Source organism: Ornithorhynchus anatinus, chromosome 7, assembly GCF_004115215.2.
Source record: "Ornithorhynchus anatinus isolate Pmale09 chromosome 7, mOrnAna1.pri.v4, whole genome shotgun sequence".
Lineage (NCBI taxonomy): Eukaryota > Metazoa > Chordata > Mammalia > Monotremata > Ornithorhynchidae > Ornithorhynchus > Ornithorhynchus anatinus.
This window is the reverse complement of record NC_041734.1, coordinates 24,921,854-25,066,032: the sequence shown is the minus strand read 5'-3', so window position 1 is coordinate 25,066,032 and position 144,179 is coordinate 24,921,854. Positions and strand designations below refer to the sequence as shown.

General features: G+C 45.8%; 1 protein-coding gene and 1 non-coding gene across 2 annotated transcripts; both read right to left on the bottom strand.

Moving 5' to 3' along the window:
* Positions 1–24,699: 24,699 nt before the first annotated feature.
* PTH2R (parathyroid hormone 2 receptor) lies at positions 24,700–127,785 on the bottom strand. The gene is made up of 15 exons (XM_039912544.1): positions 127,745–127,785; positions 127,510–127,635; positions 127,126–127,300; positions 78,680–78,782; positions 72,753–72,863; positions 69,020–69,141; positions 57,932–58,029; positions 56,180–56,366; positions 54,931–55,084; positions 43,009–43,069; positions 36,284–36,350; positions 34,207–34,301; positions 30,430–30,568; positions 26,675–26,716; positions 24,700–25,981 (listed from the first exon to the last, which is right to left on the bottom strand). The coding sequence occupies exons 1-15, from the start codon at positions 127,783–127,785 to the stop codon at positions 25,586–25,588; spliced, it is 1,917 nt and encodes a 638-aa protein (XP_039768478.1). The 3' UTR covers positions 24,700–25,585.
* LOC114813442 lies at positions 67,277–67,380 on the bottom strand. Its single transcript, XR_003761162.1, has one exon. It is a non-coding gene; the product is annotated as a U6 spliceosomal RNA (small nuclear RNA).
* Positions 127,786–144,179: the final 16,394 nt, after the last annotated feature.

Here is a 144,179-nt window from a genome sequence, read left to right as displayed (position 1 = left end):
ACATCTTTGAGTAACCCTAAACAAAGGACCAAAATTAGACATCCTGTATTTAGGGTGCACAAGGAAAATAGATTAAGAACTCAATCCAGGATCCAACTGAGAGTTCTGTGAAAGGAGAGGAGCAAGCTGGGTTGTAGTAGGAGAGCAGCAAGTTGAGGTAGAAGGGGGTGAGGTGATTGAGTGCTTTGAAACTGATGAAACCTGGTGGTTCTGTTTGATAAGCCCCACTTTTCCTCATCTCCCCTTCCCTTCTGCATCATGCTGACTCGTCCAGAATTCTCTAGTGGCTTCAGGGTACAGGGCAGGGAGTCTGTGTCTCTGCTGTCTTCTCTGGTAAGCTCATCTCAGGTCTGTGACCTTGCTGCCTAACCCTCCCACCTTATGACCTACATGACCAGAGGCCAAAAACCACACCTTCATGTGCCTGCTACTACTCCTACAGAGAGGACAGGGAAGACAGTTCGTTCTAAGTCAGGCATCTTCATTCCCACTCATTCCAAAGAGTTTTCAGCACGTGGCTACTGGTCCAGGCATTGAGAATGGACTTCTTACAAGTGAAGTGTTTAACCCATCTTTCCTTTTACATAGTCCCACTCTTGCTGATTCAGTCAGCTCCTCTTGTCCCTCCCATTGCTGATCCCACCTGCGCAAATCATCAATTGTCCCTGAGCTGTCATTTGGATTCTATGTCTTCTCATTGTTGGTGGTTGAACAGGAAATCGGCTCCCCTGAAGTCAGTCAGTCAGTCAATCATATGTATTGAGTGCTTGGTATATGCAGAGCACCGTACTAAGTGCTTAATAATGTTGATATTTTTTAAGCGCTTACTATGTGCAGAGCAGTGTTCTAAGTGCTGGGGTAGACACAGGGGAATCAGGTTGTCCCACTTGGGGCTCACAGTCTTAATCCCCATTTTACAGATGAGGTAACTGAGGCACAGAGAAGTTAAGTGACTTGCCCACAGTCACACAGCTGACAAGTGGCAGAGTTGGGATTCAAACCCATGACCTCTGACTCCTGAGACCTCCGTGCTCTTTCCACTGAGCCATGCTGCTTCTCCAAGTGCTTAGGAGAGTACAATATAATAGTATAACAAACACATTCCTTGCCCACGAGCTTACAGTGTAGAGGGGAAGACAGATGTTAATATAAATCAATAAATTAGAGACATGTACCTAAGTGCAGTGGGGCTGGGCGTGGCGATGAATAAAGGGAGCAAGTCAGGAAAAGGCAGAAGTCGTCTCCAATGGTACCAGTTCATCACTCTTGATCCCTCCTCCAATGTTCCAGCTGGCATGCTAACTCTAAGACTTTCATGGTGACCTCAAAGCTATCTCCTTGATCTCTGATTCATGGCCACATCTGCCATCTTGAAGCCATGTCATCTAGGAGTAAAGGGGGAGAGACACCCCTCCCAATACCAAGGTTTTGGGGTAACACAGGGTGTTAGAGTCAATCCCTAGGAGTGATAGAGTGGAACTGATAGTGCTCTGCGGTGACAGCAGCTCCAGGAGATGTTGTGGAGCTGCATTCTGGTACAGGAGTGGGTTACACCATGGCACCCTGATGGTGGTGGACATATGGGCCATGATCCTGGGGCTTGGGTCTGGGACAGGACACAGAGGTGTCCACAACAACTTGGTTGTGTTCCAAGGCAGCAGCAGCTCCAGAAGTTGCAGCACGACTGTGTTCCAGGGCAAGGGTGGTGTGCACCATGGCACCTTGGGAGTGTGTATGTATCTTTGTGTCTGTGAGTCTGTGTTGGGATGGGAAGGGTGGTCCTGGGTCACTGGAATTAATCTGACCGTGAAGTCTGACTCTGGGACTAGTGGTAGGATGGATGTGGGGCTGCCTGGGGCATGGAGGCACAGGACTATCATAGCACCCTGGAGGTGCTTCACAGTGGCAGCGTCTCTGTGTATGAGGCCCCTGGGGAGCACCGTGGATGAGAGGGAATGGAGGGTGATGTATTTGGCTCCATGGTGGGAGTGGCTCAAAGCCCCTCTGTGTAATGGAGGCCACTCTGGGCTGCAGGAATAAAGGTTGTCGGGGAGAACAGAGAGATAGGGGCAGATCGCTGTGGCAGTCTGGGAGTGTCTTTTGCCAGCAGTACCTCCATGTACTGGGATCTGTGGCACTTGAGGCAAACAGCAGAGTTGGGAGGCACTGGGAGAGACACTGGCATTGCCTTCATGGTAGAAGCAGCTCAGGTCCCACTTCTTTGTCATGGAACTCAATGTGATCACAGTGATGGATTCCCTTTGACCTATTGAAAAACTCCTCCACTAGACTGTAGGTTTGTTGAGGGGAGGGATAATGACTTCCAACTCAACTTTATTGTACTCTCCCAAGGGCCTAGTTCAGTGTTAATCACACAGCAAGAGCTCATTAGATACCACTGATTGATGGATTGATCCTGGGCCCCAAGTATGTTTCACCAAGCCAGTCATATGGTTCATCCACTCTAGGCATGAGCTGAACCTTTTGTCAACTAGGATAGTGTCCATAAATTAGTAAACAAGGCACTCCTCTCAGTCTTCTGTCTTCTAACTCTTGGACCCCCTCACTGGTCTGCGAGTATGCTGCTTCTTGGAGGATTTCCACACTACCTCTCAGTCTCACCAAGCCCAACCTGATGCCAGGAGGCTGTAGGATTCTTTTGTAATGGTGTTTGTTAAGTCCTTACTATTTGCCAGGCACTGTATGAAGATCTGGGGTAACTACAAGATAATCAGGTTGGACACAGTCCATGTCCCACATGAAGCTCACAGCTTTAATCCCCATTTTACAGATGAAGTAACTGAGGCATAGAGATGTTAAGTGATTGCCTAAGGTCACATAGGAGACGACACAGGATCTGGTTGCCATCGGTTTAGTGTCATTGTGGGTTTATTCGCTGCTGAGGAAGGAGAGAATGATCCTAGACAATGACAAATCTATGTTAAATTAACACTGGATTCGATGTCCAGAGAACAGGAACTAGTTTTTTCCCATGCCGTATAAGGCTTAGCTCTGGACCAGGTTCTCGCAACTTGGCTTCGCCCTTTCTAGACTGTTCTGCCCCTCCAGATGGTAAGCTCCTTGTGGGGAGGGAACTTGCACTCCAACTAACTCTGTTACACTGTACATTATTACAGTGCTTATTACAGTGTTCTGTACACAGTCAGTGCTCAATGAATACCACGGATTGATTGACTGACTTTGGAGCCCTCAGATTCCTTAGGATTGGGTATGGGAGTGGCCTGCTCTGGGGTCCCTTGGCAATATCCATCTGTACCAATACGGTGAGGATGTTTCTTTTGGGATATCCTCCGTTGGCACTCTCTTGTTTGCTGCCTTTGAAGCCATTACCATTTCTCTAACCCTCTTCCATGCTGGAGCAGAAAACTAAGATTGTCCCTGAGATCTCAGCTACAATCATGCCTTCAAACTGAAGTTGGTCGGTTATGGACAGGGAAAATGTCCACTAATTATGTTGTATTGTACTCTCCAGCACTTGGTATGGTGCTCTGAAGATAATAAGAGCTCGATAAATACCACTGATTGATTGATTAAAAGCAGGCTGGCTCAGTGCAAAGAGCCCGGGCTTGGGAGTCAGAGGTCATGGGTTTGAATCCCGGATCTGCCACTTGTCAACTGTGTGACTGTGGGCAAGTCACTTCACTTCTCTGGGCCTCAGTTACCTCATCTGTAAAATGGGGATTAACTGTGAGCCTCACGTGGGACAGCCTGATGACCCTGTATCTCCCCCAGCGCTTAGAACAGCGCTCTGCACATAGTAAGTGCTTAACAAATACTAACATTATTATTATTAAAAAATGAAATTCCCAAAAAAGAGCAGCAAGGGACCCTCTGAATAATCATTCTCTAGTATTGGTTACATTTGATTGAATAAAATTGGAAGTAGGTGAGCCACAATAGTTCATTAATCAAATATTCTAGTTACAAAAATCTTAACACTACCCCTGAAAGTAGGTCTTCCCAACCACTGAATGTCCTGGATCTAAATGCTGAAGGCTGTGTCCTCTGCCTTTTTTTCCTTCTTTTCCTTATTGTCCATAAAGATTAGGGATGAAAGTACAGAGAGAGGCTTTTAAGCCATTAGAAAATTTAGAACATAATGTGTAGAGAAGCCGGATGGGCTAGTGGAAAGAACGTGGGTCTGGGAGTCAGAGGATCTGGGTTCTAATTCTGGCTCCACCACTTGTCTGCTTTGTGACCTTGGGCAAGTAATCTAACTTCTTTGTGCCTCAGTTCCCTCATCTGCAAAATGGGGATTCAATACCTGTTCTCACTCCTACTTAGGCTATGAATCCCATGTGGGAATCTGATGATCTTATATCTACCACAGTGCTTAGTAAAATTCTTGGCACATAGTAAGCACTTAAAAAATGCCGCAATTATTATTATCTGTGGAAATATTACCTTAACCTTTAACCTTAACCACCTCTACCCAACTAGATTTTCATTTCTTCTTTTCTTCCCAAGAACTGTCTTACATTTTTAAAAATTCCAGAGGAGCTCTTTGCTGAAAATAGTGTAGTGAAAAGCATAAAGGGGAAAAAAATCTAAGGAGACTCTTTAAACCTCTCCCTCATCCTATACACTCACACATACTCTCATATACATGAATTATAGGTCCACAAAAAAGTTTGGAGATCATTGTATGAGAGTGCAGTTAGAATTAATTTTACTTTAATTTTACTGAGATTGAAGACCAAATAACATCAGAGATAATAACAGTGTTTATAGAGTATCTATTTTTGTATCCTGATTACAGTTGGTAATTTTTAGTTGTCTTTTGTAAGAAAAAAAACATGGGACCACAGGATGCTTCAACTATTATCTCTATGCAGATGATACCCAAATCTACATCTCCTCACCTGTTCATTGTTAAGAAGCAGCATGGCTTAGTGGAAAGAGCACAGGCTTGGGAGTCAGAAGTCGTGGGTTCTAATCCCAGATCCGCCACTTGTCAGCTGTGTGACTTTAGGCCCGTAACTTCAATTCTCTGTGCCTCAGTTACTTCATCTGTAAAATGGGGATTAAGACTGTGAGCCCCATGTGGGACAACCTGATTACCTTGCATCTACCCCAACATTTAGAACAGAGCTTGGCACATAGTAAGTGCTTAACAAATACCATTATTGTTATTATTTTATCTCCCTCTCTCTAGGCTCACATCTCCTACACCTCTTCCTGGATATCCTCAGCCACTTAAAACTCAACTTGTCCAAGACAGAGCTCCTTATCTTCCCTCCTAAACCCTGTCCTCTCCCTGACTTTCCCGTCACTGTGGACGGCACTACCATCCCTCCCATCTCAAGAACCCACAACCGTGGTGACATCCTTGACTCCAATCTCTCATTCACCCACATAGCCAATCCGCCACCAAAATCCGCCAGTCTCACCTTCACCACATCGCTAAGATCCACCTTTTCTTCTCCATTCAAACCACTACCATGATAGTACAAGCACTGATCATATCTCGACTGGATTACTGCATCACCATCTTTTCTGATCTCCCAACCTCCTTTCTCTCCCCATTTCAGGCTATACCTCAATCTGCTGCCCAGATTATCTTTCTACAGAAACGTTCTGGGTATGTCACCCCACCTCCTCAAAATTTTCCAGTGGTTGCCTATCAGCCTCCATATCAAGCAAAAACCCCTCACCATTGGCTTCAAAGCTCTCCATCCCCTTGCCCTTTCTTACCTCACCTCCCTTCTCTCCTTCTACATCAAGCAGCATGGTTTAGTGGAAAGAGCATGGGCTTGAGAGTCAGAGGTTGTGGGTTCTAATCCCGGCTCTGCCACTTCTCAGCTGTGTGAGTTTGGACAAGTTCCTTAACTTCTTTGTGCCTCAGTTACATCATATGTAAAATGGAGATTAAGACTGTGAGCCCCATGTGGGACACCCTGATTACCTTGTATATACCCCAGTCTTTAGCACAGTGCTTGGTACATAGTAAGAGCTTAACAAATACTACTATCATCATCCCAGCCCACAAACTCCATTCCTCTGGCACTAACCTTCTCACTGTGCCTCGTTCTCGCCTGTCCCACCATTGACCCTTGGCCCATGTCCTACCTCTGGCCTGGAATGCTCTTCCTCCTCAAATCTTCCAAACTAGTGCATTTCCCTCCTTCAATACCTTACTGAAACCTCACCTTCTCCAGGAAGCCTTCCCAGACTTAGGTCCCGTTTTTCTCTGCTCCCCACCTTACTCACTCCCTTTGCTCTACCTCCCTCCCTGCCCCACACACGTGTGTATATATGTACCTATTTACAATTATAATTCTATTTATTTCTATTAAGATGTGTAGATATCTATAATTCTATTCATTTATAATAATGCTATTAATGCTTGTTTACTTGTTTGGACTTCTGCTTCCTCCCTTGTAGACTGTGAGCCCTTTGTGGGGAGAGGTTGTCTCTGTTGTTGAATTGTGCTTCCCAAGCGCTTAGTACAGTGCTCTGCACACAGTAAGTGCTCAATAAATACGATTGAATGAATAAAAGATGATGAAAATCTTGCTTTGAAAATATGCAGGATCTAGTAATCTCAATCTTTCTTTTGAAACATGATTGTAGTTAAGTATTATAAAGGGATATTCTGGTAGAGACATATTCATTCATTCAATAGCATTAATTGAGCTCTTACTATGTGCAGAGCACTGTACTAAGCACTTGGAATGTACAATTCGGCAAGAGATAGAGACAATCCCTGCCCAATGATGGGCTTACAGCCTCATCGGGGGAGACAGACAAAAACAAAACAACATAATCACAATAAATAGAATCCCACATCATTAACAAAATAAATAGGGTAATAAAAATATATGCAAATGAGCACAGTGCTGAGGGGAGGGGAAGGGAGAGGGGGAGGCGCAGAGGGAAAGGGGACTTAGCTGACGGGAGGTGAAGGGAGGAAGAAGGAGGGAGCAGAGGGCGGAAGGGGAGCAGAGAGGGAGCAGAGGGAGCAGAGGAAAAATGAGAAGCTCAGTCTGGAAGGCCTCTTGGAGGAGGTGAACTCTCAGCAGGACTTTGAAGAGGGGAAGAGAATTAGTTTGGTGGACGTGAGGAGGGAGGGAATTCCAGGACAGCGGTAGGATGTGGGCCAGAGGTCGGCGATGGGATAGGCATGAACGGCGGATGGAGAGGAGGTGAGCAGCAGAGGAGCGGAGCATGCGGGGTGGGCAGTAGAAAGAGAGAAGGGAGATGAGGGAGGAGGGGGCAAGGTGATGGAGAGCCTTGAAGCCCAGAGTGAAGAGTTTTTGTTTCGTGAGGAGGTTGATAGACAACCACTGGAGCTTTTTAAGGAGGGAAGTGACATGCCCAGAGCATTTCTGCAGGAAGATGATCCAGGCAGCGGAATGAAGAATAGACTGGAGTGGGGAGAGACAGGAGGAAGGGAGATCAGAGAGAAGGCTGACACAATAATCCAGCCAGGATATTATGAGAACCTGTACCAGCATGATAGCCGTTTGGATGGAGAGGAAAGGGCAGATCTTGGCAATATTATAAAGGTGATACCGGCAGGCCTTGGTGACAGATTGGATGTGTGGGGTGAATGAGAGAGCTGAGTCAAGGATGACACCAAGGTTGCAGGCTTGAGAGACAGGAAGGATGGTCGTACCATCCACAGTGACAGGGAAGTTAGGAAGAGGACAGGGTTTGGGAGGGAAGATAATGAGCTCAGTTTTGGACATGTTGAGTTTTAGGTGGTGGGCAGACATCCAGGAGAAGATGTCCTGGAGGCAGGAGGAGATACGAGCCTGAAGGGAGGGGGAGAGAACGGGAGAGGAGATGTAGATTTGGGTGTCCCCCCCTTTACCCCCCCCCTTTACCTCTCCGCAGCTAAAGCCTCATTTTCCCCTTTTCCCTCTGCTCCTCCACCTCTCCCTTCCCATCCCCACAGCACTGTACTCGTCCGCTCAACTGTATATATTTTCGTTACCCTATTTATTTTGTTAATGAATTGTACATAGCCTTGATTCTATTTAGTTGCCATTGTTTTTACGAGATGTTCTTCCCCTTGATGCTGTTTATTGCCATTGTTCTTGTCTGTCCGTCTCCCCCGATTAGACTGTAAGCCCGTCAAACGGCAGGGACTGTCTCTATCTGTTGCCGACTTGTTCATCCCAAGCGCTTAGTACAGTGCTCTGCACATAGTAAGCGCTCAATAAATACTATTGAATGAATGAATGAATGAAGAGATGATAGTTGAAACCGTGGGAGCGAATGAGTTCACCAAGGGAGTGAGTACGTATCTGCTCTTTAACATTAAATGCCAGACTCCGTTATATTATACTATCCCAAACACCTAGCACAGTGCTCTGCATGCAGTAGGCATTCGATAAATGTGATTGGTTATCAACATAGTGGAGCTGGGATTAGAACCCAGTTCCTCTGACTCTCAGGCCCCTCTAAATCCCAGGCCCCTGCTCTTTCCACTAAGCCATACTCTGGGTTTAAAAGCAAAAGCTCTGCTGCCAGTTGGATAATCCAGTGCTGGGGAAAGAGGACTACAGTGAAAGATCAGGGTGATTTCTCTCCACTAATGCAATACCTTTACAGATTAGGACAACAGGAGAATCAAATACCAAATGGCATCACAGTGACCTAATGCAAAGGAACAGCAGAATAAAATGCAAGTCTCCACCTTGTATTCTCTCCCATGTCACTGCTGACCAGCACAGGTGAGTTTTGATTTGTAGCAGATTGCTTTCCACTCACTAGCCATTACCCAATCTAGGAATGGAATGGCTAGGCCTCTGCTTGACTGTCCCCGCCATAGTTGAGACTGGTGGAGTACTAGAAACTCTCCAGGCATAACTCTGAGAGGGGATTTAAACCATACTCAACATAAAATGGCAGTACAGGTAACTGACAACCATGTCCAGGAGCCCAGTCAGCCCACAACAACACAACTCCACTGACCAGTCCATGAGAGGAGATTTTATGGCAGCTGGATACCCAATCAGCTGCTGTATGTAAATATGCAAACCAGCTGGCAAGATAAATGATTTAAAGACATAGTGACATTATATTTCGAGCAAGATAACATAGCAGAGCACTGTTAGGAGCCATCCCAGGGGGCAGACCAGCCTGGAGGGCAAAAATAAGAGTGTTATTCTTCAGCAAAGCCTTTGGGAACCTTCAGAATACCATGAGGCAGACTTGAAAACGGAGACAGATCTGAAACGGGGTAAGCCTGACAGCACAGCAGGGATTTATTCTTCTAGGTGAGCAATGTGGAAAAGGTCAGTCACCCAACCAACTTTTCAGCCACATCCACAAGCGAGGTGTGATCTCCCCATCATTACCACCACATTCAAAATCCAAGAGCAATTTATTGCTATTTATTTGTGTGTTGACATGCAAGGTTGCATGCTTGAGAGTAAGTACATGTGTCTTTTGTTGCCATTCTTTTTTTTTCTTTCTCTCACTGCTCCCAAAGACCTGCCTTTCCCTCTCCCTTTCCAGCCTCCTGGGCCCCAGTCCACTGAAGCCCTGCACTCTGTCCTGTTGATCCCAGTACACAGCCCCACAGTGGGTGTGGAGACCACAGCCTGGGTTGCTTTCCTGAGCCCGGGGTTTCCTGCTGGCAGAGGAGAACAGCTGCTTTGCCAATTTAAAATCTGAATTTTTGTTGACTCATTCCTGGCTCTTTGGGGTTGAACTCAGGCCATGCCAGGCCAATGAGGTAGGAAGCTCTATCCCCATTCTTACTTCCCCCAGAATATTGGAAAACCAGGGAAGAGCACTACATCATCCAAAGAATGTCTCTCCTAGCATCCAGGTAAACCATTCAGTTCTATGGCATGACTCTTTCTGCTCCATGACTCCATACCACCCTAGGACTGTGGTGTTAACACTTGAACCAGTGGGTGTGCTGCCTGCTTATTGAACCTGGCCCTGGACCCCCGTCCCACCAGCTACTCTGAGGCCCCTTCCTTCCAAGACCTGGAAGCACCATGTGCCCTCCCCTCAGAGAACATCACTGCTCTACAACTCTAAGAGCAGAAAAATGGAAGGTAAAATGGTGATTTCTTCCCTTTATCAGGGAAGCACAGCATTACTTGACACCCTGGCTTCACCTTGCCAAAGAATCTGAGTTCCCCTTGGAACTGGAAACCAACAGATCTTCTGGGCAAAGATGGCAGTTCTGAGGGTGAGCGAAGCAGCAGGCTCAGGGCTTTCATGTTTATAACAATAATAACAATAGTAATAATAATAATATTAACTTGATTTTGATATTTAATGAGTGCTTACTATGTACTGTATCAGACACAAGATAATCAGGTCAGCCACAATCTCTATCCCACATGAGGCTCCCTGTGTAAAAGGGAGGGAAAGAGAACAGGTCTCCATTTTACAGATTAGGAAAGAGAAGTTAAGTGACTTGCCCAAGGTCACAGAACAGACAAATGTTATCCCTCTAGACTGCAAGCTTTTTGTGGGCAGAGAATTTGTCTGTTATTTTGTTGATTGTACTCTCCCAAGAGCTTAGTATTGTTCTCTGCACACAGTAAGCAGCATGGTTAGTAGAAAGAGAATGGGTTTGGGAGTCAGAGGTCATGGGTTCTAATAATCCCAGTTCCACCACTTGTCAGCTGTGTGACTCTGGGCAAGTCACTTAACTTCTCTATACCTCAATTACCTCATTTGTAAAATAGAGATTAAGACTGTGAGCCCCATGAGGGACAACCTGATTACCCCAGCACTTAGAATAGTGCTTGGCACATAGTAAGTGTTTAACAAATACCATTATTATTATTATTATTATGTACTCAATAAATATGATTGACTGACTGACTGACTCCAACTTAGAACATGAGCCTCATGCGTGAAAGGGACTGTGTCCAACCTAATTCGCTTATATCTGCCCCAGTGCTTAGGACAATGTTTGACTATGTATCTGAGGCAGGATTAGAACCCTAGTCTTCTTATTCACAGGCCAGTGGTTTTTCATTCATTTATTCATTCATTCACTCATTTAATAGCATTTATTGAGCACTTATTGTGTGCAGAGCACTGTACTAAGCGCTTGGAATGTACAATTCGGCAACAGATAGAGACAATCCCTGCTCAATGACAGGCTCACAGTCTAAACAGGAGAGACAGACAGCAAAGCAAAACAGAACAAAACAAAAACAAGACAACGTCATCAAGATAAATAGAATCAAGGAGATGTACACCTCATTAACAAAATAAATAGGGTAATAATATATACAAATGAGCACAGTGCTGAGGGAAGGGGAAGGGGGAAGAGCAAAGGGTGGGGGGGTGGTGAGGGGAGAGGAGGGGGAACAGAGGGAAAGGGGGGCTCAATCTGGGAAGGTCTTTTAGGTCACAGTAAAGTTAGGAGCAAGATAGCCTTCACCCCAATCCTAGAGCTAGCCTTGTTCCTGAGCTGGCTCTAGTAGCTTGTTGGAGGAAGGCGGCCTTGACATTGAGCTTGTCTAAGTGTGAGTGGAAGAAAAAGTTGTCCAGAGATGGAGAGGCTTTGCAGAGTTAATTAGCAAAAACAGTAGGGATATCTGGATAGTCCAGCATCTTCCATTAGTCACAGTGCAGGAAAGAAAGCTGCCCTGCCAACATGCAGAGGCTTCTGTTCACTTCCTGTTAGGCACTAGCAACAACTTTATGTGGAGTGGTAATTACTGTGCTAATGATCCAAATGTCTGAGATCCCAAGAGAAGACCCCTGCCAGTAGTGCTGAGGAGGCAGAAGAGGAAGAGGAAGTGGGGATGGGGACAGGGCTAAGAACACTCCCAAACATTGCAGCAAAAAGGTCAAATAATTTACTGACGAGACACTCACTCTCCTCTCAATAAATACCATTAAATATCTGTTCTCCCTTCTTCTTAGATTGTAAGTCCCGTGAAGGATAGGAACTGGGTCTGATTTGTTTATCTTGATCTATCACAGTCCTTGGCCCTCAGTAAACCCTTAATAACTACCATCACAATTATGGCATCTTTAGTTCTGGATTCCCCTCTTCTGTACTCTACCCCTCCCCCAGCCCGTTTCTAATTTCAGACAGGGTGATCTGGTCTTTTCTTGCCTGGTCCCGATCCTAATCCCAGGAATCCAAGGGCTCCAGAGATCAGTGTTTCTTGTTTGTCCTACACGAGGTCACTGATGAATAGGATAAGGAATGAGAAACAGCAAGTGGAATTGATGGGGTTTGGCTGTCATGTGTTTTCCTCCCACTCAACAATCTTGCTGCTGAGGCTCCCTTTGAGGTGGAACTGAGGATAAGGGAAAGATATTTTATTGTCTGTCTCCGCTGCTGCAGTGCAAGATCCTTGATCATGTCTACCTACTCTATTGCCTTGTACTATTTCCAACTCTTTGAACAGAGCACCGCACACATTAAGTGCTCAATAAATACCATTAATTGATTGACTTATTGATCATTTTCCAGACCAAATGATTCTGACTGATTGAATACTATCACCTGTTGAGAATCTACTTTGTGCACAGCATTGCATGACAAGCACTAAACTCTGCCCTCTCCACCAGTCTCAACTCCCTTGTCCACGTCCCTCTTCCCTGCTCTCCCACTACTAGTCCACAGCTCAGATCATCTTCTTAATTTGCTTTCCCAGCTCCTGTGCCCATGCAGCTGAATACAGTCAGGGGAAATGCAGACAACGGTCTGCCTTCTGCCATTACAAATTCATTGTGTCCTGTTCCATCTGAACTCTCTCTTCCACTCGACAATTCTTCTATTCCTCCCTCATCAAATCCCATGCTCACAGACCCCATCAACTCTTCCGAACTTCTAACTCTGTCCTTAAACCCTCACTGCCTCCACCATCTCCCTCAACCCTTGATGACCATGTGACAGGATAAATTTACCAATCAATCAATAGTATTTATGAAGCAGGTACTGTGTGTTAAACATTGTAATAAGCACATGGGAGATCCTAATGCAGTAATTCCCTGACCTCAAGGAGCTTACAAACTACTGGGGGAGACAGACATTAAAATGAATTACAGATAGAAATGGCAGAATAAAAAGGATATATACATTAGTACTGTGGGGCTGGGGGAGGGGGGAGTGTCAACTTGTTTAAGGGGTAAAGACCCCGGTGCACAGGAATCAGTGCATAGGAATCACAGAGGAGGAGGGTGAATAGAGGGGAGAAATGAGGGGTTGGTTACGGAAGGCTTCTTGGAAGAAATTTTATTTCAGTAACGTTTGGAATAAAGGGAGAGTGGTGGTCTGTCAAAAATGAAGCAAGAGAGAATGCCAGGCAGGAGGGAGAATGTAAGCAAGGGGTTAACATTGAGAAAGACAAGATTGAGGTACAGTAAGTAGGTTAGCATTAGAGAAGTGAAGTGTGTGGGCTAGGCTGTAGTGGTGGAGGCTTAAGGGTAGATATTATCCTCGACTCATCTCCCTCATTCAACCCACGTATTCAATCTGTCACCAAATTCTGATGGTGATGTTGGTATTTGTTAAGCACTTACTATATGCCAAGCACTGTTCTAAGCGCTGGGGTAGACACAGGGGAATCAGGTTGTCCCACGTGGGGCTCACAGTCTTAATCCCCATTTTACAGATGAGGTAACTGAGGCACCGAGAAGTTAAGTGACTTGCCCAAAGTCACACAGCTGACAAGTGGGCAAGCGGGGATTCGAACCCATGACCTCTGACTCCAAAGCCCGTGCTCTTTCCACTGAGCCACGCTGCTTCTCTATCAGAAATTCTGTCAGTTCTACCTGAAATCTGCTGAAATCTCTGAAATCTACCCTTTCCTCTACATCTAACTGCTGCCACATTGATGCAACCACTTATCCTACCCATCCTTGACTACTACATCTGCTTCCTTGCTGACTTCCCTGATTCCTGACTCTCCCCTCCAGTCCATACTTCACTCTGCTACCTGGATCATTTTTCTAAAAAAAAATTCAGTCAACAACTCCCCACTCCTCAAGAATGGTTGCCCAACCAGTTCGGCATCAAACAGAAACTCCTTACCATCAGCTTTAAAGCACAGAATCACCTTGTCCCCCGAACCTTACCTTGCTGATTACCTACTACATACAACTCAGCATATTCACTTTGCTCCTCTAGCACCAATCTATTCTCTGGACCTCGAGCTTTATCTATCTTGTCACTGACCCCTTGCCCACCTCAGTCAGTCAGTCTTATTTATTTAGTACTTACTGTGTGCAGAGCACTGTATTAGGTGCTTGGGAGAATACAATATAACAATATAACAGACATATTCCCTGAGCACAACAAGCTTACAGTCTAGAGGGGAAGAGAGACACGAATACAAACAAATAAATTACAGATATGTACATAACTACTGTGGGGCTGGGAATGGGGATGAATAAAGGGAGCAAGTCAGGGCAACACAGAAGGGAGTGGGAGAAGAGGAAAGGAGAGTTTAGTCAGGGAAGGCCTTCTTAGAGGAGACGTGCCTTCGATATGGCTTTTAATTGTCTGTCGGATATGAGGAGGGAGGGCATTCCAGGCCAGAGGGAGGATGTGGGTGAGAGGTCGATGGTGAGATAGATGAGATCATGGCATAGTGAGAAGGTTAGCTTTAGAGGAGTGAAGTGTACAGGCTAGGTTGTAGTAAGAGAGTAGCAAGATGAGGTAGGAGGGGGCAAGGTGATGGAGTGCTTTAAAGCTAATGGTGAGGAGTTTCTCTTCAATGCAGAAAAATGATCCGGGCAGTAGAGTGAAGTAGGAGAGTGGAGAGACTCGAGGCAGAGAAGTGTGATTGCTTGATAAGCACTTGGACCAGCATGGTGGCTGATTGGATGGAGAGGAGACGGGGTGGATTTTGGAAATGTAGTGAAGGAAAAACTCACAGAATTTGGCAACAGTTAATAGAGGCTGAAAAAGGTGGGGCAAGGATAATGTCAAAGTTACAGTCTTCACAGTTGGGAGAATTGTGGTGTTGGCAACTATGATGGGAAGGATAGGTGGAGAAGACGATTTGGAAGAGATGAGGAGTTCAGTTTTAGATGTATTGCGAATAGTCAATATAAACATGTGGTCCCTCTATATTGTAAGCACACTTTGGACAGGGGAAATGTCTATCAACTCTGTTGTATTGTACTCTTCCAATAGTAAGAGCCAATAAATACCATGTATTGATTGATAGTCTCCAACAGTGCAACATAGCAAAGGACTTCAATCAGTCAATCAATTAATGGTATTTAGTGAGCACTTACTATGAACAGAGCACTTTACTTGGGAGAGTACAGTACAACAGAATTAACAGACATGTTCACTGCCCATGACAAGCTTACACTCTAGAGGGGGAAACAGACATTAATATGAATAAGTAATTTATAATATATAATTTAAAGATACATACACAAGTGCTGTGGGGTTGGAGGTGGGGTGAATATCAAATGTTCAAAGATCGCAGATCTAAGTTTACAGATGACATAAAAGGGAAAGCAAGCCAGAGATAAGAGGGCTTAATTGGGGAAGGCTTTGAAGTGCTTTGAAGTCAATGTTAAGGAGTTTCTTTTTGATATGGAGGTGAATGGGCCACAATTGAAGGTTCTTGAGGAGTGGGGAGACATGGACTGAATGTGTTTGTTAATAAATGATCTGTGAAGCAGAGTGAAGTATGGATTGGCATGGGGAGAGACAGGAGGCCGAGAGGCCAGCGATGAGGCAGATGCAGTAGTCAAGATGGGATGGGATAAGGGCTTGGATCAGCATCGTAGCATTTTTGATGGAGAGGAAAAGGAGGATTTTAACACTGTTCTGAAGGTAAAACCGACAGGCTTTGGTGACAATATGTGGGTGGAATGAGAGAAATGAGTCAAGGACAATGCCAAGGTTAGGGGCTTGTGATGTAGGGAGGATGGTGGTATTGTCTACAATAATGGGAAAGACTGGGGGAGAATAGAGTTTGGGTGAGAGGATAAGGAGCTCACTTTTGGACATGCTCAATTTGAGATGTCAGTGAGACATCCAAATAGATATGTCTCCAAGGCAGAAGGAAATTTGAGATTGCAAGGAAGGAGAGCGGTCAGGGCTGGAGAAGTAGATTTGGGAATCATCTGCATAGGGATGGTAATTGAAGTCATGGGAGCAAATGAGTTCTCCAAGGATGGGTTTACAGGGAGAATAGAAGGGGACCTCGAACTGAGCTTTGAGAAACACCTACTGTCAGAGGGTGGGAAGCAGAGGAGAAGTCAACAAAAGAGACTGAGGAGTGGTCAGTGAGCTAGGAAGAGAACCAAGAGAGGACAATGTCAGTGAATCCAAGGTGCGTAAAGTTTCAAGGAGAAGGGGGTGGTCTACAGTGTCAAAGGAGGCTGAGAGATCTAGGAGGATTAGGACAAATTAGAGGACATCAGATTTGGAGAGAAGAAAGTCATTGATTACCTTAGATAGGCATGTTTCTCTGGAGTGAAGGGGGCAGAGGCCAGTTTTGAGGAGATCTAGGAGAGAAATGGAGGAGAGAAAGGGAAAACAGCAGGTGCAAACAACTCTCTCAAGAAGTTTGAAGAGATGGTAGAAGGGGGATGGGGCGATAATGGAGGAAACCGTGGAATCAAGGGAGGGTTTTTTTTAGGATGGAGGTACATAAGCTTGTTTGAAAACAATGGGGAAGAAACCACTGGAAAGTGAACAGTTGAAAATGGCAGTCAAGGAGGGAAGAAAGGAGGGTGTGGGTGTTTTAAAAAGGTAAGATAGGATGGGACCAGAATCATAGATTGAAGAGGCAGATTTAGAGAGAAGGTGAGAGATTTTATCTTGAACAACTGCAGGAAATATAGGAAGAGTCAAAGAGCGTTGGGGGAGTGGTTGAAGATTCATTCAACAGTATTTATTGAGAGCTTACTATGTGCAGAGCACTGTACTAAGCGCTTGGAATGTACAATACGGCAACAGATAGTGACAATCCCTGCCCAATGATGGGCTCACAGTCTAATCGGGGGAGACAGACAGACAAAAACAAGACAATATAGTCACGATAAATAGAATCAAGGGGATGTACACCTCATTAACAAAATAAATAGGGTAATAAAAATATATCTAAATGAGCACAGTGCTGAGGGGAGGGGGATAGAGAGGAGGAGAAGCAGAGGGAAAGGGTGTTTAGCTGAGGGGAGGTGAAGGGGGGGAGGAAGCAGAGGATTGAATGAATGAATGAATGAATGAATGAATGAATGAATGAATGAATGAAAACCCGGCCACCGTGTTTGAGAGGCAAATCCCATCAGAGTCCTCAAGGACAGTGGGTTCAGTGATCGAGCTAGTATTTTCTGTTTCTCTGGCATCATTTTTTTCCCCTTATCTACTAGGGAGATCATGCCTGATGGTTTCAATTTTGTTGATGAATTATATGGTCTGGTCATTAGGGGAAAGACACTGTGGGGGTGGGGGGAGAGGAGGTTTGAGGAGGGAGGGCTGGAACAGCTAGTGGGCTTAGTGGATATGGGAATGAATTACGAAGGAGAAGTACTGTTGTCAGGCACTGGAGCAAGCCAAATCAAAGCAGATATGAATTAATTTAAGGTGGACAAGGTCAGAGAGATGTCTGGATTTCTTCCATCAGTGCTTGTCAGCTCACATACAGGAGCGGAGGAAGCATACTGTGGAGATGATCCAAGGAGGTGGGTTAGTAATATGAGACCGATGGAAGGACATGGCTCCAAGGGAGTTCAGTGGACAGGATGGTACTGAGTGTGTCAATTTGTGTGTCAGGTAGTTAGGTTATGGAGACCAAATAGGGTAGGATGATGTAGAATACTGGAGAGGGTCAAAAGAACAGAGGTCTGTCTGGGGGAAAAGGACAGATTTGCGGAGAGTGGGCTTATGGGAAAGAGAGCAGGTGAGGAGATTGTGGTCAGATCAAGATTTCAGAATTGTTGAGGGTAGAGACTGAACAGTTACTGGAGATTATAAAATCAAGTGTGTGCCCAAATTGGTGAGTGTGTGAGGTGGGGAGGAGCAAGAGTGGAGTAAAGGAATGAGAAGGCTGTGACAGTGTCAGGAATGACAGTGGAGCAGCGTGGCTCAGTGGAAAGAGCGTGGGCTTTGGAGTCAGAGGTCATGAGTTCGAATCCCAGCTCTGCCACTTGTCAGCTGTGTGACTGTGGGCAAATCACTTCACTTCTCTGTGCCTCAGTTCCCTCATCTGTAAAATGGGAATGAAGACTGTGAGCCCCACGTGGGACAACCTGATTCCCCTGTGTCTACCCCAGCGCTTAGAACAGTGCTCTGCACATAGTAAGCGCTTAACAAATACCAACATTAAGGATCATCAGGTACATCCACAGGAATGTTAAAGTACCCAAGGATGATGATAATTATAATAATAATAATGATGATGATAATGGTGTTTGTTAAGCATATATTATGCACCGAGCACTGTTCTAAACGCTGGGATAGCTACAAGGTAATCAGGTTGTCCCACATGTAGCCCACAGTCTTAATCCCCATTTTATAGATAAGGTAACTGAGGCACAGAGAAGTTAAGTGACTTACCCAAGGTCACACAGCAGGCAGGCAGTGTCAGGATTAGAACCCACATTCTCTGACTCCCATGCCCATGCTCTTGCCACTAGGCCATGCTGCTTCTTTATCAATGTAGGGATGGAGGATAAGAGAAGAAATGTTTGAAAGGGATCAAAATGGCTCAGAAAGTTGAAGGTGGGGCCTGGAGGGGGCGGTATATAACTGACTAGTAATTGGAATGGATGGTAAAGGCACTAGATATGGACTTCAAAAGAAGGGAAAGAAAGGGATGGGGGAGGTGGAATGGTGCAAAAGCGACACTGGGGAGCAAGAAGGAAGTCGGCTTCTTCCCTTTTATCCAGTGAATTTGGGGGTATGGGAGAAAATGAGGCCCCCTGTAGAGAGAGTGGCAGGGGAGACTTTGTCATCTGGGAAGAGTCAGGTTTCAGTGATGGCAAGGAGAAGCAGTGACTTAGGAACAGATCAATAACGAAGGAAAGCTTCTCTTTAATGGAGTGGTGGTTCCACAGGCCACAGTCAGTTAAGGCTATGGGGAAGGTGTGAGGGGTAGGAAGGGGTTGTATGAGGGGTGAGCTGGTGGGGCCAGTGTGGGGTGAGGAAGATGAGGGGTGCTGGGACAATGCTGGGACAAAATGACAGGAATGGGGCAAGGGAGAAGGGTGGGGGTGGCACAAGCCGTGGGTAGGGGTTGGGTGGGAGTGCACTGAGGAGGGCCAGCCTGTGGGGAGGGGGATGAGGAAGGGAGCTGGAAGTAGAGGGCAGGGCAGGGGAGAGCAGAGGGAGGGGATGGAAGGCCTATGAGGCTAGGGCATAAAAGAAAGAAAGTCCTGAGCTGCAGCAGCTGATCTGTAGACTCAGTGGCCAATGCAGGTTCCTCTAGTTGGAGGTGACTAGACAGCTCCCAAATGGGGAGAATCCACAAATTCTGAACTGAGATGAGTGATTCACTGAAGTGTCTGTCCACAGCGAATGGGCGAGCAGCGCTAGCAAGTCTTTAATTATTAATGGATCCTTGTTAACATGTCCTTATTTTTTTTAATGAGTTGCTGTCCTGCTTCTTTCACAGGGGTGGAGTTGGTGGGAGGATTGATGATTCCTTCCTCGTGCAGACCCAAGTCCTGCATGCAGGGAGTGGGAATGAAGATGCTGGTGTCCCTTCCTTGGGTGCAGTTCTAGGCCCCAGGCATGGGATTGGCGGCAAAAGAAAGGCTCAGAGGGCTGGGGTCTCTTCCCTCTGGGTAGTCCTGGACCTCGGGTGGATAGGACTGTGGTGGCAACAACCCTCATCTTGGCTTAGTCCAGAGGCTCCCACATGCAGTGGGAGACCCTTCCCGCAGGCACGATCCCAGTTATGATCCTAGGCCTCCAGAGTAAGGTGAGGGGCGGAGACTCCGCTTCCCTTCCATCTGTGGCTATCTCAGGCTCTTGAAGAAGCTCCATGATGATGAGAACTTTTGGTTTTGTAAGTCCCCAAGTCAATCATTCAGACACAAGAGTGATTGTATAGCAATGATTTTGAAGGGGAAGGGAGACTGGAGAATGGATGTTAAGCAGCTCCTGTTCTCATCTGAAATAGTTAAATCAGAGTGAAGAGGAAAGCAGGAGCCAGCATAACAGAGGAAGAAAACAGAATTACCAGGGTCAGTGCAAAAACCTCTTTATTATTTCTTTAGATCTATTAATGTCCAATGAGATGTACTAGAAGGACAATTCTATTTTTACATCATTAAGATTTCTGTTTTAAGTCTTTGACCCCAAAGGTATCAGGCTATGGCCAGGTTGGGGGAAGAAAAGGGGAAGGGAAAAAGCTGAGACTCTCTTCCCTGTCTCAGTCACTCTGCAGGGTGAGGACTGGGTTCTTCACAGCTGCAGGGAGATTGGTGAAGATCAATCCACCAGACAGTCAATTAATGGTATTTATTGGGTGCTTACTGTGTGCCAAGGTTCTTGGGAAAGTACAGAACCATAGAATTGGAAAACACGATCCTTGCCTATAAGGATCTTAGAAACTAGAGAGAGAGATGGACATTACAGTTACAAAAAGGGGAACTGGCAGAGTGTAAGGATATGAACATAAGTGCTTTGAAGTTGAGGGTGAGGTGAATATCAAGTGCTTAAGAGCAAAGAAATGTATACAGGTGACTCAGAAGTGTGGGTAGGGAAAATGAGGGCTTACTTGGGGAAATCTTCTTGAAGGAGGTATGACTTTAAGTAAATCTTAGAAGATGGGGAAAGTGGTGAATATGAGGTGAGAGAGAGTTTCAGACCTGGGGGAGGACATGGATAAGGAGCGGTGGCAAGCACATCAGATGCTTCACATGAGCATCGGACCCCATTCCCTCACACCTTATTCATTCAATAGTATTTACTGAGCCCTTACTATGTGCAGAGCACTGTACTAAGTGCTTGGAATGTACAAATCGGTAACAGATATAGACAGTCCCTGCCCTTTGACGGGCTTACCTTATAAAAACTCTTGCCTCTTCCCTCCTCTCCTCCTTTAACTTCCATCTTCAACCGCTCACTCTCCAATGGCTTCTTCCCCTCTGCCTTCATATATGTCCAAATCGCCCCCAACCTAAAACAAAACCCTCCCTTGACCCCACAGCTCCCTCCAGTTATCACCCCATCTCCCTCCTACCCTTCCTTTCCAAACTCCTGGAGTGAGTCATCTACACTCGCTGCCTCAAATTCTCCTCCAACTCTCTTCTGAACCCCCTCCAATCTGGCTTCTGACCCCTCCACTAACTGAAACTGAGAATAGAGGGGATGAGCTGATTGAGTGCCTTAAGACTGATGGTTAGGAGATTCTGCTTGATGGGGAGTCAGTTGGTCAACCCCAGAAGATTCTTGAGGAGTGGGGCCAAGGACTCAACTTTTTTTTAGAAAAAAGATTCAGCCGGGAATAGCCTTCTGTTATTGTGGCTTTGTTACTGTGTAGGACTCTGGTATCATTTGAACCTCCTGAGGGATCCTGCCTACCTAAATGTCTCATCACCAGCACATGGTGAGAAGACAAAAAGGCAAAAAGAAGCTGAAGAAACCAATGATCACAGCCTCACCCTGGATAGTGGAGGATGGTGGGTTTTCTGTGCAGGTCGGGCCAGACCAGCTGGGCTGGAAGAGGTGCTCCCATCCCCATAACATCCTCCTGCTCTGGGATTAAAGCACTGCAACTCATTGGTGCACAGTAATCATAGTAATTGTGATACTTATTAGATGCTTAATATGCGACAAACATTGTAACTACCCCTGGGATAGATATAATACTATCAGGTGAGACAGTCTTTTTCTCACCTGGGCTTTACAGTCTAAGGGAAAGTGAGAACTGGCTTTGAATCCCCATTTTGCAGTTGAAGAGACTGAGTTACATGGAAGTTGAGTGACTTGCTCCAGGTCACACCGGAGCCAAGTGGTATAGCCTGGATTAGAATCCAGATCTTCTGTCTCTCAGGCCCATCATCTTTCCACTTGGCCACATTGCTTCCTGGAAGAGAAAACTCTATTTTCTCTCTCCCCTTGACCCTCCATCTTGTCCTGTCCTCCACCAGCCCGGTGAAAGAGGAGAATGTCCAGAACCAATCTTGGTCCATAAATAGGAAAGCTCAATTTTAAATAAAGCAAAATCCCTTTGACTGTGACCCTTGTCTAGAACCCAGCTCACCTGGCTCTGTTCTGGTTCTACTCCTCTCAATTTTACATTCATTCTCTCAGGAGCTAATTAATTCACATAGCCTCAATTACCATCTCTGCTCCCAATCTCCCAATCCCAATCTCCCTCTCTAACTCCAGCCTCTCACCTGATTTACCATCTCCTGTCTCTTTCTGCCTCTGGGACATTTGCTCTTGGGTGGCCTCCTGCCCAGTTTTCTCCAATGACTCCAATTTAGTCCACAACTCTTCTCTAACTTTTGCCTCCCTCCTTCATTTTGCCTTTATAAACTGCTGGTTCTTCATATTTAGTATTTTGTGAATCTACTCCTTTTTCTCTCCCTTTAACATCACCACCACCCTATGTGGAGGCTTTCTATTTCCCAAGTGGATTCCTGAGCCAGCCCCTTTACTGGTCTTCCTGACTTCCCCCATTTAGTCTATTTTATATTTTGTGGCCCAGATCATTTTGCTAAAACACCATTCAAACTATGCAATTCTCTTCTTCAAATAACCCATTTCCTTCACATGAACAAAGCCACTGGCTTCAAGACTCTCTTTCAACTCTCTCCCTTTTTCCTATCTGCTCTCTTCTCCCACTATCCTGCATCCCACACTCTTTACTCCTCTCAAGCTAAGTTTGTGACCATTCAGTCTCCAATTCTATGTCTCTGATTGGAACTCCCTCCCCCATCCTTTCAACCAAACCAAATTCCTCACTTGATTCAGAAGACTCTTACAAACCACTTATTCCATTAGCCAGTGACTCCCTGATCATGTCATCCCATCAGCCATTTAGGCACTCATATGGGAAGCAGCATGGCTATGGGAAGCAGCATGGCTTAGTACAAAGGTCTCTTAGAGGGCAGGCCCCACAACATCTGCATCTTGTATGTTTCCAAGCACCCAGTACAATGTGATGATCTCTGTGTGTTGAAACTACACAATGAAATCTGCTGACACTGATGATGCCTCAGGAGAACAACACATTTTGTTGCTCCCTCTCCCCCACCAAGCTCCCCCCTGCCCCGAGGTTGGCCTATACAAATCAGATCAAGCCATAGAGAGTTGCCGTAACTATTCTGATATCTCTAGCAACCATTAAAGAAAAAAAATTATAAAGCAGGTGAGGTGAGAACTGCTTTTTTACACCATGCGTAAATCACTAGCAAATTATTCATTCTCATCTCTGAAAACAACAACAACAACAACACTCATCCCAAAGCCGGAACAGTGGCAGGTGGGAAGCAGCGTAATGTGGTGGAAAGATTAGGGGCTTGTAAGTCAGAGGACCTGGGTTTTAATCCTGGGTCTGCCACTTGTCTTCTATGTGACCTTGGGCAAGTCAATTAACTTCTCTGTGCCTTGGTTTCCTTATATAAAATGGGGATTAAATCCTACTCCCTCCTACCTAGACCTTGAGCACCATGTGTATTAGAAACTGTATACAAGCTGATAACCTTGTTTCGACCCCAGCATTTAGAACAGAGTTTGACCACATAGTAAGTGCTTAAAAAATACCATTTAAAAAAAAGATTTGAGCCATGTTTGTAAGACTGTGATGTATTATATTCAGTTTGGAGAAAGATGTGTAAGTTACAAAAATCCAAAGGTTCTGTTGGAGGTTGACAAGGAAATTGCAGAGAAGGAAAGGAGAAACTACATTTCCCAGGAAGCAAAGGGGTCAGCGAACTTTTTGTGACACAGTAAGGCACAAAAGTAGTTTTGGACAAGGACAAGATCCCTGAGTTTTCTTGGTAGGAAGTGGAAAAAATATTGCACTCTCTCTTTCCTTCTCTCTCTTGGCTCCACAGAGCAGGTTCCACATGAATTAGAAGATCCTATACCCTAATTTATCTGAGAGGCAAGTAGGTACCCTAGACTAAGCTCATTGTGGTCAGAGAATGTGCCTGCTAACTCTGTTTTGTTCCTGAATTTTGGCTACACTGTCCAATAATGCAAGGACAAAGAAAGAGAAATCCAAATTGAGAAGTCTGGCATGTCATTTGGAAGACTGATGGATGTAAGGTTCTAAACTTCAGTGTTATCAAACTTCAGACCAGATTAAAAATCTGTAGAAGAATCGCAGTGTCCAGCCTTCCTTATGAATGTGAAACCTAAACTTATCCCATACGCCCCATTGGACTGAAGTCCCCAAACCCACCAGCATCCAAACAGTGTCTGTCACTTCCCACTTTTGCAAGCTAAGTAGGGATGGTAGCAGGATACCCAAATAGGTGCTCTATGATGAGCTGAAATGGGGAAACTGTAAGCCGAGGGGGAAATACAAAAGTTTTTTGTGAAAAGCTTCTTGATGAAACAAAATCTCAGCAGCGGGCGTCTAGGGGGCAGCAGCAGCAGATGGACCAGTCTGGCAGTCAACAACCAGAAACACATTGATTGTTTTGTAGGAACAGTTATGAGACATTTGCAATACCATGAGAAAGAAGCAAAAACAACCCTGAGGCCAAAATCTTCCCCAACTGGAGCCTGCAATCTCTTGAAGGAGCAAAACTTCTCAACCTGGGATTCCCTTAGCACAGCAAAGGTCAGAGACTGAAAGGTTGATAGATATCAGATTTTAATGTCCCCCACATAGCATTTCACAAGATCCAACACAAAAGAGTTCAGCATCAACTGAGGATTTCAGGACAACGTCCTTCGCTCAGAAACTTTCATGTAGAGTGAAAGTTCTCACTCATCCAAAGGGGCAGATCCCATAACAACTGGAGTGAAGGGTTGACCTTTGGTCCTGTGGGTTGGTTCATGCAACAACAAGCACAATATGATGGGCCGTATCCGAGTTTCACAGTTTGTCACTAATTTGAAGTTCCATTCCAGTTCCACTAATGTTCCTAATCGCTTCAAAAATCTTTGCTCTTTCCAGACCTTTCTTCAGGCTTTGTTTAATGGCACACTTACACACAGTGCTAATCACACTATACAGAGGTTTTGCCAAAGCAATTCAGAGTGAGAAACAGAGAAACAGAGAGAGAAAATGGAAGGAAAAGAGAAGGGCAGCATCTCAGTTTTGAAATGAAAAACATTCAAATTTAGATAAGAGCTTTACTGAAGAACCAGAGCGACCTGGACATACTTCTGATCCTTTTGAATTTCAAGTCATTTTCTAAGGCCCATGGGGCCGTAGGGGAATAATATAGCAGTGATGTGCATTAGCACCAAAGCTTCCACGCCTCTAAACTGAGGATACTTTTATGCCAAAATAATTCAATGAATCATCTCATCAGGAATTCTTTTTTTTGCCATTGATATCTTCAGGGCTCAGAGAATGGAGATTCAAAACCCTTGGAGATGATATTTGCCACAGAACGAAATAGCAGCAGATTGGGATTGAGGCAAAAAGGTCACGGGGCTGGGGGGGGCTGGTGCTGCTGCCATGATGGATTGGATGGGCTCATTGAATTCTAGCCCTAGCCTAACACCATTTTGTCAGAGTGCATCCTCAGTTTCAGTCTGGTTCCCCACAGGGTTTGAGCTCACATCCACGGGCTTCATAGTCTCCTTCCGTGATTGGTCCCCCACGCCAGTCCCCACATCTTCGGTCGTGTCACCATGAATCCAGGGAGGCAGGGTCTCCTGCTCAGAGTTGCTCCGGACATAGCCTGGTAAGTTCATATGGGGTTCCGCCTGCCTGCTGGCAGTTCGGCTGCTCTTGCTGGTCAGCAGGACCATGCGGGAGGTGGCCACTATCTGCGACTGGCTGCTGGTGCTGTGCGTCACGTTGGTCAGGACAGAGCCATATCTATAACTGCCACATGGGGTCGTCCTCTTCCAGTCCACAGCCACGTTCCACCTGCTCCAAGTCTTCTTGATCTCCGCCTGAACCTGAGCCATTACCACAGCTTTAGCCAGGGGGCTGCACGGAGCCAACCAAACTCACCATCCCAGTACCGTGGGTCCTTGGGGGATTTGGGGACATAGGAGAGGTTGCTGAGTAAAGGGAAAAGTTTGGGGAAGATTGTGAAGGAAGAACATGGGAGTGGGTAGAGATGTGCCACTTTGCTCCCCATTTCCTGAAGAATGCCAAAATAATAATGATAACAATGTTGGTATTTGTTAAGCGCTTACTATGTGCCAAGCACTGTTCTAAGCACTGGGGTAGATACAAGGTAATCAGGTTGTCCCACGTAGGGCTCACAGTTTTCATCTCCATTTTACAGATGAGGTACCTAAGGCACAGAGAAGTTAAGTGACTTGCCCAAGGTCACACAGCTGACAAACGGCGGAGCTGGGATTAGAACCCATGACATCTGACTCCCAAGCCCAGGCTTTTTCCACTAAGCCATGCTGCTTCTCAGAGGAGTGGCTGAAGAAAAACCTGAGAATGAAATGGGTGAGGGGAAATGTAGTTATGGGGGTCCAAGACCATCCCCATATTTTCTGACTCTTGTCTGCTTGGGCTGTTTCTGGTGCATCCTGGATCCAGGGCAAGGAGGACCTGACCACGCCTAAGGCTTTTTCCCAGCCTGATTGAGCCAGCCTCCCTGTGCAGTGCCACTGCTGCTGCTTCCAACTTACCTCTCCATTGCAGTAACAATAGATGATAGAAACGAAGAAACCCTAAAGGACAAAAGAAATAATAATCAGGCAATGTATATGTTGAGTGGTGTATTTTGAGTTGTTGGAGGTGAATAATTGGGCTCAGAAAATATGTGTCCCTCTCAAAGTGTGTAAATAAATAAGGTGGTTTCCTAATTCTCTTTCAAAAATCCAAGAAAGCTCTCTTTTCCCTAAGGGTCAAGTGTTTGCCAATGGCAATTTACACTTCAAATGTTTGTCCAAATTCTTTCCTCAAGGGGAAGCACACATCCTGCTGGATTGTCCTGAGTGGCTGAGGGTGGCCTAGTTGATTTTTGGAAACAGAAAAATATTCCAGGTTCCAGATAAAGGTCCTGGTCTACCAGAGAGCCTGCCCTTGACCAACTCCCAACTGCTCTGCTTGCTTCAAGTGTTTGATGACCGTAGTTGACCTACAGCATGGTCAGTCCATACTTGTTTGAGGGCCTAAAGTATTCTGGAACATGTAGTTCAGATGCCCTGGAACCTTGAGGGGATTTAACCCCCAAACTGATCATCTATTTCCTCCCATGCTGGTCTAGTTGATGAGACAGAAGGGGATGGGTGCCAAACCTTGGGTGATGAGAAGCAGCATGACTTAGAGGAAACAGCATGGATCTGGGAGTCAGAGGACCTGTTCTAATCCCAGCTCTGTCACGTGTCTGTTGTGTGACCTTGGATCGCCACTTGACTTTTCGATGCCTCAGTTACCTCATCTGTAAATTGGGGATTAAATCCTACTCCCTCCTACTTATTTATTCAATTATATTTACTGAGCTCTTACTGTGTGCATAGCACTGTACTAAGCACTTGGGAGAGTACAGTACACCAATAAACAGATATATTCCCTGCCCACAATGAGCTTAAAGTCTAGAGGAGAGGAAACAAACATTAATATAACTAAATTAATTACAGATATGTACTGAAGTGCTATGGGACTGGGAAGGGGGAAGAACAAAGGGAGCAAGTCAAGGCAACATGGAAGGGAGTGGGAGAAGAGTGAAGGTGGGCTTAGTCAAGGAAGGCCTCTTGGAGGAAAGGTGCCTTCAATAAACCTTTGAAGGGGTGGAGAGTAATTGTCGGATTTGAGGAGGGAGTGCATTCCAGGCCAAAGGCAGGACTTGGGCAAAAGGTTGGTGGTGAGTTAGATAAGATCAAGGCACAGTGAGAAGGTTATCATTAGAGGAGCCCCCTATGTGGGAAAAGGGACTGTGTTCAACCTGATTAGCGTTTATCTACCTCAGTGCTTAATTATTATTATGGTGTTTCAATGTCCTCTTTTCCTAAGTTTGATCACCCTGCCTCCCTAGAGCGAACTCCTGGGTAAGGCTAGCCAGGCCAGTCAGAAGACATTGTGAGATCCCTACTGAGGAACAAAACAGCCAGACTGGGCTGAGCAGCAAACCCACCTGTAATTCCACCCCCAAGCCAGTCCTGATGCTATTACTGATATTTATCAAGCTCTTAGAAAACCAAAAAATCCCCCAAACAAAAAGATATGGGATGGATGTTTTTTTCTTTTAAATTGGTTTTCACTTCAGCTGTTTGGTCCATCACTTTGGACATGTACATCCTATGGCTGTCCACAAGCACCAGCAGGCCGTCAGAGCCAATCCTGGCCTGGGCTGATTAAGGCACCGGAAAGCATGTTAACCCTGAAACTAACCCCTCAACTCCCAGTTCACTGACTCCACTCACTCCACTGAAACCGCCCTCTCAAAAGTCACCAATGACCTCCTTCTTGCCAAATCCAATAGCTCCTGCACCATCCTAATCCTCCTCAGCCTCTCAGCTGCCTTTGACATTGTCGACCATCCCCTTCTCCTCAACATTTTTTCCAAACTTAGTTTCACGGACTCCATCCTCTCCTGGTTCTCCTCTTATCTCTCTGGCCATTCATGCCTCGTCTCCTTCACAGGCTCCTCCTCCCCCTCCCATCCCCTAAATGTAGGGGTTCCTCAAGGGTCAGTACTTGGTCCCCTTCTATTCTCCATCTATATTCATTCCCTTGGTGAACTCATGGTTTCAACTACCATCTCCACACAGATGATACCCAAATCTATATCCCCTCCTCTGTTCTCTCTCTCTCCCTCCAAGCTCATATCTCCTCCTGCCTTCAGGACATCTCTACTTGGATGTCCTCCAACCACCTAAAACTCAACATGTCCAAGACAGAGCTCCTTATCTTCCCTCCCAAACTTTGCCCTCTCCCTCACTTTCCCATCACTGTGAATGGCACTACCATCCTTCCCATCTCACAAACCCTCAATCTTGATGTCATCCTTGACTCTGCTCTATCATTTATCCCATATATCCAATCCATCACCAAAACCTGCTGGTCTCACCTTCACAACTTCTCCAAGATCTGCCCTTTCCATCCAAACCACTAACATATTAGTGCAATCATTCATCCTATCCCGACTGGATTACTGCATCAGCATCCTTTCTGTCTTCCCAACCTCCTGTCTTTCCCCTCTTCAATCTTTACTTCACTCTGCTGCCCAGATTATCTTCCTACAGAAACGTTCTGGGCATGTCACCCTCCCCCTCAAAAATCTCCAGTGGTTGCCTATCAAGCTCTGTATCAAGCAAAAACTCCTCACTACGGCTTCAGAGCTTTCCATCATCTTGTCCTCTCCTACCTCACCTCCCTTCTCTCCTTCTACATCCCAGTCCACACACTCTGCTCCTCTGTTGCTAACCTTCTCACTGTGCCTCATTCTCACCTGTCCCGCCATCAACCCCTGGCCCACGTCCCACCTCTGGCCTGGAATGCCCTCCCTCCTCAAATCCTCCAATCACACTTCCCCCCTTCAAAGTTCTACTGAAGTCTCACCTCCTCCAAGAGGCCTTCCCAGACTAAGGCCCCTTTCTCTCAGCTCTCCCTCCCCTCTGAGCCACCCTGACTTGCTCCCTTTGCTCTACCCCCTCCCTGCCCCACAGCACTTGTGTGTATATGTACATATCTATAATTTAATTTATTTACATTAATGCCTGTTTACTTGTTTAGATGTGTATATGTATACATCTAAAATTCTATTTATTTATATTGATGCTATTGATGCCTATTTACTTGTTTTGATGTCTGTCTCCCCCTTCTAGACTGTAATCCCATTGTGGGCAGGGATTGTCTCTTTTTATTGCTGAATTGTACTTTCCAAGCACTTAGTACAGTGCTCTGCACACAGTAAGCGCTCAATAAATACAATTGAATGAATGAATTACTCCCAGAACAGATCTGACAGTGGGAGACTGTTCCATTCAGATTCTCGTCCGGCAACTGTCCCTACTCTTTCCTTCAGCTTGGAAGTTCACTTTCTTCTTTAAGCGTGAGCTTCAGAGTGGGATTTGCTCTTGGTGGTTGGCTCTCAGGCAGACAGGGAGTGATTAGCAAGGGATTAAAAAAAAAACACACTGAGGCAGAATGAACTCAAACACAGTCAGGGGACAGGGGCATCCGAGAGACGGGAGATGCCAAAATACACACATGCACAAGTGCCCCCCTGCCACATGCCCACACACATACAAACACATATATGCACATGTCCCCTGTGGATCTGCTCGCACATGCCTGTATGTGCACACCTGCACTTCTGCATACGTGCGCACATACAAACACAAGCACATATACACAGGCACAAAACCATCCACACATGGACATTCACACATACCCACAAATGCATGTTCCCACACAGCTGTCACTTTACCCTCTGTACCTGAAAAGAGTTGAAGAAGAGTTCACAGTGCAGGCGTATCTCCCACCCAATGCCCGAGAGGGTGTGGGGCAGACATACAAACACAATGTAGTGCACCCCGAAGACAAACACCAGGACCAAGGTGGACTTGGCCAACTTCCTGCAAGAGAATAGTGAGGCAGAGGCTCAGTTTCCAGGCTGGAGAGACTCCTGAGAGAGGAAACAACCCTCCCAGGACTGGCAGTCTCAACCCCTCAGCCCCTGCCCCTCTCTGACCCTGCCTGAACCTGAACTGTGCTGGGCTGGGTGACAGAAGTCCACTGACACCAACCTTCTAGGCTGCCAGTCAGGCTCTCCTGAGGTGGAGTTCTGCCCACCGCCAATGGTAGGATTCCTGCAAGAGAGGCAGGGTCTCCTGTCTTAGCTCGGGTGCAGTTGAAGCCAGGCCATTTGATGAGGACAAAGTCTACCTTTGAGTAGGTGGTGCCCCAAGCAAGGTTAGCCAGGCCAGTCAGGAGGCATCTGTGAGATCCTAACCACAGAACAAAACAGCCATCCTGGGTGGGACTGAGGGAAGTGTCCAAGCAACAAACCATTTGTAATTCCAGCCCCGAGGCCAATCCTGAAGCTGTTACTGATATATACCAAGTCTTAGTACAGTGCTCTGCCCAAAGTAAATGCCCAATAAATGTGATTGATTGATTGATTATCCTGATACTGATGCTGCCACCGATAATGACACTGGAATTCTCACTGATGTTAATATCAGTACCATTACAGATGCTATTCCTTGCATAATTTGCTTTCTTCATGCCAGAACCATTACTGATGTGGTTCCTGTTATGATATCTTAAGAGCTTTCATTGATGAGACTATTCTTGATGTAGATACAACTGACACTACAAAAATACCTTATCAATGCCATTATCCCTGCCATTAGCATTCTCAGCTTTGTTTGCTGACTCCTCCTCTGTCTCTCATCCTCTTACTCTGGACATTCCCCAAAGCTCTGTTCTGGGCTCCATGCATTTGCGTTACACTCACTCTCTCAGGGAGCTCATACGCTCACATGGCTTCGACTACCTCCTCTCTGTGGGTGACTTCCCAAGTCTATTTCCCCAGCTCCAACCTCTACTCTGACTTGCAACCCCGAATCTCCTCTTGCCTCTACTCCACTTATCTCCACTTATATGCCCTCCTAAGATCTCAGACTCAACATGCCTAAAACAGGATTTGTTACCTTTATTCCTACACCTATTCTTCTCCCTAACTTTCTGCTCTCAACTGATAGCACCACCATCCTCCCCATGCCAGAAGTACTCAGTTTTTCCTCTCTGCCCAAACTGCTACCACCCTGGTACAAGCTCTATCAGCACCATCTGCAGTTATTGAGCTTCTCTGCTATTCTGTGCAGGGCAGTATACGGGGTTCTGGAAAAGATACAATAAAAGCAGATGGCACTTATGGTCTCTGCCCTCGTGGAATTTATAAGGAGGCCAAAGTAGAGGCTGGGAAGTGAAGGAGCATCATGCCTTAACTGAATGCATTATGCATTTCCTCTTTCACCAAATATACTTGCACCAACTTGTGGGTTGTATTATACCAGAACAGACTCATATTATGGAAAGGACAGCCCCTAATTTTTGCATCATGCCAGCTCCAAATTTGTGTTATAGCAGAACTGTTCTAATCTTTACCAATTAGACTACTTACAACCCTTGGACAAGGAACCATGTCTAAATCAAAACGCTTCAACCTTCCCCCAGAATTTGGTATAGTATTTGGTTAGGGGAAGCTGCGTGGCTCAGTGGAAAGAGCCCGGGCTTGGGAGTCAGAGGTCATGGGTTCGATTCCCGGTTCTGCCATTTGTCAGCTGTGTGACTGTGTCACTTCACTTCTCTGTGCCTCAGTTCCCTCATCTGCAAAATGGGGATTAACTGTGAGCCTCACGTGGGACAACCTGATGACCAGCTCCCAGCACTTAGAACAGTGCTCTGCACATAGTAAGCGCTTAACAAATAGCAACATTATTATTTAGAGTAATAATACTAATAATAGAGTATGAACATATAATAAAAATAATGATAATGATAACAAGGTTTCAAAGATTCCATTACGATCACCATCTTAAAGAAGAGAAACGAGAGAACTAATTTTGGAAACTGCTAAGGTATGCCATGGTTCTTCATTGATGACAAAATCCTAGACAGATTCTTTATGGAGAGACTACAGGAGAACATAGTTAATTTAACTGGGCACTTCCTGAATCACTGACCAAAGTGCAGCACAACAGGTACAAACTTTGCAGCACGACAGTTTCAAGAAAATCAATCGACCAATACGTAGTATTTATTGAATGCCTTTTATGGGCAGAACACTGCACTAGGCAATTGAGAGATAACAATAGAGAACAATAGTAGCCATGACCCCATTCTTCAATCAATCAGTAGTACTTGTTGAGCTCTTGCTGTATGCAGAGCCTGTGCTAAGCACTTGGGAGTCAGGAGATAGGGACAGGTTTGTCATCGAAAGCAAGTGAAGTAAGTTTGAAATTACAGGAATCCCTTGTCATAATCATCTTTTTTCCATGTTCTTCACAATAATGCCATTTTTAAAAATGGTATTTGTTAAGCACTTAGTATTTTCCAGGCACTGTACTATGCGCTGGAGTAGTTACACACTAATCAGGTTGGACTTGGTCCAGATCCCATCTGGGGCTCACAGTCTTAACCCCCATTTTACAAATGAGGTAACTGCACCACAGGGAAGTGAAGTGACTTGCCCAAGGTCACACAGTGCACAAGTGGTGGAACTGGGATTAGAACCCAAGTCCCCTGATTCCTAGGCCCAAGCTCTTTCCACTAGGCCATGCTGCCTCTGCTCTTGAATTTTAATACCAGTATTTTTGACAGCATTCTCTTGCATCAAATTAACACCCTGGATTTGTAGAACGTGCAAGCATTTACCTTGGCTTCAACACCTCTCATCTCCTCTCACTCATTTTCGAAGTATTTTGACTGACTTGAATGGAGAGATAAAAGTCCAATTCAACAGTTGTTCTCTAGTTAAGCTTTAGATAATGACAAATCTAGTGTGTTTTTCTCAGAATAGTACATGAAAGACAACATTTTGAAATGTAGTATTCACATATGTATAGATGAAAAATTGAATTAATAATTGTTTAATACTGGCGCATATCGACCATGCTATTTGATTACATAATGATATTAATTACATTTTAAATCACTGTTTTTGGATGTTGGGGGAGCATTTAAGCACTTTCCATCATTTCCTAGGGTAATTACACCTCATTTAGAATTCTTCACAGAATCAATTAAAGAGTACTAACTGGGAAGTCCCTGTATTCATATTTGGTCTCTCTGTGAACCAAGATGTTGTGCGGATTGGATTTCCAGGAGGCAGGCTGAAAAACAGAGATAGACCCTAAGTGGGACAAACCCATCAGTAGAAGTAAGAGCTGCTTTTATGGGTAAAGAATGAATCAGAATCTTGGTCCTGCATTTGCACCTTCAGCCGCAGCTGCACATTTGCTTAAGACTTCAAGGTCGATAGCCTCTAAGTCTTCAAAAATAAAGGCAGCTCAGTGTGAAAGTATGTAATGTAGAACGTACAGAGTGCTTTTCAAGGTAACTGGAAATAATTAAGAGGGGCCTAATACCTATCTTCCTCAGAAATGGCTGTCTTTGGACCTTTTGAGCTGACCTACCAGGAAAACATCTCATCCTTGGGAAAAGAATCACAGGTAAAGATTGTTGTAGATTTCTGGCTTTGAATTACCGATATTGCTTCCTTGTATCATATCCGACTGCATTGGTCTCCCAAATTTTAGTGGCCAGGACTCTCACCGTGTTGAGGAAGAGAATGAAGTTGAGCTGCAAAAGACAAAGAGATTTGAGGAGGAAAGATTTAGTGGACCACTCGTAAGGGCTTTGTTTTCCTTCTAGGTCTCCTGAGGACCCTTACTCCATTAGTAGTTGGGCTTAGTGTCTTGAAGGCAGTAGGACACAGAGTCATAACCTAGGAGAACTTTGGTCAAGCAGATTCTCTGAGTAACAGTCCCTCTGGAGGGAGGCAAGAAGGGCACTCTGGGAGGGAATCGGGTCTTAGATTGGGTTAGCAGAAGACCTTGGGCATTGTAGGTTGTCTGGCAGGAAGGCTGACTACTCATCTTTCCATTCAAACCCTGTGCTTCCCTTAACTTTCCCATCACAGCACCACTATTCCCCCTGTCTCACAAGCCCATTACCTTGGCATTATCCTTGACTCATCTCTCTGATTCAACCCGCACATTCTATGTCACCAAATCCTGTCTGTTCTACTCTCACAAAATTTCTAGAACCTTCCCTTTCCGCTCCATCCAAATTGGTATCATGCTGATCGGAGGACTTATCATTTCTTGCCTTGATTACTGCATCAGCTTCCTTCCTGACTTCCCTGCCTCCTGTCTCTCCTCTCTCCAGTCCAAATTTCACTCTGCTGACTGGATCATTTTTCTGGAAAACCACTCAGTCCATATCCCTCAACTCTTCCAAAACTTCCAGTGGCAAAGATAAATGCCTTAGGCACTCAATAAACTGTCTCACAGCATGCTCTCTTCATTCCTCTCAAGCTAAACTGCTCACTGTGCTTCATTTTTGCTCTGGAAACCATCCTTGTCCCTCCTCCCCTCTGGAAGCCCTGGGGCCCTGTCCAGCTGTTCTCCGTGGCTGGGTGAGGCACTAGTTTTCAACCTGAGCCACCCTCTGGTGGTGGGGGTTGAGTCTTGCTGGGGAGCTCCTCAGACCCCATGCCGCCCCTTCAGGAACCCTGCCTATAACAGGACAGTTTGCAACCCATGGGTTGGACCTGCACTCTACATGAAAGACTCTTGAGGCTTTGTGCTGGTCCCACCAAATACAAATTCTTCAGAATTGCCTGGAGATTTTCCTCCAGGAAACGTATCCTATTGAAACCCCAAAGGATAAAGGAATTTCTCTTTTAAATAGTAGAGAATGGGATTAGGAAGGAGTGAAGGTGTGGGGACAAGAAGGAAAAGGGGAAGGGAGGAAGAACAATAATTTAATCAATCAGGGGGTAGGCACCAGGAGATTAATGGTCTGAGCTGCTTTCTGGAGCCATTGCAAAAAGGGCAGTGCCAGTTCCTCCTGAGCTGGCAAGGGGCTGAGCTCAAGTTCTCCAGCATGACTTCCAGACCTTCACACAGCAAGTTCAATTGTGCCCACAACTTGGCTGCCAGGGCCCCTTCCCTGAACTTCTTCCAGCAACACCTGCAGCAAGTATGTCAGCTATGTCCCACAGGGGGGTGCTTTCAGCTTGAATCTGTGGCCAGGAGGAGTTTATTTGATGACGCTCAAGATGGGCCTCCTGGCTTGTCCCTGTACTGAAGAGCTGGACAAGGTTCCAGCATGCTGAGGCTACTGCTTCAGTAGACTTTGGGGGAGCTCCAGTCTGACTCCCCCGGCAAACTAGCTTCCCCTTATCTGGCTCTCCTTTGTTCTGGGAAAGGGTTGGGGGCTGAGGGGGCTCCTCCTCAACACCCAGCCCCTCCTCTGGTTGGAGCCTTTCATAGTCCTGGTCCAAGGGCCCTGCCTCTCTACACTAACTGCCTCCCTGCAAACTAATTGGGGTTCCTATGGCAACCCCCTTCATGTCAGACAGATATGAATTTCCAAATTTTCAGGCAGCTCCTTGCCCACACTGCTGCGGGACTGGCCCATTCCTTGCTGTTTGAGCAACAGGGGTTCCTGGAGTCTGTGCCCAGACAAAACAGAGATATCACCAGCACTGCTTCCTGGGGGTCAGCTGTCCAATCCCCTACGATCTGGGCTGCAAATGATTTCAGTTCTCCGCTTACCCCAATGGCTGCCAAAATCGGTGCTTGGTAAATCCACTTGACATCTCCAGCACTGAGCTCCCAGCACCTGTGAAAACAAGGAAACAGCCATGATCCGTTGGACGAAACTAAAGGTAAGACATAAGTTCAGTATTTGGAAGTCATAAATAAGGACTCTAAAGCTACAACCCTTCAATCCTTCCCCAAATCACTCCCTGAAGTTGGTTAGTGCAAATCTCCTCCAAGAGGCCTTCCCAGACTAAGTCTCACTTTTCCTCATCTCCCACTCCCTTCTGTGTCACCCTGAATTGCACCCTTTGCTCTTCCACCCTTCCAGCCCCACAGCACATCTGTTATTTAATTTATTTGTATTGATGCTTGCCTCCCCCCACTCTAGACTGTGGCTCACTGTGGGCAGGGAATGTGACTGTTTATTGTTGTTACTTCCCAAGCACTTAGTACAGTGCTCTGCACACAGTAAGGGCTCAATAAATACAATTGAATGAATGAATGAATGAATGAATGAATGAAAGTTAGTGGAAGAAGTGACTTCACTGATTAAGAGGCTGTGGCCTTCAAAGCTGAACATTGAGCGAATAGTTGAGGCTGATGTATCCTGGCTCTCCAAATGAAGCCATAAAGTCACTAGGAGCTGGGTCAGAAATGTCTCTGTGGGGACCCATGGGGACCTGGCCTCTCACTGGTGGAGAAGAAAACACTACTCAAAGCCCTTGCCCTCCACAGATCCACAGGGTGTTCTCCCTGCCCCTCACAAAAAGGTCCCGCTGAACTTTCATATTTCCTCCCAGAGGCAGAGTAGGTGACACAGGAAAGTGCTCTTGCTTTTTCCACAAAATATTTGAATTGATTTGATGTTCTGGTCTTGTTGGTCTCTTTGAGGTACAGAATCTGGCTTGTGCACCTGCCTCCCCCCCAGGAGTAAGATCAGTCATCAATCCATCAGTGGCATTTATTGAGCACTTGCTGTGTGCAGATAACCTGGAAAAGTACCATGCAACAAAATTGGTAGATAATAATAATAATAATAATGTTATTTGTTAAATGCTTACTATGTGCCAAGCACTGTTCTAAACACTGGGGTAGATAATCAGCTTGTCCCATATGGGGCTCACAGTCTTATTCCCCATTTTACAGATGAGGGAACTGAGGCAGAGAGAAGTTAAGTGACTTGCCCAAGGTCACACAGCAGATAAGCGGCAGAGCTGGGATTAGAACTCCCTCTGACTCCCAAGCCCGTGCTCTTGCCACTAGGCCACTCAGGAGATGCAAACCCTGCCCTCAAAGAGCTTACAGTCTACAGAAGAATATAGACTTACATAAATAGCTATAAATCATATATTATAAATTATTTATTTAGATTAGCAACTGTCTCCCCCTCGAGATTGAAAACTCATTGTGGACAGGGAACGAGTCTAATAACTCCATTGTATAGTACTATCTGGCCCAGTGCCTAGAATAGGGCTTTGCACACAGAAAGCTCTCAATAAATACAGTTTATTTATTTATTGACTGATTGATCGAAGAAGACTGGGGAAGTAACAATTCCCTCTCACCCTTCAGCCAAATCAATACTGCCTGGTTCATCAACACTTGCCCATCTATACGTTCCAGTGAGTAGAACGTTTCATGCAACTTGTGTACCTCAGAGTAGGTGGTTTTTCCACTCCCAGGCCCCACTGAGGTGACTGCTACTGCTGTGGGGTGTCATGTGCCACTACCAGGGAGCTAGTGGGCTGGGGAATTGATATATCAGGGACTTGGGCCTTTTGCATTCTGCATACAAGAATGGTGGAAGACTGATTTTGTTATGGAAACATTCAAATCCCATTTCCAAAGGAAAGAAGAGAAATAACTTTCAGGGGGTAGTTCCAGTGGACAGGCATTTTTAGAAGGAGAGAAAATCTTCTTCATAAACTCACAGAGACCTCCAGCTTTCTCCATCAGATATTTCACTGAAATTCCTGCATGTCCTCACTCAGTGATTCAGCACAGAGGCAAGAAACCTTAATAATGATTTTCCCAAGTGTTTTTTTGAAACAACCATGCAGGATTTTGCAGGTGTCTCAGAAATATTGGGTGGGTTAGAAATGGGGCGAGGCAGAGGGGAGGAGAGAGAAAGGTGGCTTCCAGAGCAAAAAAAAGGGCACAGTGAGTAAGTTAGTTTGACAGGAATGAAGAGGTAAAACTGGGAGAGAGCTGAATGAGTGCCTTAAAACCAGTGGTAGGGCATTTCTGCTTGATGCAGCGAGAAATGTATAACTGTGAGTAACATAGCCTAGTGGAAAGAGCATGGGCCTGGGAGTCAGAAGACCTGGGTCCTTATCCTGATTCTAATAGTTGTCTGCTGTGTGACCTTGGGAAAGTCACTTCACTTCTCTGGGCCTCAGTTTCTTCATCTGTAAAATGAGAATTCAATGCCTGTTCTCTCCCCTTCTTAGACTGTGAGCCCCAGGTGGGATGGGACAGGGTCTGACTTGATTAACTTGTATCTAACTCAATGCTTACAGCAGTGCTTGACACATAGAAAGTGGTTAAGAAATACCATAATGATAATAAGACCTAGTAGTGCAATACTATTAATTTAGGGCTTACTGTTTACAGTTTCTGTGTACAGTAAGCACTGGGAAATAATGATAATAATAATAAATGATGGTATTTGTTAAGCGCTTACTATTTGCCAAGCACTGTTCTAAGTGATGGGGCAGATACAAGGTATTCAGGTTGACCCACGTGGGGCTCACAGTCTTAATCCCCATTTTACAGATGAGGTAACTGAGGCACAGAGAAGTTAAGTGACTTGCCCAAAGTCACACAGCTGACAAGTGGCGGAGCTGGAATTAGAACCCACGACCTCTGACTTCCTAGCCTGTGAAAGAAAACAAAGGTGGGAATTAAATCTAGTCCCTGTCCTTTGCGGGGCTCACAGTCTAGGTTTTTGAGGAGTGGGGAAAGATGTGAAGAATGACATTTGAGAAACATGATCTGGTAGAAGAGTGAGGTATGGACTGGAGAGAGGAGAGACAGGAAGCAGGGAGACAGTGATATAGTAAGTAGTCTAATCAGGATAATATATAATATAATACCAGTCACTGTACTAAACCCTGGGATATATACAGGATAATCAGGTTGGAAATAGTCTCTGTCTCACATAAGGCTCACAGTCTTAATCCTCATTTTACAGATGTGATAACTGAGGCAAGGAGAAGTGACTTGCCCAAGGTGACCCAGCAGAAAAGTGGTAGAGCTGGGATTAGAATACAGGTTCTCTGACTCTCAAGCCTGTGCTGTTTCCATGAGACCATGCTGCTTTTTGACCTTTTGGATAGGGAGGAAGAGTGGGATCAAGGAAATGTTTTGGAAGAAGTAGTGGCAGCCTTTGGCAGCAAATTAAATGAGATCTGAAAGACAGAGAAGCAGCGTGGCTCGGTGGAAAGAGCATGGGCTTTGGAGTCAGGGCTCATGAGTTCGAATCCCGGCTCTGTCACTTGTCGGCTGTGTGACTGTGGGCAAGTCACTTCACTTCTCTGTGCCTCAGTTCCCTCATCTGTAAAATGGGGATTAAGACTGTGAGCCCCACGTGGGACAACCTGATTCCCCTATGTCTACCCCAGCGCTTAGAACAGTGCTCTGCACATAGTAAGCGCTTAACAAATACCAACATTATTATTATTATTATTAGTGTGCCTAGTGAAAAAGCACAGTACTGGGAGTCAGCAGACCTAATTCCAGCTTCATACTTGCCTGCTATATGACCTCAGGCAAGTCATTTAACTTCTACACACCTCAGTTTTCTCATCTGTAAAATGGGGATTGAATCCCTCTCGCTCCTCCTTAGACTGTGAGTCCAGTGTGGGGCAGGAATTGTTTTGGATCTGATTATTTCAATTATACCTTGGCACATAGGAAGCACTTAAAACCAAAATCATTATTATTACTATTAGGAAGGAGTTGAGAATAATGCTAAGTTTGTGGCCTTCTGGTTCAATAAGAGGGCGGCGTTATCATAAAAGATGGGAAAGTTAGGTGAAGTCAGGAGGGAGAATGACTAGTTCATTTTTAGACATACCGGGTTTTAGGTGGCGGTGGGGGTACTTATGAGAGATGTCTTGGAGGCAAGAGAAAATTCATGATTGTAAAGGAGCAGAAGGGTGGGGACTAAAGAGGTAATAATAATAATGTTGGTATTTGTTAAGCACTTACTATGTGCAGAGCACTGTTCTAAGCTCTGGGGTAGATACAGGGTAATCAGGTTGTCCCACGTCAGGCTCACCGTCTTAATCCTCATTTTACAGATGAGGTAACTGAGGCCCAGAGAAGTTAAGTGATTTGCCCACAGTCACACAGCTGACAAGTGGCAGAGCCAGGATTCGAACCCATGACCTCTGACTCCCAAGCTTGTGCTCTTTCCACTGAGCCAGAATTGGGAGTCATCCACATGGAGGAGTTATAAGAATAAAAATAATAACTGTGGTATTTGTGAAGTTCTTACTATGTGCCAAGCACTATACTAAGAGCTTGGGGCAGTTACAAGATAATCAGGTCCCACATGAGACTCACAGGCTAAGTAGGAGGAAGCATAGGTATTGAATCCCTATGAGGGAACTGAGGCACAGAGAAGTTAAGGGACTTGCCCAAGGTCACACAGCAGTAAGTGACAGAGTCAGGATTAGAACCCAGATCCCCTCACTCCCAGGCCTGTTCTTTTTCCACTAGGTCACTTGACCACACTGCTTCCAAGGGCACAAAGCCAAGGGCACAAATGAGCTTGCCTAGGGAGGAGGGGTAAAGTTAGATGAGAAGGGGACCCAGAAATGAGTTCTGAGAGACCCCCACAGTTAGGGGATGGGAGGCTGAGGAAGAGCTGGTGAAAGAGACTGAGAAGGAGCAACCATATAAATAGGAGAACTGGAAAGAAAACTGTCAGCAAAACCAAAGTTGATCACATTTCCAGAAGAAAGGAGTTGTCCATTGTGTCAAAGGAAGCTGGGAAGAGGATCAGGATAAAGTAGCTTTTGTTAGCTTCGGCAAGGAGGACAGCATTGGTGACACTTGAGTGTGCTGCCTCAGGAGAGTTGCGGGAGAGGAAATGGAGGCAGTGGATGTATACAACCTGTTCAGAGTGCTTGGACCAAAAGAGAAGGCAAGAGATGGACTGTTACCTGAATAGTGCATTTGGATCCAGAAAAGATCTTATTATTGTCAGGGAAACATGAGCATGTTTGAAGGAAGAAGGGAAGGAACCATTAGAGAGTGAGTGATTCTAGACGGCAGTCAAAGAGGGAAGAAGAGGGTACCCAAGCAGTTTGGGAGGTGAGAGGAGATGGGGCCAGAGGCATAGGAATAGGGGTTGGAATGAAAGCAAATGAGAGATGATAATAATATTACTTGTTAAGCAGTATGTGCTAACCACTGGAGTACGTACATGATAATCAGGTTAAAAATAATAATAATAATGTTGGTATTTGTTAAGCGCTTACTATGTGCAGAGCACTGTTCTAAGCACTGGGGTAGATACAGGGTAATCAGGTTGTCCCACGTGAGGCTCACAGTTTTATCCCCATTTTGCAGATGAGGTAACTGAGGCCCAGAGAAGTGAAGTGACTTGCCCACAGTCACACAGCTGACAAGTGGCAGAGATGGGATTCGAACCCATGACCTCTGACTCCCAAGCCTGGGCTCTTTCCACTGAGCCATGCTGCTTCTCAGGTTGGGCACTGTCTCTGTCCCACCTGGGGCTCAGAGCTCGTAGTCTAAGCAGGAGGGGGAACAGGTATTGAATCCCCACTTTACACATGAGGAAACTGTAGACAGAGTTGTAAGCTCATTGTGGGAAAGGAACACCTACCAATGCCGTTCTTTTGTTTTATTGTACTTTCTGGAGCACTTAGTACTGCACTCTGCACACAGTAAGCACTCAGTAAACATTGTTGATTGCTTGACTGATTAACAGATAAGTTAAATGACTTCCCCAAGGTCACATAATGGTCAAGTTTAGAACCAGGATTAGCAGCCAGGTCCTCTGAAGCCTAAATTCATGCTTTTTCCACTAGGCCATGCAAAAGATGCTGGTGACCTCCATCTTCAGCAATGTCAATCTAGCTGTACAGTCAGCCTCAGCACCACATTGTTGATGGCTGGGGTGTTTTTATGACCTTGAGCATTTCACACCCTAATGGCCAGTTAGTACTCTAAAGGATGCTCAGTCCCTCGGGTCTTCCCTGAGGAACTTCTTGGAACAGCAGTGATCTCCAGATAAAGAGGGCTGTTTTTGTTAACAGAGAGTTCGGATGCTTGGAAACTTCCATCTGTACCAGCTTTGGTTCTTAAGGTGAAGGTCAGAGTCTTCTAATTCCCATCTGAATTTGGGAAAGCTTCTCCCACTATTTAGCGACTGGCTCTAGGGCATTCAGGACTTATTTAGTTTGATTGTTCTGGGGTTTGCTTCCACATCTATAAGTTTTTTAATCATCCCAGAATTCAAGTCTGTGAGCCCTATTTCTCTTAAACCTCTGCTAGAAACTCCAGAAGCACAAGGAGTCTGATCGCCTCATTTCAGTATGGATCATGCCTGCCATCTCTGCAAATTGGCAGCTAGAACTCAAGCACAACCAAATTCTGAAGATCCATCCTGTGACATACAAAAGGATCAGGATAAGACACGAATCTGCAAAAGATCAGAGGCTTTTGGAAAGAGGAGACCGCCTTTCCTCACCCTTGTTACTCACCTGCCATCTGCCAGCAGTGCTCGAACTGCTGCCCACGCCACCACAAACACTGCCGGGAACCCTAAGATCAGAGAAAGGTTACCTGGTGCCTGCAGGGACAGAGTCTTTCAGAATAAGAACTGTAGAGCAAACAGACTTGGAGTAAATAAACAGCTGAACCAATTCCCCACAAAGTTGGATAGGCAAAGCATAAGTTGGATAGGCAAAGCATTGTCTTTAGTTGAAATGAAAGCAGAGTAACCTGCACTTTCCAACACAGCCTGGTCACCAATCTGTGATTCCAACATAGCCCAGCCACCATTCCATGATTCCAACACAGCCAGCCATCTATCCGTGATTCCACAGTAGTGAGTGCACTGAGAAACTGAGGCACAGAGAAATTAAGTGATTTACCCAAGGTCACACAGCAAACAAGTGACAGACTCAGGGTTAGAACCCAGATCCTTCTGACTCCTAGGCCCATGCTCTGTGGTCTCTGAAATCACAAATCCATCTGACTTGCTAGCCACTGAATAGAATATGCACACGCATTATCTAATCAATCAATCCATGGTATATTTTGAGCACTTACCATGTGCAGAGGACTGTACTAAATCCTTGTGAAAGAACAATAAAAGAGTTGGTAGACACAGTCCCTGCCCACAAGGAGTGTACAGTTTACAGAGGAGCTTATAGTCTTCAAGTCTCCACATATTAAGTAGACTAAGGCAGTTGCTTGGAAGCATCCACTCAGTGGCCAGTGTTGCAGACTCTGACAATGACTGTTCACTCCATCATCTGTCTATTACCTGAACTTAATAAAGGAAGATGATCAATCTACCAATCAATCAATTAATTATATTTATTGAGCACCTACTCTGTGCAGAACACTGTACCAAGTGCTTGGGAGAGTACAGTATAACAGAATGGGTAGACACGTTCCCGCCCACAAGGAGCTTACAGTCTAGATGGCGAGACGGGCATTAATATAAATGAATAAATTACAGGTACGTACATTAATGCTGTGGGGCTGTGGAGTTGAGGGTGGGGTGAATAAAAGGGAGAAAATCCAAGTGCAAGGGTGATACAGAAGGGAGTGGGAGAAGAGGAAATGAAGGCTTAGTCAGGGAAGGCCTCTTGGAGGAGATGTGCTTTTAATAAGGCTTTGAAGGTGGGGAAAGTGATGGTCTCTCTAATGTGAAAGGAGAAAGAGTTTCAGGCCAGAGACAGAACATTGGTTGTGAGGTTGATGACATGATGAGATGATGATGAAATGATGAGAGAGCCAAACAAATCTGTGATTTTGCAAATATCAATCACCAATGGACTTGGCAAAACCAATTTATGGTTTCTCCCTACTAAAAGAAAGAGCATATCAGGAAGAGTAAGGGAGAAAATAAAAGTGTGAAACCATACATGTACATGCAAAAGAAAAGAAACTAAATCTAAGAGAAGCAGCAGGGTCTAGTGGATAAAGCAAGAACCTGGGAGTCAGAAGGACTTGGGTTCTAATCCTGATCCACCACTTGTCTTCTATGTGATCTATGTGACCCTAAGCAAGTCACTTATCTACTCATCTATAAAATGGGGATTTAGACTGTGAGCCCATGTGAGACATGGACTATGCCCAAACTGATTAGCGTATATCCAGCCCAGAATTTAATGCATTGCCTGGCACAGAGTAAACTCTTAAACAGATACCTTAAAAAAAACTAGAGGTTTGAAAAACCATCTTCATCAATTGTCACCTCCAGAAATGTACTCTCAAGAACTAAAGTGATGGATTTTCTTTTTATTTGCTCTTGCCTAGGTTCTATTTTTTAAAAATTAGAGTCAAGTGAACACAAATAGCAGCACTATCACCTGAGGTCTCAGAGATAAACAAGGAGCAGCACGGGCCTGGGAGTCAGAGGACCTGGATTCTAATCTGCAACTTGTATTCTGTAACTTGCTTGCTGTGGGACTTCAAGCAAGTCACTTAACTTCTCTGTGCCTCAGAATGCAATTTCTCTTTCCTACTTAGACTGTGAACTCCATTCATTCATTCAATAGTATTTATTGAGCGCTTACTATGTGCAGAGCACTGTACTAAGCGCTTGGGATGAACAAGTTGGCAACAGATAGAGACAGTCCCTGCCGCTTGACGGGCTTACAGTCTAATCGGGAGAGATGGACAGACAAGAACAATGGCAATAAATAGAGTCAAGGGGAAGAACATCTCGTAAAAACAATGGCAACTAAATAGAATCAAGGCGATGTACATTTCATTAACAAAATAAATAGGGTAATGAAAATATATACAGTTGAGCAGACGAGTACAGTGCTGAGGGGATGGGAAGGGAGAGGGGGAGGAGCAGAGGGAAATGGGGGGAAAAGAGGGTTAAGCTGCGGAGAGGTAAAGCGGGGGTGGCAGAGGGAGTAGAGGGAGAAGAGGAGCTCAGTCTGGGAAGGCCTCTTGGAGGAGGTGAGTTTTAAGTAGGGTTTTGAAGAGGGGAAGAGAATCAGTTTGGCGGAGGTGAGGAGGGAGGGCGTTCCAGGACCGCGGGAGGATGTGGCCCAGGGGTCGACGGCGGGATAGGCGAGACCGAGGGACAGTGAGGAGGTGGGTGGCGGAGGAGCGGAGCGTGCGGGGTGGGTGGTAGAAAGAGAGAAGGGAGGAGAGGTGGGAAGGGGCAAGGTGATGTAGAGCCTTGAAGCCTAGAGTGAGGAGTTTTTGTTTGGAGTGGAGGTTGATAGGCAACCACTGGAGTTGTTTAAGAAGGGGAGTGACATGCCCAGATGGTTTCTGCAGGAAGATGAGCCGGGCAGCGGAGTGAAGAATAGACTGGAGCGGGATGAGAGAGGAGGAAGGGAGGTCAGAGAGAAGGCTGACACAGTAGTCTAGCTGGGATATAACGAGAGCCTGTAGCAGTAAGGTAGCCGTTTGGGTGGAGAGGAAAGGGCGGATCTTGGCGATATTGTAGAGGTGAAACCGGCAGGTCTTGGTAACGGATAGGATGTGTGGGGTGAACGAGAGAGACGAGTCAAGGATGACACCGAGATTGCGGGCCTGAGAGACAGGAAGGATGGTGGTGCCATCGACGGTGATAGAGAAGTCTGGGAGAGGACCGGGTTTGGGAGGGAAGATGAGGAGCTCAGTCTTGCTCATGTTGAGTTTTAGGTGGCGGGCCGACATCCAGGTGGAGACGTCCTGGAGGCAGGAGGAGATGCGAGCCTGAAGGGAGGGGGAGAGGACAGGGGCGGAGATGTAGATCTGCGTGTCATCTGCGTAGAGATGGTAGTCAAAGCCGTGAGAGCGAATGAGTTCACCGAGGGAGTGAGTGTAAATGGAGAACAGAAGAGGGCCAAGAACTGACCCTTGAGGAACTCCAACAGTTAAAGGATGGGAGGGGGAGGAGGCGCCAGTGAAGGAGACCGAGAATGACCGGCCAGAGAGGTAAGAGGAGAACCAGGAGAGGACAGAGTCCGTGAAGCCAAGGTGAGATAAGGTATGGAGAAGGAGGGGATGGTCGACAGTGTCAAAGGCAGCAGAGAGGTCAAGGAGGATTAGAATGGAGTAGGAGCCATTGGATTTGGCAAGAAGGAGGTCATGGGTGACCTTAGAGAGAGCAGTGTCGGTAGAGTGGAGGGGACGGAAGCCAGTTTGGAGGGGGTCCAGGAGAGAATGGGAGTTAAGGAATTCTAAGCATCGATTGTAGACGACTCGTTCTAGGATTTTGGAAAGGAAGGGTAGTAGGGAGATAGGGCGATAACTGGAGGGGGAAGTGGGGTCAAGAGCGGGTTTTTTTAGGATGGGGGAGACGTGGGCATGTTTGAAGGCAGCGGGGAAGGAGCCATTGGAGATTGAGTGGTTAAAAATAGAAGTTAAGGAAGGGAGGAGGGCAGGGGCAATTGTTTTAATAAGGTGAGCGGGAATGGGGTCCGAGGCGCAGGTGGAGAGGGTGGCACTTGCGAGGAGGGAGGAGATCTCCTCTGAGGATACTGCAGGGAAGGATGGGAAAGTAGGGGAGAGGGTTGGTGGGGGGGAGGGGAGAGGCGAAGGGGTGACTTTGGGGAGCTCAGACCTGATTGTGTTGATTTTCGTGGGGAAATAGGTGGCCAGATCATTGGGGGTGAGAGATGGGGGAGGGGGAGGAACAGGGGGCCTAAGGAGAGAGTTAAAGGTCTGGAACAATCAGCGGGGGTGACGGGCATGGGTGTCGATGAGGGAGGAGAAGAGGTTTTGCCTGGCGGAGGAGAGGGCAGAGTTAAGGCAGGAAAGGATAAATTTGAAGTGTATGAGGTCGGCTTGGTGATTGGACTTTTGCCAGCAGCGCTCGGCAGCTCGAGCATAGGAGCGTAGGAGGCGGACAGAGGAGGTGATCCAGGGCTGTGGGTTAGTGGAGCGAGAGCGGCGGAGGAAAAGGGGGGCGAGAGAGTCGAGATGAGTAGAGAGGGTGGAGTTGAGAGCGGAGACCTGATCATCGAGAGTGGGAAGAGAGGACAGGGCTGCAAGGTGAGGAGAGATGCTATTGGAAAGACGGATGGGATCGAGAGAGCGGAGGTTTCTGTGGGGCAGTAGCGAAGATTTGCAGGGGGAGGGAGTGTGAGATATGAGGCAGGTGAGAAGGTTATGGTCAGAGAGAGGGATTTCAGAGTCGGTGAGGGAGGAGATAGTGCAGCGGTAGGAGATGACGAGATCGAGGGTGTGACCGAGTCGGTGAGTGGGCGCGGTATGGTGGAGGAGGAGGTCGGCAGAGTCGAGGAGGGATAGCAGGCGGGCGGCAGAGGAGTCGTCGGGTACATCCATTTGGATGTTGAAGTCTCCAAGGAACAGAGTGGGCAGAGAGAAGGAGAGAAGGAAGGTGAGAAAGGGGTCAAGGTGGTCGAAGAAGTCGGAGGTGGGACCGGGAGGGCGGTAGATGACAGCGACAAGTAACTGGAGCGGGTGGTAGAGGCAAATGATATGGGCTTCGAAGGAGGGGAAGGAGGGGGGGGGGAGGAGGGATAATGTGGAAGTGGCAACGGGGCGAGAGGAGGAAGCCGACGCCTCCTCCCTTACCGGTGAGTCTGGGGGAGTGGGAGAAGGAGAGGCCTCCGCCGGAGAGAGCGGCGGCGGAGACCGTGTCTTCGGGAGAGAGCCACGTTTCCGAAAGGGTGAGGAGGAGGAGAGAGCGGGAGAGGAAAAGATCATGGACGAAAGGTAGCTTACCTGTAATAGAGCGGGGGTTCCAGAGGCCGCACTTGAAAGTAGCTGTGGGTGCAAGGGGGGGGGAAGGGCGGGGGGAGGGGAGGGTTTGGATGGGAAGGAGGTGGCGGGGCCCTGGACGGGGAGAGGGGGATGAGGGGTAGCGGTGGGACAAGAGGACTGGGATGGGGCGTGGGTGGGGAAGAGAGAAGGGGGAGGGGGTGAGGAGGGGGTTTGGTGGGGGGAAGAGTAGGGGGAGGGCGAAGAGGGGTAGCGCTGGTAAAGTGGGGTTCTAGGGCGGCGGGGGGGGGGAGGAGACAGAGGAGAGAGCGGGAAAGAGCTGAGCGAGAGAGGGGAAGGGGAAGGGGAGGATAGGAAGGGGCGGGGGGGGGGGGGGCGGGAGGAGGGACATGGCGAGGCCAGAGAGGTGGGTGGCAGCACTGACAACAATTAACAGTAATAAACGAAATCGGTAATATAGCAACATGATACAATATGATACAATACAGTAGTGCTAATATAGCAACATGATACAGTATGATACAATACAGTCGTGTTAATAAAAGGGCGATGACCAGGGTCGGGGGTAGGCTCGATTAAGGGGTGACCTGATCAAACTCAAAGTCTGACGACAATAAACAATAACAAGCGAAATCGCTAATATAGCAACATGGTACAGTAAGACACACTACAATAGTGTTAATAAGCAGGCGATGTCGATGTAGCACAGGAACTTGTTCTTACCTGATTAACTTGTATCTACCCCAGCACTTAGACCAGTACTTGACACATAGGAAGCACTTAACAAATACAATAAAGTAGAGCTCACCTCCTCAAAGAGGCCTTCCCAGACTGAACTTCCCCATTCCTGTGACTCTGCTCCCTCTGCTCCCTCTCTGCTCCCCCTCTGCTCTCTGCTCCCTCCCCTTTGCTCCCTTCACCTCCCCTCAGCTAAACACCCTTTCCCTCTGTTCCTCCCCCTCTCCCTTCCCCTCCCCTTAGCATTTGTATATATTTTTATTACTCTATTTATTTTGTTAATGAGGTGTACATCCCCTTGATTCTATTTATCGTGATTATGTTGTCTTGTTTTTGTCTGTCTGTCTCTCCCGAGCAGCGTGGCACAGTGGAAAGAGCCCGGGCTTTGGAGTCAGAGGTCATGGGTTCGAATTCCATCTCTGCCACTTGTCAGCTGTGTGACTGTGGGCAAGTCACTTCACTTCTCTGTGCCTCAGTTACCTCATCTGTAAAATGTGGATTAAGACTGTGAGCCCCATGTGGGACAACCTGATTCTCCTGTGTCTACCCCAGCGCTTAGAACAGTGCTCTGCACATAGTAAGTGCTTAACAAATACCAACATTATTATTATTACTGTAAGCCCGTCATTGGGCAGGGATTATCTCTATCTGTTGCCGAATTGTACATTCCAAGTGCTTAGTTCAGTGCTCTGCACATAGTAAGCGCTCAATAAATACTATTGAATGAATGAATAATGAAAGTCTAATTCCTGATATTACAAAATTTCTTTTTATTCAATATATAACCAAGCCCAACTCACACACCTTTTAAAAACAAATATATTCAAGCATTTCTCATCATATATTATCAGGTTTAGAAATATATACTTATATGTGTAATTCCCCTTGATGTTGGAAGATAGTTCTACTGACACAAGAACCTATCTATATAAGTGGGTATGGCTGAAAAGACTGCATTGGGACCAAAATTCCATTCCAGACTGAGCATGGAAAAAGTTCCCCATTACCACATGGTTGTGCTAGTGCCAGGCACTCAACAAGAAGATTTACCCACTAATTGTATCTAGTCCCAGGGAACAAATTGGAGGATGGTGGGGCGGGATGGCCAATGTTTTAACTGGAAGAATCCCCAAATTGAAAGGTGATCAGATGTCTTTCGTTTCCAAGAGATGTTGGAATTTGTGAGCTGCCCAGTCCTTGTGCATTTTTGCCAGGCTCTTCTAGAACCTGCCTCTTGATCTCTTGATCTTCCCAGAGCCTTTGCTCAAGGAGAAAAAACCTCTACTGATTACCACCCACCAGGCAGGGAAAAATGAAATGAAAGGTACAGCATTATAAACAGGGATCTTGTTTAAATCGCAAAGATGCTTCTCTTGCATAGGAAAAAATCATTTGGAGGAATCTAAGAAAATCATGTTCTTTGATTTCAGTTCTCTTTTATTTCTTGAACATTTAGAGGAAAGTTGGGAGCTGATTTTAGGACTTCTACATGCCAATTCTTAGAAGCAGCATGACCTAGTGGAAAGAGCACAAGCCTGGAAGTCAGAGGACCTGGATTCTAATCCAGACTCTTCCAATTGCTTGGTGTGTGATCTTGAGCAAGTCACTTAACTTCTCTGTGCCTCAGTTTCCTCAACTGTAAAATGGTGATTAAATATGAATTTAGTTTGAATATGAAGGAGCCTTCAAACTTTTTTTCTGGAGTGCAAATTCCCGGATCATTTCCAGATGGAGACCAACATTGAAACTGAAGCATAAAGACGTTCTACAGAACAGAATTACATTTTCTGCTTGCTCATGCATGGTTAACAATGATAACAAACAGCAGTAGGGAGCACTAGCATTAGACTTTATATTTGCAAATATAAAGCACCACTAATGAGTCTGCATAAAATTAAACTCAAGAGCATTTACTACTGAGTTATCAGCTCACAGATAAGAATGAATCCAGAAGTGTGTCAGACTTCAAAGAAATTCCTTAAATTCATTCATTCATTTAATCATATTTATTGAGCACTTACTGTATGCAGAGCACTGCACTAAGCACTTGGAAAGTACAATTCAGCAACAAATAGAGAAATCCCTACCCAACAATGGCTTACAGTCTAGAAGGGGGTAGACAGACAACAAAACAAAACAAGTAGACAGGCTTGTATATGTAGAAAAGATTGCAATTTACACTATTTTTTCAGGAAATATGGTTTTTAAGAGGAAGTTGAATTCACAAGCAATAATAATAATAATGGTATCCGTTAAGCACTTATTAGGTGCCAAGCACTGTTCTAAGCACTGGGGTAGATACAAGGTAATCAGTTTTTCCCATGTGGGACTCACAGTCTTAATTCCCATTTTACAGATGCATATTTTACTGATGCACAGAGAAGTTAAGTGGCTTGCCCAAGGTCACACAGGGGAGAAGTGGCAGAGATGGGATTAGAACCTATGCCCTCTGACTCTCAAGCCCATGCTCTTTTCACTTAGCCAAGCTTCCATTACTAAGTCAGATCCATCCTCCGTGACTCCACTAGTATCGATAAAAAATGCTAGGAGAAAGCTTCCCTGGCACTGGTCCTAATATTTGGGAATAGACAATTTGCCAACCCGGACTTTCCCCTCTACATTCTAATTTATTATATACTGCTCATTCATAAACTATAGCTACTAGAACCCATTGATGTTTTAGACTGCGCAGCTTCATTTGGGAACCACCCACCTGGTGAAGAAATTAATCGGTCAATCGATGGTATTTATTAAAACTTTGCTGTGTGCAGAGTAATGTACTAAGGTCTTGAGAGAGAAAGAAGAGAATGGGGAGGTGGACATGTAAGTGTTAGAGTGGTTAAATAGGAAAGCATAGAAATGGATATGTACCGAAGTGCTGTGGGTAACAATCAAAGGATCAGTCAATGGTATTTACTGAGAACTGCTCAGAAGATTGGGAAGCATGGGATAATAAGAGGCAGGTTCAAAAACAGTAACGTGCTGCAAAGTGGCAAAAGCATTAGCATAGTAAAGGACAATCTTAATGGGCAAACAATAATCATAATAACTGTGGTATTTGTTAAGCACTTACTACGTGCAAGTCACTTAACTTCTCTGTGCCACAGTTACTTCATCTGTAAAATGGGAATGAGGATGAATCGAGAAGCAGTGTGGCTCAGTGGAAAGATCCTGGACTTGGGAGTCAGAGGTCATGGGTTCGAATCCCATCTCTGCCACTTGTCAGCTGTGTGACTGTGGGCAAGTCACTTCACTTCTCTGTGCCTCAGTTACCTCATCTGTGAAATGGGATTAAGACTGTGAGTCCCACGTGGGACAACCTGATTCCCCTGTGTCTACCCCAGCACTTAGAACAGTGCTCTGCACATAGTAAGCGCTTAACAAATACCAACATTATTATTATTATTAGGTCATGGGTCGAATTCCGGCTCTGCCACTTGTCAGCTGTGTGACTGTGGGCAAGTCACTTCACTTCTCTGTGCCGCAGTTACCACATCTATAAAATGGGGATTAAAACTGTGAGCCCCACGTGGGACAACCTGATCACGCTGTATCTACCCCAGCCCTTAGAACAGTGCTCTGCACATAGTAAGCACTTAACAAATACCAACATTATTATTATTATGAAGACTGTGAGCGTCACATGGGACAACCTGCTTACCTTGTATCTATCCCAGAGCTTAGAACAGTGTTTGGCATATAGTAAGCACTTAACAAATACCAATGTCATTATTATTATTATTACTAAGCACCAGTGTGGATACAAGCAAAGAGGGTTGGACACAGTCCCTGTCCTACTCACAGTCTCAACTTCCATTTCACAGATGAGGGAACTGAGACCCAAAGAAATGAAGTGACTTGCTCAAAGTTGCATAGCAGACAAGTGGCAGAGCTGGGATTAAAACCCAAGTCCTTCTGTCTCCCAGTCCAATGCCCCATCCACTAAGTCACGCTGCTTCTCTAAAGCAATACAGAAGATATCTTCTGCCCTGCCTCAATCTTGCAGTCCTTCCCGCACACTCAGCTAAGGGCCTCACCACCTTCTTCCAACACTAAAGGGTGGTGCTCTCTGCCCATGGTAGGGTCACTCTTATAGGGAGTGAGGAGTCATATCTTCTCTTTCTGGATATCTCTCTGCACTGTGGGTTCACTAAGAAATCTTACAGTGACTCTGGAACATCAGTCTCTCCATCTCTCCAATTTTGCAGTAAAGTGACACCTGTCCTCCCTTACCCCGAGGCTTAAGGCCATTCACAGAGTTTTCAATCAGACCCAAATGCCTTGAAGTTAGTGAGGTTTAGAAGCTCTGGTCAGTGGCTGATTGGACCTGTCTTAACTGAATTATAAGGCAACAGCAGACCCTGGGCTTGGGAAGCCTTTGTTTGAGACCTGCCATGCTTCCCTGGAGTAACAGGGTGCCAGTTATCCAAGGTGGCATCTCACAGGGCTCAGGGGTAATGGGCCAAAGGGTTCTGACCAAGACTAGATGAACAAATTCAGCAACTGCATTGTCAACTAGCATTTGCAAGTAGAAAAAGACCAAGCACCCCCCAAATCCTCCTGGAATTCCCCAAATGTAGTGTTCAGGAAAGGAGGATGTTTTAGTGATGCAGAACTCTTCATTAGTGGAGCCACAGATTCCAGTTTCCCAATCCTTGTTGAATATTTTCTGAATGTCCACACTGCAGGAGAGGAGAGCTATTTGGCTGCAAACGGCCAACAACAACCCAAGAAAGCAATGTATTTTGGGCTCATTAACTGCTAGTGAAGGATTGGGGAGCTTAACAGGGAAAAGCACAGTGTTGGAGAGGGGAGGATTTTATTCATAATGATTATTCTAGCTTAATATATAGAATGCCAGACTAAATCACTAAATCTGGAGGATTTTTAATGAACTAATGTGACCAACAGGATGACTGGGTTTTGGATTTTTACAGACAGAAACACACTAGGGCTGAACAAGTGCCTGTATGTGCCTCTTATTTGGAAGTCTCTTGACAATAAAATCACTGGTCGGGACTGGAGAAATTCCCACATCTTTTATGTATTTTCCCCTGGGATTCAGCTCTTCACACAATGTGGACAGGCAGGAAATATTAACTGATAGTGACAAAGTCCATATTAATCCCCAGGGGCCTAGTATAACTTGTATACACCAGGCTTAAACCTCTCTTTAGGGCTGGGGAAAATGCATAGTCCAGGCTTGTTGCTTACTTGTTGCTTCCCAGCCATAAGCCACCAACTCACCCTTTCAGCCACAGGGTCGCCCTTCATATACTTTCTTGCCAAATTTGATTTTTTTAAATGGTATTTGTTAAGACTTTAGCACATAATAGCTATGTTCCAGGCCCTGTACTGGTGTAGATACAAGATAATTAGGTTGGACACAGTTCATGTCCCACCTTTGGCTCACAGTCTTAATCCCCATTTTACTGCTGAGGTAACTGAGACACAGAGAAGTTAAGTAACTTCTCTGAGGTCACACAGCAGACAAGTGTCAGAGTTAGAATTAGAACTCAGATCCTACTGACTCCCAGGCTCATGCTCTATCCACTAGGCCATACTGCTTCTTAATTCTCCTATCAGTTCTCTCTTGGCAGAAATGGAAAGAGGAACCGGTCCAGTCACCTACCTGGCTTGGGGACTGGGGACAGGGGCAAGATTCGTACCCTGATCCTAGGTTTGGGTTCTGTAGGGGTAAGTGGAAGCTGGACACTTGGGTAGTCTCCAATTATTGAGAGCCTAAATTACAGCTGTTCTAGTCTGGGTTTGCACCAGGACAGCAGGGGCCAGCCACATGAAACTAGTAGTGGAGTCTTACTTCCATTTCCCAATGGGCCAACTGTAGAAAGTTGTTTCTCCAGGGAACCACAGGGCAGAAGTGCTGTGTCTTCCCCGCTGACCACTCCCTGCCGTCCCATTCCCTAGCTCATCCTTCTCCCTCTCCCTCTAAGGAAATTTGCATGTCCCCCAGCCACAAAGACATCCATGATGAGAGAAGAGACCTTTCTCCTTACCCCAGCCCACCAAGGTGAAGCCCCACAGGTACTTGGTGTCCGAAAAGAAAGCCACAAAGATGAGACTGTGCAGATACAGGCCTTCCACCAGGATCCAATAGTAGTTTGTGGCCAGGAAGTAAATGAACAGTACCACCGCCATCTTGCAGCCCACCTGTGACCAATCACCAGAGAGAGGCACACCATGTCAGAAAGCCAATGGGTTCTCATGCAGAGCAGAGAATCACCCACCAAAGGTGCCAATTTTTAGGACTCTATTGTGCACTTTTGTCCAGGCTAGGGCAAGAAAAGGGAAAGCAGTGCTATGTCTCTAGGGCATTTTACCTCTTCAATCAAATGTGTCCATGCCCCTCAAGGACAAAATGGGGGCCCCATTTCTTTCTGGGAAGTGGAGAGGAAGGAAACCATATTTACAGCATGTAGATTGAGAGCATTGTCAGAGCCAGAGTCAGAGCCAACCTATTCTGTAGAGCCCCAAACCCAAGGCAGAGGTAGAAGAGGTCAATCGATCAACCAAGGGCATTTATTGAATGTTTACTGATGCAGAGCTCTGAATTAAATGCCTGGCAAAATACCAAAGAGTCGTAGACAGGGTCCCAGTCCTTAAGAAGCGTAGTGACATTAATGTAAATTACAGTTAGGGAAAACAATCAAGTATTAGGCTATGTATCTAAGTATGGTAGGACTCGGAGGATAGTGAGCGAGTACCTAAATGCTTAGGGGGTGAGAACTCAAGCACAAGTATAATGCAGTAGGGAGGGAGAATGGGAAAATAGAGATGAGTCAGGGAAGGCTTCCTGGAGAAGTAATTTAAGTAGGGCTTTGAAGATGGGTAACATTTATCCAATGGGTAGGGGGAGTTCCAGTTAGAAGAGAGGACACAAGCAAAGGGTCCAGGGTGAGACATATGAGAACAAGGCATGGTGAGTAGTCCAAGACCACCAAGGCAGTCTCTGACCAGCAAAGGTTTGGAATTCCAGTCCACAACCCCTCCACCCAAACCCAGGGCAGGCAGAGGGAGGCTGTAGAGCACAGAGGTCAAGCCTCAATTCCTAAGGGGAGAGCTAAGGTGTTGGCAAGTTGTTTGTCAACCTTCTTGGGTCAGTGGTCCAGTGCTCTGCAGAGGCAGACAGCAGGTAATGGGGAGGAGGTACGATGAGCAGGTGGGCAGGGTAGCAGTGGTAAAGAGCAAACAGTGGAGATGACCTGGGCAGCAGACTAGCTCTTTCTGCCTGCCAATGCTACTTACGTAATGAAATGGGTCCTGGGAAAGCCCCACTGCTGAACTCTGCAGATCGTTCATAAGCAAAGACTCTCCCTCTTTCACACCAATGTAAGCGTGCACCACTTGATCTTTGAGAAAGATGCTTGCAGCTCTTAGCATAAATGAGACGAACAGGTGCATGTGAATGTAGTTCCTGGTGCAGTGAAGCCTCCTGGAGAGGGACATAGAAGAAGAATGTGGAGAGTTAGGGGGACAGTGTAAGAAGAGAGCAACTGATAGGGGAGAATCAGAACTGAATAGGGCAGTCTGGATCGGGACTCCAAAGGTTGAGGGCACCCATCAATGGAGCCGAGATGTCTTGGGCTTTGGGGAATTGTGTCAACCAGATCTGATACACCTCTGCTAGATATGAGAAAGCTTACTCCACCTAGGAAAGCTTTGAAGGAGCCAGAAGAAGGCTGACTTAGAAAAATACAAACTCAAATTCAGCCCTTACATATTCTGATCTTACAATTTGTTCCCACCCTTCAGGCAGGCTCACATGTACCTGGGGCATGGCCTGTGGCAAAGGAAATTCTCACAAGAACCAATGGTCCTTAGTTACCCAGTCTAGACACCTGGGGTCCTCAGCAATGAAACTAGAGTAGGAGGGCAGACCAAAAGAGAAATAAATTTGTTCTATCTTTACCACCCTGCCCCTTTGGAGGTGGGGAAACTCCGGTCAGCTAAGAGTTTCGGGTAAATGGGATAAAGTTTCACTGAAATGCCCTGGCAATGGACGAGCATCCCAGTGTCTAGTGAAGCAGTTAAATTTGAAAGTAGGCTCAATGTTTCACACCAACGTTGGGGTGTGCTCCTTCCATTCATTTGGGTGAAACAAGAACTTCTTCTCATCTCACTTCTGCAAAGGCCCCTACTAGTTGGACATCTTGAGTCTGGCTTCCTGAAACAAGAAAAACAATCTAGAATTTCATTCAATAGTATTTATTGAGCACTTACTATATGCAGAGCACTGTACTAAGTACTTTGAATGTACAATTCGGCAACAGATAGAGACAATCCCTGCCCAATGATGGGCTCACAGTCTAATCGATATTATGATACCCACTGGGAAGCAGTGTGCCTTAGTAGATATGGTACGGGTCTTGGAGTCAGAAGAACATGGGTTCTGATCCTAGCTCTACCTACTTATCTGCTGAGTGATCTTGGGCAAGTCACTTCACTTCTTTGTGCCTCAGTTACTTCATCTGTAAAATGGGGATTAAGACTGTGAATCCCATGTGGGACAGGGACTGTGTCCAAACTGATTACCTTATATCTACCCCAGCATTTAGAACAGTGCCTGGCACACAGTAAGCACTTAAAAATATTAAAATTATTATTATTATCATTATTATTATTATTATGAATTCCTAGTATGCCTAGATCTGTCCTTGCCCTTCTTGTGATTCTGGGGAAAAGTTCAGCACTTTGGCCTCCACACCCATTTCCAGGAGTGAAATAAGCCATTGATGGTCCTTGTCAGGGCTTACTAAACTCTTAGCAGATCGGACAGTCAAAATAAATGACTTCAGGGGGGCTCTAAAAGCTCCAGCAACTTATGACACATATATTACGGTTTGGAAAATAGGTATGGATTTTTCCAGGTCCTAAGGTCCAGGAAGACCACAAAGCCTTGTTTTGACTGGATGTACATAACACATGGGAAAGAAATGTGTTCAACAGCACAGAAATGCCCTCCCATCCAACCCAGGCCCCCAAATGTCAGCTGCTCACCGGAAATAGCCGATGATGAAAATGGCCACCGCTAAAGAACTGAAGGAGATGGAATATCCAATTGTGTACATGATGGACAGCCGTTCTAAGAACTCCCTCTGGAAGGGAACAAACAGAAAATATCAGTTACCTCTTGATGCTGGAGGGGGGAGAGTAGGAGCTTTGGGCTGGGATTTGTCCCTTCAATCTGCTGGATTCCAGTGAAAGTGTTCAGAATGGAAACCCACTGTGTCCGCCCCATCCCACACTTGCAGAGACTGCCAGATCTAGTACTGTCATGCTTGTTGTTTGCAGAGCTGATTGTCATTTTGGACTTATACTCTTCATCCCATGAAGCTTCTGATGGAAAAGAGCTGCTCCTTTATTGCAGTGATCTGGTTGCTCCTGCTGAATCACCCTATTGTCTGAGGTCATACCTTACTGATTCTTTAAAACATTTCTTCTTTCCTACTTGCTTTTGGTTGTTCCAGTTAACCACACTATGCAGCCGCTGCTTGGGTGTCATACTGCCATCCATCCTCTGCATATGTTGCACCCAGCAGAGCTGTATTGAAGTCAGCATAGCTTCAACAACAACAGTCTAACATTTTTGCAGGACTTTGCTATATGTGATCATGTCTTTCTACTAGATGTTGAGAATGATCTTCAAGAGATAATAAAGTAGGCAGTTGGAGGTGCTATGTGAGAAAATTAGATCTTCTGACTACATAGTAATTGGACAGAATTTCAGGTTTGATGACCTTCAGTTTGGTTGGAAGCAAGTTGCCCAACTCTAACTGCCAATGTCCCTTTAATGTCTTGTTTTCTACATCTTTATTTTTCATTGTCTCTTTTAGAGAGTGTGGTACCTTGGTAGCAGAATTCAGTGATGGCCTGCAGCATTAAGTTGTCATGTGAGATATGTGCCTCAGTAAATCTTATGGGCATTTCTGTTCATTGTAATCTTTGATTTTAGCTTTGGTCTTTTCACTTTTTATTTAGTAGAAAGCCTGTAGTTTTTCAAGAAATTAGTCCAGTGTTCTGCACACAGTAAGTGCCTAGTGGGTAGAGCATGGGGCTGGGAGTCAGAAGAACCTGGGTTCTAATCCTGGCTCCACCACTTGTCTGCTATGTGACCTTGGGTGAGTCACTTCACTGCTCTGTGCCTCAGTTACTTCATCTGTAAAATGGGGATTAAGACTAAGAGCCCTATGAAGGACATGAACTGTGTCCAACCTGATTATCTTGTGCTTACCTCAGTGCTTAGAACAATGCCTGACACATAGTAAGTGATTAACAACTACCATAAATACGATTGATTGATCAATTGATTGTCACAGAGCTGTGTAAGTCTGCTTTATTGTTCTCTTCCAAGTTCATACTCTGCATATAGTAAGTGCTCAAGAAATATTGATTGATAGTATATTTGATTCCCTTTTGGTTCTAGTCTGTTGTCTTGCTTAAGGAGGCAATCTGAGATATGCAAGCTGGAGTCCAAATACTCTTCCAATCCATTGGAAAACTTTTCCAGCTCAAAAGGCCAAGAGTATCTTCCAAAGTCTTCCAAAGTTCAGAAATTTCTTTATGTAGGTGACTGAGCCCTGGAGGCATGCACACAAAGCAAATGTGTGGTACTGAAAAGCACTATGGACTGTCAATAACTCCGAAGAAAATGGAAGCTGGGTACCAGCCTACACTCAGGAAGTTTTACACTTAACCAAGGATTTTCACTGACAACCCAGAACTTAGAGCTGTCACCACATTTTGCTACTTAGATAGCAAGCAGTCCAATGATGCACAGATATATATGGAGCTAAAAAACAAGAATCAAAAAGCCTTCCACAGGCTGCAAACCAGAGTGAGGTAACAATGGGACTTCAAACTCCACATCAAGTTGTAGGTCTGTAAGGCTGCTGTGTCCCCCATCTTTTTTCTAGGACTGTGAAATTTAGACTTTTTCTTTATCATAGTAGGCTACGTAGCTCATATTTTTAGCATTTTAAAAATCATATTTTTAAGCACTTTCTGTGTACAGAGCACTGTACTAAGTAATTGTGAGGGTACAATATAACAACATAACAGAAACATTTCCTGCCCATGAGTATACAGTCTGAAGGGGGAGGCAGACATTAAAATAAGTAAGTAAGTAAATAAACAAATAAATAAATAAATAACAGATTAGTACATAAATGCTAGACTCTCAGGGTCACACCTGGAGAGTTTCCAATACTATACTAGTCTCGACTATGGGAGGGAGAATCAAGCACCACTCCTAGCTTGGGCAGTGACTAGCAAGTGGAAGGCAATCTGCTACAAGTCAAGACTCCCCTCTGCTGGGCAGTGGTGGCCTGGGAGAGAGTCAAGGGCAAGAGACTCAAGTTTACTGAGCGGAAGGAGGCAGTGGTAAACCTCGTCCATATTTTTACCAGGAAAACTCTATGGTTACACTACCAGAACAAGTGCAGATGGAGGTGGAGCGTTCTGGGAGAGATGTGTCAATGGTGTTGCTATGGGTTGGAGGTGGCTCAGCAGCATAAAATGAGACAAAACATAAATGTTGTGGAACTGGGGGTGGTGAATATAGGGAACAAGTCAGGAGATGCAGAAGGGAGTGGAAGAAAAGGAAAAGAGGGCTTAGTCACCCAAACCCTGTCCTCTTCCTGACTTTTCCATCACTGTAGATGGCACCACCATCCTTCCCATCTCACAAGCCTGTAACTTTGGCATTATCCATGACTTCTCTCTCTCATTCAATGCACATATTCAATCCTTCACCAAATCCTGTCAGTTCCACCTTCTCAACACTGCTAAAATCTGCCCTTTCCTCTCCATCCAAACTGCTACCACATTAATACACTCATACCTGCCTGATGCAACATCCTTGCTGACCTCCCAACCTCCTCTCTCTCCCCACTCCAGTCCATACTTCACGCTGTTGCCCAGATCATCTTTCTACAAAAAAGTTCAGGATTGTCACCCCCTTCCTCAAAAATCTCCAGTGGTTATCTATTCATCTCTATGTATCAAACAAAAACTCCTCACCATTGAATTTAAAACACTCCAGCACCTTGCCCCCTCCTACCTTACCTTTCTTCTCTCCTTCTACAGTTTAGCCCACACACTTTGCTCCTCTGGTGCTAACCTTCTTACTGTGCCTCGATCTCACCTGTCTTGCCGCTGACCTCTAGCCCCCATCCTGCCTCTGGCCTGGAACGCTCTCTCTTCTCAAATCCGACAATTACAGTCCCCCCTTTGTGAAGACATGTCTCCTCCAAGAGGTCTTCCCAGACTAAGCCCCACTTTTCCACATCCCCCACTCCCTTCTGCATAGCCCTAACTTGCTCCCTTTGCTCTCCCCCCAGTTCCCAGCCCCACAGCACTCATGTATATGTCTGTAATTTTATTTATTTGTATTGTTATCTGTCTCCCCTCTGCTGCCCCCCACAGACTGTGACCTTGTTGTGGACAGGGATTGTCACTGTTTATTGTTGCATTGTTCTTTCCCAAGTGCTTAGTACTGTGTCCTGCACACATAAATACCAACATTATTATAAGTCCTTAATAAATACAATTGATTGAATGAATGAAGGAAGGCCTCTTGGAGGAAATGTGCCTTCAATAAGGTTTTGAAGTTGGGAAGAGTACCTGTCTGTTGGACATGAAGAGGGAAGGCATTCCAGGCCAAAGGCAGGAGGTAGGCAGCAAGATAGATGAGACCAAGGTACAGTGAGTAGGTTAGCAAAGGAAGAGTGTGTGGGCTGGGTTGTAGTAGAAGACTAGGGAGGTAAGCTAGAAGGGGGCAAGGTGAATGAGTCCCTTACCCCATTAATACACACCCCCGAAGTCATATTAATCCAGAAGTCAGTGTTATTTATTGTCCACTCGTATATAGATCACTGGACTAAGTCTCAAGAGAGTACAACAGAGCAAAGAGTCATGATCCTTGCCCTCAGAGAGCTTACAATCTGGTGGTGGAGGCAGATACTGTAAGCTTCTTGGGAGGCAGAAATTAGCCTATCACCTCTGCGATATTTTACTCTCTCAAGCCCTTAGTATCGTGCTCTGTACACAGCAGCATGGCCTAGTGGATAGAGCCCAGGCTTGAGAGTCAGAAGGACCTGGGTTGTAATCCTTGCTCTTCGACTTGTTTGCTATGTGACCTTGGGCAAGTCACTTAACTTCTCTGTGCCTCAGTTACCTCATCTGTAAAATGGGGATTCAATACCCATTCTCCCTCCTCCTGAGCCCCAGTTGGGACAGGAACTGTGTCTGACCTATTTATCTTGTACCCTCCTCAGTGCTTAGAACAGTGCTTGACATATAGTAAGCACTTGACAAATGCCAATATTATTATTAGTAATAAATACCATTGATTGATTTTTCTCCCACTCTAAACTGTAAGCTCCTTGTGGGCAGGGAAAGTAGTTACCAACTCTTATATTGCACTCTCCCAAGCACTTATGACAGTGTTATGCACATAGTAAGTGCTCAATAAATACATTTGATTAATTAGTTGAATGATTGATAAATTACTGGTAGGAGGGAACCACAGATTCCCCATCCACAAACGGCTTTCAATCTAATAGTAGGAGCCAAAAGAAAAACCAGGCCCCAACAGGTAGTAGAGCAAAAATGTCAGGATGAAATATTGGAATAAACCCATGTAAATAATTGGGTTTACAATTACTTGAATTACCTGAATGATGTACAGTTCTTTTCCAGCACTGTGCCTTTGCATTCAGTAGTTTCCCAATAAATGGGATTGATTGAATGATTGATTGTTAAGCATTTTAGATGGCTCTCTTTATGTTCCTTGTCCTGGTCAAAGGATACATTTCAGTAAGGACCAAGGAGGACCACCAGGGGATTCACACAACTCCTTGCTGCATTCTTGCATTTATAACCCACGATTCCTTGTCTGGTCTTCATTTCTCCCTCTGCTTGAAGCTTCTTCCCTGAAATTCACTTGACTTCTGATTGCTTACACCTCAGCCTGACCTTCCTTCTTCTGCTGCCTCCTAACCATCCACTGCTATGCCAAAATGCTAGAACTTTTACTTTGCTAGTCTCTTTAAAGTATTTCCCCAGCCCACCTTGCCCTCAGTGTTCCCATTTCTGCTTGCTACAGAGGAGTTGTCATCCATACTCCTCACATGTCCACACATGAAGATGTGATGTGACATGCTTTCCTTTGATGTTTGTAATCTGTGTTCCAGGTCCTCGTGGTTTGAACCCCTGCCTTGTCTGTTGCTGTTAAACACTGTACATAAGTGACATGGGCGAAACAGTTCTCCGAGTCAGATGGCTTTGGTCCAAGTCTCTCAGTCATAAGTACACTGCAAGGTTGGATATTACAATTGTCCTGTACACCTTCTCTTTGGGCTGACTCCTGATGCCATGCAGCACCCAGTCTGTCTTTTCATCTTTGTAGGGACTTCCTAGTTTTCCTAGTTTTTCATGTCTCTTCAAGGAGTAGTGTAGCCTAGAGAAAGGAATCTGGGCCTGGGAGTTGGAGAACTTAAGATGTAATCTTCACTCTGTCACTTGCCTGCTGTGCAAACTTGGGCAAGTTCCTTCACTTTTCTGTGCCTCTGTTTCCTCATCTGAAAATGGGGATTCAATATCTGGTCTCCTTCCTACTTAGACTGTGATCCCCATATGGGTCAGAGAATGTGTTCAACCTAATTTTCTTGTATCTACCCCAGAGCTCGGAACACAGCATGTATTTAACAAATACCAAAACTACTATTCTAGCATCACTGTGTCCTACACAAGTCACAGAGTACGGTGATGACATTCACTTAGTTGCTCTTGTTCACTGGTGGATGAATGCAGAATTTTCCAGGTCACACTGGTATAGCTTAGGGAATAGAGGAGGTTGGAGGTTCTCTGGCTTCTCTCATATCTAGAGAAATTCAAGTTTTGTGGAAAATAAGGCTGAAGCAAAGCACCCTAAGCAGGTCAGACTCTGAGGATGCAATGCATTGTACTTCTCATTATACCAGCAAGTCCTTAGCATCCCATAGAGAATTTAATGGTGATGAGTTGGAGCCACAGTTGTCAGCAAAGTTATGGTCACAATGAAGATTAAGCAGGTAAAATTAATTCCCTATGAAATAGTGAAAACCTGATGATCCAGTGACAGAGAAAAATCACGAGATCACAGACACAGCCTTTGCTAAATAGGCCACGTTGCTAGCCATGGCCAAGGAAAACCACGTTGGCTCCAAACTGCATATTATGGTCAAGCGAATTGTCTTCAGAAAACAGGACTTTGTGAAAGAAATTTGTATACAGCCGTCCAATTTAAAAATGATACTACTGATGGCAAAGTCCTGTGAGTGTGAGAAAACTGTACACTGTAAGCTCCTTATGAGTAGGGATCAATCATCTTTATCAACTCTATCAAAATGTACTTTCTCAAGCACTTAGAACAGTGTTCTCCACACACTAAACTCTCAGTAAAAGCCACTGATTGATTGATTGAGTGGGGGACTAACAGCCTTACCCTCATGGATGGCACAGTAAGACTACATCCCTGCAACGATATGGAGTTTGTCCTATATGGGAGTAGCCTTTGTTTTCAAGCCTGCCCCTTGGTATTCAGCTCTTTCCAAAGTCTTTGCTCTAGGAGAGCCATTTCACTCCCATTTTCTACCTTCTGGGCTACCCTGTCTGTTGTGGTGATTGTGTTGCATTGTTTAACATCATGTTTCATTGTGTCTTTAAATCATTTAGTCTACCCTACCAGTTTGCTTGGGTCCCTTTTATTTCTCCAGGCAGTGGTTACAAGGCACACTCCACACGCCATTTGCCTCAAAAAGAAGGATGAGTCAAGTCCAGAGCTTAGCTTGCACCCCCCAGCCCCATGACTAGGTGATTTGGGGGCTCATGAGTTTGAGGATCCTTCCAAGAGTATTATATGCCATCATCCCTTGGCTTAGGAGGAAGGCAGAAGCATCCCGGCTTCCAGAAACATTTAGAAAATTGGAAACTGCTGTTTCTGAGCTGGGGTTTGGGGACTGGGGAGGGCTAGGGTTAGACTGAATGATTGGAAGTTAGTTTTTTTTCTATGTGTTTTTTCTCTCCCAAATTGTAGTTTTCTTGAGGCAGGGCTATGTTCAAGCAGAAAGTTCAGTAGGAAACATAAGACAGCTGAATCCGAATAATCAATTAATATAATATCCCTCTATTATCTACTCTCCTCACATATCTGGCCCGTGTTGATGCAAGCATTCCTTCCATGCTGTTGAACTGATTTTTGTCCAGAGCCTTGCTGCCTTCTGATGATGAATTCAGCCCATAGATGAGGTGGGTAAAGTTGTTCAAGAACCTGGATAAAGATTCTGTAGCACATCCCGGGTCGGAGCGAAGGTTGGATGCCTCAACAACAGCTTTATATGCCTGCATCTTATTATGAAGCTTAAGGTCTTACTGTTGCCATCACACTCTGACAATCAGTCAAAAGCCAAGCTGGTTGTTTTAATTATTTTTTTTATCTCTTTTAGCTACTGGTGCACTGTTGAATGGTGAACTACAAGATAGAAGAGGAGACAACAATAGCATTTGGTTCTGAGTTGCTGATGGAAATCTTTGGTTGTACGTAGGGTTGTTTGCTACCTCACTTGGGAGAAGCAGCTTGGCTTAGTGGCAAGAGCATGAGCTTGGGAGTCAGAGGGCATGGGTTCTAATCCTGGCTCCACCATTTGTCTGCTGCGTGACCTTGGGGAAGTCGCTTCACTTCTCTGTGCCACAGTTACCTCATCTGTAAAATAGGGTTTAAGACTGTGAGCCCATGTGGGACAGGGACTGTGTCCATCCTGAAGACCTTGTAACTATCCCAGTACCTAGTGAGTGCTTAAAGGATATCATAATTATTATTAGTTCAAAGTGCTGTACTAACTCTGCAAAGATATTTGATTTCAACCGCATGTGTTCTTGTCTGGTTAGCTCCAGGGCAAAGCTGTCTGAATATAGGAGTTACTGAATGGCTGTTTCAAAGACTTTTGATATTGCTCTTAGCCTGCAGGGCTGGGAGAGTTTCCCAGTGGATTAGAAGTGTACTTTGGCTCCAGCTTCCAGATCTATGTGGAAGATAGGATTGGTGATTTTAAGCTGATGTTTGACACATTCACTGAGCAGAAGTAGAACTTTGCTATTTGCTTTCCATTCTCATGGGGTCCAAGGACTTTATTCCATGTTACAACATCACTGCTCACCCACGCACTGAAATCCCCCATGCAGATCAGACTGCCAGATTTGGGATTCAAAATGACAGGCCTATCCACATCCCTGCAGAATTTTTCTTTCTCTCTGTTGCTATTTGTTATTGCTGGGCTAGTGATGGTAGCCCAGGTTTTTTTATGCTATTTGCTAAGCGTTTCCTATGTGTCATGCATTATACAAGCACTGGAGTAGATAAGATACGGGGTAATCAAGCTGGACACTGTCCTCTCCCACATAGGGCTCATGATCTTAATTTTACAGATGAAGTAACTGAGGCACAGAGTAGTTAGGTGACTTAACTAATATCACGCAGCAGACAGCTTTTGTTTCAGAGGAAGGTGTAAAATCATTGATCTGGACAGAGCTGGACCAGCTGAACATATAACATGCGACTGAGCCCTGACTACGGTGGGATCATACAAAGATTGTCTTCCATTGTGCCATCAGTCTTACTGCTTGCTATGTCTGAGCTGCTTTCAAATTTGCCTCTTTGCTTCAGGATTCTCTCAAAGATTCCCTTCCAAAAGAGCAGAATGCCAGTTGTCTTCCACTTCTGAGAAGTTTTTTTTTCGATCTGAGGCTTCACATTCTTGCATCTTTAAAGATTTCCTCCATCCCTATTGTTTTCAATGGCCCTTTTCCAGGTTACCATAAAACAACTGTTTGGGTAGCCAAGGGTAATACATTCCCCTTACATGTTCCACCCAGCTAAACTGTGTGGAGTTGAACATAACTTTTTTGGAGAGAAGACTAATTTCATTCGAGGTCCCCTTGTTTGTGATTTTACTAACTGGGGTTGAGTTTGGGCTGTTAAGTGACTCTCATGGAACTGCTAAAGGAGGCAATGAGTGGAATCTGTTGGGGAATTCAAATCTTACAGATATGGAGATTGTTGGAGAGGCTGTATCTGGGTGGGCTTATATTTTGTTTCAACCAAATAAATATGCTGCTGCTACACTATATATGCAAAAGGATGTGGTGATCCTCTTGATTAGATATTCTATTTTATCATCATCATCACCAGTGGTATTTATTGACTGCTTATGGTGTGCAGAGCATTATACTAAGCAGTTGGGAGAGTTCAGTACAAGAGTCGGTAGACACATTCCCTACCCACAATGACCTTACACTCTAGAGGGAAAAAATATGGAATTCTTCATGAATTGGCATGTTGTCCTTGCACAGGGGACAGGCTAATCTTCTCTGTATCATTCCAATTTTAGTATCTGTGCTGCTGAAAACAGCATAATTCAACTTCTTTTTCTATTTTTGGATCATTGGCCATTGTACTGCCTAGGTAAGAGAATTCTGTTGGCTTGGTTGTTCCCTGTTCTAGGATGCTACATCTCTTAGATTTTCTTCAGATTATTGCCAGTCCATAGCACCTTACTCATTCAGGAAAGTACTTAAAGATTATTAGTATCTCTTCTGGGAATTATAGCTCAAGGATGCAATCTTAAACCTGTTATTGGGCAGGGATTTTCTCTATCTGTTGTCAAATTGTACATTCCAAGCGCTTAGTACAGTGCTCTGTACATAGTAACCCTTTTCCCTCTGCTCCCTCTCTGCCCCCACTTCACCTCCCCTCAGCTAAGTCCCCTTTCCCCCTTACCCTCTGCTCCTCCCCCCTCTTCCTTCCCCTCCCCTCAGCACTGTGCTCATTTGTATATATTATTTATTACCCTATTTATTTTGTTAATGAGGTGTCCATCCCCTTGATTCTATTTATCGTGATTAAGTTGTTTTTGTCTGTCTGTCTCCCCCGATTAGACTGTGAGCCCATCAATGGGCAGGGATTGTCTCTATCTGTTGCCAAATTGTACATTCCAAGCGCTTAGTACAGTGCTCTGCACAGAGTAAGTGCTTAATAAATACTATTGAATCTTGTACATAGAACGATTCTTGAATTATTGCTTCTAGAACTGTGAAAGATGTTTCTAGTTGGATATTGTTGTGGAAGAGCTCCCTTTGGATCAGAAGAGTATTCTAACACCTGGACCCAGGTTCTTTGTTGAATCTTCTAGCATGGATGTGCATAATAAATAGAATAATCCTACTCCCTCCTACGAAGATTGTAGGCCTTATATGGGACAGGGACTGTGTCCAAACTGATTAATTTATATCTTTCCCAGTGCTTAGAACAGTGCTTGACATATAGTAATAGACATACAGTTTAATTATTATTAATAGACTTGCATCTCCTCCACTTCTGGCTTTGCCCCACTGGCAATGGGCAATGGATTAGATGGTACCCCCATTCTGACATTCATCACAAAGCAGCTTCAGAACTTTAATAAACTTCTCAAGATTACCACATTTACTAAACCATTTCCAAAACCTGGATCTCCATCTCCTGAAAAGATGGAGTCCACTGTTCTTGCAGAGTTTATATAAACTGAATAGCGATCATCAGTACTGCTACCTTCACTTCTGTATTCAACATGCTGCAATGTTGGCTGTACCTTGCTATGGTCTGAAGGCACACTGTGATTCTGCGAGCCTGCAGTCATTGGAATTCTTTGGCATCCCATCCAGAAGGACTCTGGCTACGATCTTACCAGCCATGGAGAGTATAGTTAAGTGCCATGATAATTTCCTCAGGAGCTGATGGTCTTCTGAAGCTGCAAAATGTCCATTTCTTGGATGACGGGGCTGGTGGGATGCAGAAGGAGCAGAAACAGGACCATGCTGCTCAGAATTCTCCAGGCCTAGGAAATACCTTAAAACCAAAATCCATCTTTTCTCCTTTCTACATCTCACTTGTTTCTTAGTACTAAGCCTAGAAGAGTCTTCAAAGAAACTGGATGCATATCATAGAGTTCAAAGGACCAGAACTAAGCAATCTATGTTCTCTAGGACCCCAAATCACTACAAAGACACTACCTTTTTGGTGCTGATTTCCGGCTGGACTAAGTGAAGGCAGTCTGAATAATTGGCCCAGGTTTTATTTAAACCTGGTATAAAATCCCATGATCCATTTGGAGTGCAGTGCCTAAATGCAAGTCCTGTGAAGATAAGAAGGAAGACATTATGTGGGAGCAGTTCTCTTCAGATTGACTGCAAGATGAATGCAACTCTACTTTCCGTTCTTTCCATGGGAGGTGTTTGAGGCAGTCTCTCTTTGGTAATGATGGTTTGGTCTCAGCCATCAACTGAGGCCCTGCCCAAAGGAATTGATTATAGTGATCATGGTTTGCATAGTGCAGTGAAGTCCTAGTAATTGGAATGCAATGAGCTACCAGGCGACTAGAGTGCTGAATATTACAGATTGCACATGGCAAATTTCTTATGGGCAAGACCTATTTTTTCCTGCTTTAGCTGTTTGTAGCTGTGCTATAGTACCATGACCCAGAAGGGAGTTACCTCAGGAGCTGCTGCAGTCTGTAACCACCCATATTGGTCAGCTATTTTTTCTTTTTTTTTTAAGATTACCCCTGTCCATCTCCCAGTAACCCTTAGGTATGTCTTTGATCAGAAACTTTCAATGCTAATGGCATAGCCATCATGGGCAGATCTGGCTCTCCTTCTTATAAGAGCAGTTCTCTCTCCATTGGAACTAGAATAGGACTTGGGGGACATATATCATATCAAAGGAAGCATTTTAGGGGGGAACACATCCAGTGCCAAAGAAGGTATTTCAGGAGTGTGATATTTTGTGGTACTACACAGCTCCTCACCCAATTGGGAGAACCCCAAAGATCATTGTTGGGAGTAGGGGTGTGAGCTTTTGAACACTCGGATTTCCCCAGTGCCCCAAACTCTCTATCCCTCCCCCGGAGAGGAAGTGCGTCAGGACCCTGAAATCAAGCCCAACCAGTTTCACTGCCTACAAACACTCTTAAAGAGGCAAATGGATATTTTAAGGTTCAATCAGCCAACTCTCTCACCAATCATCCTGTTACCAAATCCTGTCTGTTCTACTTTTACCACATCTCTAGAATCTGCCCTTTCCTCTTCATTCAAATAGCTATCACACTGATCCAAGCATTTATCATATCCCACCCTGTCGACTGCATCAGCCTCCTCACTGAACTCCCACTTCTCCAATCCACACTTCTCTCTGCTGCCAGGATCATTTTTCTAAAAAACTGTTTAGTCTCTGACTCTCCACTCTTCAAAATCTCTCAATCAATCAATCAATGGTATGTATTGAGCATTTATTGTGTGCAGAACACTGTTCAAAGCACTTGGGAGAGTACTTTCCTACTGTACCTTGCTAATCTCCTCAATCCAACTTGCACACTTCACTCCTCTACTGCCAGTCTACCTACCTTGATCTCATTCATTTCATCACCAACACCTCGCATATGTACTCCCTCTGGCCTAGAGCTCCTTCCCATTTCATATCAGACAGACCATCACTCATCTTCAAAGTCCTACTAAAAACACCTTTCCTCCAAAAGGCTTTCTCTGACAAAGCCCTCACTTTCCTATCTAAGCCTTCCTTTCTGAGCCACCTAGGCACTTGGGTCTGAACCTCTTCAGCACCTCTTCACTCCGTCCTCCAATTCCTTAGCACTTATGTGCATATCCATCAGGAGTTTATTTTAATTTCTGTACCCTTCTAGACTGTAAGCATCTTGTGGACCAGGATCTTGTTTACCAATTCTATTGTTTTGCACTCTCCCAAGAGCTCCGTACAGTGTTCTGTGCACAGTAAACAATAAATGCCAACCAATTGTATTTATTGTTTATTGAATACTTATTGAGTGTAGCAGTGTCTGTTAGTTATGAAAGGTCAGGACATTCCAGACCAGAGGCAAGATATGGGAAAGGGGTCAGCCGTGAGATAGAGTAGGTTGGCACTAGAGGAGTGAATCTAGGTTCTTTTTCACCTCTCGGAAGGCACCCAGCCGCCCACCCTGACATAAGCATTTAATAGACAGATTAGTAAGATGCATTTCTCAACAGGAGAAAGCAGAACAAAAGTCAGAGCTAGAACTGCGTAGCCCCAATCTGCACAGTCCCGAAAAGGGGTTCAGCCTTCCCTCCTATCCCAGTCCCTCCACCATTCCTTATGAATTCCTGGAGATATTCACGTCAAAATCCTTCTGGTCAGTTCCTGCCTGCAGCTGGCAGCATCTCTTGTTACATCCAGTGGCTCAGGGTTGCATTCCTTTATTCACACTCCAGTTCCTTAGAACAAGGATTTATGGAGGACTTATACTCACTGGTCCCCAAATCTAGATTCCATTTTCTGTCACATTTTTACATAGTAGTTGCCCTTCTCCTGGCTAATTCATCTCCTTCCTTTTCTTTGATTGTTTTTGTCTCTTGATTGTCAGTGACAAAATATACGGTTCCTAAGAGAAATTCTTCTTTGGGGTTCATTTTCCTCCATTTCCTCTTTGACCCAAAGATTCACTCTTGGGAAAAGATTTCCCAGGCTTTTCTCCTGTTTCAGTTTGCTTGTACGCCACTCAATGGAATACCCTCTAACTAGAATGAAGATATTCTTTTCTCTCAGAACCTGATTTTATGTGGGATCTTGTTTTTAGCCTGGTCTTTTCAATTGTTGGTAACCAGTCTTTTCTTTTCCCAAAGACCCAATTTCCCAGAAAATTATCTGTTCCCACAATTTTACTTTTTTTCTTCTCACACTTCAGTTGTGAAATCGCATTTTTAGAGGAAACAGATCCTGTCCTCTCCTTGACTTTCCCATCACTGTAGATGGCACCACCATCCTTCCTGTCTCACAAGCCCATAACCTTGGTATTATCCTTGACTCCTCTCTCTCAACCAACCTACACATTCAATCCATCATTAAATTCTGTCAGTCCCATCTTCACAACACTGTTGAAGTCTGTCCTTTCCTCTCCATCTCTATTGCTACCATGTTAATACAATCACTCATCCTATCCTGCCTGGATTACTGCACCAGTCTCTTTGCTTACCTCCCAGCCTCCTGTCTCTCCCCACTCCAGTCCATACTTCATGCTGCTTCCTAGATCATTTTTCTACCATAATGTTCTGGGCACATCTTCCTGCTCCTCAAAGAACTCCAGTGGTTGCCCATCCACCTCAGTATCAAACAAAAACTCCTTGATGAAGCCATCACTTTGCCCCCTCCTACCTCACCCCACTTCCTTCTTACAACTCAGCCTGCACACTTTGCTTCTCTAGTCCTAACCTTCTCACTGTGCCTCAAACTCGCCTGCCTTGCTGCTGACCCCTAGCCCACATCCTGCTTCTGGCCTGGAACAACCTCCCTCCTCTAATCTGACAGACAACCACTCTCCCCAGGTTCAAACCCTTGCTGAAGGCATATCTCCTCCAAGAGGTCTTCCCAGACTAAGCCTCACTTTTTCTGAGCTTCCAATCCCTTCTGCATCACTCTGACTTGCTCCCTTTGCTCTTCCCCCTCCCAGCCCCAAAGCACTTATGTACACATCTGTAATTGTATTAACTTGTATTGATATCTGTCTCTCCCGCTCAAGACTATGAGCTGATTTTGGGCAGGGAATGTCACTATTTATTGTTGTATTGTACTTTCCCAAGTGCTTAGTACAGTGGTCTACACACAGTAAGTGCTCAATAAATACAATTGGTTGAATGAATGAATCAATCAATGGGGACCTGTTGCTGGGGAGTCACCAGACAGGGATGCATGAAGTACCTTTGTGATTGAAGTCATAGATGTAGGCAGGGCAGGGAACAGCCACCATATGTCCCACGATCCCTCTGGGCCAACATATGAGTCCATCCCATTCTGGAAAACAGCTTCCCTCTGAAAGAAGGAAGTGGGAAGGGAGAGGAGTTAACAGATATATCTAAGCAGACATTGCCCATTAAACTTTTTCTTCAGTATTTTTCCAATCTCAGCCTTTTTGAAACCTCAGTGAAGATGGAAGAAAGAGATATGGAAGGAAATATGAGGCCTACGAGTGACCTGAAGTCAGTATCTTTGCTGGCTGCTCTGTCAGTATTAACTTTTACGAATTATGGCTTCCTATGTGCCAACTACTGTGCTAAATGATGGGCTAGATACAATGCAATCAGATCTATCTCACAGTCTAAAGAGGAGGCATAATGCGTATTTAATCTCCATTTCATAGATGAGGAAACAGGCCCAAAGAAGTGATTTACTTAAGGTCATGCTGCAGGCAGTGAACGTTTCGGGGATTAGAATACAAGTCTCCTGATACTCAGACCTATGTTGTGGCCACTAGGCTACGTAAATGTGAAAAACCTTTGCAGACTCCCCAGGAGAGCTGGAGAGAAATCCAAATTTAGGGCATTGGGCCTGGCCTTTGCACAGGTCTTCCAGCTCAAGTCAGAAGTGCTTTCTGGGCAAGATTAGCATCCCTGTGGAACCCTGCTGTAAATGATTTGGGATCTGGTTTGAGGGACTGACATTATGCAGTCATGGGGCTGGGGCTGTTTTGACCCGTCTAGTGGGACTGCTGTGGTCTGGTGATGGGAGAGGATTGAAACAGTTATGGCTGTGCTATGATGATGACCTAGCAGTGAAATATAAGTTGTTTTCTTCTTCAGTGTTTCCTAACTCTGCTCCTTCCTCTCCACCTTATGGCTACTGGTCCAAGCTCTTGCCACCACCTCCTTAATGATCTTCCTGCTTCCAGCCTCTCCCTCTTTGCTCTATCCTACTCACTTCTCTCCTCAGGAGGCTCCAAAAGAAAGCCACTTCTCTCCACAACAAAAAGAAACTCCTGACTACTGACTTCAATTCAGTACTGAAGCAGTGAGGCTTAGTGGACAGAGCATGGACCAGGGAGTCAGAATGGCCTGGGTTCTAATCTCAGGTCTGCCACTTATCTGCAGTGTGACCTTGGGCAAGTCACTTCACTTTTCTGGGCCTCAGTTACCTTATCTGTAAAATGGGGATTAAGTGTGTGAACCCCATGTGGGGCAGGAACTGTGTCCAACTTGATTAACTTGTATCTACCCCAGTGCTTAGAACAGTGCTTGGCACATAGTAAGCACTTAACAAGTACCATTTTTTATTATTATCATTAATAAGTCTCTCCACCAACTCTCTCCGAGATCCATGTCTATATGAATGTGTGTACCTCTTTATGGATATTGTCCATTCCCTCCATTTTGCTCCCTCTTTTCTCTCTGTCTTTTTCTCTTTAGTCTGCCTTTTTACCCCCAAGACACCTCACTACAGGCATCCCAACCCGCTGACCAAGTGGATTTGACAAGTCAGAAGCAAGAAATGAATTTCACATTTGGTGGCACCCTTAGTTTCAGAGAGTCTGGAAGAGCCTCTCTGCCTATGTCCTGAGAGCAGAGTTCTTACACAGGACCTGGAAGCAAGACTCTGGATTTCACTCCCCCTGCCCTCATCACACAGCCATCAAGACCTCAAAGTCCCCTGGAGGCATTGGACAATTTATGCTCTCCCACCTTGTTCTGCTCCTCTTCTAGATTCTGACTGACCCAAACTCAGTCCCATTTCCAGAATCAGCCCCTCCCCGTCATGGGATTCATTCCAACATCCCAAATCTTGGACTGTTTCCATGAAGACCAGTTAATGTTCTGAACAAGTGGGTGTTCGTATGTTTATTCCTGGGATCCTGGTCATTATATCCTTCTGAGAAAGTACATTCTCTTGGTGAATGCTTCATCTGCAAATTTTCCTGCTTAAAAGTGCTATGACATGCCACCTTCCTTTTTATCTCTGCATTTTCTCCCTCCCCCTATTCTATTGCTGCTGCCACTGCTGCTGAATTATCTGGTGTGGGCTCTACCCCATTTCTCTTCTCCCTGTCCAGCCTGCCACTGTTCAGAGACTCAGTCACTCTGCCCTGTTCCAAAATGAAAGCTGATTCCAGATGTAATGCGGTTTTTCCTCGGAACAAGATCCAGAAACCCTGATGAGGCCAGGCCATTGGAAAGGGCCCCAACGTTAATATGGGGGTGATGCCAATTGCTGATATACTGAGGGTTAAAAATTAGATCTGAATTTCACCCAGAGAGCTTGGGCTTCCATAGTCCCTCCCACCCACCAGCCTAACTCAGTCCTGTCTTTCCAATGTCGCTGTCCTTCCATTGTCTCTCCCATCCACCAGCCTAACTCAGTCTTGTCTTTCCAATGTAGCTGTCCTTCACTGATTCTCATTACCTTGGGAGAGGTCCACCCCCGTCTCTGTCACTCTGCATCTTTTGCAGTCTCTCCTTCCTTCATCTTTCCTGTCCCCAGGCCTTCTTGCCCACACTGTTGAAACTTCAGCTTTCAAAGATTCAGCTCTCCTCAACCTTGTTTTTGGGGAGTGAGGGTGATGAAGAGAAGAGGGGAGGTTGAGACTTGAACGGCACTGGGTTGGATTAGGGTTGGAATTAGGATTGAGCAGAGGCTGAACCACGTGGGACTAGGCTGGACGGGGACAGGACTGGATAGTTAGAGCAGCTTGGGCATGCTCAGAAGCTAGGGCAATTTGTCTCAAAGAAAAAATTTTTGTTCACACCCAAAATGACAGGTTCTAATAATAACAACAATAATAAAAATTATGGTTTGGTATGCCCTTATTACCTGCCCAGGACTGTTCTAATTGCTGGGTTAGATTTGAAATAATCTGACTGGACCCAGTCCCCATTCCACATTAAATTTACAGTTTAAGAAGGAAGCAGATCGGGTAATTTAATCCCCATTTTATAAATGAAGAAGCAGAAGCACAGAGAAGTTAAGTGACATGGCCAAGGTCTCCCAGAGGCTAGTAGGAGAGCCAGGACCTAGGATCTCTGTCTCCCAGGCCTGTGCTCTAACCATTAAACCATTCTGCTTCTCATTTTATATATGTCTCTTTCTTCACAATCCCTGGATCCTATTTCTACTCCAGTTTGCCACAACCCACCGTCCCAGTCCTTAACCCCATTCTGAGACCCTTAATCTCTGAGGGTCTGTCAACTCTGGTCATTGCCCAGGGCTGCAAGGCAGACAGTACAAGGAGCCCTGCCTAGCCAAAATCCCTCTTGGCAGAGGTATTCAAGTGCCACCACAGGTGGCTCACGAGCAGTCCTTGAACCCCCCTAAACATCTGGTCCCAGAGGTTGTCAACACCTTCTCCAATGGGATGCTCCCTGTAAATCCCAGAACCTCACTCAGACACAGTGGTGGGGTGCAGTTAGGCCCAGACGTTTCAGCTGCCTGGGGACTCTCTGAAGATGAGCCTGAGTGGGTGGCTATTCTTCCAACCTCTGTTCTAGAGAAAACTGGGTTTCATTGCACAGCAAAGAGAAAAGTGGATGATTTTCCACCTCCATTTAATTGAATGATGGACTGCCCAATCTCTCTTTCCAAATGAGCACTATTAATTACTGTTCCCAAATCCTTTGTGCAGGCCAGGACCAAATTAATTAACTGGAGTTTTTTGAGCTGTGGCATTTGGAGTGAAATTAAACTTTGGAGTTGCCCATATTGAGTTTCTACTTGTCTCTCAGTTCATTCCATAAGCAAAGTGCAATCGTGATTGTAGTGGTCTGTCTGGTTCATCATTGCTGTCAGGGTAATTACAAATAATCCAGGTGGGCATATGTTTTATTAAAGCAGAGCCAGGATGAACAGTTCTTTTGGCCTCTCCATTTTGGTGGCTTGTTTATGATTCAGTTCCATTTTATGAGGTCAGAGTAAATTTTCATTTCTAATTTTTATTAATTCACTTAACACTAGTTTTTATTCAACTGTCCAATGTTTTATCTAATTGGTTTTTACATAATTGTGTGAAGCCAATTCTATAGCTTCTTGTTTGTTTCCATTAACATGGTAATGGGAAATTCAAGGCTGTGGGCAAATGACATTTTTTTTACTTTCAGTTTTTGACTATTTATTCTGGGATTATTCTTGACTTTTGCCTGGGACAATTCTCTATATCTTGAAGGATAGTTGATCAAGTTCCCTTCCTCTTTCTGTGTGGTTAAGTCTTTCTAACCTGTGGGGAATAATCATAGTTACACACCACTATTGTCTAGACAGTGGTAAACTGGATTTCTAGGTCATTTTAATCTCTTCATTTAAAAAAATCTTTTCAGCCCTCCCAAAGTTTGGCCTGAATCTTCCCTAAAACTCTCCAATATTGTGTATGTTTCCTGGCAGTAGACAAGAGGCACATTTTTAAGTATCTATATCTCTAAAACATTACAAGTGTCTATCTAATAGACAGGGAGGTCCATTTATGATGCTTCTTTTAGTACTCTTTTATGATGGAGCAGTATAATTTTAATGGTGGAATTTCTTACAATCCTCTCTCTCACTTAAAGATTATCCTGCAAAGTTTACCTGGGCATAAACTCTTCCCTTTCCTTCCCCCTCCACTTCCAAACTATTCTAATTGGCAAAGAAAGAAAGTCCACTGCAATTTAGCATTAGATAATGACATATATATTTAGGAGGAGGAGGAGGAGAAGGACCTGTAGTATCTTAGCATAATGGTAATTTCTTGCAGAATATGATTCATTCATTCATTCAATCATATTTATTGAGAATTTATTGGGTGCAAAGCACTGCACTAAGCACTTAGGAGAGTAAATTATAACAATAAACACATTGCCTGTCCACAATGAAAGATCCTCTTAAAATGTAAATATTTATCTATGTGCATGTAAAAAATTCAAAATGTTTTTATCACTGGGGTATATATTACAGATATATACATGCGCGTGAGTATTTATTTGTAAATATCTCAATTCCAATGATGAATTAGACCACTACAGTCATGATTGCACTTTGCTTATGGAATAAAATGTATATGTATATATGTATATTCACAATACAATTTAGGGAAGAAGCATGGCCTAGGGGAAAGAGCACAGGTCTGGGAGTCAGAGGACCTGGGTTCTCATCCCAGTTCTGCCACTTGCCTGCTGTGTGACCTTGGGCAAATCACAGAGAGGGGATGTGTTCGACCTGATTGATTTGCACCTAGCAAATACTAACTACTGTATTTATCGTGTTTTTACTCTCTTTCCTAATATGCCTATGCTGTATTGGTCAAATTTTGGGATCCTAGGAATGCCTTACTGGACTTTACAGCTTTCCTTTGGAAATCTATACTTGGTTTGGTGCTCTTTTGCTTAACACTAATTGGGAAGAGCACAAGCTTCGGAATCAGAGAACCTGGGTTCTAATCCTGCTCGGCCCCCTGGTCTGCTGTATGACCTTGGACAAGTCATTTAACTTCTCTATGCCTCAGTTTCTTCATGTGAAATAGGAATGCAAGACCATCTCTTCTACTTAGACTGTGAGCCCCAGGTGGGATGGCAACTGTGTCTGACCTGATTATCTTGTATCAAGAGCTAAGCACAATGCATGACACTTAGTAAGTACTTAGCAAATACCACAAAACAATAATAATAACAATAACAATAGTAATAGTAATACTCTATTTCTATTAACCCAGTTAAAATTAACCACTGGAGTACAGTAGTATATCTCTGCTTTGAGTGTCTGACCATAACTTCTCTGCACCTCCTCCTTCCCTCCACCTTTCCCCTCCTCCCCGCTCCTCTGCCTTCACCCCATCCCCTACCACTCCCTCTTTAGGGAGGCAGAAGCAGCTTAGCCATTTAGTTTATCTATTTTACCTCCTTCCTGCAGCTGGGTTGTGATGTTCTGCTCACATTGCACTTTAGCTTTCAGGACCAGAACAATCTGCTCCTCCATGGTAATGGTGCCATCAGCATCCACCTGCAAAACAGAAGCTCATTCCATTCCTAACCCCACCTCCTCTGCACATTCCTGGGCTTAAGATGCACTGAGCTTCATTTCAAAGAGAATCAGCAGAAAACTGTCACTGTCAAAAGGTTAAAGTTTTCTTAAAGGACCACATTTTCACTCTGAAGACATGGTTAGAGATGCGATGACTTCCAATAGTTCTGGAAAACCAACACAAAGCATTCCTTCACCCGAATCCAAGCACAGGCCTCTGTTCTGAGAGCATTTCTGGCTTGTGTGGTTTTTTTTTAGCCACAGGAATAAAAACAAAAAGAAAATGGATGCCAGCAGAACTAGAACTAAATTGGAAAAAATTAACAAGTAAACCAAAAAGTCTTTAAACAAGTCAAGATTCAACCTGAGATTTCAGAAATCCTCTGCAAGGAGAGATAGCATGATGAGCCAAGGGCAGCCAGAAGGGGCCTGTTTGTGGAAAATGTCACTCTAGTTGGCTTTTTTAAAAAAATTGCATTTGTTAAGTGCTTGCTATGTGCCAGACATCGAACTAAGTGCTGGGTGGATAAAAGCTAATCTGATTGGACACAATCTATGTCCACATGAGATTCACAGTCTTAATCCCCATTTAACAGATGAGGTAACTGAGGCATAGAGACTTGCCCAAGGTCATACAACAGAGAAGTGCTGAAACCAGAATTAGAACCCATGTCTTCTGACTTCCAGGCCCTTGCCCTATCCATTAAGGCATGCAGCTTCATGGCTTTCCCATGCCACCATTCATTGACCTGACTTCCTGCTTCCTACCTCTGACCCCCAGTTTAATAGCTAATCTAAGGGCCTAGATGGCTTTCAAAGGCTATGACATCATTTCTCATCTCAAACAACCAATCATTAAATCTATGTGGAACACATTCTCTTCTGAGATAGATTACTAATATGGAATAGATGAAGGCCAATGTGAAGTGAATAATGTAAGGAAAACATTTACTAAATGCTCACTATGAGCCAAAGATTGGATTAAGCCTGGGGTGGATATAAGATAGATCAGACACAATCCTAGTAAAGTAGTAATATTGATAGTATATGTAATATACCTACTCTGTGCTAAGCACTATACTAAGCCCTGGTAAAAATACATGGGGGGAAATTAAACACAGTCCCCTGGCCCTCCAGAGGTGGAAAGGGTTTTCTGACAGACACATAAGAAAAGCTGAAAACAACAGAAACCTTAAAACAACATAAAAGACAGCACTCAGAGCAGTAGTTTCCATGGTAGAGAGGACCTGAGGTGGCTCCGTAGTGCTGCCCTGACAGGTCAACAAAAGCCCAGACACAGTGGAAGATTCCCATCATTCTAGGCTGGGTAGAGACCATTTGGGCTGCAACTTGTATGTATTGTGGCCCTGCAGGCACAGGTCATGGTGGGAGTATAGGTCCTGGAAGGCACAGAGGGAAGACAACAGGAATTTGTTTCTCTGGACTTGTGGGAAGGGAAACTGAGGGGCAGACAGCCACACCTTTAGTCCTTTACAGCCCTGCATGGGTCTCACAATCTCATCCCCTATTTCCAGATGAAGAAACTGAGATTTTACAGATTTTAGTCTGTTCAGATGGGTTTTCTTAGACTGTGAGCTCATTGTGTTGTATTGTACTCTCCCATATGCGCAGAGCTGTGCTCTGTGCATAGTAAGCACTCAATAAATGGCATCAATTGATTGATTGATTGATAAGGAGTACCATCCTTGGACTTAAATCTTTTTTTATGGTATCTGTTAAGCTATTATGTCCCCGGCACTGTTCTAAGCTCTTGGGTAGATACAAGCTAGTCAGTTTGGATGCAGTTCATGTCCCACATGGGGCTCGTGGTCTTAATCCCCATTTACAGATGAGGTAACAAGAGTACAGAGAAGTGACCACAGACACAGCAGACAAGTGGCGAAGCCGGAATTAGAACCCAGGTCCTTCTAACTCCCAGGCCCTTGCTTTATCCGCTAGGACATACTACTTTTCTGAATAATCTCTTCTCATAATTCAGCTAATTTATTCTCTCTATATACTCGGTCCCTGAACATTCACTGCGGTTTGGCTGTAACGTGGCTGGAGACAAGGGGAGAGTCTGTCCGAGAGCATGAGCTGGTTTGAACACACTTGGCCTTGATGTTGGAAGTTAATGCTTTTGTGTGTGAGGCATCGGGCTCACCGAGCTCCATTAGGCGCATGTCCTTAATGGAAAGGAGCATGCACTGAATTATGGGAGGGAGATGGGCACCATGGGAAGGACCTGGGGAAACCACACCTCCTTTTGTGGATCTGCCAGCATGTTTGGTGGCCTCAAGTTTCCCGGATTTGAATTTAATCTGTGTAGGAGAAGACAGTGACTTTCTTAAAGCTACTGAGTGACGGGAAATCTCAAGAGGTGAGCCTGATCCATTAACTGTGGCAATCACTGTGATTAAAATGGCTGCAAGAACCCTGAAACTCAGCGTTTCTGTCCACACCCCCATATAGCTTTTATTTTGTTTTCTATTTATCCATGTCTTCTTTTATTTTGATCATGTGCTTTTCTTGTTCTATTTCATCCTTATGTGTCCATTGCCAGCCTCCTTCCACCATATTGTTAGGACCTAAGCTCCTTGAGGGCCAGAAACCTTGACTAATTCTCATCTGGGTATTCTTTCCCAGTGCGTAGTACACGGTTCTGCACTTACTGGCTTCTGCACCCAGTAAGTGCTTAATAAATACCATTACTACTACTGCCACGGTGTTCAAAAGTGTTATGGAAGAGCCATGAAAAATATTCAGTCTCTTATTCAAGAGGCATTGCTTCTGTTTCACTTATGATTCGTGAGTTTCCTTGACTTGTTTCAAAGATACAAGTGTAGATAGCAAAATCCCAATAGACTGGACTGAAGGACCAGTCTGGGATCTTTCACAGTGTGCTCACCAGTGTTTGTGCCTGATGAAATCTCTGTCACTGACATCCAGACAGAGTCCCATTGACTTTCCAACAGCTGATAGGGAGTTCTGTCGCCAAGCTGTCCAGAGTCATTTTGGACCCATTCCAACTGAGAAATAGATCTTTAAGCTAGAAAGTAGTCCCCAGACCTGGGAGAATGTGCTGCTTATGGACTGGGGGACACCTGATGCAATGGGGGTGTCTTGTCTACTTGTCTACTTTTGCTCTAGAGAAGGCTACACTGGAGGATCTGATGGGTTTGTGTTTAGCTAGAGTGGTGCTGGGGGAAAAACAGCTTGTTCCACCCTTTTTTGAGGTTTTCTTTGTACCTCCGATGCCTCTCTCCTTCTAAGCTGGACTGCAGGAGTAAGGGAAACTCATTCCCAGTCTGATGGGAATTCCTTTTCATAATATTTCTCTTTCTTTCAGATGAATCTAAACTCATCTCTTCCAAGTGGACATGAACATCTAAGACAGACCAAAGGATACCATCAATAAAGACAACCAATCGGTCCCAACTCTGCCCCTTGTCAGCTGTGTGACTGTGGGCAAGTCACTTCACCTCTCTGTGCCTCAGTTCCTTCATATGTAAAATGGGGGTGAAGACTGTGAGCCTCAAGTGGGACAACCTCATTCCCCTGTATCTACCCCAGCGCTTAGAACAGTGCTTTGCACGTAGTAAGCACTTAACAAATACCAACATTATTATTATTATTACTACCAATGGCTAGCACTGCTCATGCCCTTTCTCCTTGCCTGTATCCCTGCCTTCACATTTGTTAAGAGCTTCCTATGTGCTAGGCACTGTATTAAACACTGGGGTAGGTACAAGATAATCAGTTTGGACATAGTCTATGTCCTAAGTGGGGCCCAGTGTTAATCCCTATTTTACAGATGAAGTAACTGAGGCACAAATAAAGTTGATAATAATAATAATAATGATGGCATTTGTTAAGTGTTTACTATGTGCCAAACACTGTTCTAAGCGCTGGGGGGATACAAGGTAATCAGACTGTCCCACGTGGGGCTCACAGTCTTAATCCCCATTTTACAGATGAGGTAACTGAGGCCCAGAGAAGTTAAGTGACTTGCCCAAAGTCACACAGCTGGCAATTGGTGGAGCCAGGATTAGAACTCATGACCTCTGACTCCCAAGCCCAGGCTTTTTACCCAAGGTCATACATAAGTAGGTAAGTGGTGGAACCAGGATTAGAACTCAGGGCCTGTGACTCCTAGGCCCATGCTCTTTCCACTAGGCCATTCTGCTCCATGTTGCTGCATGTCTGGCAGAGATCACTTCTTTCCCCATTTTGAAAGCGATTCTGAAGTCACATCTCCTCCAGGAGGCCTTGCCCGATTAATTTCCCCACCTTACTACTACTCCTCTACTCCCCTACTGTTGCTTCAGCACTCAACTACCACCTCTATGCAGATGAAACCCAAATCTACATCTCCAGCCCTTATCTCTCTCCCTCTCTACAGTCTCACATTTCCTCCTGCCTTCAGGTCATCTCTACTTAGATGTCCTCCCATCACCTCAAGCTTAATATGTCGAAAACAGAACTCCTTATCTTCTCACCTCAATCCTTTCCTCCCCCTGACTTTCTCCTCACTGTAGATGGTACCCACCATTCTTCCTTTCTCACAAGCCTGTAACCTTCACGTTATCCCTGACTCTCTCGTTCAAACCACATATTCAATCTACCACAAAACCCTGTCAGTTCAACCTTCACAACATCACTAAAATCTTCCCTTTCCTCTCCATCTGAACTGCTACCATGTTAATCCAATCATTTATCCTACCTTGATCACTTTACCAGCCTCCTTGCTGATCTCCCAGACTCCTGTGTCTCCCTACTTTAGTCCATACTTCACTCTGCTGCCTGTATTATTTTTCTACAGAAGCATTCAGGCCATGTTCTCCACTCAAGAACTTCCAGTGATTGTCTATCCACCTCTGCGTCAAATGGAAACTTCTTATTATCAGCTTTAAAGCACTCAATCAACTTGTGCCCTCCTTCCTCACCTTGCTGCTCTCCTACTACAACCCAGCCAGCACAATTCAATCCTCTAATGCCAACCTACTCACTGTAACTTAATCTCACCTGTTTTGGCACCAACCTCTCACCCAAATCCTGCCTGTGGCCTGGAATGCCCTCCCTTTTCATATCCCACAAAAAATTCCTCTCCCCACCTTCAAAGCCTTATTGAAGGCACATATCATCCTATAGGCCTTCCCTGACTAAGCCCTTATTTCCTCTTTTCCCACTCCCTCTGTGTCCACTCTGACTTGCTCCTTTTGTTCACCACCCCCACCTCAGCCCTACAGCACTTATGTACATATCTGTAATTTATTTATTTATAATAATATCTCTTTCTCCCTCTAGAGTGAAAGCTCACTGTGGGCAGGAAACGTATCTATTATATTGTTGTGTTGTGCTCTCCCAAGTGCTTACTGCAGTGCTCTGCACATAATAAGCAGTCAATAAATACAATTGATTGATAGAATGACTTAAGCAGTTGGGTTTTCCCCCTTCCCCACTAGTACTTATGTTGTAGTGTCTTTCTCCCATCCTGGATTATAAACCCCTTGAGGGCATGGATCATGTCTACTAATACTTTTGTAGTCTTCCAAGTACTTAGAATGGTTCTCTGCATACAATAGGTGCTCCAAAAATATCATTCAATCCAGTACTTCAGGTAGTACTTTATACTTTATATTTTATAAATAAATACCAGTTGTACTTACTGCTACTACTTACTGCAATCATGCAGAAATCCAGCTTGCTGCATAAAGAGCCCCAGTCACTGAGTTCACAATAGAGGTCCTGGAATTTGTACAGTGAATGTGAAGGCCACTTTGAGAAACAACTGCATATGAAGTACAAGAAGACACAAAGAGGGAATCCTGCAGGATAGCAACAACACTTCAACAATCTGATGAATATGCCTTTCATTACCTAGAATGAGACCACCCTGAAGCACATTAGTACCTAAGAATAACCACCTGTTCTTCATTTTGGAAGACATTGGTGTTGATGGTGCGGTTCTAACCAAGGATTCCTTGTTTAATTTCTACTACCCTGGGTCAGGCCATCTTTAGCACATACATATCTAATGAGTCATGTACTTTATGTAGTTATTTGTTTATTAAATTTGTTGTCTTTCCATATTCTGGCTGTTATCACCTTTATCTCTATATCTTCTATCTCACACGATCTATAAATCATCTGTGTCTTTTTGCCTCCCCATGAGACAGTAAGCTCTTTTAGGGCAGGAACCATGACATTTCCTGTTACTCTACTCACCCAAGTGCTTGGTAGAGTGCTCAATATATTTTTGATTGATGGACTGTTGTGTGCACTGGATAGCCTCCAAGAGGTCTTCTCTGACTAAGCCCTCATTTCCCCTATCTGCCCTCTCCTTACTGTCAAATAATAATAATAATAATAATGATGGTAGTCATTATTACTATGTGCCAAGCACTGTTCTAAGTTCTGGGATAGATACAAGGTAATCAGGTTGTCCCACATGGGGCTCACAGTCAATCTCCATTTTACAGATGAGGGAACTGAGGCCCAGAGAAGTTAAGTGGCTTGCCCAAAATCACATAGCTGACAAGTGGAGGAGATCCGGGATTAGAACTCATGACCTCTGACTCCCAAGCCCATGCTCGGAGCCATTCTGCTTCTCAACTATGCACATGCCTGTCTATCCCTTAAGCACTTAATCACCTCAGCCCCTCAGCACTAATGTAAAAACACTCTAGTATTTCCCCTAGCCATAATTTATTTTAATGTCTATATTATTTTGTAGACTGTAAACCTTTAAGTGGGCAGGGATCATGCCTGCCAACTCTATTATATTATTCTTCCCTAATGAATCAATCAATCAGTCAGTAAATTTATTGAGTACTTACCATGTGTAGAGCACTGAACTAAGCTTTTGGAAGAGTACAGTACAACAGAGATGATAGAAATGTTTCCAGCCCATAATGAGTTTACAGTCTCGAGGTGAGCATACATCCTAGAGTAAGCATCTACTACAGTGCTTTGCACACAGTAAGCACTCAGTAAATCTACTGATTATTTGATCAATCTTTCTCACTTTTAACTTGTTTCTTGACCCTCTATAATCTTGCTTCCACCCTCTTCAGTCCACTGTGACTGTATTCTCCAAGATCTCTGCCAAATCTAATGGACTTTATTTACTCTATCGTAATCCTCCTCAGTCTCTTAGCTACTTTTGAAACTGTGGACCACTCCTTCTTCTGAAAAGACTAGCTAGCTTTGAATTTGTTGACATAGGTCTTTCCTGGTTCTCTTCTTACTTTTCCAGCATTCCTTCTATCATTGAAAGTCTCACTGCTCTTCCTTGACCTCTCACCCCTTAAAAGTGGGTGACCCTCAAGACTCTGTTCTGAGCTCTCTTCTCTTCTCTTCTCACTTTACACTCATTCCTTAGAGAACTCATGCACTCATATACCTTCAACTACTACCTCTCTGTAGATGACTCCCAAATCTACACCACTAGTCCTTAATATAAATTCCTTTGCAATCTCATGTTGCTTTTAGCTCTCAGCACATCTGGTTAGGGATGTCTTGCTCACACCACAAGCTCAATGCGTCCCAGACTGAACTCATTTTCCCTCCAAAATCCTCTCTTCCTCTTAAAAGTCCCATCACAGTTCATTCATTCATTCATATTTATTGAGCGCTTACAGTACAATATTAAGTGCTTGGGAGAGTACAATATAACAATAAACAGGCACATTCCCTGCTCACAATGAGCTTATAGTCTAGAAGGGGACACAGACAATTAATGTGAATAAATAAATTACAGATATATACATAAGTGCTTTGGGGTTAGGCAGGGGGATGAATAAAGGGAGTAAGAAAGGGCAGTGCAGAAGGGAGTGGGAAAAGAGGAAAGAGGGGTTTGACAGGAAAGACCTCTTGGAAGAGATGTGCATTCAATAAGGCTTGGAAGTTGGGGAGAATAGTCTGTTGGATTTGAGGAGGTAGGACATTCCAAGACAGAGAAGATATGGGCCAGAGGTCAACGGTGAGGTAGATAAGACTTAGGTACATTGAGAATGTTAGCATTAGAGGAATGAAGTGTGCAGCCTGCGTTGTAGTAGGAGGGGGCAAGGTGATTAAGTGCTTTAAAGCCAATGGTGAAGAGCTTTTGTTTGATATGGAGGTAGGTGGGCAACCACTGGAGTTTCTTGAGAGGTGAGGAAACATGGTCTGAATATTTTTAAATAAAAATGATTCGGACAGCAGAATGGTGTATGGACCTGAGTGGGGAGAGACAGGAGATAAGGGAAGTCAGCAAGGAGGTTGCTACAGTAATCAAGGCAGGATAGGATAAGGGTCTGTATTGACATGTAGCAGTTAGAACGGAGAGGGAGACTAGATTTTTGGAGCGTTGTGAAGTTAGAACTGGCAGGAATTAATGATGGCTTGAATATGTGGGTGAAATGAGAGAGAGTAGTTAAGGATAATGCTAAGTTTACAGGTTTGTGAGACAGGAAGGATGGTGGTGCCATCAATAGAGATGGGAAAGTGAGTGGGAGGACAGGGTTTGGTTGGGGAGATAAGAAGTTCAGTTTTAGCCATATAAAGTTTGAGGTAACGGAAGAACATTCAAGTAGAGATGTCTTGAAGGCTGGAGGAAATGTGAGACTGCAAGAGAGGGAGAGATCAGGACTGGAAATGTAGATTTGGGTGTCATCAGCATAGAGGTGATAGTTGAAGTCAGGTGAGCAAATTAGTTTTCCAAGGGAGTGGGTGCAAATAGAGAAAAGAAGGGGACCCAGAACTAAACTCTGAGGGACACCCACAGTTAAGGGATGGGAGGCAGAGGAGGAGCCCATGGAAGAGTCTGAGAATCAGTGGCCAGAGAGACAAGAGGAGATTCAGGAGAGGACAGTGTCAGTGAAGCTGAGGTTGGATAATGTTTCCAGGAGAAGGAAATGGTCAGTAGTGTCAAAGGCAGCTGAGAGGTCAAGGATGATTAGGATAGAGAGGAGGCCAATGGATATGGCAAGGAGGAGATCATTGGTGACCTTTGAGAATGTTGTTTCTGTGGAGTGAAGAAACCACATTGGAGGGGGTCAAGGAGAGAATTGGAGGAGAGGAACTTGAGGCAGCGGGTGTAGGCAGCTCACTCAAGGATTTTGGAGAGGAATGGTGGGAGGGAAATGGGGTAATAACTGGAGGGAGCCATGAGATCATGGGTGTTTTTTTTTAGGATAGGGAGAGGTGGCCATGTTTAAAAGCAGTGTGGAAGAAGCCATTGGAAGGTAAAAAGTTGAAGATAGCAGTTAGGGAGGGAAAAAGGGAAGGGGCAAGTGTTTTGATAAGGTGCAATGGAATGGGGTTGGATGCACAGGTGGAGGGTGTGGATTTTGAGAGGAGGCAGGAGATTTCCACTAGAGATTGTCCTGGGAAAGATTGAAGAGTTGAAGAAGGGGCAGGAGAGGGGAGGGACTGGAGAGGGGCAGGGGAGATATTTGGGAGATCACACCTGATAGTGTCAATTTTGTTGATGAAGTGGGTGACCAGGTCACTGGGGGCAAAGAATGGAGGAAGCTGGGTGACAGGGAGAGTTAAATGTCTGGAACAACTGGAGAGGGCAATGGGCATGGGTGTCAATAAGGGTGGAGAAAGAGTTTTGCTGGACAGAGGAGAGGGCAGAGTTAAAGCATGCAAGGATAAACTTAAAGTGGACAAAATTGGCCTGATAAATAGATTTCTGCCAGCAACACCCTGCTGCTCAAGCACGGGAGTGAAGAAGGAGGAATGTAGAGGTGATCTAGGGCTGTGGGGTAGTTGTACAAGAGCGACAAAGGGATGGGGAGTGAGTTGAGTCCGTAGAGAGAGCATCAGTTTGGTCATCAAGTAGTTTGTTAGTTTGGGTATGAAGGTTAAATGGGTAAGATGACTTGGGAAAACTGGATGGGGTCAAAAGATCAGAGGTCTCTTTGAGGGAACAGTGCAGATTTTTGGGGAGGGGGTGTGCAGGAGAGAAGGCAGGTGAGGAGGTTTTGGTCAGACAGAGGGATTTCAGAGTTGGTGAGGGTAGAGATTGTGCAGTGGCTAGAGATGATAAGAGCTAGCATGTGTCCAAGTTGGCGAGTTGGGGAGGTGGAGTGGAGCAGGAGGTCAGTGGAGTTGAAGAGTGATCAAAGGCAGGCAGCAGAAGGGTCATCAGGAACATCTATGTGGATATTGGGAGTTCCCAAGGATCAATGAAGGCAAGGAGAAAAAGAGAAGGAATGTGCGAAATTGATCAAAATGGGTAAAGAAGTTGGAGGTGGGTCCTGGGGCGGTGGTAGATGCAGTTGTTACCTCCATCCTCTCTACCACTTATTCTAACAACCATGACATTATCCTTGGTTTCTCCTTCTCTTTCAAACCCTGTATTCACTTGTTTCCAAATCCTGCTAGTTTTTCCTCCACATTTTCAGAAGTTTCCCCTTACTCTCCATCTAAATGGCCACTACCCTGATCTAGGTACTTGTCATATCCCAGCTTGAATGATAATAATAATAATGATAATAATGGCACTTAAGTGCTTATACTATATAATAATGGTATTTGTTAAGCACTTACTATGTGCCAAGCTCTGTATTAAGTGCTTGGGTAGATACAGAGTATGCAGATCAATAACAGCCCCAGTTCCACTTAGGTCTCACAGTCTAAGTAGGAGGGAAAACAGGCATTGAATCCCCACTTTACAGATGAGGAAACTGAGGCACAGGGATGTTAAGTGGCTTACCCAAGGTCACAGAGCAGGGAAGGGTGGGGTGAGGATTAGAACCCAGGTCCCCTGACTTCCAAAGCCAAACAGTATTCTAAGCCCTCATGTAAATACAGATTAATTATGTCCCAAATGGGGCTCACAGTCTAAATAGGAGGGAGAACAGGTATTGAATCCCCATTTTGCTAATGAGGGAAGTGAGGCACAGAGAAGTTAAGTGACTTGCCCGAGGTCACACAGCAGGTAAATTCTAGAGTGAGGATTAGAACTCTGACTCCCAGATCTGTGCTCTTTCCACTAGACTTTGCTGCTTCCCTAGATATGGTCCATATTTCACTTTCCCACCTGTATCATTTTTTTAATGTTCCTTTTTTCTGGTATTAGTTAAGTGCTTACTATGTGTTAGGCACTGTCCTAGGCTCTGGGGTAGATACACGTTGATCATGTTGAATACAGTCCCTGTCCCACATGGGGCTCAGAGTCTAAGTACACACCTCTTCACACATCTCCCCTTTTCTCAAAAACATCCATTTCCTTTCTACATCAAGCAGAGACTCCTAGCCACTGGCTTTAAGATTCTTAATCAGCTTGCTTTTTTCTACTTATCTACTCTTTTCTCCCATTATAGACCTCAGATCATCCACTTCCTTCTTCTCAAGCTAATTGACCTTACTATGCTTTGTTTTCACCACTCCTGCCATTGCTCTGAGATTTGCTCCTCCTTCACATTTAACACACTGCAGCTCAGACCCAATCTTCATAGTCCTTCTGAAACCATATCCCCTCCAGGAAGTCTTCTCCAATTTTTCTTCCCTTCCTGCCCCAGTTCTATTACCTCTCAATTTCCATTAGCACTTCTAAACGAATTGTATTTTTAATGTTCTCAGGATCATCATTCCCCTTCTGTTCCTTATGGGCAGGGAACATGTCTACCAACTCTTTTGTACTGTAGACTTCCAAGCACTTTGTACAGTGATCTGCACACAGTAAGTGCTCAATAAATACCATCAATTGGTTGATTGATGGTACTTCTACTGTGTGACCTTGGCCAAGTCATGGTTACCTTCCTCTGTAAAAATAGGGAGAAGATACCTGGTATATATCAACTTACCTACTCTACTATTTCAGGAGAAATATATTTAACCACTTCTTCCTATCTTGATTATTTCAATGTCTACCTCTTCAACTCATTTGTAAACTTTCCTACTAGATTGATCATGCCTAGTGCACTCTTCCAAGCATAGTGTTCTGCACACAGTAGGGACCCAATCACTGCAACTGATTGATTGTCATTCCAAAAGCAGCAGTAGCCAACCTTAGATTAATAAGGGAAGACAGGCTCTGTTTGATCATCATCATTCACCTCATCTTTCCCATCTTCCCCTCTCCATGGCTAGTGATCATGGTGCTTTCCTGAAAATCGGAGCATCATGTGCTGTTGTTAGTAGCTGCGGTGACACCCAACCCTCAATATGACTGTGACACCTGGTCCCGGAAAAGAAGATACAGCCAGCTTCTATAGCTCTACCAAAGAACTATACTGTACATCAAAGTCCAGGTCAAGACAACAGGGCCCTAGAGGCCAGTCAGATCACCAGAATTAAAGTAAAGCTCCCAGAAGCATAGGTCTGGTGGATGGGCCATAGGAGGAGAATGAGTAATGGCAGGATACCCAAGCAGCTGTTATTTGGGGAATGGGAATGGGGCACATGCAAACCAGAAGGGGAGAATGAGTGATTTAAAGTGAAACACAGTCTTGAGTAATGTAACAGAGCAGTGGAGTCTTGGGAAACAACTGCAGGAGACAGACCAGTCTGGTGGGCAATAATCAGGATACGGATTGCACTAATAATAATAGTTATGGTATGTGTTTAGTGCTCACTATGAGCCAAGCACTGGGATATATACAATACAAGGAGATCAGGCACTGTCCTTCAAGGGGATTAAGGTGTGTGAACCTTAATTAATTAAGATTAAGATTAAGGTGGAGAAAAGGTATTTTACCTCCATTTTTATAGAGGAGGTAACTAAAGACCTGAGAAGTTTTTTGACTTGCCCTAGTGTGCTGTGCCACTTTTCTGTGCCTCATCCATAAAACATGGATTTGATCCTATTCCCTACTACCTAGACTGTGAGGCCCATGGAGGGTTAGGGACTGTTTCCAAGATGATTATGTTGTATCTATCCCAGTGCTTAGTACAGTGTCTGCCACATAGTAAGTGTTTAAAAAGTACCATTACAAGCAAACTGGAGGAGCCAAGATTAATAATAGAGGTATTTGTTAAGTGCTACCATGTGCCACATACTCTGCTAATCGCTGGGGAGCATACAAGCAAATCAGGTTTGACACAGTCCCTGTCTCATATGGGGTTCACAGTCTTAATCCTCATTTTACAAATGAGGTAAATGAGGCCCAGGAAACTGAAATGACTTGCCCAAGGTCACACAGAGGACAAGTGGCGAAGCTGGCATTAGAACTCTTGACTTTCTGAGTCCCAGACCCGTGCTCTATCCACTGCACCATGCTTAGAAATCAGGTCTTCTGACTCCCAAGCCTGACCTCTTTCCATCAGACCAGACTGGTTCTCTGGATTGCAAGGATTTCACTCTTAAACAAATGCTCCAGGAAGAAGCAATGTTGGCCAAGTGGAGAGAGCATGGGCCTGGGAGTCAGAGGACTTGGGTTCTAATCCTGGCTCTGCCACTTGCCAGCTGTGTGACATTGGGCAAGTCACTTAACCTCTCTGTGCCTCATTTTGCCTAATCTGTGAGCCCCTCGTGGAACCTGATTATATTGTACATAACAAATGTCATTAAAAAAAAGGGAAGTCAGTAGGCCTACTAGAAAGCAGAGACTGATCATGTATGGGGAAAACTTAGTGGGGCAGCAAAGGATTACTTTTCCCTGCAAGTGAGATGGGAAGAAGGGCCATGTCACTCTATCCAGGCCCCTTAGTGCACAAACAAAACCGGTAAAGACTGAAATAAGACTGACTCTGCCTTTCACGTTCCTTTACCCAAAGGCCATTTACAAATTGTCATTCTCTGCCAAACTGAATTTGAAAAAGAAAATTGAAGAACAATATTTTCACAGTAGCTAGCCCAGGTGTAATTTACATGGCCACATAGCTGTATCTAGTTGGACCTCATTTCTGAAGATGACTACAAACATGACATCCTAACCAGGCAGAAAGGTCCTCATTTTCAAAAACAATAAGATATACCCCCTCAGGAAAATTTCAGAATAAGACAATTTGTATCAGTAACTGTAGAAAGAACTCAGTAAATATAATTTGGAGAATACACTAGTGCCAGCTTAGAAACAAACAGGTCTACCATCATTTGGGGATTTAAGGAAGCTCTGTCCATTTAACTAACAATCTCATTTACTGAACTTTTTTGATCCAATTAAAACTATTTCTTTTTCTTTTTTTAGGATTTTTGTCCATTTTATGAATCAATCACTGGTATTTATTGAGCATTTAGTGCGTGCAGAAGCACTGTACTAAGCACTTGGGAGAATCCAATGCAGTAGAATTGGTAGACATGAGCCCTGACCACAAGGAATTTTCAGTCTGGGGGGAGACAGGCTTTAAAATAAAATTACAGATAAGGGAAATGGCAGAGTGTAAGGATATGTATTTAAGTGCTTTGGGGAGGAGGGTGAGTTGACTATCAAGTTCCTAAGGGGTACAGATCCAAGTGCATAGGTGACATAGATGAGAGGGTGAGAGGGAAAATGAGGGCTTAGTCAGGGAAGGCCTCTTGGAGGAGATGGGACTTTAGGAGTGCTTGGAAGGTAGGAAGATCAATCAATGGTATTTATTGATCACTTAATATGTGCAGAGCACTGTACCAAGTACTTGGGAGAGTGTAATACAACAGAATTTGCAGACACATTCCCTGCCCATAATAAGCTTACAGTCTAAAGGGAAGAATGGTGTTCTGTCAGATTTGAATGAAAAAGAAGGTACAGAAATTAGGTTGGCATTAGAGAAGCAGAGTGTGAGAATTAGGTTGCAGTGGAAGATCAGAGAGACAGGATAGAGGAAAGAGAACTGACTGAGTGTCTTAAAGCTGATAATAAGTGAGCATTAATTTAAATGCTATAGCATGACATAGACTGTATAGAATAGAATCATATCCATGGAGACAGTTGAAATTTTATACAAGTATAAAATATATGTATTTGTACAAAGGCATATGTAGATGTCTTTTGAATTTGAAGCTCACACTGCTGAGAGCAAAATCATACCTACATTCGAATGTGTGACTGATGAGACTGAAGCATGATCAACACTGCATTGCATGTGGTGGCAATGGAAAAATTCTTCTTTGCTGCTCTTGATGTTCTGCAGCTACTGCTGTATTCAAATATACCTCTTGGTCTCCCAATTTTCCTGAAATTCTGCGCAAGAAGGGCAACCAATCTCCTGCTTTCTGGAGACCCAGCCCATCTGCCTGCAGTTTTGGCCTTCCAGCAGTTTACCACTATAACACACTGTTGGAAGTTGTGTGTCACTAGGTCCTGGTGATGGTCTGACCAGACTGCACACACTACCAGGAGGGGACAGTGCAGGTCTCTCTGCCATGAGAAGTAAAACTTATTGGAGAGGAGATTCATTTGCATGCCCTATCAATCACCCTACGAGTGACATAGGACTCTCCCACCTCTCTCACAGTCTCCCTTGGCTTGGAACTCCCTCTCCCCACAAATCTTCAGCATCACAGCTCTTCCCATATCCAAAGTCCTTTGAAAACAAGGGACCACCTCCTTCAGGAAGCTTTCCCTGATTAATCAACAGTACTCCAGCCACATCACCTACTCTGCCAACCTTGGGAACCCTGTGTGGAACAGATGATATGACCAATCTAATTAATTGTGTTCATCCCAGTCTTGGCATGTGCCAGGCCCTCAGTAAGAGTTTAATAAAAATCATTATTATTGATATAATCAATCATTCATATTATTTTTCAGTGTCAAATATATTATTCAGCTGCCTTCGATCACTCCTGTGTGCAGCGCACTGTATTAAGTGCTTGGGAGAGTACAGTATATCAGAGTTAATATATATGTTCCATGTTCTCAACAACTTTACAGCCCAGAGGGAGAGACAGACATTAAAATGCATTACAAATATGTACATAAGTCCTGTGGGGCTGTGGGTGGTGGTGGGGTAAATAAAAGGTACAAATCCAACTACAAAGATGATACAGAAGAGAGAGGGAGTAGAGATAATGAGGGCTTTGAAGGGGAAGGTCTCTTGGAGATATGATTTTAAAAAGGCTTTCAAAGTGGGGAGAATGAGTGTCTGTCAGAAATGAAGGGGGAGGGAATTCCAGGCAAGAGGTATGACATGGGGGAGGGGTCAGTGGTGAAATAGATAAGATTGATATACAGTCAGTAGGCAAACATTAGAGGAACCAAGCAAGCATGCTGGGTTGTAGTAGGAAATCAGCAAGGTAAGAGAGGAGTGGCAAGGTGGTTGCCTGCTTTACAGCCAATGGTAAAGCATTTATGCTTAATGTGGAAGTGGATGGGCAACCACTGGAGGTTCTTGAGGAGTGGGAAAATGTGATCTGAACGTTTTTGTAGAAAAGTGATCTGGGCAGCACAATAAAGAATGGACTGGAGTGAAAAGAGACAAAAGACAGGGAGGTCAGCAAGGAGGTTAATTCAGTAGCCAAGGCAGCATAGGATAAGTGCTTGGATTAACATGGAATCAATTTGGATGGAGAGGAAAGGGCAGAGTTTAGCGATGTTGTGAAGGTGGAACAAACAGAATTTAATGACGGACTAAACATGTGGGTTGAATGAGAGAGAGGAGTCAAAGACAGTTCCAAGGTTATGGGCTTGAGAGACAGGAAGGATGGTGGTGCTGCATTTGCTCTGTGTTATTTTGCTTTTTAGTTGTCAGTGGGAGATTAGGGTCTGTGTGGAAAGATGAGGAGTTCTGTACTGGACATGTTAATTTTGAGGTGTCAGCAGAACATCCAAGTAGAGATGTTCTGTAGGCAAAAAGAAATACAAGAATGCAGAGAAGGAGAAAGATCAGGACTAGAGATGTATATTTGGGAATCATCCACATAGAGATGGTAGTTGAAGTCATTTTTTAATGGAATTTGTTAAGCGCTTACCATATTCCAGTGTACTAAACACTGGGGTAGATGCAAGTTAATCAGGTTGGACACAGACCATGTCCCATGTAAGGCTCACAGTCTTAATTCCCATTTAACAGATGAGGTATCTGAGGCACAGAGAAGTTAAGTGACATGCCCAAGGTCACACAGCAGACATGTGGCAGAGCTGGGATTAGAGTTCAGGTCCTTCTGACTTGCAGGTTTTCACTCTCTTCGCTAGGACATGCTGCTACTGGGAATGAATTAATTATCCAAGGGGATTGGTGTGTAAGGAGAACGGAAGGGGACTTAGAACTGAGCTTTGAGGGACTCCCACAGTTTAGGAAAGTGTGAAAGTGACTGAGAATGAGCAGCCAGAGAGATAGGAGGAGAACCAGGAGAGAACAGCATTAGTGAAGTCAAGGTTAGATAATATTCTCAGAAGAAGGGGGTGGTCAACAGTATCGAAGGCAGCTGAGAGGTCAACGAGGATTAGGGTGGACTAGAGGCTGTTGGATTTGGCAAGAAGGAAATCATTGGTGACCTTTAAGAGGGCAGCTTTGGTGGAGTGAAGGTTATGAAAGACAGATTGGATGGGTCAAAGAGAAAGTTGGAGGAGAGGAAATGGAGACCGCAGGGGTAGACAATTTGCTCAAGAAGTTTGGAGAATAATGAGGGAAATGGGGTGATAACTGGAAGGGGCCTTGGGGTCAAGGGAGGGTTTTTTTTAGGATAGGGGATACTTGAGCAGGCTTGAAGGCAGAGGATAAGAAGCCATTTGAGTAAACAGTTGAAGATAGTCAATCAGGGAAGAGGTAAGTGTCTTGACTATGATGCTATTAATACCCGTTTATGTGCTTTGTTTTGTTCTGTTGTCTGTCTTCCCCTTTCTAAACTGTGAGCCCATTGTTGGGTAGGAATTGCCTCTGTTGCTGAATTACACTTTCCAAGCACTTAGTACAGTGGTCTGCACACAGTAAGAGATCAAGAAATACGATTGATTGAATGAATAAATTAATGAGTGGGTCAGAGGCATAGGTGGAGGGGGTAGGTTTTGAGAAGAGGCAGATGATCTCTTAAAGATTCTGCTGGGAAAATGGGAGAGTTGAAAAATGGGAAGAAAAAGGAGGGACTCGAGAAAAGCAGAAGAGATTTTAGGCAGATCATACTTGATGGTTTCAATTTGTTCAGTAAAGTACATATCCAGGACACTGGGAGTAAGAGAGGGGCTTGAGGAGGGAGTTAAACTTTTGGAACAACTGCAGAAAGCAGTGGGCATGGGCATCAGTGAGGGTGAAGAAATAATGTTGCCAGGTGGAGGAGAGGGCAGAGAGACAGCTGAGGATGAAGATGAGATGGACAACGTTGGACTCATATTTGGATTTTTGCCAGCAAAGGGGTTGTGCACAGAAGTAAGGAAAATGTACTGTGGAGGTGATCCAGGGCAAGGGTAAGTGGTGTGAAAAAGGCGAAGAGATATGGGAAAGAGCTAGGTTCAGTAGAAAGGATGTCAATCAAGGGTGTCAATTTGTGTGTCAAGAGAAGACAGTTTAGGTTTGGAGAGCATAATAATAATAATAATGTTGGTATTTGTTAAGCGCTTACTATGTGCAGAGCACTGTTCTAAGTGCTGGGGTAGACACAGGGGAATCAGGTTGTCCCATGTGGGGCTCACAGTCTTAATCCCCATTTTACAGATGAGGTAACTGAGGCACAGAGAAGTTAAATGACTTGCCCACAGTCACACAGCTGACAAGTGGCAGAGCATATGGGACATGATGACCTGAGAAAATTGTCGTCTTATGTCGTCGAGTTATTTCTGACCCATAGTGACACCACGGACACATCTCTCCCAGAACACCCCGCTCTCCATCTGCAATCATTCTGGTAGTGGATCCATAGAGTTTTCTTTGTAAAAATATGGAAGCGATTTTTACCATCACCTCCTTCCACGCGGTAAACTTGAGTCTCCACCCTCGACTCTCTCCAATCCTACTGCTGCCCAGCACAGTGAGTTTTGACTTGTAGCTGATTGCCCTCCACTTGCTAGCTACTGCCCAAGCTAGGAATGGAAAGGGTATTCCTCTGCTTGAATCTCCCTCCCATAGTCGAGACTGGTTTGAGTACTGGAAACTCTCCAGGTTTTGACGCTGAGAGGGGCTGAGAAAATTGGATGGGAACTAAAGACTGGAGGTCTCTGTGGTGGAATAGGACAGATTTGGGGGGAGAAAGTGTGTGGGAGAAAAGGCAGGTGAGGGGCTTGAGGTCAGATAGAGGGATTTCAGAGTTGATGAAGGTAGAGATTGTACAGTGACTAGAGATGATGAGATTGAGTGTGCATCCAAGTTGGTGAATGGGTAAGGTGGGGTGGAGCAGGAGGTCAGTGCAGTTGAGGAGTGATAGGAAGTGAGTAGCAGAAGGATCAACAGGGGCATTCACAAGGATATTATTATTATATTATATTATTATTCTCTCCCACAAGGATATTATTATTATATTATATTATTATTCTCTCCCACACACATCCAATCCACAAATCTGTCCTGTTCTACTGCAGAGAACTCCAGTCTATTGACCTCATCCAATTTTCCAGATCATCATGCCCAATTTGCTTTCCATACCTAAACTACCTTCCCTTGAAACACAAATTGACACTTTTAATAATAATAATAATAATAAAATAATAATGGTATTTAAGTGCTTACCATGTGCCAAGCACTGTTCTAATTGTGGGATAGATACAAGGTAATCAGGTTGTCCCACGTGGGGCTCACGGACTTAATCACCATTTTACAGATGAAGCAAATGAGGCACAGAGTAGTTAAGTGACTTGCCCAAAGTCACACAGCTGATAAGTAATGGAGCCAGAATTAGAACCCACGACCTCTGACTCCCAAGCCCAGGCTCTTGCCACTACGCCACACTGCTGATCCCTCTCTACTGAACTCAGCTGACTCTCTCCCATATCCCTTCACCTATTATTAATCTAATTATTAATATTATCACCAACCTTTACCCCCCTTAGCACAAATACATTTCATTCTTATTCTGAACACATCAATCTCCTAGTTAAAATGGAGAGCAATGTGAAGTTGTCTGTGTTCCCATTGGCTTTATTAATGGTTTCTCCTTTCCACATATGTTAGAATGTCTTTTATGTGACCTTTCCTCACTCATTCACTAACTACAGCTGGTACCTCCATTCCCGAATAGTTTGTGGTCACCAGTGGATTGGACAGCCAAAATGAGTTGTGTGCAAACTGGATCCAGGAAACAGGAGAGCCTGGATCTCTGTCTATTGTCCTTCCATTGACCAAACCCTGAAAAGAGGAGCTTTTGAAGAATCAAGGGGACCAGGCATTCGTCTGATCAGGGCCCTGAGTGGTAATGAGAATTTATTGTCCAGAAAGTATGGCAACACTTGCGAAGCAGCATGGCCTAGTGGATAGACAATGAGCCTGGGAGTCAGAAGGACTTGGGTTCTAATCCTGGCTCCACCACTCGACTGCTGTGTGACCTTGGGCAAGTCACTTCAAATAATAATAATAATGGTATTTGTTAAGTTCTTATTATGTGTCAAGCACTGTTCTAAGCATTGAGTAGATTCAAACTAATCAGGTTGTTGGACACAGTCCATATTCCACATGGGGCTTATAGTCTTAATGCCCATTTTACATCTGAGATAACTGAAGCATAGAGAAAGTAAGTGACCGGTCCAAGGTCACACAGCACACAAGTGACAGAGACAGGACTCCCAGGCCTGAGTTCAATATACTAGGCTATGCTGCTTCCCTGTGCCTCAGTTACTTCATCTGTAAAATGGGGATTAAGACTGTGAGGCCCATGTGGGACCTGGACTGTGTCCAACCTGATTAGTTTGTATCTACCCCAGCATTTTGTACAGTGCCCCACACAGAGTAAGTGCTTAACAAATGCAAATGTGTACAACTTCCTGTTATAATCTTGTCCTTATGTTAATCTGAATACTTATAAATCATGTTTTTCTTCTATTTGGACTTTTGCTTCACTCTCAGAGTCTCTAAACAAATATCATCAATGGTGAAGGTAATGATGATAATGATGATGATGGTGGTGATGACATCTTTTGGACCTTAGCCAGTTCCAGGGGTGACAGGAACAAAGGGAAGGTCAGAGGTACACAGTTTGCCACCTCTCACCTCCAAGATGGCCAAGGGTCTCCACCTCCTTCCCAATCCTTCTCTCTGATTGGCTCAGTTAAGTATTGCCTCCTCTCTCATTCAACTCACATATTCAATCTATCACTAAATCCTGTCGGTTCAGCCTTAACATCATCATTAAAATCTGCCCTTTCCTCTCCTTCTAAACAGACACCCAAATGATCCAAGCACTTATTCTAGCCTGCCTTGATTATTGTGTAATAATGATAATTACGGTATTTGTTAAGCGCTTACTATGTATCAGGCACTGTACTGAGCGCTGGGTTGGCTACAAGCAAATCGGGCTGGACATGGTCCCTGTCCTGCAGAGGGCTCACAGACTTAATCCCCGTTTTACAGATGAGGTAACTGAGGCACAGAGAAGTCAAGTGACTTATCCAAGGCCACACAGCAGACAAGTGGAGGAGCCGGAATTAGAACCCAGGACCTTCTGACTCCCAGGCCCATGCTGTATCTGCTACGCCATGCTGCTTCAGCATACTGTACCAGCTTCCTTGGCAACCTCCCTCCCTCTTGTCTTTCCCCACACCAGCCCATACTTCACTCTGCTGCCTGGATCACTGTTCTACAAAAACGTTCAGTCCATGTATTCCCACTCCGCAAGAACCTCCAGTGGTTGCCGATCTACCTTCACATCAATCAGAAACTCCTCACCATCAGCTTTAAAACACTCAATCACCATTCATTCATTCATTCATTCATTCATTCATTCAATAGTATTGATTGAGCGCTTTCTATGTGCAGAGCACTGTACTAAGCACTTGGAATGTACAATTCAGCAACAGATACAGATAATTCCTGCCCAATGACGGGCTCACAGTCTAACTTGGGGAGACAGATGGCTGAGCAAAACAGAACGAAACAAAAACAAGATATTATCATGATAAATAGAATCAAGGGGATGTACACCTAGTTAACAAAATAAATAGGGTAATAAATAATATATACAAATGAGCACAGTGCTGAGGGGAGGAGAAGTGGGGAGGGGGAGGAGCAGAGGTGGAGGGGGAGCAGAGGGAAAAGGGGGTTGGCTTCATACCTCATCTACCTGCTCTCCTACTACAATCCAGCCCACACACTTTGCTCATCTAATGCCAACCTACTCACTGTACCTCAATCTCATTTATCCCACTGCTGACATCTTGCCCAAGTCCTGCCTCTGGCATGGGATGCTCTCCCTATTCATAGTCAATAGACAATTAGTCTCCCCACTTTCAAAGCCTTATTAACACAACATCAAGAGGCCATCCCTGACTAAGTCCTCATCACCTCTTCTCTCACTCCCTTCTGCGTCACTGTGCATTTGGATTTGCACCAGTTATTCACCTCTCCCTCAGCCTCATAGCACTTATTTACATATCCATTATTTATTCATTTATTTATATTAATGTCTGTCTCCCCCTCTAGACTGTAAGCTCACTATGGGCAGGAAAAGTGTCTACCAACTCTGTTATATTGTTATATTGTATTTGCCCTAGCACTTAGTACAGTGCTCTGCACATCATAAGTGCCCAATAAATATGATTGATTGAAGTATTTTTATTTCCCTCAAGGAGGGACACCGTGGAGTGACTTTCCTGGCTTCCTTCTTCTTCTTCTAAGAGTGGGGGCAAATGGAACTCCCCGTGAAAATGAGATAGGCACATAAGTGAGCTAAGGGGTTTTGAGTACTTCAGGTCTTGAGTGGCAGGAAACTATTGTCATGATAGTTGGGAAATATAAAATGGGGAAATTAGAAATTCATTGGAGAAAGCCTCAAGGAAGAGATATGATTTCAGAGGGCTTTGAAGATGGGGAGAGCAGTGGGCCATCAGATATGAAGGGGGATGGAGTTTCAGGCAGTGAGCAAAATGTCAGAGGTGGAAGAGATGAGAATGAGGCACAGTGAGCATGTTAGCTTGAGAGGGATGAAAGCAGTGAGCTTGTGTGCGATGGGGAAGAGAATGGATAAATAGGCAGGAGGGAGCTGATTAAAAGTCTTCAACTCTATAGACAGGAGTTTTTGATGCAGAAAGAAGTGGGCAAGCATTGAAAGCTTCTGAGGAGTAGGTAGAAATGGGCCGGTGTTGTTTTTAAAAACATGACCTGGACAGGAGACTGAAGTATGGACTGGAGAGAAGAGAAATTGTAGAGAGGGAGGGAGGGAGGGAGATCAGCAAAGTAGTTGATTCAGTAGCCAAGCCAGGATATGGCAAGTGTCTGGACTAGAGCCACAGCCATCTAGTTAGAGAGAAAGGGGTAGACCCTAGAAATGTTGTGGAAGAAATACAACATGACCTGAGGACAGACTGATGATGGGGGTTGAAAGATGGTGGGGGGTGGGGGGAATCAAAGGTAATGCCATGGAGATGGGCTTGAGAGACAGGAAGGGGGGTGGTGCTGTTGAGTGTGATGATAAAGTTAGATGGAGGAGAAGAATTTGAAGGGGAAGTAAGGCATTCCATTTTAGACATAATGAGCTTGAAATACCAGTAGGTCAGCCACCTAGAGATGTCCTGGAGGTACGTGGAAATGTAAGATCGCAGAGAAGGAGGGGAGTTCAGGGCTGGCAATGTTGATTTGGAAGTCACCTGCATAGAGGTGGCAGTTGAAGTTGTGGGAGTGGATGAGTGCCCAAAAGGAGTGAATTTTAATTAATAAATGAAAGGGACCTGTATCCAAACTAGGGGGGTGAGGCAGAGGAAAAGCTGAGCTGGCAATAGAGACTGATGATTAGCCACAGAGGTAAGAGAAGGTAAGAGAAAGACAGAACTGAGTCAGTAAAAAAAGTTAGACAGTGTTTCCAGAAGAAAGCAGTGTTCCACAAAATCAAAGGCAGCCAAGACATTTAAGATGATTAGGACAGAGTATGGTCGATTAGAGCTAGTGAGGAGATCATTGGTGACTTTGGAGAGAGGGATCTTAGTGGACCGAAGTGGGTGAAAACTGAATTGTAGAGGATTGGGAAGGGAATTGGAGGAGTGGAATTGGTGGTAACGGGTGCATAGATTTCTTTAGACTTGACATCCCTCAGCTAGTCACGTATGATGCTTAGCTTGATCTATATATCGTTTTGCAGGTTTTTTTAGGCCTCCATTTTGCCACAAATAGCTCAAGATGTTGATGGGTCATTTCTTGCCTTGTGTCAAACAATATTTCCATCTGTGAGTTGTTTTGTTTGTCCCAGTCTTACTGGTGTCTCATTGCCATACCCATGGATTCAATAGTTGCCTTACTGACATCGCCTCTGGGGAGTGTCCATTGGCTATTCACCATGCTACTTGTAAGATGGGATTCTTTCTTCCAGGCTGGTTGGGGTGATGGTGTCCCAGATCACTTTAAAGCATCCCTTTCTAATTCCGAAGTTGGACACTGAGCCTTTTAGTGATTTGGATGCTGCTCCTGGAAACATTGATTCCATTGTTATCTTGAGATAGGAACACGAATGAGTCAATGGTCAGTTCAACTCAGGGTGCCTCGTGTACCTGCAAAACCCACAGGTTTCATTTCCTGTGATCCTCTTAGATCATCCTCATGATCATCTCCAGTAGGCACTGACTGCCTACTGTGTGCTGAACACTGGAGCATTCAATAGGAGTAGAAGATAATCAGTCAATAATATTTATTGAGAGCTTACAGTATGCAAAGCACCGTACTTGGCACAGTACAATATAACCAAGTGGTAGACACTTCCCTGCCCACAGTGACCTTACAGTCTAGAAGGGAAGATAGACATCAATATAAATAAATAAATTACAGATAAGTGCCGCAAGGCTGAGGGAGGAGTGAAAAAAGGAAGCAAATCCAAGTGTAAAGGTGATGTAGAAGGCAGTGGGCATTTCAGGCCAGAAGCAGGACATGGGCAAGGGGTCAGCAATAACATAAATGAAAACAGTGAGTAGACTGGCATGGCCAGGATGGGTTGTATGAAATCACAGAGGTAAGGTAGGAGGTTTTATAGCCAATGGTAAGGAGTTTCCATTTGATGCAGAGGTGGATGGGCAAGCACTAGAAGTTCTTGAGGAGTAGAGAAACATGGACTGAATGTTTCTGTAGAAAAATAATCTGGGCAGCAGAATGAAGTATAGACTGAAGTGGAGAGAGACAGGAGGCAGGGGTTCAGCAAGGAGGCTAATGCAGTAAACCTGAAAAGGAGGGATTGGATTAACGTGGAAGCAGTCTAGATAAAGAGGAAAGGGTAGATTTTAGTGATGTCACAGTCTCTTCCCTCATGGAGTTTACAATAAAAAAATATAATCAGTGAAAAGTTGCTCTTTAGAACTTGTGCTTCTATGTTTTCTTTCTCTTATTTGGAAAGGGAAAGACAGTACTGATTATTATTATTAACTGACATTTACCTTAGCCACTGAGCAAAAGTAGACCACTGCATAAAAAGGAGAAAAAAGATTAGGAAATGAGGTTGAAGGGGAGAGAAAAATGAGTGTGGGAACTGTGAAGGTTTTCACCAGGAAATAGGTTCAGATTCAAGTGACTCCAATTTGAAAAGTTTTGTTTGAAAAGCGAGCTTATATTTTTCCAGGGAAGTGTAAGACTGAATCACACACAATGCATTTCTACTTACTTTAGAAGAGTAAGATAAAAAAAGGTAAAGATAATTTAAACTTTGATTTTGAGTGATAGGAGACTATGTCCCAATGAACAACTTGTACTAACAAGTAGAATTAAGAAATAGAAAAAAACCCACTGTGGTATGGAACATGAGAATATCACTTGATGAAAGTAATGTGATTGTTCTCAAGGAAGAATGGCACTTATGTCTTGGCAAGAAGGGGCTCTCCATCCCCGCTATGTTGAAGGAAACTATTCTGCCTGGTGATGGGCAGCTCCCAGAGACTGCAGCTGGCAGTCCCTTTGAGCAGAGGGAGCAGTTATGTCTAGGCTAGTGGTGTTGGAGAAAAAAACATGTCAATGGTGCTTGTTTATTGAGACTGGGTATAGGGCTCCCAAAGGAAATAGCCCTTATTTGGTGAGACTACATCCCCCAACCCCACTCCTTCAACCCTGGAATCACAGACCTTTGAATTTTCACATATATGTCCAATCTGGGGGCACTTTCCACTTCCCATTTTCTATGACTCTCCCAAACTTCCATAGATGAATTACCTTTTCCCCCCTCCCCCTTGCACCCACAGCTGCTTTCAAGTGTGGCCTCTGGAACCCCCGCTCTATTACAGGTAAGCTACCTTTCGTCCATGACCTTTTCCTCTCCTCCTCCTCGCCCTTTCAGAAACGTGGCTCACTCCCGAAGACACGGTCTCTGCCGCTGCTCTCTCCAGCGGAGGCCTCTCCTTCTCCCACTCTCCCAGACTCACCAGTAAGGGAGGAGGCGTCGGCTTCCTCCTCTCACCCCGTTGCCGCTTCCGCACTATCCCTCCTCCCTCCTCCCTCTCCTTCCCCTCCTTCGAAGGCCATATCATTCGCCTCTACCACCCCCTCCAGATACTTGTCGCTGTCATCTACCGCCCTCCTGGTCCCACCTCCGACTTCTTCAACCACCTAGATCCCTTTCTCACCTTCCTTCTCTCCTTCTCTCTGCCCACTCTGATCCTCGGAGACTTCAACATCCTTATGGATGTACCCGATGACTCCTCTTCCGCCCGCCTGCTATCCCTCCTCGACTCTGCCGACATCCTCCTCCACCATACCGCACCCACTCACCGACTCGGTCACACCCTCGATCTTGTCATCTCCTACCGCTGCACTATCTCCTCCCTCACCAACTCTGAGATCCCTCTCTTTGACCATAACCTTCTCACCTGCCTCATCTCTCACACTCCCTCCCCCTGCAAACCTTCGCTACTGCCCCACAGAGACCTCCGCTCTCTTGATCCCATCCGTCTTTCCAAAAGCATCTCTCCTCACTTTGCTGCCCTGTCCTCACTTCCCACTCTCGATGATCAGGTCTCCGCTCTCAACTCCACCCTCTCTACTCATCTCAATTCTCTCGCCCCCCTTTCCCTCCGCCGCTCTCGCTCCACTAACCCACAGCCCTGGATCACCTCCTCTGTCCGCCTCCTATGCTCTTATGCCCGAGCTGCTGAGCGCTGCTGGCGAAAGTCCAAGCACCAAGCCGACCTCACACACTTCAAATTTATCCTTTCCTGCCTTAACTCTGCCCTCTCCTCCACCATGCAAAACTTCTTCTCCTCCCTTATCGACACCCATGCCCATCACCCCCACCAATTGTTCCGGACCTTTAACTCTCTCCTTAGGCCCCCTGTTCCTCCCCCTCCCCCATCTCTCACCCCCAATGATCTGGCCACCTATTTCCTCACGAAAATCAACACAATCAGGTCTGAGCTCCCCAAAGTCACCCCTCCGCCTCTCCCCTCCCCCCCACCAACCCTCTCCCCTATTTTTCCATCCTTCCCTGCAGTATCCTCAGAGGAGATCTCCTCCCTCCTCACAAGTGCCACCCTCTCCACCTGCCCCTCGGACCCCATTCCCTCTCACCTTATTAAAACAATTGCCCTTGCCCTCTTCCCTTCCTTAACTTCTATTTTTAACCACTCAATCTCCAATGGCTCCTTCCCCTCAGCCTTCAAACATGCCCACGTCTCCCCCATCCTAAAAAAAACCCGCTCTTGACCCCACTTCCCCCTCCAGTTATCGCCCTATCTCCCTACTACCCTTCCTTTCCAAAATCCTAGAACGAGTCGTCTACAATCGCTGCTTAGAATTCCTTATCTCCCATTCTCTCCTGGACCCCCTCCAATCTGGCTTCTGTCCCCTCCACTCTACCCAGACTGCTCTCTCTAAGGTCACCCATGATCTCCTTCTTGCCAAATCCAATGGCTCCTACTCCATTCTAATCCTCCTTGACCTCTCTGCTGCCTTTGACAATGTCGACCATCCCGTCCTCCTCCACACTTTATCTCACCTTGGCTTCACGGACTCCATCCTCTCCTGGTTCTCCTCTTATCTCTCTGGCCAGTCATTCTCGGTCTCCTTCGCTGGCGCCTCCTCCCCCTCCCATCCTTTAACTGTTGGAGTTCCTCAAGGGTCAGTTCTTGGCCCTCTTCTGTTCTCCATTTACACTCACTCCCTCGGTGAACTCATTAGCTCTCACGGCTTTGACTACCATCTCTATGCAGTTGACACACAGATCTACATCTCCACCCCGTCCTCTCCCCCTCCCTTCAGGCTCGCATCTCCTCCTGCCTCCAGGATGTCTCCACCTGGATGTCAGCCTGCCGCCTAAAACTCAACATGAGCAAGACTGAGCTCCTCATCTTCCCTCCCAAACCCGGTCCTCTGCCAAACTTCCCTATCACCGTGGATGGCACGACCATCCTTCCCGTCTCTCAGGCCCGCAATCTCGGTGTCATCCTTGACTCGTCTCTCTCGTTCACCCCACACATCCTATCCGTTACCGAGACCTGCCGGTTTCACCTTTACAATATCGCCAAGATCCGCCCTTTCCTCTCCACCCAAACGGCTACCTTACTGCTACGGGCTCTCATTATATCCCGGCTAGACTACTGTGTCAGCCTTCTCTCTGATCTCCCTTCCTCCTCTCTCGCCCCGCTCCAGCCTATTCTTCATTCCGCTGCCCAGCTCATCTTCCTGCAGAAACCATCTGGGCATGTCACTCCCCTTCTTAAACACCTCCAGTGGTTGCCCATCAACCTCCGCTCCAAACAAAAACTCCTCACTCTAGGCTTCAAGGCTCTCCATCACCTTGTCCCTTCCTACCTCTCCTCCCTTCTCTCTTTCTACTGCCCACCCCGCACGCTCCGCTCCTCTGCCGCCCACCTCCTCACCGTCCCTCGGTCTCGCCTATCCCGCCGTCGACCCCTGGGCCACGTCCTCCCGCGGTCCTGGAACGCCCTCCCTCCTCACCTCCGCCAAACTAATTCTCTTCCCCTCTTCAAAACCCTACTTAAAACTCACCTCCTCCAAGAGGCCTTCCCAGACTGAGCTCCTCTTTTCCCTCTACTCCCTCTACCACCCCCCCTTTCACCTCTCCACAGCTTAACCCTCTTTTCCCCCCATTTCCCTCTGCTCCTCCCCCTCTCCCTTCCCATCCCCTCAGCACTGTACTCGTCTGCTCAACTGTATATATTTTCATTACCCTATTTATTTTGTTAATGAAATGTACATCGCCTTGATTCTATTTAGTTGCCATTGTTTTTACGAGATGTTCTTCCCCTTGACTCTATTTATTGCCATTGTTCTTGTCTGTCCGTCTCCCCCGATTAGACTGTAAGCCTGTCAAACGGCAGGGACTGTCTCTATCTGTTGCCGACTTGTTCATTCCAAGCGCTTAGTACAGTGCTCTGCACATAGTAAGCGCTCAATAAATACTATTGAATGAATTAAATAGTATGGCCTAGTGAAAAAAGCATGGGCCAGGGAGTCAGAGGACCTGGTTCAAATTGCGGCTCCACCACTTGCCTGCTGTGTGACTTTGGGCAATTCACTTAACTGCTCCGCACTTCAGTTTCCTCATCTATAAAATGGGGATTGAATGTTTGTTCTCTCTCCCCTTTAGACTGCAAATCCCATGTGGGACAAGGACTGATATTCTTGTGCTTAAAACAGTGCATGACACAAAGTATCTAACATACCATTATTATCATTATCATCATTATAAAAAATGATGATAATAATAAGACAACTCATAGCTAAAAACTATTTCAGACAAGCAAGAAATGAAGCAATATCCTTTCACACTCCTCTTGACAGTAGTAAGAAGGTCTACCAAAATCCATGACAGAACTTGCAGATAAAATTAAGAAACCATTATCAGGGGTAGGATGCTAAAGCTGAAGAGATCCAATGTTAGTTTAAGTGCTACAAAACTAAGAACTTTGACCCTTCGCTAAAGAAACTTTCAGCTGTCACTGTCACTGTTTATACACCACTGAAAATTGGTGTAATTGGATTGGACTGTAAGCCCTTCAATGGGCAGGGACTGTCTCTATCTGTTGCCGATTTGTACATTCCAAGTGTCAATGTACAGTGCTCTGCACATAGTAAGCGCTCAATAAATACTATTGAATGAATGGATAAAAAGCACATCACAGAAAAAACAGTCAATCAATAGTGGTTGGTCCAGACCTGTTCAGCTTACTCTATGAAGCCAGACTTGAAGATACACTAGGTCTGGCAACTGGAGCCTAAAATATGCTTCTAATTCACCAAGAAACTTTTCTAGCTCAAAAGATTAAAGAGCATAATTAAAAGTCTTTGAGGCAGTGGTTCAGGAACTGAACTGAATTACTGCATTCTTGGGGAAGGTCATGCATGTGATTATGAATTGATTTTTAGATTCAGTACATTGTTGTGGATTGACAATACATTTGAAGAAGATGGATGTTACGGAGTTATATACACCTAAACACAAGCTAAATTTTCATTGGCAATGCAGAACTAGAGAATCAGCATGGCCTAGTGGAAAGGCCAATCCGTCACCAAGTCCTGCCGGTCTCGCCTTTATAATATCGCCAAGATCCACCCTTTCCTCTCCACCCAAACGGCTATTTTACTGGTACAGGCTCTCATAATATTCCGGCTGGATTATTGTATCAGCCTTCTCTCTGATCTCCCTTCCTCCTGTCTCTCCCCGCTCCAGTCTATTCGTCATTCCGCTGCCCAGATCATCTTCCTACAGAAACGCTCTGGGCATGTCACTCCCCTTCTTAAAAACCACCAGTGGTTGCCTATCAACCTCCACACGAAACAAAAACTTCTCATCTAGGCTTCAAGGCTCTCCATCACCTTGCCCCTTCCTACCTCTCCTCCCTTCTTTCTACTGCCCACCCCGTATACTCCGCTCCTCTGCCGCCCACCTCCTCACCGTCCCCCGTTCTCGCTTATCCCACCATCGATCCCTGACCCACGTCCTCCTGCTGTCCTGGAATGCCCTCCCTCCTCACCTCCGCCAAACTAACTCTCTTCTCCTCTTCAAAGCCCTACTGAGAGCTCACCTCCTCCAAGAGGCCTTCCCAGACTGAGCTTCCCCTTTTCCCTCTGCTTCCTCTGCTGCCTCTCTGCCCCCCCTTCACCTCCCCTCAGCTAAGCCCTTTTTCCCCCCCGTTTCTCTCTGCTCCTACCGCTCTCCCTTCCCCTCCCCTCAGCACTGTGCTCATCTGCTCATTTGTATATATTTTTATTTCCCTATTTATTTTGTTAATGAGATGTACATCCCCTTGATTCTATTTATTGCTATTGTTTTTGTCTGTCTGTCTCCCTGATTAGACTGTAAGCCCATCAGTGGGCAGGGATTGTCTCTATCTGTTGCCGAACTGTACATTCCAAGCACTTAGTACAGTGGCTAAAGTGCAAGGAAGTGGCTAAAAGGTTCTATTGATGACTGCCAATCCATCCACATTATACAATGAAAAGGGTATATTTCCCCACAGTCACTTGTTTGCATTTGCAGCCTTGCTATGAAAGAGGACAGCTAACGAAGCTGCTCAGGTCAGAACATTTAAAAAAATATTTGCTTGCCTTAATCTATTGACCCGCCAAGTCTTCAGAAAGATTGCATAGTGACAGTTGGGGGCAAAAGGGGAAAAATGTGACTGTCTGCATCCAGGATTTAAAGAGAGAAAAGAAAGGAGGGAAAATAAAATAATAAAGCCTCTCAATTAGCGCTTCATGTGTGTTAGGCTTCCAAAATGAGCACAAGCCCAAAATGGGAAAAGGAAAAAGGATTCATCAGTGTTGGTTTTGATTTCTTAATGGATCGATTGAGAGGGCCAGACAGCTGGGCTGGAGAGAGGAGTCATGTCTCTGTTCGAAGCTGGAAATGGTAGCTTTGTCTTGTTTCCGGGACTGACTCCTCTAGGGAAACACTTCCAGAAAGAGAAAGTCACCAAAGCTTCCTCTTGCCTCTGTTCTCACCACATTTCTTTTATAGATAATCATCATCACCATTATTATTGTAGTATTCAAGTTAAAAAAACAAAGATCATGACTACTAGAAGTTTTAACACATTTGTAGTGGATGGAAAGAAGATTGAAATAGATGACAATTTTTCTCTCATTTATTCATTCATTAAATTGTATTTATTGAGCCCTTACTGTGTGCAGAGCACTGTACTAAGCATTTGGAAAGTACAATTCGGCAACAGATAGAGACAATCCCTACCCAACAACGGGCTCACAGTGGGATCAATCATCAGTAATAAAGGAACTAGTAGCCAAGAAATACACCTAAGATTAATGTTAGGAAGACTTGCTCTGAAGAGCTTGGAAAAAGTCATGAAACGTGCTGATGTAACAATTGCCACAAAAATACAAATTGTCAACTCTGTGGTGTTTCCACTGACAATTTATGGATCCGTAAGCTGGACAGTGAAAACAAAGGGTAGAAAGAACATCGATTCTTTGGAAATGTGGTGTTGGGGAAGGCTTTTGTGAATACCATGGACTGCCCAAAAAACAAACCAATGGATTTTAAAGTAAATTACACCGAAGTGGTCTTTGGAAGGCTAAATAACTCGATTTAGATTAGCATATTTTGGGCACATAATCAGGAGGACTAATTATCTGGCGAAGACCTAATGCTAAGAAAAGTTCAGGGAAAACGTGGAAGAGGCAGACCAGCAGCTAGATGGGTAGAGACCATAACAACGATATCGGAAGAACCATTAGAAAGGTTGCAGATTGTAGCAGAGGACAGGACCTTCTGGAGAAAGTACATACATGGAGTCACTATGAATCAGAAATTGCTCACTGACATTTAATAATTTGTTAAGTGCTTAAGTAAGTAATGTGTCAAGCACTGTACTAAGCAATGGGGTAGATACAAGATAATCAAGTCCCACATGGGGCTCACAGTCTAAGTAGGAGGGAGAACAGATTAAAAAACCCATTTTGCAGATGAGCAAACTGAGTCACAGAGTTTAGTGACTTGTCCAAGGCCACACAGCAGGTATGTGGTACAGTGGGGGTTAGAACCAAGGTCCGCTGACTCTCAGGCCTATGGTCTTGCTACTAGGTCAAGCTGTTTCCCTCGTCCTCGGTGTTTGAAGAGAGGAGGGATGGTGAAATTCCCACTGTACCCACATAAAGGCCGTCCCTTGTTGTGCTGTCTGGTTTAATGTGTGCAGCGCCTGGCATTGTTTTCCCCTTTATATCTTGTCTCTTGTTCCTTACAAAGGTTTTGCTCAAAAAAAGTCATTATTTTCCTGATGTCAGTAAGAGTGCTTCCAGTTTAATATCTCATGCAGAAGAACTACCTACTGGGGGGATGTTTCTCCTTGTTAAAGGTTTTCAAAGCAGCCAGAAAAGGCTCTGTGTGCTAGTTAGAGACTCACATCCTCTAGATCATGAATCTTCCCCGGTGGGATAGCACTAGGGCAGAAGGTGGCCATTTCACCTAAGAGAAATTTCACATCCAAAATAAGTGACTCCTCTGGAGCCAGAGGGGTTCTGAAGCTGTCAGGCCACCACTACAGGCCAGATTGCAGGAGTTTCCAACAGAAAGGAGAAAAACAGTCCTCTAGAGGGGGAAAACACCCAGATTAGCCAAATATGGAATAGGCAACTTGTCCCTCAGACCTGAATTTGTAACTAGAATTTAACATTTTTTCCTTTTAGCAAAGGTAAATTTAGTCCATCCTCCTCAGCAGTCATCGAAAAGCTGCCTCCAAACAATCTCTACAATTGGAGCCCTGCTAGAAATCAATTGGGTTTGAAAACACTGATATGATAGAATTGCTGTCTTGCTATAAAATCAAACGGCCTGGCGTTTTTAAAGCTACTTGAATTTAGGAGATATAGCTACTCGTGAGAATCCAATCAACCTATGGCCTAGGGGAGTTTGGAATTCCCCTAGCCTCTGACCCTCATTTTCTTCTCAGCAATAGAAAACAAACTAGCAATACTTTTTAACAAGCAGAACAACTGGCTGCAATTCCCTTGCACTATGGGCAAGGAAGTCGTGTTTGTTGATGAATAATTCACATCTCTCAAAGGAAATAAGAAGAATTCCATTAAAGTAAACCTGACATTGCAGAGCCTTGGTGGGTATTTCCTGTTCTCAAACTCTTCTTACTCACTTGTTGACATAATTCAGGCAAAATGAAATTCTGGGCGATCCTTCAATAAAAGGTTCCAAACTTTCTGGTGGATCTGGGATTTGATAGGCAAAAAATCACTTCAAATATCAGTTGAAGTGACACATCCCAAAGATAGACCTTCCAGTCGAGGGGAAGCTTTATAGGAGTGAGTGCTCTCCATTCCGAAGCAGTCTCCTCATACCCTAATGTATGAAGTTATGTCACTGTAAACTGGGACATTATGGCTACTGTGCGATTCCTGCACAGTTTAGGGAGTTCTCACCCGAAAGTCGGAATCTATATTAACAATAGCATCAAACGGACCAGGGGACAGCGGGGTCCAAGAATCTCCTTCAGGGAAACAGTTTAGGGGCGTCAAATGGAAGGGGAGGGGGCGCCCCCTGCCGTGCAGCAGAGGGAGCCGACACGTTACAGATCTCATTCTCGAGTTTCCCCAACTTATTCATTCAATCGTATTTATCGAGCGCTTTACTGTGTACTAAGCGCTTGGGAAAATACAATACAGAGAGAAGGAGAGACATTCCCCGCCCACACAGTCTAGAGGGCTTAGACTCGGCTCTAAATTCAAGCCTACATTGCTTCCTGGAGTTCACAAATCCAGTTGTGTTTCGTCCCGGGAAGATGGTCTGAAATTCCAGTGTAACTCTCCAACCTGGGAGCGTGGACTCTCCTCTCCTCACCCTTCCACCCCCAACACACACACGCAGACACAACACAGACACACACAGACACACACACACCCCTCCCCCCGGCCCCTCTTCTCTTTCCCATTTCCCGCTGGAGTTCACCCCCGGGAGAAGATCCCGGGTTCAAAAGATGAATTCAGGAGAAGTCCAAACCCCATCCCTAGGGCTCCAACTTCCCCCAGCGCAGGATTAAACTCAGCCCAACGTGCCATCCCGCCCCGGGAGACGTCGCTCCCGGGGCGGGAGATGGGGAGGAACTTTCCAAGCGGTTAGGACAGTGCTCTGCACACAGTAAGCGCTCAATAAATACGATCGAATGAATGAATGAGTGAGTGAGTGCTGGGGTGGAGAAAGAGCCGCGGTTAGGGTCATCAGGGAGGGTCGGCCCGCGGGGGGAGGCGCCGGGCGGCCCCGGCACCGTCCGCACCAGCCTCCGTTGCAGCGGTCCCGGGGGTTCCAGGGCCTCGGGCTTCCCGGGCTTCACCCTCCAGCCAGGCCTGGCCCGGGATCGGACCGGACTGGACCGTCTCTCGTTTCTGGCCGGTCCAAAGGTGGTCAACAGCGTCCTCCCACCACCCCTTTCCGCCCCCCTTCCCCCCAACCCAGAGCCTCCAGTCCCTGCCGCGGCCCCCTAACCTCGCTATTCCGCTCCACAGATCCCCCTTATGCCGCTCGTCAGTCGGTCCTGCGGCCCTGCTGCCGCCGCTCCTCGGCCGTCCCGTCCTCCCCGTCCGGTCTCCCCCGCCCGGTCCTTGGCCTTGGCCGCCCGGTCCGTCCGGTCCTCCTCCCCACCGGGTGCTCGGCCGCCCGGTCCTCGGCCGTCTGGTCCTCCTCCCCGCCCGGTCCTTGGCTGATCGGTCCTCCCGACCCGTTCCTCCCCGTCCGATCCTCCTTGCCTGGTCCTCGACCGCCCGGTCCTCCCCGTCCGGTCCTTGGCCGCCCGATCCTTCCCGCCCGTTCTTCCCCGTCCGGTACCCTCGCCCGGTGCTTGGCCGCACGGTCCTCCCCGTCCCGTCCTCCCCGTCCGGTCCTCCCCGCCCGGTCCTCCCCTCCTCGGACCCCCGGTGCCACTCACCTGGGCTCCGGCACGGAGGCGGCTGCCCAGGGCCAGGGCCAGGGCCAGGGCCAGGGCCGGGGCCGGGCCGAGGCCCGGGCAGGTCCGGAGGTGCGGCAGCGGCCGTCGGGCCATGGCTGTGTAGGTCCCGGGGCGGAGGGGCCGGCGGTGTCCTGCACTGCCCGCTGTTTCCCTGAGATCCGAGCAGCCTCTGCGGGGCCCCGGACCTTCGTTCCCGGCTCAACTTGTGGCTTGGCCTGCGGCGGAGGCGGGGTTGGGACCGCGGCTCCGCCGGGGAGGGGCCGGGCCCTGTCCCGGGGGCACCGGCGTCCAACCCGCAACCGCGCTCCGCTCTACGACCAGGGACGGGCAGGGCGCCGGGGCGGGGACGCGGGGCAGGGCACCGGAAAGGGGACGGGCAGGGCGCCGGGGAGGGGACGGGAGGCAGGGGGAAGAGGAGGACGGGATAAGGCGGAGAGAGGTGGCAGAAGAAAAAGGCGGAATGAGGGAGAACGGGGGAGAGGGAGGAGAAAGTGAAGAGACTGGGGGGAAGGGAAGGGATGGGGAGGGAAGGAGGAACAGGGCCAAGTGTGGAAAGGATGGGATGGGGAGTGGCGGGGAGAGAGCGAGGCGGAGATGGGGCGGGGATGAGGCGGGAGTATGCGGGCAGGGGGAGGAGAGATGGGGAGGGGGTGGCAGGGAGAGGGCCAGGGCCCCGGGAGGGTCCCGTGCGGGCTGGCGGGGAAGAAGCGGCCGCCAGCCTTCCCCCACACCCCCGATTTTTTGGGGGGGTGGGGGTGGTCTCGGTTCCTGCGGTTTGGATTCGGGTCAAGGACCGGTGGCGCTTTGGTTTGTCCCCTCCCACGGGAATCCGCTGAAACCCGCGTCCAAGTGGGCTCCTCCTCCCCGCGCTGAGTTGGGACCGCCGAGCGTCCCTTCCTTCCTTCCTTCCCCGCTCCAAGAATCCCTCCGGGATGCGGGATTCTCCCGATCCGGCCAGGAATAGGGCCTCCGCAGCGGGGGGGAGGGGGGGGGAGGGCTGTCTTAGGGGACGACGAGGACGTTTCCTCCTGAAGCAGGGTCTTCACCGTCTCCCAAGAAGACAGGGTTGCCAGGGCCAAGAGTTGGGAAGTTCGAATCGCTACCCGATTTGGGTCAAAATTCAGCTCAAATTTGGATTTGATTGCAAATAATTTAGCTGCTAGCCTTACGATTTACGGACAGCATCTGCATGGCAATCGTCTTCTTGATGAATATCACACATTTCGGGAGTTGGGCAATAAAAGCTTCATAGAAGTTGAACAGCACTCTTTCCTCCTGGCTGCACCTGGATCTCTGTCGCCTGACTACTTGTTTTGTTTTTGCTCTCTCCCCCTTTTAGATTGTGAGCCCGTTGTTGGGCAGGGATTGTCTATATCTGTTGTGCATTCCAAGCGCTTAGTACAGTACTCTGCACACTCAATAAATACGATTGAATGAATGAATGAATTTGCTATTTCTAGCTATTTGCTATTTGCTATTCGCCCCACCCTCAACCCCATACCACTTAGGTGCATATCTTTGAATCGTATGCATCGAAGTATTTATATAAATGTCTGACTCCTTCTCTAGACTGTAAGCTCATTGGGTGCAGGGAACGTGTCTGACTCTGTTGTATTGTACTCTACCAAGTGCTTAGTATACTGCTCTGCACATAGTAACTGCTCAATAAATACCGTTGATTGATTGATTCTCAGTCTCTTTTTCAGATTCCTCTTCTGCCTCCCATCCTCTAACTGTGGGAGTAGCTCAAGGCTCAGTTCTGGGTTACCTTCTATTCTCCATTGTCACCTACGCCCTCGGAAAATTCTTTCTCTCCCATGGGCTCCCATGGCTTCGACTGAGACTGCTTACCATCTTTACATAATCTCCTTCTCTGTAACTTTGCATTTCCTCCAGTCTTCAGGACATCTCTGCACCTCAAACCTAAACGTCCAAAACAGAACTCCTGATCCTCCCATCCAAACCTTGTCCTCTCCTTGTCTTTCCCACCACTGTAGAGAATACAGCCCATAACGTTGGTGTTGTCCTTGACTCATCTCTCTCATCTAATTCAATTGTATTTATTGAGTGGTTACTGTGTGTGGAGCAATCAATCAGTCATATTTATTGAGCACTTACTGTACTAAGAGCTTGGAAGGGTACAATATAACAGACACATTCCCTCCCCATAATGAGCTTACAGTCTTAGCGGGGGAAGATAGACATTAATATAAATAAAACCGATATGTACATAAGTGCTGTGGAGCTGGGGCGGGGGTGGTGAATAAAGACAGCAAGTCAGGGCAAAGCAGAAGAGAGTGGGAAAGGAGGAAATGTGGACTTAGTCAGGGAAGGCCTCTTAATAATGTTGGTATTTGTTAAGCGCTTACTATGTGCAGAGCACTGTTCTAAGTGCTGGGATAGACACAGGGGAATCAGGTTGTCCCACGTGGGGCTCACAGTCTTAATCCCCATTTCACAGATGAGGTAACTGAAGCACAGAGAAGTTAAGTGACTTGCCCACAGTCACACAGCTGACAAGTGGCAGAGTTGGGATTCAAACTCATGACCTCTGACTCCAAAGCCCATGCTCTTTCCACTGAGCCATGCTGCTTCTCTTGGAGAAGATGTACCTTCAGTAAGTCTTTGAAGGTGGGGCAAGTAATTGTCAGACATGAAAAGCAAAGGCATTCCAGGCCAGAGGCAGGCTGTGGATGAGAGGTCGGAGGTGAGATAGATGAGATTGGGGTACCTCCCTGCTGGATTATTGCCTCCAGCCTTTCCCCTCTTCAGTCTTTATACTACTACTACTACTACTACTACTAACAATAATTGTGGTGTTTGTTAAGCCCTTACTATGTGCCAGGCACTCCACTAAGCACTCAGTGGGATACAAGCAAATCGGGTTGGACACAGTCCCTGTTCCACATGGGGCTCCCAGTCTTAAGACAATAATACAACATCCTGCTTCCTGGATCATCTTTATTCTCTGATTCTTATTCATTCAATCAATTAATAATATTTATTGAGCACTTACTGTGTTCAGATTACTCTAGTAAGTGCTTGGGATAGCATAACACGGCACAGTTGGTAGATACACTCCCTGCCCACAGTGTCTTGAAGGGGAGACAGACATTAAATTAACTTACAGATATGTACATAAATGTTGTGGGGCTGAGCAAAGGGTAAATGAAGGGTACAGATTCAAGTGCAAGAGTACCCAGAAAGGAGAGGGGGAAGTGAGGGCCTAGCCAAGAAAGGCTTCTTGGAGGAGATGGGATTTTAATAAGGTTTTGAATCAATTAGTCAGTTTTACTGAGCATTTACTGTGTGCAGAGCACTGTACTAAGCACTTGGGAGAGTAAAATATAGCAATATAACAGAGTTGGTAGACATATTCCCTGGCCACAAAGAGCTTAGAGTCTAGAGCGGGGGAACAGACAATAATATAAATATATTGTGAATATATACATAAATGCTGGGACACTGAGGGAGGGGTGGATAGAGGGAGCAAATCCAAATGCTAGGGCAATGCAGAAGGGAGTGGGAGAAGAGGGAATGAGGGTTTAATCGAAAAAGGCCTCTTGGAGGAGATGTGGCTTCAATAAGGCTTTAAAGATGTGGAGGGTAATTGTTGGATATGAAGGAGGTCATTCCGGGCCAGAGGCAGGATGTGGGCAAGAGGTCGTCAACGAGATAGACAAGATCAAGGTAAAGTAAGTAGGATACACGACAAGAGCAAAATGTGCCAGCTGAGTTGTAGTAGGAGAAAGGTGAGGTATGGTAGGAGAGGCCAAGGTGACCGATGGTAAGGAGTTTCTTTTTGATGCAGAGCTGGTTGGGCAACCACTAGTGATTCTTGAGGAGTGGGGAAACATGGACCAAATGTTTCTGTAGAAAAATGATCCAGACAACAGAGTGAAGTATGGGCTGGAGTGGGGAGAGCTAGGAGGCAGGAAGGTCAGAAAGGACGCCGATACAGTGATTGCGGCGGGAGAGCATAAATACTTCAATCAGTGGGGTTGTAGTTTGGATGGAGAGGAAAGGGAGGATTTTAGTGATGTTGTGAACCCTGTTGAACTGACAGGATTTAGCGACAGATTGATTATGTGGGTTGAATGAGGAAGATGAGTCAAAGATAACACCAAGTTTGAGGGGCTGTGACACAGGAAGTATGGTGGTGCTGTCTACAGTGACATGAAAATTGGGGGAAGACAGGGTTTGGGTGGGAAATAATGAGTTCTGTCTGGGCATGTTAAGCTTGAGGTGTCAGCTGGACACCAAGTAGAGATGTCCTCGAAGGTAGGGAAAGTGATCGTCTGTCGGATATTAAGGGAGGGGGAGGTCCAGGCCAGAAGTAGGACAAGGGCAAGGAGCCGACAGTGAGATAGATGAAGTTGAGAGGTCCAGTGAGTACAGCTGTAGCTGTGTTAGAGAAGTGAAGTGAACTTGCTGGAATGAATTAGGAAATCAGTGAGGTAAGGTAGGAGGGAGCAAGGTGATCGACTACTTTAAAGCCAATACAAAGGAGTTTCTGTTTGATGCGATGGTGGATGGGCAACCACAGGAGGTTCTTGAGATGTGGGGAATATGGACTAATTTTTTTTTTAGAAAAATCATCTGGGCATCAGAGTGAAGTATAAAATGGAGTAGGGAAAAACAAGAAAGAAGGAGGTGAGCGACAAGGCTGATGCAGTAGTCAAGCCAAGACAGGATATGTATTAGGATCAGTGGGGTAGCAGTTCGAATGGAAAGGAAAGGGCGGATGCTTGTGATGTGGTGAAGGTAGAACTGATGGGATTTGGTGACAGATTGAATATGTGGGTTGTAGGAGAGAGATGAGTCAAGGATAAGTCAAGGTTAGGGGCTTGTGAGACAGAGAGCATGGCATAGTGGGTAGAGCAAGGGCCTGGAAGCCAAAAGGCTAGTCCCAGAGAGCTAATCCCAGCTCTGCCACTTGTGTGCTATGTGACCTTGGGCAAGTCACTTCACTTCTCTGGTCCTCAATTACCTTCTCTCTAAATGGAGATTGAGACTATGAGCCCTGTGTGAGACAGGGACTGTGTTCAACTCGATTAGTTTGTATCTACCCCAGTGATTAGTACAGTGCTTGGCGCATAATAAGTGCTTGACAAATATAACCGTAATTATTATTATTATAATTAGGGAGGATGATGGTAATGTCCCAGGTTCATGCTCCTTCCACTAGACCATACTGTTTCTCTGCTGAACCTACTGATGTCCAGACTAGTTTCTCCTAAATCTTTGGATATCATAATAGACACCTGGAGCACCCAGAAGAGGATGATTCTGCCCAGTAAAAGGATTCCGAATGCCCCGTCATTCATTCATTCAGTTCATTCATTTAATAGTATTTATTGAGCACTTACTATGTGCAGAGCAATGTACTAAGCGCTTGGAATGTACAGTTCATTCCTAGCTTCAAAACAAAGAACTATGTCTCAACAAATGCATGCCTACTTGTATATTTCATGGAGGTCACAACCGATGTCCTTCACTGGCTTACCTTCAGAAGGGACCCTCACAACTAGCTCTCTGCTTTATAAGGTCAAGGTGACTCATGAAATCTCCTCAGCCACCTAAGGGGACCCTCGGGAGAACTGATCAAAGGGTCACCCATTCACAGAATCCTCTAAGAAAATCATTTTCCCTATGGATGCATCCCTAACAGGTCTGGTTCATAATCCTACTGAAACCAGGGGATGCCATTCTCCATTCTCTCAACTCCACGGAGGTCGTTTTAGATTCTCTACAGTCATCAGGATTGACAAGCAATTGTTTCCTGGCATCCCACATTCCTGTAACAGTCCATCCAGAAGTTTTTTCTAGCCAAATGCTTAGCGCATTCTGTCCAGTTATGAGGGGATAAGACTGTAGACTGTACGCTCCTCATTGGCAGGGATTGCACTACTCTGTTGCCTTGCTTTGAATGAATGAATACTAGCTGTCACTTAGCAGCCTAAAGTCACCGAAATAAAGTGAAGTCACATGCATAGAGGAAAATTATTTTAAGAATTTAACTAGACAAACCCCTGCATTGCCTGAATGACAGAATGGGTGTTTTTTTGGTCTGCTCGTCTAGATGTCAAGTAATTATCTCCCAGAGTTCATATATCACACATCCCACTTTTCTCTGAGGTTGACTCTCAGATCTACCTTACCAGTCCCAACCAGCCAAAAATCTCACATTTTCTCCTGCCTCCGAGACATCTCTACATGGATATCCTGCCGACACCCTAGGCTGATGATATCTAAAACTGCAATTCTCATCTTCCCTCCTAAACTCTTTATTTCCTAACTTTCTCCTTACCATACACAATCAACAGCAGCATCCTTCCTGTCCAAGTAGTTCTCAGCCTTAGTGCCATCTTTGACTCCTCTTTGTCTTTTAACTCGACAGTTAATCTGTAGCAAATTTTTTCTTCACGTTTCATGGAATTGCCCCTTCCTCTATTTCTCTGTCTCTGGTCACTCAGTCCATACATCTCTAGAGAATCATTCCTCTTCTTCTCTCCGTAAAAACTAGTAGGAAATGGTCTAACTACAAATTAAATTTTCATGGTCTAGTGGATAAAGCACAGGCCTGGAAATCGGAAGGTCATGGGTTCTAATGCCTGCTCCACCACGTGTCTGCTGTGGGACTTTGGGCAAGTCACTTAACTTCTCTCTGCCTCAGTTGCCTCATCTGTAAAATGGAAATTGAGACTGTGAGCCCCATGTGGGATAGGGACCCTGTCCAACTCAACTTGCTATCCACCCTAGCACTTAGTACAGTGCCTGGCACATAGTAAACACTATCACAATTAATATTATTTCAAAGGATTTACAGAGATTATTTTATCACATCCTGCCTGGACTACCTCATCAACCTCTTCTCTGGCTTTTCTGCCTCTAGTGTCTCCCCCCTTCACTCTTCTACCCAGATTATTTTTTCAAAAAAATCATTCTGTGCACATCTCCCCACTCCTCAACAACCTCCAGTGGATGGCTCATCCATTAAACAGAAAATCTCTAGCCTTGGCTTTAGGTTACTCAATCAACTCTCCCCTTCCTACCTAATGTCGCTTATCTGCCACTATAACGCAGCCTGCACAATTCGCTCCTCTAATGGCAACCTTATTGTACCTCAATCTTGTCTCTTTCACCTCTGACCCCTAGCTCACATCCCACTCACCTTATAAAAACCATCACCCCTTCCCTCCTCCCCTCCTTAACTTCTATCTTTAACCGCTCACTCTCCAATGGCTTCTTCCCCTCTGCCTTCAAACATGCCCATGTCTCCCCCATCCTAAAAAAACCCTCTCTCGACCCCACTTCCCCTTCCAGTTATCGCCCTATCTCCCTTCTACCCTTCCTTCCCAAACTCCTAGAGCGAGTTGTCTACACTCGCTGCCTAGAATTCCTTAACTCCAATTCCCCCCTGGAGCCCTTCCAATCTGGCTTCCGTCCCCTCCACTCTACTGAGACTGCTCTCCCAAAGGTCACCCATGACCTCCTTCTTGCTAAATCCTATGGCTCCTACTCTATCCTAATCCTCCTCGACCTCTCAGCTGCCTTTGACACTGTAGATCATCCCCTTCTCCTCCACACCTTATCTCACCTTGGCTTCACAGACTCTGTCGTGTCCTGGTTCTCCTCTTATCTTTCTGACCGTTCATTCTCGGTCTCCTTCACAGGCTCCTCCTCCTCCTCCCCTCTAACTGTAGGGGTTCCTCAAGGATCAGTTCTTGGCCCTCTTCTGTTCTCCATCTTCACTCACTTCCTTGGTGAACTCATTCGTTCTCATGGCTTCAACTATCATCTCTATGCAGATGACACACAAATCTACATCGCCTCCCCTGTTCTCTCCACCTCCCTTCAGGCTTGTATCTCCTCCTGCCTCCAGGAGGTCTCCACCCGAATGTTTGCCTGCCACCTAAAACTCAACATGGCCAAAACTGAGCTCCTTATCTTCCCTCCCAAGCCCTGTCGTCTTCCTGACTTCCCTGTCACTGTGGATGGTACGACCATCCTTCCCGTCTCTCAAGCCCACAACCTTGGTGTCATCCTTGACTCAGCTCTCTCATCCCACACATCCAATCCGTCACCAAGGCCTGCCGGTCTCACCTTAAAATATTGCCAAGATCTGCCATTTCCTTTCCACCCAAATGGCTATTTTACTGGTACAGGCTCTCATAATATCCTGGCTGGATTATTGTGTCAGCCTTCTCTCTGATCTCCCTTCCTCCTGTCTCTCCCTGCTCCAGTCTATTCTTCACTCCGCTGCCAGTATCCTCTTCCTGCAGAAACGCTCTGGGCATATTACTCCCCTCCTTAAAAAACTCCAGTGGCTGCCTACCAACCTCCGCACGAAACAAAAACTTCTCACTCTAGGCTTCAAGACTCTCCATCACCTTGGCTCCTCCTACCTCTCCTCCCTTCTCTCTTTCTACTGCCCACCCCGCACACTCAGCTCCTCTGTCGCTCACCTCCTCACCGTCCCCCATTCATGACTATCCGGTCGTCAACCCTTAGCCCACATCCTCCCACTGACCTGGAATGCCCTCCCTCCTCACCTCCGCCAAACTAACTCTCTTCCCCTCTTCAAAGCCCTGAGAGCTCACCTCCTCCAACAGGCCTTCCCAGACTGAGCTTCCCCTTTTTCCTCTGCTGCCTCTCTGCCCCCTCTTCACCTCCCTCAGCTAAGCCCCCTTTCCCCCATTTCCCTCTGCTTCTCCCTCTCTCCCTTCCCCTCCCCTCAGCACTGTGCTCATTTGTATATATTTTTATTACCCTATTTATTTTGTTAATGAGGTATACATCCCCTTGATTCTATTTATCGTGATAATGTTTACTTGTTTTTGTCTGTCTGTCTCCCCTGATTAGACTGTGAACCCGTCATTGGGCAGGGATTGTCTCTATCTGTTGCTGAATTGTAAATTCCTAGCACTTAGTACAGTGCTCTGCACATAGAAAGTGCTCAATAAATACTATTGAATGAATGAATCCTCCCTACCAACCTAGAACTCCCTCCCCCTTCATCCCTGACAGACCACCCCTACTAAAATCCCATCTTCTACGAAAAGTCCCCTGACTAACCTCTCATTTCCCCACCCTATTTGCCCTCCATTCTGTATGTCCTCTGCAGTTGGTCTGGAACCCTTATTTATTTTGATACTCCACCTTCAGTCCCTCAGTACTTACGTACATATCCTTATAATCTGCTGCTTATCTTAATGACAGCCTAATCGATCTCTATCTCATTTACAAAAATTAAAAATCAAGTTTCTCAGAGCAGTTAGGGGATGATGAAAAAGGAATGGAACACCTCCGATGGTAACGTTACCATTGGTTAGAAATCTAAATGAGATTTCTGGAATCTGTTAATCTGGAAGTGGAAGAAAGAGGTAGATATCCAACTAATAAATTATTGGCCATGTAGAATGGGAAAATCTGCCTCTAAACTCGGTGACCAAAGCATCATCCTTAATTCTTACCTCACTTCATATTATTGAAGTTTGACTTTTTTTTAAAAAAAGGAAGTTTCCCATGTTTCCTATTTCCTTGAAACTAGTCATAACCTGGTTGTCTACACACCGCAGAATCTCTATAAGGGGGCAGGCACTCTGATGAGTAAAACTAGAAATGTGTAAATTGATTCCCATTAAACAGCAAGTAAGTTGGAAAATGAAAGGGAAATATGTTTAACAATAGGAATTTGTACTTTTTCTGACCCTCATTTAAAACAATATTCAGCTGTAATTCAAATATGCTCAGATTTTTTCCTATTTAAAATAAAATTTTCAGTTTTCCTTAGTTAAAAGAAGGTGATGGCTTCTTTAATTCATCTAATCTTGGACAATAACATCAACAACCAGAGGACTTAAATGGCCAAGGGGCCTACTCCATTTAAAAAACTTTCATAACTTGGATAATGCTAGTTTTACTAATGGCAGAAGCAGGGGATGTAATGAAAAAGTCAGAATCAACAGAGAAAGTAAGATGACGTGGGAACTGTTACTTATGTGTATACATTAATATCTGAGAAGCAGCAGTAGATTAAGCCCGGGCCTGGGAGTCAAATGGACCTAGGTTCTAATCCCACCTCCCCCACTTGTCTGCTATGTGACCTTGAGCAAGTCATTTAACTCCTCTGGCCCTCAGTTACCTCATCTGTAAAGTGGGGATTAAAAGTGTGAGTCACATGTGGGACAGGGACTGTGTCCAACCTGACTAACTTGTATGCACCCCAGCACATAGTAAGCGTTTAATAAGTACAATAAAAATAATAATATCTCTCAGTGGAAAGCCAGAGGTAGAATTGCAATGGGGTCCTCAGCTGTTTTAGTCAGAGCACAGTCATACCTGTTCTGAGACGCAGTCTTGATAGGGCCCAAATGTATTATTACTCACCTTTTGGTTTGTCAGGGTCAAGTTTGGCCTAAAACCTTAAATGCAGGAATATACTCCTTGTTTAAAGGTGACAATCCTTTTCATGACTATTAAAAAAAGGTATTTAAGAACAAAGAGAGGGTAGAGTTAAAAAGATAATTTTCCAGAAAGTTCTGATGTGTACTATGACTGGATTTTCAGGTCTGAATCTGCTTGGATTGTCCTGCTTCTTCTTCATTAGTAATACTAATAATTGTGGCATTTGTTAAGCACTTAGTAAATGCTAAGAGGCCTTCCCAGACTAAGCTATCCCCTTTTCCCTCTGCTCCTCCCCCTTCCCCGCTTCACCTCCCCTCAGCTAAGCCCTCTTTCCCTCTGCTCCTCCCTCTCAGCACTGTACTCATTTGTATATATTTTTTATTACCATATTTATTTTGTCAATGAGGTGTACATCCCCTTGATTCTATTTATCGTGATAATGTTGTCTTGTTTTTGTTTTGTTCTGTTTTGCTCTGCTGTTTGTCTCCCCTGATTAGACTGTGAGCCCGTCATTGGGCAGGGATTGTCTCTATCTGTTGCCGAATTGTACATTTCAAGCACTTAGTACAGTGGTCTGCACATAGTAAGCACTCAATAAATACGAATGAATGAATGAATGAATGAATGAATGTTAAGCATTGAACTAAAGCATTGGGATACATGCAATGAAATCAGATCAGACTCAATCCCATCACACTTGGGGCTCACAGTTTGAGAGGGAGGAAGTCAAGGTATCTTATTCCCATTTTACAGATGGGGAAACTGAGGCTACAGAGACATAATCATGTTTATCGAGTACTTATTGTGTGCAGAGCACTGAACTAAGCACTTGGGAGAGTACAATACAATAAAGTTGATAGACATGATCCCTGCTCTCAAGCAGCATAGACTACATGGGGAGACACATATTGAAATCAAATTACAAATAAGTATAAAGATCAGTATAGAACTACAGTGAGGGTGGGGTATCAAAGTGCTTAAGTTTTTAGTTGATGGAGGAAGGGAGGACGAATAGAGTGGGGGTAGTGAGAAGTTAGTCGGGAAAGATTTCTTAGAGGAGATCTGCTTTTATTAAGGTTTATTGAATCAGAGTCTTGGGAGCAAAACCCCCATGAGACCCTTGCCCTGGCCTTGTCTTGACACTCAGCCAGGTGACAGAAAGAATGCAGTGCTACCCACCTAGTGACCCGCTTCCTCCATTTCCTCTCCTCTTCTGGCAGTGCCAAAGCCGTGAAACTTGTCAGGACCCACACCCCGTCTCCCCCTGCCCAGCCCCCTGCTCATGCCCCTTATCCTGCCCACTCTGAAGGGGCTGCCCAACCTGCTCCAGACATGAAAAGGGCCTACCGGGTCCTGTATCATACCACCATGGCCTTTGCCATCCTCCTGGACAACCCCTGGACAACCTACCAGCAGAGGAGTACAGGCCACCTTCCCAGGGGTTCAAAGAGTCTTCTCCCTTCTCCTTCAGTGACAACCCTCAGGAGAGAGTCGGCGCTGGTGGGAAGGGGAAGGGGCGATTGGGCGGGTACCAAGGTGAGACCAGAGCTAGGACCAGGTAGGACGGTAAGAGGGGAGGGGAGTGCGTGTGTGTGTGTGTGCTGATGGGGGGGTGAGTTGGGAGATGATGAGCGGTAAAGATAGGCAGGATTTGGCCGAGGATTGGCTGGATGTAACAGTTGAATGAGAGCCAAAAATTGATGGTGACCAGGGCTGTGGGCTTCTGGGACAGGGAGGATGATGGGGGTCTCTTGAGCTGCAAAAGTCAAGTCAGAAGGATATGGGTTCTAATCCCAGCTCTCCCACGTGTCTGCTTTGTGACCTTAGGCAAGTCACTTTGTTTCTCTGGGCCTCAATTCCCTCATCTGTAAAATGGGGATTGAGATTGTGAGCCCTATATGGAACAAGGACTGAGTCCAACCCAATTACCTTTGTCAACCCCTGCGCTTAGTATAGTGTCCGGCACATGAGAAGCATTTAACAAATACCACCATTATTATTGGGATGGATGCAGCGTGGGTGGGTGGCCTAGTGGGAAAAGCACAGGTCGGGGAGTCAGGGGAGCGAGGTTCTAATTCCAGCTCTACCACCTGCTCGCTGTGGGACAGTTTTGCCCCAAGATGGCGGCGGTGGGCGCAGGGCTGTGAGACAGCAGCAATAGCACCAGAGGCCTGAGGGGGAGCAACTCCTCCAGGGCCACTCTGAGGGGAAAGGTTGCTGAATCCCATATCCGCTCTCCCTTTCTGCCTGAGGGTGGGTCTAGGACTGCAATGGAAGGAAGAGACGCTGAGACCCCCCTCAACCGGGGGCCTAAAATATCTCCAGAGAGGAGGGCCTACCATTCTGCAAGCCACAGACCAGAAAACTGAGCCAAGGGGAGGGTCCCCGCCACCCCTTCCCCTCCCCATACCGCGGGGGTCCTAGGATTGCCCGGGAGAGAAGGGAGACTGAGCCCTCCAGACCCCCCCACACACCTGTGGAAAGCTATGTAATGGAACTGCCATACCTGAGCCAAGGCACTCGCCATTTGGTGGACACAGCCCTTAGCTGAAGTAACCCCTTTTTGAGGAACATGGAAGAGGACTTTTAAAATGTTAATACTAAAAGTTGAAAAGGTTCCCACTGGTTTAGAGAATCCTTTGTAGTGGCTGAATTTTACTGCTGACCACTTGTGTGTCAACAAGACCTGGCACTTAAAGGTAACCATACCTGAGAATCAAGATGCCTATGTCAGTGATTGAAATGTGCATGTAGGGGAGGGGTTGAGGGGAGGGCTATTGCTTGGGTATAAATGTAACTTAAAAAGTGTCTTTGAGGTCTTACACTGATCACCTCCCGAGGTGTGGTGTTTGACCATTCTGCAGAATAAAATTGGGAGACCGTCCGAATCATGGATGTGTCTCATTGACCATGCAGGGCAACGAACAGGGATAATTTTACATGCAACACACCTCTGACCATGCCAGAGAGGAAGGTCGCTGACCACCCCAGAGCCCACTCTGCAAGTCACAGGCCAGAAACTGTCTCCGCCACCCCCGTCTCCACCACCACCGCGATCTACTGTACTGTACTGGACGATTTACCATACTATCTCTGTTCTGTCTCCTTCCCATATTGTACTAGGCAATTGACCATCCTGTCTCCATTCTATCTCCTTCCAATATTGTACTAGACATCCTGTCTCCATTTAATCTCCTTCCTGTGGTAGATCAATCAGTTAAGTTTGGGTAGCAATGTGTCAATTACATTACCTTATACAGACCACTCCTAAGAACTGGTTCTGAATGGAGGGTGGAGTACGGGCAATGCAAGGGGATTAGGTGGGATTTTGGGTGTGCGCTGGAAGAGATGCGGTCGAGTGGAACCTGGAAATGCTTGCAAATAAAGGTACCAGGTTCAGGATGGCTCGTGGCTGTTTGTCACTGGTACCCCGTGGGGTGAATGGGCGGCAGCCACTTTCCACCCTTTCCTTCTCTCTCGGCTCACTCTCTTCAGTCTGTTCATTTATACACCAAGGTCACAAAATCCTCTCATGCGATTGTGAGATCAGAGTTGTTTCTCTGATAAAAATCAGTAACAACTCACTCCAGGGGAAGGGGTGCTGAGCCCCCAGGACCGCTCCCCTCACCCCAGAGGCCTAGGATCCCATCGGAAGGGTCACCCACTGCCCGTGGGTGCATGACTGACCAAAGGGGAGCATTGTCATCCCCTCAGCCCCGTCCACCAGAGGCCCGGAACTGCCACTTGTCAGCTGTGTGACTATGGACAAGTCACTTAACTTCTCTGTGCCACAGTTACCTCATCTGTAAAATGGGGATTAACTGTGAGCCTCATGTGGGACAACCTGATTACCCTGTATCTACCCCAGCGATTAGAACAGTGCTCTGCACATAGGAAGCGCTTAACAAATACCAACATTATTTTTATTATTATTATTGTTATTATTATCCAGAGAAGCAGCAGTGGCTCAGTGGAAAGAGCATGGGTTTAGAAGTCAGAGGTCATGGATTCTAATCCCAGCTCCGCTACTTGTCAGCTATATGACCTTGGGCAAGTCACTTAACATCTCTGTGCCTCAATTATCCCATCTGTAAAATGAGGATTAAGACTGTGAGCCTCACGTGGGATAACCTGATTACCCTGTACCTACCCCAGCGCTTACAACAGGGCTCGGCACGTAGTAAGTACTTAACAAATATCAACATTATTATTCTTATTAATAGGAATGTTACGGATTTTTGTCAGAGAAACCACTCTGATCTCGCAATCACATGAGAGGGTTTTGTGACCTTGGGGAAGAAATGAACAGACTCAAGAGAGCGAGCCAAGACAGCAGGAAAGGGCAGAAAGTGGCTGCCGCCCATTCACCCCACAGGGTACCAGTGACAGCCACGAGCCATCCCGAACCTGGTACTTTTATTTACAAGCATTTCCGCATTCCACTCGACCGCAACTCTTCCAGCGCGCACCCAAAATCCCACCCAATCCTCTTGCATTGCCCATACTCCACCCTCCATTCAGAACTAGTTCTTAGGAGTTGTTCCTGTAAGGTAATGTAACTGACACATTGCTACCCAAACTTAACTGATTGATCTACCACAGGAAGGAGATTAAATGGAGACAGGATGTCTGGTACAATCTTGGAAGGAGATAGAACAGAGACACGATGGTCAATTGTCTAATACAATATGGGAAGGAGACAGAACAGAGACAGGATGGTAAATCGTCCAGTACAATCCAGTCCAGCCCCCTTTGATCCTAGGTATGCTAACCAACGCAGGATCACAGATCATTTCAATAATGGTGGCCGAGGCCTCCTGAGTCTCACGAGATAGTCCATCCAGCCGAGGACTGTCTGAGATGTACAGCAGGAATTGGAGTGTGGGTTTCTTGATTCTCTGTTGGGTCAGTTCCACCGTCCACAGGTCTCTCGCCTGGAGAACCATCCATGACCGCTGGCTTGACTGTCTAAGGGTACCGCTTGGCAGCTGATGGTGCCTCCTGGAGGATGTTCAATTCCAGCTGGAGGGAGACTAAGTACTTTGCCAGGGTTTCATCACCTCCTATGAGAGTAATAGACTGATCTGGAACTCCCCCGCAGTGAACAAACAGTAACTCATATGGGGAGACCTTCAAGTCCCCTCGAGGATGGGAACGCAAACACAACAGCACAATGGGGAGGAACTGAGGTCACTTTAAATGTGTCTCCATACACAATTTCCCTAACATAGTTTTCAATTCCCCATTAGTCCTCTCAACTTTTCCTGAGCTCTGGGGATGGTAGGGAGAGTGCAGGATCCTCTCAATACCTAGACAGCGATAGGCCTCGGCCAAATTGGATTCAGAACCGTGATCTAAATCAATGATGGAAGGGGGCCAAAACACGGAATAACCTCCCATAACAACACCTTAGCAATAAATGCAGCAGTTGTGTGCCGGGCTGGGGAAGGCTTCTAATCAACCTGTAAGGTGGTCGATGATAATCGGAACATAATGGTACCCTTCAGCCCTAGGAAGGGTAATGAAATCAATCTGGAGCCCCTCAAAGGGGTGGTAAACCCAGGCTTGGCCACCCTGGGGAAGGGCCCAAGGTCGGTTGGCATTAAAGCTCTGGCAGATGGAACAGGACATCGTCACTCACTTGGCTACAGGACGGATACCAGGAGCAAACCAGTGACATAAAACTGGCAGCCAGAGCACTGGCTCCATAGCAGGTATGCTGGTGATTCGGCAACCTAGAAAAACTCATTACGCTCAACAGCCTCGTATTTAGTAGGCCATTCGGATCACTCCTTCTCCGTAATCAGAAAACCGGAGTGAGGCACGGTGACCACGGTGTTGAGAGCCTCCAGAGGAGGGTCGGGCACGTGTCATGCAGCCCAGCGAGAGGCTTGGTCAGCTTTATGGTTTCCCAGATAGAGTTCTTTCCCTGGGTGTGCGCTCTAACATGGATAACAGCGAGAGCAGTGGGAAGTCTGATGGCAGCTAAAAAGTGGACTACTCGCTCACCATTCGCTACGGGCTTTCCTCCATAGGTCAAGAAACCTCGACTCTGCCACAAGGGACCGGTTACATGGCAAATGCCAAAGCCATGCGTGGAATCTGTGTAAATATTAGCGCACAATCCTTTAGCCAGGTGAAAGGCCTGAATCGAAGCCTCAAGCTCAGCCGCCTGACCACTACACGAGGAAGGGAGAGATCCGGCCCATAAAACACAATCATGAATGAGCACCGCATGAATAGGCATGACATAAGCATTAATGACCCACAGGTCCTGTACAAAATGGTAAGTCAGGGGGTTCCCTGGCTTACGCACTGGCAACACTGGACTATTGCAGGGAGAAATGCATTCAATGAGGATTTTGTTTTCCAAGAACTCAGAGATAATTGGGTCCAACCCTGCACGGCCCTCAGGTGACATAGGATATTGCCGGACACAGGGGGGAAACTTATGGAGCAGGGGATTGGTCTTAACCGGTTCAGTTCCCCAGAGGAAACCCACGTCTGATGGGCCAGAGCTCCAAAGGCTTGGTGGCAAATTAAGCAAAACGGGGTCATCAGTTTCCATGGGGAGTTCAGCAACTACCATCAGGGAGCCTTGGCTCCTTGGGCTCAGCAGGTCCGGTTTACCAAGGAGATTCCCAATCGCTAGCGTGATTACCTCCTCCTCACATTTAGGCACGGCCTGAAGTTTACACAGGGGCTAGAAGGGTGGTATCTGCCAGGAGGGTGGAAAGGGAGCCATAAACTGGCAGTAGCGGGGGAGAGGAGACCGGCAGAGGTGGATATAAGGAAGGTCCGTGGGCTGGGCAGCCCGAGGGTTTTATCGGGACAGCCAAGGACTGACCAAAACTTAGGTCTATCAAGGGACACTCAGCATCTGTCTTCTCTGGCGCATTCGCATTAATTTTAGTAAGGGGTTTTTTATCTTGGTTTTTCATGGGCGCAGGCAATCCCTCTGACAATTTTGCCTAAAAATACCAATTAACACTTCTCGTCGGGTCTTAAGTAGATCAGAATTTCACGTGTAGTCTGCAGGGCTGTAGGATCAAAAGTACCCTCTACTGGCCAAAAATTGAGACCCTGCTGATCAGTTAAATCTGTCCAAGAGTCATGGCACCATCTCATTTGCTTTTTTCGTCATTACTTTTTCTTTTTTTTTATTAACGGAAGATGACCTTGATCCCAGGACTGGAGAAGTTTTGAATACAGAAGCCGTCCCTAAATTGATGAGACCCCAGCTTTCACTGTACCGGGAAGCCCCTTTCCTTCAACCAGGAAAGATCCTCTGGGACATCTCCCAGAGTCCCCTAGGACGTCTCCTAGGGTGATCCCCTTCTCCAAATCCGGAGAAGTCCCCTCTGTGCAGAAACCGCACAGAGTCCCCTCTCTGTAAGACACTGAGAGAATCCTACCCGCTTACCTGCTCAACCCGCGGACGCTCCAAATTAGGCTTCAGAGATCTCAAGGAAGGGGTGTCCGGACCCTAAAAGCGGGCATACTTACAGTTTTACCTTGAGCGCGCTTGGGCACCTGGTTCCCGGAGATTCTCGACCTGGTCTGTCCAATCCAGAGCATAAGGTCCCTTCGTGGTCGCCAAAACTGTTACGGATTTTTGTCAGAGAAACGACTCTGATCTCGCAATCGCATGAGAGGGTTTCGTGTCCTTGGTGTAGAAATGAAGAGACTCAAGAGAGCGAGCCGAGACAGCAGGAAAGGGCAGAAAGTGGCTGCCGCCCGTTCACCCCACGGGGTACGAATGACGAACAGCCACGAGCCGTCCCGAACCTGGTAACTTTATTTGCAAGCATTTCCGCGTTCCACTCGACCGCATCTCTTCCAGTGTGCACCCAAAATCGCACCTAATCCCCTTGCGTTGCCCGTACTCCACACTCCAGTTCTTAGGAGTGGTCCTATAAGGTAATGTAATTGACACATTGTTACCCAAATTTAACTGATTGATCTACCACAGGAAGGATATTAAATGGAGACAGGATGTCTAGTACAATATTGGAAGGAGATAGAATGGAGACACAATGGTCAATTGCCTAGTACAAGCCCTCACTCCCTCCTCCCCCGTGAGGTGATTGATCCTTCTGCGCCCCTCCCCCCCATCCCCGGGCAACAATGTCCTTGTTCTCACTGTGTTACCTTACCTTAGCCGCCACCTACGCCCACAACCCACATCGGACATCCTCAGGGCTTCCTCCGCCGCCTCAGAGACATTTGGACCATGAGCCCCAGGACTCTCCTTGCCTTTTGACTTTGATGTAGATCAGGTCGACCCTTAGTCAAGTAAACACCAGACCCTTATTAATAATATTTTATTGTATCATGTTTCTATATTACCGCTTTCACATGTTATCGTTGGTTGTTCTCAGTGCTGCCACCTACCACTCTGGCCTCACCATGTCCTTCCACCCCCCCCCAACACCTGCCCCTCCCAATCCTCTCCTTCCCCTTCCCCTCTCTCGCCCAGCTCTTTCCCGCTCTCTCCTCTGCCTCCTCCCCCGCTCTTCTCCCCCGACCTAGTACTCCACTTTACCAGCGCCACCCCTTTTCCCCCTCCCCCTACGGTCCTCCCCACCAAACCCCCTCCTCCCACCCTCCCCCCTTCCCTCTTCCCCTCCCACGCCCCATCCCATTCCTCCTGTCCCACCGCCACCCCTCTTCCCCCTCTCCCCGTCCAGGACCCCGCCACCTCGTTCCCATCCAAACCCTCCACTCTCCCCGCCCCCGCCCCCCTGCACCCACAGCTACTTTCAAGCGTGGCCTCTGGAATCCCCGCTCCATTACAAGTAAACTACCTTTCATCCTTGACCTTTTCCTTTCCCTCTCTCTCCTCCTCCTCGCCCTTACGGAGACCAGGATCACTCCCAAAGACATGGTCTCCGCCCCTGCTCTCTCCAGCGGAGGCCTCTCCTTCTCCCACTCCCCCAGACTCACCGGAAAGGAAGGAGGCGTAGACTTCCTTCTCTCACCCCGATGCCGCTTCCGCACTATCCCTCCCCCCCACCTTCCCCTCCTTTGAAGCCCATATCATTCGCCTCTACCACCCCCTCCAGATACTTGTAGCCATCATCTACCGCTCTTCTGGTCCCACTACCAACTTCTTCAACCACCTTGACCCCTTTCTCACCTTCCTTCTCTCCTTCTCTCTGCCCACTCATCCTCGGAGACTTCAACATTCACATGGATGTACCCAGTGACTCCTCTGCCGTCTGCCTGCTATCGCTCCTCGACTCTGCCTACCTCTTGCTCCACCACACCTCGTCCACTCACCGACTTGGTCACACCCTCGATCTCGTCATCTCCTACCGCTGCACTATCTCCTCCCTCACCAACTCTGAAATCCCTCTCTCAGACCATAAACTTCTCACCTGCCTCCTCTCTCACACTCTTTCCGGCTGCAAATCTATACTACTCCCCCACAGAGACCTCCTCTCTCTTGATCCCATCCATCTCTCCAAAAGCGTCTCTCCCCACCTTGCCCCACGTCCTCTCTTCCCACTCTCGACGATCAGGTTACTGCTCTCACCTCCACCCACTTTACTCATCTCAACTCACTTGCCCCCCTTTCCCTCCTCCACTCTCGCTCCACTAACCCACAGCCCTGGATCTCTCCCTCTCTCTGCCTCCTACTCTCTTATACTCGAGCTGCTGAGAGCTGCTGGCGAAGGTCCAAGCACCAAGCCAAGCTTATCCACTTTAAATTTATCCTTTCTTGCCTTAACTCTGCCCTCTCCTCCGCCAGGCAAAACTACTTTTCTTCCCACATTGACACCCATGCCCGTCACCCCCACCAATTGTTCTGGACCTTTAATTCTCTCCTCAGACCCCCTGTTCCTCTCCCTCCCCCATCCCTCACCCCCAATGATCTGGCCACCTATTTCATCACGAAAATTAACACAATCAGGTCTGAGCTCCCCAAAGTCACCCCTCCCCCTTCTGCCTCCGCCCCACCCCCAACCCTCTCCCTTACTTTCTCATCTTTCCCTGCAGTATCCTCAGAGGAGATCTCCTCCCTCCTTGCAAGTGCCATCCCCTCCACCTGTGCTTTGGACCCCATTCCAGCTCACCTTATAAAAACCATCGCCCCTTCCCTCCTCCCCTCCTTAACTTCTATCTTTAACCGCTCACTCTCCAATGGCTTCTTCCCCTCTGCCTTCAAACATGTCCATGTCTCCCCCATCCAAAAAAAACCCTCTCTTGACCCCACTTCCCCTTCCAGTTATCGCCCTATCTCCCTTCTACCCTTCCTTTCCAAGCTCCTAGAACGAGTCATCTACACTCGCTGCCTAGAATTCCTTAACTCCAATTCTCTCCTGGACCCTCTCCAATCTGGTTTCCGTACCCTCCACTCTACTGAGACTGCTCTCTCAAAGGACACCCATGACCTCCTTCTTGCCTAATCCAATGGCTCCTACTCTATCCTAATCCTCCTTGACCTCTCAACTGCTTTGACACTGTAGACCATCCCCTTCTCCTCCACACCTTATCTCACCTTGGCTTCACGGACTCTGTCCTCTCCCGATTCTTCTCTTATCTTTCTGGCCATTCATTCTCAATCTCCTTCGTGGGCTCCTCCTCCTCCCATCCTCTAACTGTAGGAGTTTCTCAAGGGTCAGTTCTTGGCCTTCTTCTGTTCTCCATATACACTCACTCCCTTGGTGAACTCATTCACTCTCATGGCTTCAACTATCATCTCTGTGCAGATGACACACAGTTCTACATCTCTGCCCCTGTCCTCTCCCCTTCCCTTCAGGCTCGTATTTCCTCCTGCTTCCAGGACGTCTCTACCTGGATGTCTGCCCGCCATCTAAAACTCAACATGTCCAAAACTGAGCTCCTTATCTTCCCTCCCAAGCCCTGTCATCTTCCTGACTTCCCTATCACTGTGGATGGTATGACCATCCTTCCCATCTCTCAAGCCCACAACCTTGGTGTCATCCTTGACTCACCTCTCTCATTCACCCCACACATCCAATCCATCACCAAGACCTGCTGGTCTCACCTTTATAATATTGCCAAGATCTGCTCTTTCCTCTCCACCCAAATGGCTATCTTACTGCTACAGGCTCTCATAATATCCTGGCTGGATTATTGTGTCAGCCTTCTCTCTGATCTCCCTTCCTCCTGTCTCTCCCCGCTCCACTCTATTCTTCATTCTGCTGCCTGACTCATCTTCCTGCAGAAACGCTCTGGGAATGTCACTCCCCTTCTTAAACATCTCCAGTGGTTGCCTATCAACCTCCACATGAAACAAAAACTTCTCACTCTAGACTTTAAGGCTCTCCATCACCTTGCCCCTTCTACCTCTCCTCCCATCTCTCTTTCTACTGCCCACCCTGTATGCTCCGCTCTTCTGCCACCTCACCATCCCCCATTCACGCTTATTCTGCCATCGACCCCTGGCCCACGTCCTCCCGCTGTCCTGGAATGCCGTCCCTCCTCACCTCCGTCAAACTAACTCTCTTCCCCTCTTCAAAGCCCTACTGAGAGCTCACCTCCTCCAAGAGGCCTTCCCAGACTGAGCTTCCCCTTTTCCCTCTGCTCCCTCTGCTGCCTCTCTGCTCCCCCTTCACCTCCCCTCAGCTAAGTCCCCCTTTTCCCCCCTTTCTCTCTGCTCCTCCCCCCTTCCTTCCCCTCCCCTCAGCACTGTGCTCATCTGATCATTTGTATATATTTTTATTACCTTATTCATTTTGTTAATGAGATGTACATCCCCTTGATTCAGTCATTCAATAGTATTTACTAAGCGCTTACTATGTGCAGAGCACTGTACTAAGTGCTTGGAATGTACAAATCGGTAACAGATAGAGACAGTCCCTGCCCTTTGACAGGCTTACAATCTAATCGGGGGAGGCAGACAGGCAAGAACAATGGCAATGAATAGAATCAAGGGGAAGAACATCTCATTAAAATAATAGCAAATAAATAGAATCAGTGTGATGTACATCTCATTAACAAAATAAATAGGGTAATGAAGATATATACAGTTGAGCGGATGAGTACAGTGCTGAGGGGATGGGACGAGAGAGGGGGAGGAGCAGAGGGAAAGGGGGGAGAAGAGGGTTTAGCTACGATAGAGGGAGCAGAGGGAAAAGGGGAGCTCATTCTGGGAAGGCCTCTTGGAGGAGGTGAGCTTTAAGTAGGGTTTTGAAGAGGGGTAGATAATTAGTTTGGCGGAGGTGCGGAGGGAGGGCATTCCAGGACCATGGGAGGAGGTGGCCCAGGAGTCGACGGTGGGATAGGCGAGAACGGGGGATGGTGAGGAGGTGGGCGGCAGAGGAGCGGAGCGTGCGGGGTGGGCAGTAGAAAGAGAGAAGGGAGGAGAGGTAGGAAGGGGCAAGGTGTTGGAGATCCTTGAAGCCTAGAGTGAGAAGTTTTTGTTTTGTGCGGAGGCTGATAGGCAACCACTGGAGGTTTTTAAGAAGGGGAGTGACATTCCCAGAGTGTTTCTGCAGGAAGATGAGCCTGGCAGCGGAGTGAAGAATAGACTGGAGTGGGGAGAGAGAGGAGGAAGGGAGATCAGAGAGCAGGCTGACATAGTAATCTAGCCGGGATATTACGAGAGCCTGTAGCAGTAAGATAGCCGTTTGGGTGGAGAGGAAATGGCGGATCTTGGCGATATTAATAAGGTAACACCGGCAGGTTTTGGTAATGGATTGGACGCGTGGGGTGAAAGAGAGAGCCGAGTCAACGATGACACCGAGGTTGCGGGCCTGAGAGACGGGAAGGATGGTTGTACCATCCACGTAGTTAGGGAAGTCAGGGAGAGGACCGGGCTTGGGAGGGAAGATGAGGAGCTCAGTTTTGGTCATGTTGAGTTTTAGGTGGCGGGCAGACATCCAGGTAGAGACGTCTTGGAGGCAGGAGGAGACACGAGCTTGAAGGGAGGGGGAGAGGACGGGGCAGACACGTAGATCTGTGTGTCATCTGCATAGAGATGATAGTTGAAGCCGCGAGAGAGGATGAGTTCACCGAGGGAGTGAGTGTATATGGAGAACAGAAGAGGGCCAAGACCTGACCCTTGAGGAACTCCAACAGTTAGAGGATGGGAGGGGGAGGAGGAGCCTGCAAAGGAGACCGAGAATGACCAGCCAGAGAGATGAGGAGAACCAGGAGAGGACTTGCTATTGCTTTTGTCTGTCTGTCTTCCCCGATTAGACTGTAAGACTGTCAATGGGCAGGGATTGTCTCTATCTGTTGCCGAATTGTACCTTCCAAGCCCTTAGTACAGTGCTCTGCACATAGTAAGCGCTCAATAAATACTATTGAATGAATGAGACAGAACAGAGACAGGATGGTAAATCTTCCAGTACAGAAAAGAGACCCTGGCCACCGGGGGCCTAGAACTGCACCAGAGGAGGAGAACAGGCACCCCCATTCTCCGCCCTCCCCCGCAATCCGTGCACCGAGGCCTGGGGCCTGAATGAGGAAGGATCTCCAATCCCCTCATCACCTCCGCACACCGGCATCCCTACCCCCGCCAAAGAAGCAGAGCTGTGACTCAACATGGAGATCAGAACATGTTAACAACGATCCATCAACAACTCAGGATTTGCTAGCACTGCTCGCCCATTCCCTCCGGACAGACGCTTTAATGACTCGCTAATCGCAGCTCAGAACTTGTGGATTCTCCCCAAATTTGAGAGCTATCGAGTCGCCACCAACTAGAGGAATCAGCTGCTGCAGCTCCGGCTTTCCTATACCCTAGCCTCCACCCTCCCCCCACCCACCATGTGCCCTTTCTCATCCCCCTCTCCACAGGTTAACTCTCCTCGGTGCACTCCCATCCAACCCCTCCACAACGCTTCCCCTATCCCTGTCATCCTATCCCAGAGCTGCCTCTCACCCCCATCTCCCTGTTCTAGCGCCTGCCAGATCAACCCCATTCACCCCCTTTCTACCCCTCGTACATGCCCCAGCCCACACACTCTCCCCCTGTGCATCCCTGCTCCATCATCGGTAAGCTTTCCTTCATCATTGACCTGTTCCTGACCCAATCACTGCTCCTTGTCATCACTGAAACCTGACTCCTCCCAGATGACAGTCTCCCCGCTGCTCACTCTAGAGGGGGCCTCACCTTCTCCCACTCCCCCAGACTCACTGGGAAGAGGGGGAGAAGTCGATTTCCTTCTCACTCTCTAATGCCTCTTTTGCACCATCCCTCCCTCCATCCCTCTTTTTTACTTCCTTTGAAGTCCATATCATCCCCCTTTACCACCCACTCCAATTACTAGTCACAGGCACCTACCATCTCACCCAGGCCCCACCTCCAACTTTCTGTACCATTTTGATCCCTTTCTCATGTTCCTTCTCTCATCTCCATTCCTGCATTGACCCCTGAGTACTTCAATATCATCAATGTGGATGTCCCTGACAATCCTTCCACTGTCCACCTGCTCTCACTCCTCTACTCCAGTGACCTCCTGATCCACCCCACCCTATACACTAACCAATTTAGGCACACACTTGATTTTACAACTTCTAGTAACTGTACAATCTCCACCCTCCCCACTTCTGAAATTCCTCTGTCAGACCACCACCTTCTCACCTCCTCTCTCTCCCAAATATCCACCCCCCACACAAATCTGTCATTTTCCCCCCATATGACTTCGTTTTTTGACCCCCGCCAATATTCTATTCTACCCCATTTGGTCTCTATACCCAAACTACTTTCCTTCTCCTGATGCACAAATCGACACACTCAACACCATCCTCACCACTGTACTGAACTCCCTTGCTCTTCCGTCTCTCCTCCAGTCTCATGCAACTAGCACACAACCTGGATCACCTTCACAGTATACTTCCACCATTCCTGTGCTTGAACTGTGGTGCACTGTTGCAAGAAATCCAGACCTTCTCTCTGTCCCTGCCCACCTGAAATTCATTCTTATCTGCTTCAAATAGGCTCTCTCCACTGATGGACAACAATACTCGTCCTTCTTAATTCACTTCCATACCAACTGCCCCCTCCATCTATTCCAGACATTTAACTCCCCTTCTCAAGCTTCCTGTTCGTCTGCCCCCACTATTTCTTTCCCCTAATGACCTGGTCACCTACTTCATCAACAAAATTGAAACCATGAGGCATAATCTCCCTAAAATCTCCCTTGCTTCTCTCCATTTCTCCCCACACTCTCTTCCACCCTCTTGGAGTCTCCCTATATTCCCTGCAATTACTCAAGGTGGCATCTCTCACCTCTTCTCTAAATCTACCCCATCCATCCATGCTTCTGACCCTATCCCTCATACCTTTTTAAGATACTCTTCTCCTCCTTTCTCCCTTCCTAGACTGCCATCTTCAACTGCTCAATCTCCAATGACTTCTTCACCACTGCTTTCAAACATGCTTATGTATTCCCTATCCTAAAAAAACCCCTCCCTTGACCCCATGGCTCCCTCCAGTTAGTGTCCCATTTCCCTCCTACCAAAACTCCACACTTCTTGACTCCACTTCCTCTACTCCAATTCTCTCCTAGATCCCCTCCAATCTGGCTTCCACTGACTTCACTCCACAGAAACAGCCCTCTCTAAGGAAGCCTTCCTCTCACCAAATCTGATGATCTTTACTCTCTCCTATCCTCCTAGTCCTCTCAGCTGCCTTCGACACTGTAGACCACCCCCTTTTCCTTGAACCACCCTCTTCTTGAAAATTTCATCTAACCTTGACTTCACTGACACTCTCCTCCCTTGGTCTCCTAGTATCTCTCTGACTGCTACCCCTCAGTCTTTTTTGCTGGCTCCTCTACCTCCCACCCCCTGATAGTGAGGGCCCCTCAAGGCTCAGTTCTAGGTCTTCTTCTATTCTCCATCTACACCCACTCCCTTGGAGAACTCATGGCTTCAATTACCACCTGTAGGCAGATGATTCCCAAATCTACATCTCCAGCCCTGACCTCTCTTTCCCTGCAATCTCACATTTCCTACTGCCTTCAAGACATCTCTCCTTGAATGTCCTGCAGTCACCTCAAATTAACATGTCCAAAACTGAACTCCCTATCTTCCCATCCAAACTCTGTCCTTCCCCTGTCTTTCCCATCACTGAAGACAACACTATTCTCCCTGGCTCTTAAGCCCATAACCTTGGCATTATCAACTCATCTTTATTTTTCCACCCACATATTCAATCCATCACCCAATAATGTCGGTTCTACTTTAACAACACTGCTAAAATCCGCCCTTTCATCTCCAATCAAACTGCTATCCTGATGATCCAAGCACTTATCCTATCCCACCTCGAGTACTGCATTTACCTCCTCGTTGACCTCCTGGCCTCCTGTCTCTCCCCACTCCACCTCATACTTCATTCTGCTGCGTGGATCATTCACCAACAAAAATGTTCAGTCCATACCTTCCCACTACTCAAGAACCTCCAGTGTCTTCCCACTCACCTCCCCATCAAACAGAAACTCTTTACCATTGGCTTTAAACCAATCATTAGCTCACCCCATTCTACCTCATCTCACTACACATTCTGCTTCTCTAGCACCACCTTACTCACTGTGCCCTCATCTTGCTGCTCACCCCTTTCCCACATCCTCCCCCTAGCCTGGAACTCTCTTCCCAGTCATATATGCCAGACCATCACTCTCTCCATCTTCAAAGCATTATTAAGGTCACATCTCTCCAAGAAGCCTTTTCTGAATAAGCCCTCTTTTCCTCGGCTCATTCTCTCTTCTGCATCATCTATGCACTATCATCTATGACCAGATCTGTGACCTTTGGATATTTGAGATTCACTCCACCCCAACCCCACAGCACATATGTACATATTTTTGAATTCTATATTATAAATTATTTATTCATATTAATGTCTGTCTTCCTCTCTAGACTGTAAACTCATTACGGGCAGGGAATGTGTCCGCTAATTCTATAGTATTTTACTCTCTCAAGTACAGTGTTCTTCATATAGTAAGCACTCTATAAATATAATTGATTGATCCCAGCTCCACTACCTGCTCGCTGTATGACACTGGGCAAGACATGTCACTTCTCTGGGCCTCAGTCTCTTCATCCATAAAATGGGGATCAGACTCCTGTTCTCCCTCCCTAACTGCAAACCCCATGCTGGACAGGACTGTGCCTCATCTGACAATCTTGAATAATAATAACAATAATAATGATAAAGGTGGTATTTGTTAAGCACCTACTATGTGCCCAGCACTGTCCTAAGCACTGGGGTAGATACAAGGTAATCAGGGTGACCCCTGTGGGGCTCACAGTCATAATCCCCATTTTACAGATGAGGTAACTGAGGCACAGAGAAGTTAAATGACTTGCCCAAGGTCACACATCCGATTAGTGGCAGAGTCTGGATTAGAACTCACTACTTCTGACTGCCTAGCCTGAGCTCTTTCCACTAAGCCATGCTGCTTCTCTACCTCTACACTTAGCGGTGTCTGAACCATAAAAGGTGCTTTAACGAATGCTACAATACATTATTATTATTGTTGTTATCATTATCTTAGTCTATGTTTTTTTTAATACCATCTCCGTAGACTAAAAAAAGTGGCAAGCCCAGGCCTTTCCTGCTGTCTGGATCTAGAGACAAGGCCTTTAAGATGTGGGATGTCAGCACTGGTATGTGCCTTATGATACTCGTAACTTTTTGTATCAGTGCATCTTTAAACCTTTTTGTCCATTAGCTATATTACTGAATCAGTGCTCTAAAAAGCTCAGCAATTAAAATAGTAGCAGTAATACTGATGGGGCCAAGAACCTTTTCCTTGTCAAGTTTCCTGGCTTCAGCCCTTTGGTTTAGACTACAAGCCCATTATTGGGCAGGGATTGCCTCTATCTGTTGCTGAATTGTACCTTCCAAGCACTTAGTACAGTGCTCTGCACATAGTAAGCGCTCAATAAATACTATTAAATGAATGAATGAATGAATGAATGAATGAATTTGGGTATTTGGGTTTAAAGGGAAAGAGGTGGAGTTTGTTTTTAGACATGCCCAAGTATTCCACTTTAAAAGAAATACCCTCTATCTGCTCAGATCAATCCTTTCTCCTTTTTCTCCTGCCCTGCAGGTGATGATGAAGTTAACTGATTTTCTCAAGTTCACACAGCAGGCAAATGGCAGAGTAAGAATCAGAATCCTCTATTTTTTTTCCCCAAAATTGCCTTAGTTGTTTTCAGAATACTATCTTCCTAGCTACCTTTGGGCCACTTTATATCAAAGCATGTAAACTCTAAACATTCCTTGACTTTCCCAACTCAAAATCTGCTGACCTGAATATTATGCCTGTAAGCCGCTATCTTGAGGTGAAATATCTAGTAAAAAAACACTGAATAAACAGAGCATAACCATCGACCATCACACAAAAGGATAATATCAGGATTTATCTTGATGATGACAGTCAATCAATCAAGGGTATTTATCAAACACTTATGGTATGCAAAGGACTGTACTAAGTGCTTGGGAGGGTGCAGTACAATAGGGTTGGTAGAGACAATACACAATCCCTGCCCAGTGGCGCTTACAGCTTAGAGGGGGAGACAGACATTAAAAAAAGTTGCAGGTAGGAGAAACGGCAGAGTACAAGTATATGTACACAAGTCGGTGGGGGAAAGGTGAATATCAGTGTATTCTCAGTATGTATAGACAATACAAAAGGGAGAGCAAATAAGGAAAATGAGAGTTTAGTCAGGAGAAACCTGTTTTAGTAGGGTTTTGAAGGTGGCAAGAGTGATGGTCTGTCATATACGAAGCGGAGGGAGTTCCAAGTCAGAGGGAGGATATGGGCAAGGGGTTGATGGGGGATTGACAAGACAGTTACAGAGAGTAGGTTGGCATTAAAGGAGCAGAGCGTAAGGATTATGTTGTATAGAAGATCAGTGAGGTATGGTAGTTGGGGAGAGTTGATTGAGTGTCTTAAACCTGATGGTAAGGGGTTTCTGTTTGATGTGAAGGTGGATGAGCAGTAAGTGGAGCTTCTTGAGGAGTGGGGAGACATGCAGTGATTTTTTTTTTTAGCAGCAGCATGACCTAGTGGATAGAGCACAAGGCTAGGAGTCAGAAAGGCCTGGGTTCTAACCCCAGCTCTGCCATTTGTGTGTTGTGTGACCTTGGGCAACTCACTTCACGTCTCTATGCCTCAGTTACCTCATCTGTAAAAAGGGGATGAAGACTGTG

What these genes read in the sequence shown, in the direction of transcription:
- PTH2R (XM_039912544.1), bottom strand. Translation starts at nt 127,785, where the DNA reads ATGCACATTTCAATCACTGACATAGGCATCTTGATTCTCAG. An exon ending in CGATTTTGGCAGCCATTGGG is followed by an intron (nt 34,302 to 36,283) that starts GTAAGCGGAGAA and finishes TGTCTTTTGCAG; the next exon opens with CTCAACTTCATTCTCTTCCT. An exon ending in ATTGTTACTGCAATGGAGAG is followed by an intron (nt 25,982 to 26,674) that starts GTAAGTTGGAAG and finishes GTAATGGCTCAG; the next exon opens with GTTCAGGCGGAGATCAAGAA.